Genomic DNA, 123,786 nt, shown 5'->3' on the forward strand with positions numbered 1-123,786 from the left:
CTCTATCCTGCTATAAAACCATGCCAAGCAGATCAGAAGTCCATAGCAAAAAGAAGAATAACTTGATACATTTCTGTGGGGAAATTTGTCCTCTGCATTTGACCCATCCTAACTATTTAGGAGTAGTGGACAGCGACAGGATTACAACCAGGGACCGACTCCAGTTCTAATTCCTTGGCCAAGGGTATCAGCAGGAGTGTGAAGCTCAGTTAGACAAGTAGACTTGTGTTTTCGAGTGTTTGTGTTTGCAAACATAAATCCTTGGTCAATCTTGACCGATCTTGCTCCTCCACCATGAGGTGAATCCAAGTCGGCTTACAGTTGTCAGAGAATGACCAGTTCTCATAAATAGGCTTCTCTTTCAGTCAAACGAGGATGTGTGGTTCTACGCCAAGCAATTGATTGATTCATTGGAGACCTTACTCACACGCACACATAAGAGGAACATTATCTTAAGTATAAAGGATCCATTCTTTGATAATGATCCACTTCCAAAGTAAATACCATATTCTGTTTTTATGAACCATTATTTATGCTTTAACAATAGATGTCAACGTGATTAGTTGTTAAAGTTAGGAGATTTTATCCAAATTACCAAGTGGCAGGTTCTTGTTGTTTAAAGAGACAAACCTTTCACAAATAAAAGGGCCTCATTTCAAATAGACCCGTGTGCCAACAAAGACAAGGAATTATTTCTGTCACTCATAAGACGGCATTTATGTGTTCAGATCCCTAAGTTTGGCACTTTTGTTTATGCTGTAATTCGTCTGCTTTGCTCCGCACCCCAGATGTTTCCAATTCATCCTGCGCTCTCAACACTATCATTAGATGAGAAAATTAGATTAGCCAGCCATCTGTGTGTGTGTGTGAGAGAGAGAGAGAGAGAGAGAGAGAGAGAGAGAGCGAGCGAGAGAGAGAGAGCCAAACCACACGCACTGTGCCCAGACCCGCCTAGCTGGACTTCCTGCTGATTGGCCCTGGCGGAGAGGAGAGAAAAATCTAATTGGCTGAGAATTTAGTGTCAGGCCAGCATTCTTCAGTGGACACACATGGCACATAAATGCAAAAACAGGGACACACGTGTGTATTCCTTATAAGTGTGTTTGTGGACAGGTGACAAATGCACACAGATAACTAAGACTAACACACGCAAGCAGGCAAGCATGCACACACACTTCTCAATCAATGTAATCAGATAAGCAGACAGTAGGATGTAGTCCAGCAAAGGAAACAGCTGTGTGTGTGTGTGTGTGTGTGTGTGTGTGTGTGTGTGTGTGTGTGTGTGTGTGTGTGTGTGTGTGTGTGTGTGTGTGTGTGTGTGTGTGTGTGTGTGTGTGTGTGTGTGTGTGTGTATGAATCGGTGATGCTGTAGTATTACATCTGATGTTGATGCACGTCTACGTAGCAGAACCTTGTTTTGTTTACACAGTGAATTTCCAAGCCCGTCTTCACAGCACCAAGTTCACTCTACTCTACAGAGGGTGGACTAAATAGCAGAAACACCTTGGAAAATATGAATATCTACGACCTAATAAGGAGTGTAGGTTATGCTGTCATATAAAACCTGAACTGTGTGTAGTGGAATATTCCACCATTCCTCAAGCAGAAAAGCCTCCAGTTCTTTGACGATGAAGGAAGTAGAAATCAACCTCATACTCTTGACTGAAACCAATCCTGAATTACTTCAGCGGTGTGTATGGGGGCATAATAATCGCGCGCCAGGAGAACATCATGCAGTAATAGTGTTTGCACCATAGGGTGCACCAGATCTTACAAAATGGCCTCTCAGTCCTTGGTCTTCATACGACCAAGGTACTACAAGATTGTTGAGACAAAGGCAGTTGCCAGTATTAATAAAATGTATTGGAAATGAAACTGGGGGAGAAAGGAGGTTATACCGTAATACCGTTTTTACACCAAAAAACGTGTGTAAAAGAAAACCCCGGGTACACCCGCTAATTTAATTAGCGGGTATACCCGGGTTTTTGTAAGGCGATTGACACCTTTCCCATTGCCAGGAGAAATGCCGTTTTTATTTTTATTTTCTGGTGTGTCACTTTCGATGTCACAAACATGGGGCGTGTCATGGTTCCAGTGTGATTGGGAAAAACACAATAGAAGTGACAGCAACTTAAACAAACAACGACATAAAACTGTTAAAGTTGGGAAGAAAAAGTATTTTTAGCCATTCAAAAGAATCCGATTTTTCGTGAACGACCCAACACGACAGTAGAAGCGGAATGGAGTATCCATGCTGCCGCTTCCCATACTGGTCTTTCGGCGTCCGGGAGCAGAGACACTCCTCCTATTCGGAGACCAGCTTGGGGCGGTGCTGGAATGGCTCGGAGCCCGGCGGGGAGCATGGGGGTTCTCTGCTGTGCTCCCCACGGAGCGATCCCACACTCAAAACACCTCATGGTTCCCCATGCGGGGGAAAAAAATCAATAACTTCTGTTTTTGATTTTGAATTCTAAATCGGATATGAAATGATCAAATGATCCGCGGATATTCCTGTCTTTTTATACGCCGACGTCCGAAACTTCAAAGCACGTCTCATCTCTTGGTCGTGCAGGTAAAGGGGCCAAAATAGCTGGTTGACCCATGTGTCCTGTTTACATCAGAGTTGGAGCTGGAGCAGATAAAAACCTGTCTATTGCAAGGTCATTTGACCCAGGACTATAACCCGGGTGTTGCCTTTCCCACTAATGACAAATGTCGGATGTAAGCAGGTGTAACCCCGTTTTTGGTGCAGTGGGAAGGGGGTATAACAGAGGAAACCCCCGGGGTCTGGGGTTTGACGATCCTCCTGTAGGGCAGAGCAGAGAGGGCGGTTAATTTTGCTACCGTTTTTGTATTTGGACCCGGCTTGTCCCCAGTCGTCCTAGAGGTTGGTTTGTTTTCGTGGTACAACAACCCCTCACCAGCCAGAAACCCGGGTGGTGTTGGCCACTTCCACGTGCCAATTGCCTGTAACACTGGCACTGGATAGTATTGTTCCTGGCTGGGAGACTGGCTATAGAGTTGTCCTTGTGCAGTGGTCTGATTTTGTGCCTCTTTAGCCTGTCACAGCCACAGAGTTCAGCAGGTGAGTGCGTCTTTCACCCTGATAAAAGCATTCCCCTACACAGGTTCTCCCCAGGGCTGCGTCCTTTCCCACCAGCATTTATTTTGTACAAAAACCACTGACACATTGCTAATGATAATGATCAGATTAGCTAATGATACAGCACTGGTCAGCCTCCTCCAGGAACATATAGCCCTGTTTTACATTATTCTTGAACACTTGAACACAGGACAAAAGAGGTGTCACATTTGTTTTAGGAAAGAATCCTCACAATGCGCGACCACTATCAAAGGATTGGACTGAGTACAATTATCTTTGGGTTTTCTGGTAGCAGACTGTGGTTGTACTGGGCAGCTCGCAGTGTGCAAAAGTAATAGACTGCGGTTGCTCTGATCTACCCGATGAGAATATGCAAGGTATCCCTTGGACAGAACAGTTATTGACTTTTATTTAACAGTTATTGTTATCTTTCCCTGCCCAGAAAGAGGTTAAAAATAATACATTATATTGACACTGGAACGAGTGCCTGGCTTTCAAAACAGATAACAAGGTCCACAATTTATTTTTCTTGGATGACTAAATGAATCGAGCTTTTACTCTGGCTCTCATATTTAATATGAAATGAATTCCAAACCTCAACCTAAATTGGGGGCAGAGCATTTTGTAAATTAGCACCTCGTTGAAAGGAACTTCAATTTAAAGAATTACAACACACTTAAATCATATATCCAAAACAACAAAGGCTAACGATTTTAATGCATGACACATTTGTTTTTCCAGGAACTGTAAATTGATTCCACCGTGGGGGGTTTTTGTAGAACGAATAGAAATGTTAACAGCATGCAACGTCAACAATAACATATGATAATAATTTCCAGATGAGAGCAACAGTCCTCAGCAGGAGGGGACAGAAAATCTTCTTTGTTTAGTTGGATTTAGCTGGTGGTGGTGGTGGTGGTGGTGGTGGTTGTGTGTGTGTGTGTGTGTGTGTGTGTGTGTGTGTGTGTGTGTGTGTGTGTGTGTGTGTGTGTGTGTGTGTGTGTGTGTGTGTGTGTGTGTGTGTGTGTGTGTGTGTGTGTGTGTGTGTGTGTGTGTGGACCAAAGCTTAATATTGATCATGGATCCTGAGCAGATGGACCACCCAAGCCACCTCCTTAAAACACAGATTATTAATCACGCTGATCTGAACATCCTATAAAATACAACACACTCGCACAGTGTATTTTAAACATTGTGTGCCAGCTTGTATTTATATTCATGTTTATTCATCCTTAATGTTCTTATTGATAATCTATGCCAAACATGCATGGTTCAAAAGCTCTTCATGAAGAAAAACCAGCACCAGCCTTTGTAGACTCAAGTGAGTGGAGAGTGATGATCATGAAGCGAAGCAGCTATTTTTCGGCAAACAGTCAGGGGATGGTACGCAGTCAGAGTTACTTCCTATAAAATTCCCCTTCCATTGTGTGGGTCCCACCACTCCTGTCTGAAACCACTGCTGTTTAGTATAAAGTTCCAGATGAATTTGAGCAGAGCAGCAGTTTGGGAGAAGCCTCTGAGTGGACAGAGAGCCGTGATGTCACTGAAACCACACTGTGCCGCCATCGTCTGCTTCCACTCAGCACAAACTGCATCAGATCTTTAACGTCCTTTCTACAGAGGAGCTTTAATGCACTGCAGGCCTGGAGACAGGGCACACACACACACACACACACACACACACACACACACACACACACACACACACACACACACACACACACACACACACACACAACTGTAGCTGCACAGTATACTAAACACCTACACACACAACTGTAGCTGCACAGTATACTAAACACACCTACTCACACAATCACACACACACACACACACACACACACACACACACACACACACACACACACACACACACACACACACACACTGCATTGTCACAAGCAAATGTACACATCACCAAAACTAAACACACGTACACTAAGTCCACTTAAATGCATATACTCAGGCATATACTGTACACACATACACACACACAGGCACACACACACATACACTGAAACACACGTTTCCACGACCACACACACCTTACTTCCTTCACACCGGAAAATAGCCAAACATTTGGATGTAACCTGACATTCAACCCTGTGTGTGTGTGTGTGTGTGTGTGTGTGTGTGTGTGTGTGTGTGTGTGTGTGTGTGTGTGTGTGTGTGTGTGTGTGTGTGTGTGTGTGTGTGTGTGTGTGTGTGTGTGTGTTAGAAGTCTGTTAGAAGTCTCTTTGCAAACATGGTGGGTCATTCTTGGGTGGGTTCTTTCCGTGGCAGGAAACACTGTTGAACGCATCATACTTGCACAAGGCCATAATACACACAAACATACATACTAACACTACATAGGTACTCTCTCTCGCACACACACTCTTGGCACTCAGCTGAAACAAAGTTGTCTGTCACCACTTAAAGGTGCAGTGTGTGGAATTTAGTGGCATCTAGTGGTGAGGTTGCAGATTGCAACCAACTGAATACCCCTCCCCATGGACGTGCAACATGGCAGTCTCCGTGGAGAAGACGGTGGCTGTGGAACTCACAAAAAACGCGAAAGGCCCTCTCTAGAGCCAGTGTTTGGTTTGTCAGTTCTGGGCTACCGTAGAAACATGGCTGTGCAATATGACGGCATTCGTGAAAGCGTACTCGCTCCCTATGTAGATAAAAACGTTTCATTCTAAGGTAACAAAAACATGATCCTTCTTATTTTCATGGGATTATACACTAATTAAAACATTCTTGGGAACATTATATTCCATTTCTGCCAAGTCTCTTCCATAGATTTCTACACACTGTACCTTTAATCGTGCGCACAGAATCAATAATAACATAAAATCTTTACCTGCTTGTGTAACATAATTATAGCCGTTAAACAGTGTTGGTTCAGATGTTATGGATGTTGTTGTGTTTAACATAACAGCTGGAAACTGAAGCGTGGCTTTATATGAGCTGTACATATGGTCAATAAAGTGAAATGTGCTGTACTTAAAGAGTACTTTACAACACGATAAACATTGTTTAAGAGTGGAGCCTGCTCACAAAGTTAAACTCAAGGTTTTAGTTCAATTTGAAACAACCGTAATAGTGCCTGCAGATATTGTAGAAGAAGAATCTTTAATCTTCACACGACACACCACACTACAACACATGCATACACACACACACACACACACACACACACACACACACACACACACACACACACACACACACACACACACACACACACACACATGCTTCGGATGGTGGCCGGTGAAATGTGGCCTCTGCATTTGACCCATCCTGGCTTGTCCTTCCTCTGGGAGGGGAGGGGGCACAGCCAGGAGCAGTGGGCAGCATTCGACAATGCGCCCGGGGACCTGGGTCCATATGTCCATCGCTGGTCAGACGATGATGTGTGCATGTTTTTGGTGGGGGTCCTTACTGATGTTAGATAGAGGAAACCCCCTGTGAGCACGGGGAGAACATACAAACTCCACACAGAAAGGCTCCTAATTGGGAGATAACCCGCCGGAGCACGGTGCCAACAGCACCCCAGGCGGGAATCGAACCCAGGACCATCTTGCTGTGAAACAGCAGTGCAATGCACTGTGCCACGTGCAGAAAATCATTAATCAAATGATCAACCATTTGAATTCATTAATATTTAAAATTATTTAAAGTGAAAATATATTGGATAAAACACAAGTGTGAATGATATTGTGATTTTTTTTGCAGCAGCAAAAGACAGGTGGGGCCTATACCCAAATATATGTCTGTAACAAGCTGACCAAAGAAAAACTCCAAATAATTAAGTATTTGATATCGCACACACTGTTGTGATTAGGAGCTGTCCGAGGATGAATGTAATTCCCTGCCATGTAGTCCGACACCCAAATATCAGCCCAGACACCAGGAAAGCAGCTGTGGAAGATGGAAAAGCTGTAAGCGCCCCCCAGGGTCACACTGAAAACAAAGTGTTTCGTTTCCAACCCTGGAGATGAAATGAAACACCTGAAAGTCACATGTGCATTCCGCTGAGAGAGTTGAGCAAAGTTCAGCTGAGAGAATCATGTAATATTCTGCTGAAGGTCATGCAGCATTCTGCTGAGAGATTTGTGTGTATTTTCCGTCATGCAATATTCTGCTGAGCTACGGAATGTTTTGATGACCGAATCATTTAACGTTCTGCAGGGAGCGCCGTGTCACGTTCTGCCGCTTGTAACGTTCCGCTGAGTTACGGAACTTTCTGCCGAGAGAGTCGTGGAAGGTTCTGCTGAGAGTTGCATCACGCATCATGCGACGTTCTCCCTGAGAGTCATGTGACGTTCCGCTGTGAGAGTCATGGACGGTTCTGCTGATTCATGTAACATTCTGCTGATCTGTGGTCGGTGGTGGTCGATTCCCAGCAACCTGCAGGTGGACACAACTCTTTTGAGAATGGTGTGTGTGTGTGTGTGTGTGTGTGTGTGTGTGTGTGTGTGTGTGTGTGTGTGTGTGTGTGTGTGTGTGTGTGTGTGTGTGTGTGTCTGTGTGTGTGTGTGTGTGTGTGTGTGTGTGTGTGTGTGCGTGTGCGTGCGTGCGTGCGCCCGCGTGTGACGGCCATTTTGTGTTTACTGTCTCATAACACCATCTAAAGCTTGAGTCATATTGACCTTTCCGAGATCAGTCACAGAAACAGTTAAACAGATTGTTAAAGCTCTAGCTCCCCACAGAGCTCTAGAAGCACCAGTTAAAAACCAGAACAACGTCATATATTTTTATGGTAAACATCCATTTCCAAACATTCTGGGAGCATTTTGATTATTTCACATCAACAGATGAATGTTTTATTTGATAAAATACAGACAGTGTCATCAGGGGCACTTCTCTTGATTTTGGCACGGCAGGGGGGACACTTGGACGGTGTCCGTCAGGAATAAACATCAGTCTTCGCTAAAGTAAATAACCTGCACAAACGTTGTGAAGGCCAACTCTGCAGAATTCTCGCTGCTGTTTCGATCTGTGTTTATTTCACAACGAATCGACAGTCATGCCAGCTGCGCATCGCTGTTTATGCCCTGTGCGAGTTGCGTCCAAACGGAGGGAAGCGAGAACTCCACTTTTACAACGAGGCATGTCTGCTTCTGTTTCTTCCATAAACATTTCTTTTCACCGCGTCTTTTTTTAACAAAGGTGTCACCGACACTTTGGTTTATTCTTTTTGCGCAGCAGTAACACCGCAGAACTCACTAAAATCGCTGTAAATGGGCTTTGGAGACAGAGCAACTGGTAGGAGGGTTGAATTCTATTTACACAGATTGACTGTGCAGTATAGAAAAGACCTAAAAACTGCTGCTTATACTATTGATGAGAGCAAAATCCTGCACGGCATGTCTTCACGTGAATCAAGGTGACAAAGGAGAAACCAGGTTTGAGTCCCATCGTAGAATACATTCTGTCGCTTTTTTGGATTTGTAAAGAGATCAAATAATTACAGGCCTTATTAAAATGTTGATTCCAGTCATTTATAACAGAAAATAAAAACGATCTTACGGTTCATAGCACAGAAACTCACCATTCTTCTCACTGTGATTGAATACAGTTCAACGTAATGTAATGTGTATTTTTTTCTACTTTTTAATCAACAGTAATATTACATTCTATTTTCAACTGCTTTTTATTTTAGAGATGCAGCACACCCAAAGCGTTAGGTCGGCCAGAGGAACTTCCTGTTTCTCGTCACTTACGTCTGTGTATATTTGCCAAAGGAGCTAATACACAGAAGTGCAAAAGAAACAAACCCTGGGGGAAAAAAACAATGCGCCACTTTTTTTCAGTTTTATTGTATATATATACACGTGTATTTTTTTCTACTTAAATTAAAGCATTTACACAACATGACACACTTTTGAGATTTGATATTTGATCTGATTTGAGAGAGTGTCTGTGTACTGGATGGTACACTGACAACCACATCAGGAAGAGAGTAACCACGGTAACCGACACCATGAGTTGAACCATAAGTTAAACGCCAACGCCGCTGCTGTTATTTCGGTGATTTGTGAGGGAACTGTGGGGACCGTGGTGAAACACGCTGAGAACGGCGGCGTTGTGTGGATGCCATCTCGCCAAGTTTTCCTGTCGGGCTTAAAAATAACAAGTCTTCTGGTTGACACATTGACACAGTCGTAGCTCAGATGGAACACTGTCCAGACACCACTGATGTAGCGGTGGGGGTGTGGGTGGTGGTAGGGGGTTGGGGGTGTTCATGGCGTCAGAACGTCACATGACTTGACTTCGCCCCAAAAACCCACGTGCACTCACATGGCATCCACGTGTTGGAACAAAGTCTCCTCCCCAAAAGAAAGAAAAGTTTTTGAAAGAGGTAGAGATGGAGAGATGGAGAGAGAGAGAGAGAGAGGCAGAAGGAGAAAGAAAGGGAGAGAGAGAGAGAAGGATAGAGAGAGACACAAGGGGAGAGAGGGACAGAGAGAGATTTCGGAAACTTTGAATTTTTTACAGAGAAAAACTTAGTGTCAGCTGCCATTGACTGACTTTAAAAACAGGCAGTTTAAATGCTGTAGTTCTGCAGGCAACCAGCAGAGGGAAACAGTGAGCGCTGGCTTGACTTTCACACACCATCCTGACACAGTACACACACACACACACACACACACACACACACACACACACACACACACACACACACACACACACACACACACACACACACACACACACACACACACACACACACACACACACACACACTCAGTAAATCAGAGCTGGGATCAGCTACTTTATGGGGATCTCCTCTTCCTCTCTCATCCAGAGATGCCGAGCCCTGGAGGCCTTTCTGCCTTTCTGTACTGTCTGGATTAAGCTTTCAGGGTCCAGGTTCAGACTGAAGTTAGCAAAAAAAGCAAACAATTCTAAAAATACCAGGATGTGTTCTTGAACTGCCAAATAAATGGAGGATTAATTGGTTGGTGAACTGACTAAATGCATTGACTCGGCATGCATTTCTCTCTCAGCCAATTCGATTTTTCTCTCCTCTTCGCCAGGGCCAATCAGCAGGAAGTCCAGCTAGGCAGGTCTGGGCACAGTGCGTGTGGTTTCTCTCTCTCTCTCTCTCTCTCTCTCTCTCTCTCCAATGTCCGAAAACCTCTTTCTTGACCGAATTGACTGGTGTGGATGACAGGTTCGAAATTGTGATCTAGGTCGCCATTGTCCCGGAGCTGTTTCTATCAACTTATAAACAACCTATAATTGATGAAGGTTGGCGTATGGTTGACAGTTGGTCATGGCTAGTCAAACAAAATGACAATTAGAATACAGCAATAACTTTATTAGCTCCGTGGAGTCAATTTGGGGCACAATGTACAACAAACCACAACATAGTGATAACCAGTCAGTACAGAACACCAGGCAATGGACAAATTCAACGCAACATGTGTTTGCACCGTCTGTTCTATGTGTTTTGTTGGATTAGTCACGAGCGGCCTCGACCACGCCTGGCCGCTTCCCTCGCACACACGCAGTGTTTCTGAGGGTTTGGCAAATAAGATGTTATTGTGCCGTTAAAGGTTATTCCCTGCGTGGTTTGTAATGGAAATGGAAATGGAGGGGGGGCATATGGCTCTGTGTGATGTTGTTTGTGCATGAGTCAGATGGTCACAGTGAAGAACTAACGCAACTCGGTTTATTAGCAACAGACTCGAATCAGTGTGTGAAATACCCTGTGGTGATGTGTGGGGGGTCCCGTCTGGGAGCGTTCCAGACATCTGTATCACATCATTTATCAGATGCCTTGTAAATTGAATTGCACTAAGTACATCTATCTCCCTACCTATCTGTCTGCATGTCTATTTAACTTTAATTTTTTGCAAGTCTGTGTCTCAGCATGCAAACATGGTGCTTTGTTCATAACCTGTAGCTGCACTCATGTGTATTTCTTCCCAGTACAACCAATGGCCACTGACACTGGGGACAACAATCCAGTCATAATTGGAGATTATCTATCCCTATATGTCTATTGTCCATCCATCCTGATTTTTTTTTTTTTTAACCCGTCCCTTTATTTTATCTCTCAAAGCATATCTAACTCTCAAGTTGGAGGTTAGGGCTAAAATGTCAGTTCAGGTAATTTTTCGTTACAGGTACATGTCGCCATCTGGTGGTAATTCTTTAAACCATAACAAAAAACTACCGGTATATACAGTATATAATATAATCACAGAATATTGAACGAAAATCACTATTATTAAGTCAAATGCTACAAGTTAGAATGCATTTACTGTGCAATTTTCCAAAGTCTTAAATGACGTTATTTTCAAAAATTAAAAAAATTAAAAGTGAAAATCACCCTTTTCTTAATTGATTGTTGGACATGTTCTTAAACAACTAAAGACACTGACAATGCAAAATGCTGTGTTAATGCGAAAAATAACCAAAGATGCATACAGTATGTGGGTATACGGGACACTGATTAAACCTGTATGTAAAAACAACAGACTGTGGGTCTAACATACAGTAGTATCGCGGTACTTCAGAATAAATAATGTCCCAGTGGGTTGGACTGGTAGTCGTCCCAGTACTTCAGAAAAGTTATGTCCCAGTGCTTCAAACTGGTCTTCAGGTCTCTATTTACTGCTTGTTTACCAAACGTCACAGCTTGTCAACACAGCTCTGGACACAACTCTGGACCTATGGCGAGCCATTACAATGCCATAATATTCCCAAGATGTTTTTTTGCTTTCACTTACAAACATACAAGAAGTACGAATTGTCCTGTTGCTTAAACCACATAAGTCAATATCAATACCTCCACTGCTTTATTCAGGCCCGCCAAAGAATTCTGACAACCAGTTGAATGCACGCCGTGCGCTTGTGTTCAAATTTACATCCGTGACAATATAACATTGAAATACAAGAGACGCTGCCGCGCTCCACTCACGCTTTTACCAGAGAACTAATGAGGTCAAATATGAGTCTGGGTTTAACCAACGGCAAGTAAGAACAAAGCGCGTGTGCCACAGGTTGCCCACCTTCTCTGTCTCCGAGGCAATCACGGCACACATTAGAAAAACCCTGTCTTACGTCTTTTATTTACAACTTATTTGAAGTGTGCTGATGAAAAACTTGCGTCATGGATGATTACAACATTTGACGTCTGCTGCCAAGCCGCAATGGTGCGACACACATAAGCTGAGGCATATCCATCTCTAGACTGCTCAGAAACTGCTTTTCAGAAGCATTTTAACATTTGCCGATCAAGCTCGAGTTCAAGGTTTCAGTGAATGACAGTTTACATCTTAGATTTTCTACATTTTTCCGGTGTGTGTGTGTGTGTGTGTGTGTGTGTGTGTGTGTGTGTGTGTGTGTGGGTGTGTGTGTGTGTGTGTGCGTAGGGTATGCATGTGTGTGTGTTGTTACGTTAGGAGTCTTCCACAGCAGCTTACTTTATACTAAAGTAGAATTAGCAGCAAAGCTATATATTTCTAAAATGTGCGTAGTCGACACGGAGCACCCGCGCAGGCAGCCGCAAGGGGCGGCACCACGTTAAACATTAAGCCTAGAATTGACTAGATCATTTCTAAGAAAAGGTGCAGTGTATCTGGTAAGAGTTTAATTAAAAAGCAAAGACAGCGGCTATTTTGATGAGGTTTTCGCATTATAGGTCCTATTGTTGTGTCCTTCACGTTTCCAAAGTAAGCCATACAATTTGAGATACCACTTGTTGCTTTGCAACATTTTTGCTTTATCCAACAGTTTTGCTGAAAACCATGACCTTGATTTTTATTTTGTTAATGACAAGAGTACTGTGATTCAAATGTGTTTTGTTTAACTGTTTGGTTATCATTTTATACAAAAAAAATGTTCAGCACAAATACTATTCTACTTTAATAATCAGTTTTGCTGGTAAAAGAAAAAACAACCTAATTTGTTGTTTTGTTACAGACAAAATTATTATGCAAATGTGTTTAATTTTGAAGTTATTTTCTACAAAAATTGTTCAGCGTTTGATAAATACAATTTTGCTTTATCAGTAATGTAATGTAAGTAAGAAATACATTATTTGTTATTTTGTTACAGACAAAAGTAGGCTACTGTGTTGCAAATGTGGTTTGTTTATTTGTGTAGTTATTTTATACAAAAACATTGTTGAGCACTTGAAAAATATTATTTTTGCGTTATCAATCAGTTTTTCTGGTAAGAATTAACCACAAACATGGAAAAAAACATAATATTTGAACTGTGCTTGCATGCAATATTTTTTTTATTTCATGCAGTTACTAACCAACTTAAATTTCTTAAATAAAAAAAATATATATCATTGTAATGTCTGGCCCCTGATTTTATTCACAACCCTCAGCATGGCCCTCAGTATGTTAAATTAAGTATTTGACACTCCTGCTTTAAACAGTGGAGGACTCTGTGGCGTCCACACCTGTGGCTTTCGGCAAGTTAAATGACTTGTTGGAGAGAGGGACGCTCTGGAAGACTCTGCTCACACCGTCTCTGAAGGACGACATCCTGACCGTGAAGAGGAGTAGGATCTGGAAGCCCTGCAGAAGTGAGACCCGGGACATGACTTGACAATCCCTTTGTTTAAAAGTCCACTTGAAGTGGTCATTTGTGGTTTAAGTTATACATTATTTTAGATTTAGGTTTAGATTTTAAATTATGAAATCATAAACCCAATTTTGTGTTTATTTTTCCACATGAAAACCTGATGAATCTGCATTTTTTTTTTTTAAATCAACATTTTCGTGAATTATTTGAAGCGGGTCGCATGGATGTTTGAGGACATTTTAAAACATTCTGGAGATTATGCACGCGCCTTAGAAGAGTAATAATGCGTCATCTTATTTGAACTATCCTCATAGAGCCTCAGTACCTGTGTGGTGGTGCAGACGCAGAAGACGATGCTGAAGATGTGGTGAGGAATTCCTTTAGTGGCGAGCATGAGGTAACCCAGCAACCAGGAGATTACCAACATCACCGCCAGTGAAAACATGCTGAGAAACTTTCTCCTCAACTTCTTCCCACTGCAAGAAAAAGAACCCAGGAGAACAATTACCGTCATACACAGATATCAGTAATAAAGATTACTTTTTCCGTTAGCCTAGTTGCGTTAGGATAAGCAGAAACACTTCATATTGTTTGGTAAGAGTTTGTGTATCTTGACCAAAAAACCCCAGATGATGGGTTAACTAAATGAAAACATTAAAAATGATTGAAGATAACACTACCAAAGTGCATTATCACATTCACCAGGTAAGGTCGGAAGGTTGGTCATTTTTCATGGTCTTATCAACAGTTATTACCAAATCCAATGTAAAACTTAATTTAATTGATTTAATCAAATTTTAATTATGGCAGCGTCATTAAAATTGTGATTAAATCAATAAATTGAAAGTTGAAAAGAGGTTTCACCTTTCAATACCTGTGCGTAAGGGTCCTGCCAAAATTTTGAATTTAAGTCTAATAGAAAAAATAAAATTAAAGCTCCACTTTGGCTTTTCATTTTCTTCACATGAATACAAAATAAATTACTGTTAAGTTTGTCTGTTCAACAGGTTTTTCTGTACATATCAAACAAAAAGTGTGTAAATCAATAGCAAAAATGCCTCCTTGCGCTCTGAATATGTCAAAATGAAAAGGGAAATGCAAATGAGCATTGGTGCCCTCTGCTGTTCATTCAGTTTTTGTTTCCCCACTTTCAAGTACAGTAACAAGTTAATGGGTTGATAAGCGGGTGTGGCCATACTCTACCTCTGTACAATTGGGTTTGTCGTGCAGGTTTTCTGGACAAAGTAAACCAGGACTCCCACATTGTAGAGAAGAATCAAACCAACTGGTAACAGAAATCCCCAAAACATCGGCTTTCCCAAGTCAAACCGTCCATTTCGATCTGATGCTGACAGCCAGCAACTACAGAGGGAGAGAGAGAGAGGGAGAGAGAGAGAGAGAGAGAGAGACACTAACGCAGTAAAAATCGCTGTAATTTGAGGTCATATCTTGTCTTTGTCCGCATCTGGTCCGTGTTGCGCTCAAACCACTACCTACATGTGTCAGGGATTCAACACACCTTGCGGCGCGACACATGGTATTGTATCTGGACGCATCATTTTTCAAGATCATGGTAGGATTTTAATGTTGTGTTGTCTAGTTTTCAGAACTCACACAATGCATATCTATAACTTTCTCCCCCTATTTCCACCAGATTTCTTTCTCCAGCCACTTATCTCCCATTGCATCAAACTCATTGGTTGTGCTTTGAAAGAGCACAGTCAAAAGTTTGACCTCTGATTGTCAGATTTCCCTCGGAACAGTGTAGGTGTGAAACATAAACTGTTGAAAAAATGGAAATCCTGAAATAGTTAATGTCACATGTTGGTTTCTGAAGAGACTATTTGAAGCCTCGAGTTTGGGTTTATGGTCGCTGCCATCTTGTCAAGTCATAGAGCCAGTCGAACCAGAACATCCAAATTTGGGCAGTGTGTTGGTTCGTAAAAGGTAGAGAGTGAAAGGAAGAAAGAAATATGTTTAAATGTGAACAAGAGACCTGTCGATCAAGGCAACTATACTCTCTTTAAGCCTTGCTATCCTCTTTATGAACAATGATTTTCAAAATCACAACCAAGACACCTATTAGAAGTTAATTAATATATTAAAACCCTATAAAGAAGAAAATAATGACTTTGTAGTTTTAGTGATAATTTTCTTTTTTTTTTTTCATTGAATCAGTTGGAGGTTTTCCTGAGCAGCACCTAGTGGCCATTAGCTGAACAGTAGTTTAAAGCACTTCTACATTGGCAACAACACACAGCCATAATGATTTGCCGCTTGGTGTGAAGTCACAATCTCAAGACAGGCCCTGCTAGCTCCACTAGGGAAATTGTGTTTTGGTTCAATACATATCAAAGAAGAAGACAATTAGACAAAAGCAGCACAGACAAGATTGTTAATTACTCACAATTCCTCCTGTCTGTACCCCAGCGGGTTTTGTGTCCTATAGGTAGCTCCTAGTGAGATGGCCACAATGATAAATGGTATTCCTAGAAGAACAGAATACAAAAGATTATTGAGTGGTTTGGATTAAGTTCTTGCTGGCAGTAAAGGTGCGAGGATATTCACGTACTTATCAAGTCCTAACTGCCTGTACTCCACCTGACCTATCTAACTAACCAACTAACCACGGGGTCCTTCTAAACCCTAGTTGTTGCCATCGTGTCCTACCCCATCCGGAGATGACGGTAAGTGGTTGGCAGTACGGCGGCAGCTCTGGTTGGGATTTGCGGATGAGGAGAGTTAACTGGGAGGCATAAAGGGCGTTCCACACAAAAGTCGCCAACAAGAAGAAGTGAAGCAGAGCTGTCACCGCCGTGCACGGCCCTCGGTCGGCGTCGACGTGCAAGTCTGAACTGGGGATGTTGTTGTGATCCGTGTTGTTGAGCGGCGCCTGGACAGTGTCGTGTTCGCTGGGGTTGTTGACTCCAGAGAGGAAGATGATGATGAAGGCCAGCTGACTGACGCAGATGCTCACTATGGCGACTGTGGAGTTGTTGCTTTTGTGGGCTTTTCTGGTGGAATTAAACAACATTGAGCACTCATGATACTGTGTTGTGCATACAGTATACTGTATGTGCATACAGTATACTGTATGTGGTAGTTCAGCTGCTGTGCTGAGCTACCGCTACATTCATACATTCAGTAATTTATTTAAAGAGCAGCAAATAATGAAGACGTTGAATTAGGATCACAAAATGTTCTTTTTTTTCTTGAAACAAAAATGTACAAACAACAAAATATACAGTATACTGTGCAAGCAAATGACACAACTGACAACTGCCAGGGAGGTGAGTTTTGACACTTTTGAGACCTTCCTCGCTGCCCAAATAACAATTTCCGTCCCAAACTGCCTTACCTTGTCACAATCTGGAAAATGATGGTAATCAACAGTCCAAGAAGAAAGAGGGCAAGTCCCAGGTAGGTTAGATAATTCAGCACTTCGGCGTAGTCATAATTGTCCCTGAAGGACTGTTAGGGAAACAAAAAAGATGGTAGAATGCTGTCAAGTAATTTAAGATTGTAACATTCAGTCATAGTATTACTGTATGTTTGTGTTACTTGGCTTATGTGTTGCTTTCAAAGCCTATTGCTGTTAACCTGACTTCCTATGGATGAAAAAAGAAAACCCTTACCTAACCTAACCTAATAAAAACTTAATTAAGGTTTCTGCCATACAAGTGTCATTTGTGGCAGTTTCGCCTGCTACACGCCACACAAGTGACGTTTTCAGGGACCTCTGGTACGGAGCCATAGACGGCGGGGCTTCAGACACAGTTTATTGTAGAGGGTGGGCAAGGTGGAATTAGCCCAGGAGCAGATGGACATGTGTCATGTCAAGGGCTCCTCTCCTGAGTGTGTGTGGGGATAGGGGTTTTACCTGTTGCTCGTTAGACAAAGCAACAGCTATGCAGCCACTCTGATCCTGGGCACCAATTATAAGACCCAGGACATGTGTTGCTGCTCAAACCACTCCATCCCCACACCACACATTCATGTTTTATTTTCATGCATCTATATTACCAACAAATTTCATGAAAAAATTGCTATACAGTATTTGGTCAAAGATATTACCTCATTGCTATACATATTACAAACAGCTGTTGTGCAAAATTTCCACTACGTATCTCTCTCTCTTTCTCTTTTCTTCAATACTAATTCTCGCTCCACCAGAGAGTGGAGGTAGTTCCTTCTAACAAGAGGGAAGGGAGGTCGAAACACCACCGCTTTTGTCCACAGAGGGCGCAGATGTCACCAAAATTACTCGGAATTGGACTCTCGGGTTCATTACCATGAGGATTGCAAAGTTGGTGGTGTGGTTGCAGAAACAGCCGAGAAGTCGGTCCGATGTGCTGCTCTTAGCGCAGCCCTTGGTGCTCCAATCTCCAAGGCTGTAGTCCCAGAACACACAAGCGTAGTCGTACGGTGTTGTGTCGGGGATCATCTACAACGTCAACCGTAACCACAAAGATCTTAGCAACGTCAATTATGAACTTTATCTTTGAATGTATGTTTAAAGTGGGTGTGATTTGCCTGCAAGTGCTAGTTTCTGTTGAGAGGTACTGATAAATTGATTTGATTTGAGTCTTCCTGAATATATCTTTTGGTACTGTACTTTGTTTGCGATTATTCTTTGTTAAAGAAATGGCACTTCAGTCTTTCCAAATGGAAACCATTAAAAAAATAATAATAATAATAAAAAATTTAAATCCAGAAATGTGATTTATGATCAGAAAAATGGTCAGGTGTATTATATGAGTGCTGACTAGTAAATGGGCCAAACCATTATTTGGCATGGGGCATTGTCCTTCAAAGTCCTGTTTGCTGTTTATGGTTTAAAGTTTATTGGTGGTTAACAGAGGTTTGATAAGTGTTTTACAGTACATCTGCAAAGCAAAGTTAATGTTTACTTACTGATTCGATACAAAGGATCAATTGTTGTACCAACCAAGTATTGACATTTTAGACGTTTTAAAGACATAATGATAGCCGCTTTTTAATTATTTGGGGGAATTTCAGAACGTAGCAGCAGTTTTTTGAGAAGCAAATGTATCTACTGTGTCTAAAAGACAGTTAACTGCTGAGATAAAGTTCTGACTGGATAACTAAAGGTTATCATTGAGAGTTTAGTTCTGTATTTTCCTGCTCATTGAGTAATGCAAAACAAAACTGTTTTATAACTAGATGCAGATGCTCCCCCATTCTCTCTGCGCAGTAAACACATGGTATCGATATTTATCAGATATCATTTCAATAATTTTCACAAAAATGTATACCCAGTGTAAATTGGCTGATAGCCGACATAGTCTTCTCTGTGTTTTAGGTTTCCAGCTTTATACTAATCCCTTACGGTCGGTCTGAACATCATCTCCACCCGCAGTGGCACCAGAGGCCGACCCGGGGATTGGACCTGAGCAGATAGAACCCTGGTGGTGGACATTCCCAGCTGGTTGCTGTAGAGTCTGGACCCGAAGAACCGTGCGTTTTGATAGAATACAAAACCCACGGATACGTTTGAAATTCCTCGCTGGCCACCTTCTGGTCAAAAGGAAGGAGAAAACATCAATTATAATGGGCCAGTGGTGGGTCAACCTGAAGCATGTGATCCACAAGTGGCTCTTTGCAAAAGACATTAGCAACCATTCTATCAACATATCAAGTGTCTTATTACTTAAATGATATCCAGGTCACCCCATTCTGTCCACATTTATTTTTAATATTGCACAATATACCGTGCACTATTTTTAATAGTCTATGGTTCATTACAAATAAATATATGCATAATTAAAACTCAGTGAATCAATTAACCCAACCTGACTTGAATGTACTGTAATGACAAGGTGTTCTCACCGGGGGGGAATTTGACCAGGATCAGAACATCAGTGACTCCCCCATTTTTCACCACAGGTTCTGAAGTATTGGTTTGCAGTTGAATTCGATTTCCTATGAAGCTGCCGCTCATTCCTGAACACATAAAATTTAAATATTTTCTACTGACTTTCATCTGTCCAGTGTTCCTGCAACATCTTGCCCAGTACACAGCATTCAGCTACTGGTGGACTTTTGATGGTTTAATGTCTTGCTCAATGACTTTCTGTAGCCAAATGTCAGTTGTGTGTACATCATACATAGATTAGAAGAAGGAGAAGAATTTTTATTTGTCACACACACCACAACACATGCACTCATGCAGTAACAGCGACCAACGCACATACACACGTGCTTCAAATGGTAGCCGGTGAAATGAGTTCTCTGCCTTTGACCCATCCTGGCTTGTCCTTCCTCCAGAAGGAAGCCAGGAGCAGTGAGCAGCATACAGTGATGTGCCAGTTACAAATGTCCATCGACAGAGTTCTGTATCTTTTTAGTGGGGGTCCTTACTGATGTTACATGGAGGAAACCCCATGTGAGCACGGGGAGAACATGCAAACTCCACACAGAAAGGCCCCTAATCGGGGGATAACGGAGCACGCTGCCAACAGCGCCCCAGGAGGGAATCGAACCCCGGACCTTCTTGCTGTGAGACAGCAGTGCAATGCACTCAACTTAATTTTCAACACTGTTATCTTGAGAGCCGATAAAGAGTTGGAAAACAAAGAAAGGCAATTTATATTTTCTAATTCTCTGACAGGTTGTGTGAGCTGCAGTATAATAGCCTCTCTAACCTGCAAGTGACTTCAGCTGGACTCCCTGTGTGTTGGTGCCGGGAACCACAACTGATTGGACCACCAGGTTTGGCTGGACCATCCGAGATCCTGACACACTCAGATTTACATTCTGGCTCAACGAGAGCTGCTCCAGGGTCCCTGTTAGTCTGACAAGACAGAGGACATACAGTGCGATCATCTCATGGATTACCACTTTAACACACTGCAGAAGATGACGTTGATCAAAAGGCTGTGTGTGGTGTACCTTTTGGTGACCTCATTCTCCTCACTGCTTGGTGGAGTACTCATGCTTAGCAGCTGGCTGACGGTGGTCACGGCCGACACCCTAACGGCCTGCAATCCAGAGACAATCACAGAGGACTGGCTTCAAGAGGTGGAGATATTTCAACCGATCCACCATCCATTCCAATCAGAGGTTGCAAAACATTTGCTGTGCATACTATGAGAAATCCAGTTTTCTTTTTAAAGCTTTAATGTTTGCCCCTATGGACTACATTCACGCACAGTGAGGAGCTGCAGCAGAGCCGTAAGTTTAGTCAAGTCAAGCAATAGTCAAGCTATAAATTAGTTCTGTTATAAATAATGGAAACCAACATTCTGGATGAACAATTGCAGACCTATACTTTAACTCTGTAATTACCTTGCTTTTTGACAAAGTCAATAAAAATGAGGTGCGTCACTAACTGTAATTTTAAGGTTGGTAGCCCAGCATGTGACGGCACTAACCTCTGTGGCATTGGGAGAGAGGAGGAGAGTGTTGGCGATCCGGGCAGCTCTGGCAATGTCCTCAGTGGTCAGATAATCTGGCCGGATGGTCAGCATCTGAACGCTGGCGGCCAGCATTTTCAGGTCTGCCTGCTCTGTCAGCTAAGAGGACAAAATATTCAATGGTGTGTGTGTGTGTGTGTGTGTGTGTGTGTGTGTGTGTGTGTGTGTGTGTGTGTGTGTGTGTGTGTGTGTGTGTGTGTGTGTGTGTGTGTGTGTGTGTGTGTGTGTGTGTGGCAGGCAGTAATTTTTTCATCATCATAGACTTCCTTTTGTTGCTTAGGTTAATGTGTCAGCATGTCATTGGTCCTTGGGCCAAATCAAATGCCATGTATGAAACGTCATATATGTCAATAAAGTAACTTTTATCTTGACTGTATCTGTGTTGACTGTTGTTATATGAACACATTAGTTGAATTTTTAGAAAGTCAAAGCCCTCCCCAGTATTTTGAGCCGTCAAAAGGTACAAGGGCTTTCATTTGTGAACCTTGAATAGTCCACCACTTCCTGTGTCCCTTTTAATAAGTGTTTTAGATTATTGTAGTAGCTGTGGAGAGCCTGGTCTCACATTTTGTTGGATCCAGCTGAGCGTGATGTCGCAGCTCAGAAGTTGCAGAAGCTCCTCAAACTGTGGAGTGCTGTCTGCGTTGGAGCATCTGGCCATGGCCCGCGGTAATCCCCCTACACAGAGAGGAACGACATAATGAACTCACTGGTACGGTAACAGACAAGCAGTCACTTTGGCAATTTTGGTGTATCTTCTATGGCTTTCTATTTGTTGATAATTGTGCAATAGCGCCTTACAAACATGGGAGACCCAAATGCTGCGGTGATACTTCACTCATTGGCAAGAGACATTTAAGTCCTTCTGAGCAAATAATGCTTTTTAAAAGGACTTCCTTGAAACAGTTGATGTTGTTTTACTGTTAATGTATTTGTTAATGCATTTACAGATTTTGCAATTTCAGTTTCAAATCGGGCACAATTAGGGCAGCAATCCATCTGATTTGAATAGAGAGACAGTTGAATGGGGAGAGACAACTTACCAGGACAAACTTCTGCTGCATATCCAAACCAACCGATGATTGTTCGTGGCAAAGTGAATCCGCTTAACCTTGTTGCTTTACAGAAGTTTTCTAAGAGGTAAGAGTTTTTGTGAGTTTTGTAAGTTCAAACCTGCTTCTGCTTCCTTGTGTATTGATGGATAGACAGTCAATACCAGAACAACAACCCTGTTTTCTATGAAATTACTCTTAATATTGCCTTACCTCTGAAAACTTTGACATTACTCATGAAGGACTACTGACAGATATTTATAGAACAAACTCATTAACCTTCACTCATTATTGATGGGAGTTATTATTTTATAGTTCAGTCCTATAGACCCACCTGTTGCACACGTCTCACCCGTCCATTCATCAGGACAAATACACATTCCTTCTAGAATCTCTCCTCCATTCAGACACACCAGCTCAGGAATAAGGGATGTGGTCAGTGTGGCAGTAGTAGTATTGGTAGAAGTATGGATGGTGGTTGAGTGTGTAGTTGGGTTTGTTGTGGTTACGTAAGTAGAATGGGTAGTAATAGTAGTAGTATTATAAGAAGCAGTAGTCATGGTTGTTTGGTCAGTAGTTGTAGTATTTGTACTACTGGTTGGGTATGTTGTGGTTACGTAAGTAGAAGGGGTAGTGGTAGAAGTAGAATTATTAGCTGAAGAAGTCATTGTGGTTTGGTTAGTAGTCATAGTATTTGTACTACTGGTTGGGTATGTTGTGGTTACGTTAGTAGATGGGGTAGTAATAGAAGTAGAATTATTAGAAGAAGTTGTCATGGTTGTTTGGTCAGTAGTTGTAGTATTTGTACTACTGGTTGGGTATGTTGTGGTTACATAAGTAGAAGGAGTAGTATTATTAGTAGAAGTAGTCATGGTGGTTTGGTCAGTAGTCGTAGTATTTGTACTACTGGTTGGGTATGTTGTGGTTACGTTAGTAGATGGGGTAGTAATAGAAGTAGAATTATTAGAAGAAGTTGTCATGGTTGTTTGGTCAGTAGTTGTAGTATTTGTACTACTGGTTGGGTATGTTGTGGTTACATAAGTAGAAGGAGTAGTATTATTAGTAGAAGTAGTCATGGTGGTTTGGTCAGTAGTCGTAGTATTTGTACTACTGGTTGGATATGTTGTGGTTACGTTAGTAGATGGGGTAGTAGTAGAAGTAATATTATTAGTAGAAGTAGTCATTGTGGTTTGGTCAGTAGTTGTAGTATTTGTACTACTAGTTGGGTATGTTGTGGTTACATAAGTAGATGAGGTAGTAATAGAAGTATTATTAGTAGAAGTAGTCATTGTGGTTTGGTCCGTAGTCATAGTATTTGTACTACTGGTTGGGTATGTTGTGGTTATGTAAGTAGAAGGGGTAGTGATAGTAGTAGTATTATAAGTAGAAGTAGTCATTGTGGTTTGGTCAGTAGTTGTAGTATTTGTACTACTGGTTGGGCATGTTGTGGTTACGTTAGTAGATGGGGTAGTATTAGAAGTATTATTAGTAGAAGTAGTCATTGTGGTTTGGTCCGTAGTCATAGTATTTGTACTACTGGTTGGGTATGTTGTGGTTATGTAAGTTGAAGGGGTAGTGATGGTAGTAGTATTATTAGTAGACGTAGTCATTGTGGTTTGGTCAATAGTTGTAGTATTTGTACTACTGGTCGGGTATGTTGTGGTTACATAAGTAGATGGGGTAGTAATAGTAGTATTATTAGTAGAAGTAGTAATTGTTGTTTGGTCAGTAGTCGTAGTATTTGTACTACTGGTTGGGTATGTTGTGGTTACGTAAGTAGAAGGGGTAGTAGTAGAAGTAGAATTATTAGCTGAAGTAGTCATTGTGCTTTGGTCAGTAGTCATAGTATTTGTACTACTGGTTGGGTATGTTGTGGTTACGTTAGTAGATGGGGTAGTAATAGTAGTAGTATTATTAGAAGAAGTAGTCATGGTTGTTTGGTCAGTAGTTGTAGTATTTGTACTACTGGTTGGGTATGTTGTGGTTAAACAAGTAGAAGGAGTAGTAATATTAGTAGTATTATTAGTAGAAGTAGTCATAGTGGTTTGGTCAGTAGTCGTAGTATTTGTACTACTGGTTGGGTATGTTGTGGTTACGTTAGTAGATGGGGTAGTAGTAGAAGTAATATTATTAGTAGAAGTAGTCATTGTGGTTTGGTCAGTAGTTGTAGTATTTGTACTACTAGTTGGGTATGTTGTAGTTACATAAGTAGATGGGGGAGTAATAGTAGTATTATTAGTAGAAGTAGTAATTGTGGTTTGGTCAGAAGTCATAGTATTTGTACTACTGGTTGGGTGTGTTGTCGTTACGTTAGTAGATGGGGTGGTAATAGTATTATTATTAGTAGAAGTAGGCATTGTGGTTTGGTCAGTAGTTGTAGTATTTGTACTACTGGTCTGATATGTTGTGGTCACATAAGTAGATGGGGTAGTAATAGTAGTATTATTAGTAGAAGTAGTAATTGTGGTTTGGTCAGAAGTCATAGTATTTGTACTACTGGTTGGGTGTGTTGTCGTTACGTTGGTAGATGGGGTGGTAGTAGTATTATTATTAGTAGAAGTAGGCATTGTGGTTTGGTCAGTAGTCTTAGTATTTGTACTACTGGTTGGGTATGTTGTGGTTACGTTAGTAGATGGGGTAGTAGTAGAAGTAATATTATTAGTAGAAGTAGTCATTGTGGTTTGGTCAGTAGTTGTAGTATTTGTACTACTAGTTGGGTATGTTGTGGTTACATAAGTAGAAGGGGTAGTAATAGCAGTAGTATTATTAGCTGAAGTAGTCATTGTGGTTTGGTCAGTAGTCATAGTATTTGTACTACTGGTTGGGTATGTTGTGGTTATGTAAGTAGAAGGGTTCGTGATAGTAGTAGTATAATTAGTAGAAGTAGTCATTGTGGTTTGGCCAATATTTGTAGTATTTGTACTACTGGTCTGATATGTTGTGGTCACATAAGTAGATGGGGTAGTAATAGTAGTATTATTAGTAGAAGTAGTAATTGTGGTTTGGTCAGAAGTCATAGTATTTGTACTACTGGTTGGGTGTGTTGTCGTTACGTTGGTAGATGGGGTGGTAGTAGTATTATTATTAGTAGAAGTAGGCATTGTGGTTTGGTCAGTAGTCATAGTATTTGTACTACTGGTTGGGTATGTTGTGGTTATGTAAGTAGAAGGGTTCGTGATAGTAGTAGTATAATTAGTAGAAGTAGTCATTGTGGTTTGGCCAATATTTGTAGTATTTGTACTACTGGTCTGATATGTTGTGGTCACATAAGTAGATGGGGTAGTAATAGTAGTATTATTAGTAGAAGTAGTAATTGTGGTTTGGTCAGAAGTCATAGTATTTGTACTACTGGTTGGGTGTGTTGTCGTTACGTTGGTAGATGGGGTGGTAGTAGTATTATTATTAGTAGAAGTAGGCATTGTGGTTTGGTCAGTAGTCTTAGTATTTGTACTACTGGTTGGGTATGTTGTGGTTACGTTAGTAGATGGGGTAGTAGTAGAAGTAATATTATTAGTAGAAGTAGTCATTGTGGTTTGGTCAGTAGTTGTAGTATTTGTACTACTAGTTGGGTATGTTGTGGTTACATAAGTAGAAGGGGTAGTAATAGCAGTAGTATTATTAGCTGAAGTAGTCATTGTGGTTTGGTCAGTAGTCATAGTATTTGTACTACTGGTTGGGTAACTTGTGGTTACGTTTGTAGATGGGGTAGTAGTAGAAGTAATGTAATTAGTAAAAGTAGTCATTGTGGTTTGGTCGGTAGTTGTTGTATTTGTACTACTAGTTGGGTATGTTGTGGTTACATAAGTAGATGGGGTAGTAATAGTATTATTATTAGTAGCTGAAGTAGTCATTGTGGCTTGGTCAGTAGTCATAGTATTTGTACTACTGGTTGGGTATGTTGTGGTTATGTAGGTAGAAGGGTGAGTGATAGTAGTAGTATTATAAGTAGAAGTAGTTATTGTGGTTTGGTCAATAGTTGTAGTATTTGTACTACTGGCCGGGTATGTTGTGGTTACATAAGTAGATGGGGTAGTAATAGTAGTATTATTAGTAGCTGAAGTAGTCATTGTGGCCTGGTCAGTAGTCATAGTATTTGTACTACTGGTCGGGTATGTTGTGGTTATGTAGGTAGAAGGGTGAGTGATAGTAGTAGTATTATTAGTAGAAGTTGTAATTGTGGTTTGGTCAGTAGTCGTAGTATTTGTACTACTGGTTGGATATGTTGTGGTTACGTAAGTAGAAGGGGTAGTAGTAGAGGTAATATTATTAGCTGAAGTTGTCATTGTGGTTTGGTCAGTAGTAATAGTATTTGTACTACTGGTTGGGTATGTTGTGGTTACGTTAGTAGATGGGGTAGTAATAGTAGTAGTATTATTAGAAGAAGTAGTCATGGTTGTTTGGTCAGTAGCTGTAGTATTGGTACTACTAGTTGGGTATGTTGTGGTTACGTAAGTAGAAAGGGTAGTCGTAGAAGTAGTCATGGTGGTTTGGTCAGTAGTTGTAGTATTGGTACTACTAGTTGGGTATGTTGTGGTTTCATAAGTAGATGGGGTAGTAATAGTAGTATTATTTGTAGAAGTAGTCATTGTGGTTTGGTCAGTCGCCGTAGCATTTGTACTACTGGATGGGTATGTTGTGGTTACATAAGTAGATGGTGTAGTAACATGAGAAGTATTATTAGTAGAAGTAGTCATGGTGGTTTGGTCAGTAGTTGTTGTATTTGTACTAATGGTTGGATATGTTGTGGTTACATAAGTAGATGGGGTAGTAGTAGAAGTAATATTATTAGAAGAAGTAGTCATGGTGGTTTGGTCAGTAGTTGTATTATTCTTTGGGTATGTGGTGGGTATGTAAGTAGTAGGGGAATTCACAGTTATATTATTCGTGGAAGTAGAGATGATTATTTGATTTGGAGTAGTATTAGTAGTGCTGATTGGGTATGTCGTAGGTATGTAAGTAGTGGGGGTAGTATTGTTAGTTGAAGTAGTCACCGTGGTATTGTCAGTAGCTGTATTAGTTGTACTGGTTGGGTATGTTGTGGCTATGTAAGTAGTAGGGGTAGTAATAGTTGTGTTATTAGTATAAGTAGTAGTGGTTGTTGGGTGTGCAATTGTAGTATAAGTAGTACTCGTCGGATATGTTGTGGGTATGTAAGTAGTCGGGGTAGTAATAGTAGTATTATTAGTAGACATGGTGGTCGTTGTTAGGTGTGTAGTTGTACCGTTAGTACTGCTAGTTGGGTAAGATGTGGGAATATAAGTTTTGTTTGTAGTAATACTACTTATGGTAGTAGAATTAGTAGGAGGGGTTGGCAATGCGGATGAAGTTGTGTCAGAGGGATTGGTATCAGGTCCCAGGTTACTAATGGTAAGAGAAGCAGTAATTTTGGTTTGGTGACTAACTTGTGCTGTGTTTGTGCTATCTGCGGTAGAGTTTGTGGGAGGCCACATAACGGAGACCAGCAGTTGGTCGGTCACTCTTTGGTAGAACAAGTTGGTGGTGCTTCGATCTGCTCCTTCTAGTGGGTGATAGAGCAGGAGAGCAACTGTAATGAGAAAGAATAAGGAAAATAGGAGAAGGAAAATAGAAGGATCTCTCTCTTCTGGTACTGCACCCATGGCTTTTAAGACAGCTGTAATAAGGACCTTACATAAAAAACACAACCTTGATCCGGAAATTCTTAGTAACTATGGGCCGGTCTTGAATCTACTCTATCTCCAAGATTCCAGAACAATATTACAGTTTAACAGATTATTAATTACGGGATCACTAGTAAACTATTTGAATCATTTTGGTACGTGGCCCTGATTTCAGAAAACACATGCAAATAGACAAAACACAAGCAAATTACGAAAAACACAAACGCATTAACGGAAAACACAACCGCATCAACCGAAAACACAACCGCATTGAAAACACAACCGCATTAACAGAAAACACAACAGCATTTACAGAAAACACAAACACATTAACAGAAAACACAAACCCAAAGCCACATGCTTTCCGTAGCTATGGAAGTGAGCTACAAGATTACGGATGGGATCCAGTGTGGCACTGGATGCACTGATTTATCTGCGAAAAAATAAATTAAACTAAATTATTTTGGGTCTGTAATTATATATAGGAATTTATATATAATTTAAAAAAAACAACCTGGAGCCGCAACTATCACAAATCTTCTGGGTGAAAAGGGGGATTCAGCCACTTCTGAGTGTATCCCTGCAAACAAATCAGTGATTCAGTGAATAACTTAACACTGATTCACTGAATCAATGGTTTGTTCGCAGGGATACACTCGCTGCGAACGCGATTCTGAATCACATTCACTCGCAACTAACGGACAGCTCAACTCAACTGACTGATGAACGGATCGTTTCAGGAAATGATTCAGCTCAGTTCGTTCAGCCAAAAGATTTTATTTAAACACCATATACCTTATTGAAACGTAACATCTGAGTTGTGCAATCTTAACTATGGAGACCCCCAAGTGTCTTTACTCGACCCCTGCTATTATTATCTACATGTTAACACTAGGAGATATCATATGCCAAGAGCTGAAATTAAACACTGGATGTCATCTTATGTCTTGCTCCCTAACGCTAATAAAACTAAAATGCTGGTTATCGGGCCTGCCAGACAGAAGCATCTGAGTAAGGATGCCACTTTGAACTTTGACTACTAGAGAAGAACCTAGAACTGTGAAAAGAGCACATCTTGGATTAAGTCTCTACTTAAACAGCAGCAAGAGTAGAACCTGTCCTCAGCATTTTTTTTTTTTTACACTGACCTCTTCCAGTCCTTAGTCCTGTATCCTAGATTGCACTACCAGCAGAGCAACACAGGAGTCCTCTGTTAGGTTTTAAGAAGCAATTGGAGTGTGACCGGGGGTTGATAAGGAGACAATCGCGGAGAACCTCTCAAGTGTGAAACTGCTATATTGATATCAGAGATCACTCTGATAGCAAAGTTAAGTGTCCATGAACTCAAGGTCCATTAACCATTAACCACAGCATTAGAACACCCGGACGGAGTCTTTAGCTCGTAAATCAAACCAGTAGTTAACAAAAATTATAAACATTTACAGAATATCTTTTTTACTGTAAAATGTTCTTTTGGTTATTATTATTTCATCCGAAGGTTAGGGCCTTGGCCTTTTGGAAATCATTACCCGAACATTTTTAAATAACCTCTGTTTGTGTACGTTATCAATCGTTTAGTTAAAGGTTGTGAGACTTTCACAATCCTTCAGGATTGTGAAAGTCTCACAACCATCTATAACCTCATACCTCATACTATAACCTCATACCTAAACTTAACCATCTCTAACCTTATACCTAAACTTAACCATCTCTAACCTTATACCTAAACTTAACCATCTCTAACCTCATACCTAAACTTAACCATCTCCAACCTTATACCTAAACGTAACCATCTCCAACCTTATACCTAAACTTAACCATCTATAACCTTATACCTAAACTTAACCATCTCTATCCTTATACCTAAACTTAACCATCTCTAACTTCATACCTAAACTTAACCATCTCTAGCCTCATACCTAAACTTAACCATCTCTAACCTTATACCTAAACTTAACCATCTCTAACCTTATACCTAAACTTAACCATCTCTAGCCTTATACCTAAACTTAACCATCTCTAGCCTCATACCTAAACTTAACCACCTCGCGGGCGTGGTCGAGCGGGCTCCTGGAGGCGAGGGGGAGTCGGCGTGGTAGACTGATGCTCCATGCCGCTGTGCCAGCTGTGGGTAATTGGAATGACTGGCCAATCACAGCAGCTGTTTGTCTTGCAGTGAGGAGAGCCATGGCAGGGAACGTAAGGGAATAGGTCTAACATTAACTCAATTATAAAATGGATTGAGACTATTAGGATATGTACAAATAATTATTATCATTCAATTCGGACAAGTTGATATTAATTTAAGTGTTATATTGATTCAATTGTCAACTTATAGTCGGTTTATACTTAGTTGAGTATTAACTTTGGACTATCCACACACAAACCCTTCCTCCGCTCATTTATCTTTTTTTTTTATTCCATGTACAAAGACATCACAAGATGTCTGTAAGACGAGCGTAATGCAACAGAAGGGAGACGTATCCAGTTATGATTCATAATTCATTAATAGTTTGGCATTAACAGACATTATTCTCTGGTGCCCGGTCAGTTTCATCTCTCTGTATTCATTACGCTTCATTTAATAGGACTATAGAGTCCAGTGTGACATCACTCCACTCATAGACTTGAACAATAACACACATGTGGCAGTTTTGCCTTCCACACGCCACCCATCCGTCGAGGGCCTTCTGGCACAGAGACACAGAAGACGGTGGGTTGTAAACACTAGTTTATTGTAGAGAGTTGGCCAGTTGGAAATAACCAGGGGCAGATTGAACATGTCCTGACATGGCTCCTATCCTGAGTGTGTGTGGGAGTCACCGTCGTACCTGCTGCTCATTACATCAACCAAAGAGCAACAGGTATGCAGCCACTCTGATCCCAAATGCCTAGATCCAGGTCAGGTGTGGCTGCTCAACCCAGACCATCCCCACACTACAAAACATTCCTAACTCATCGTGATGTTGTGGTTTTTGTCTGTGTAATGAGAGCCGAGTGTCCTGGAACCTCAGAAGTCTACGGCAATGCTTCCCGAAGGTTTTGAAAGGCGGCTCCCCTTTTCAAGAGAATATTTCTTTCTGAACCCCTTGCACATAATACCAGTAAAACAAATTTGTTGGCTACGGAAACCAGTAGGCTGTGGCACTTGTTAATGCGTTGACTTGTACTTAATTCGGTCCCTGAAAGTGCCATTATTAATCAAAGACTGATCACCCTAAAACAAGCAATTTATATATTTTTGACAGAATATTGAAAATCAATGTGTTTTATTACTGTATCCGAAAACAAGCAAATTTATTCAACATGAAAATTGCCATTAAAGGCAACCACCAAAGGAATGTAGTGACCGACATCTCTCCACCAAGACTGTCAAAGCTGGAATGCCCCAAAGAAGTCTGACACAAAGAGAAAATGTAATGTACAGTATGTCTCTTCTTACCTGTAAAAACACTGAGCCACATCCTGAAATCCATTGTTGCTTTCAAACCAGAAATTTCAAAACAAAAACAGCCCCTCCGCAGTGTGAACCTGTAATTCACATCCTGAATAACCCATCTGTAAGCATGTGATTGTGTGATAGTGTAAGTCTGAGACCAAGCTGTGACTGTTAATAACCACCTACGAGGAAAGGGCCTTTTGAACAAAATGATGCAGATAAGATAAGCTATCGTTTGGCCACCAGAGTGATGAGGTCAGAAATCAAATGACTGGTTGAGTCGGTCCCGGATTTCAAAGTGAAAGTTGATTCATTGGAAAACATAAAACTATGTGAGGACAGCATATGTTTTATCTTGAGCTGTTTTATTCCAGTGGCAGTATTCCAAGTCACCAGAAGTTGGGAGAGGATCCATTTGTTGAGGTGACGCCCACCTCAGTGACCAGCCTGGCACATGATCAAGAGGACCGGGGGGGGATTCTGTGAATCTGTTTTCACCTAGTGGTGAGAGACAATCAGTACAATCTGCCTTCTGAACTGTCAAACTCAAAAGGAAAAGGCCATGAAAGTGACATGTTCAAAAGTAAAAACATAACTAATGTATCCCTAAATTTAAAGGATATGTACAGATGATTGTCTCAGGCAGTACACTGATTTTCCTACGTACACCAAACAAAGCGCTTTTCACAATATTTCATCTCCACCAATCAGACAAGATTATCCTTTGAATTCCTCCCATTTGAATTATAGCTGTTTTAAAATGAATGAAAACTTGTTGAGTTTCAAGCATAGTACTTTTTTTTTCTTCGAGCACTGGGTTAATTAATGTCCTCAGTAATTTTACTGGAGTCATGGACAATATTTTGGCAGTAATGTTACTTGAGTACTGGCTACAAGAGGGGCGTGGTGGTGTGGGGTGGATCTGGGCAGAAGCACTCTGTAGTTCTGTCATTTATCAGGATGCAGAGAGGAAATCATTGCCAAGCGACCTACATACAGCTCAGTGGTTAATGATTGAGTGTTTGGGCAGAGATGGAGCTTACAATGCAAAGTTTGGGGGTAGGACTCACACCATCAGGGAGTGTGTGAGGGGTCCTGGTTCAGACGAGGGGTTTTAACCGCAATAGGTCGGTGTTGGATTCCTGTTGGAGACGCAGTGAGCAAAGCCATGGCCAGGCTGGTGGAGTGTGTGCCCAATTTCTCAGAAGGGCGAAACAAAGAGGTGAGAAAAGAAGACGAGTTGGGGGGGTTCATAAAGCGGCTTTCTGATGCTAAGTGTTCCGTGCTTTCACTCTCTAGTGAATCTGAGTTAATCGATCATAACTAATCGAAGTTAAAGGCAGTAAACAAGCCAGAGCCTGGAGATTTTAGTTTTCTGGTCTGGGTGTTTTTTAAGTGGCACTCATTCGCTTCAATCACATGAAAAAACACAACTAAAACAAAAACTTCTATATTGTTGTACTTCATGATGTCCAACGTAGTTTGAAGCGCCGATTAGCGGCAACAGGCATGAACAGAGCTGTGATCCGCTCTGAGCACGGCTACATTTTTCCCGTTGTTTTTTTCTTGCGTGCAGGTGATCGATGCCATCGCGGCGGCCATCTCGGGCACGGTGGGCTGCAGCCTGCTGGACGTCGACCCCGGCGCCTCCACCAACCGGACAGTCTACACCTTCGTGGGTTCCCCTGAGGCCGTGGTGGAAGGGGCCCTGAACGCCGCACGCACCGCCTTCCCGCTCATAGACATGGCCACGCACTCAGGTCTGAGCTCAGCCCGGATCTGCCGCCTGCCCAGCTGCCCTTGAGCAAACAGTGATACAGGTCCATCTTTTTGGGCCCCAGGGGACCAAACTCTTTCAGGGCCTCCCATCTACCTAATAGATTGATGTCGGATATCTATGCAGACAACAATTGATTTAATATAATGGCGCCTCAGGTTTTCATTTATAGAAATACCTTTTTACTTATAATTTAGTTGATTAATAACATTTAAAGGACCACCCCCCGTGTCAAATTGAGTTTTAGCATTTTACAAGTCAACACTCACATGTTATATTACCCCTGATGATGGCTCACATTTTTAGATTTTAAACAAAACTTCTAACAATATGCCGAGAATCCTTCTTTAACCTGGTCCCGCCAACAATTACAAATTTTTAGTTATTATTAATTGTTAAATTATTATAATTACAACCAAATTTATTTGCTGTATTTTGTATTTTTTTTTGTTAATTCTGTGTTAAAGCAATGACAGTTTTTAAATGGAATTCTCTTCCTATTGAACTCGATGTAGGTTTGTTGTTGTTTTTTGACCGCCCCCAATGCCAGGAGGTACACTCAAGCAATCAAGCCAAACAAACACTTTGAGATAGTTAAACTGAATAAATCATCCAGACCAACTGTTTGTGTCAGATCTTTGTTAATGTGTCACCATGTTCACTGACTGTGGACAGAAGCTTCTGGATCTCTTGGCACTGGAGGTCGAAAGCCTGGAGGTCAAAGATAAACTTCAAAACTTCAGTATTCAACAAAAAATAAGACGGAGGGAAACTTTCCTCCAAAATTATATTTCAGGTTCAAGTTTTCTCTACAAATTAAGTATTTTGTAAATAGATTTTCTTGTTCAATTTGAGGTTCCCATAACATCTAGAAATCTATCTTTTAAGCATAACGATATTTTTTACTATCATACAGTGTGTGTGTGGCATGTGTGCGTATTTCTGTCTGTGTGTTACATTTTTTTTGTGTTTTAGTGCGTGTGTGTGTGTGTGTGTGCGCGTGTGTGTGTGTGTGTGTGTGTGTGTGTGTGTGTGTGTGTTAGTGTGCATCTGTGTGTGTTTCAGTGTGTGTGTTTATAAAGTGTGCCTGTCGTCCGCCCCGTCTCTCCCAGGTGAACATCCTCGTACCGGAGCCATGGACGTGTGTCCCTTTATCCCCGTACAGAACTGCTCCATGGAGGACTGCGTCCACTGTGCCAACGTGTTCGCTCAGAGACTGTCCGACATGTTGCACGTCCCCGGTCAGTTCCTCTTTTCAACATCCTCTCTCTAAAGCAGCTGGATTGGCATTCATAAGCATCAGTAGAAGAATTTGAGAAACAATCATTAGGGCTTGCATTTCAAATGTAAATAGAAATGATGTTGTTGTATGTTACCATAAAATCTAAAATCACACATCGCTTTAATGTGTATATATTACTATCCATCGTATATTTCATAATAACTGTATGTTCATCTCGTCCACAGTTTATCTTTATGGGGAGGCTGCAAGGAAAGAAGGTCGTAGAAACCTTCCGTCTGTTCGGGCTGGAGAGTACGAAGCTCTGCCTGAAAAGGTAGACACACACACACACACACACACACACACACAGTCACACACACACACACACAGTCACACGTAAAGAACACAGACAGGTCGACTCAGCGAAAACAAACCCATCTGAGATTAGGGAAGCGTAGAAGGGGTTGTAGGTCCTTCCGAGCTGGAGAACTCAGTGGAGGAATCCAGGGGAATCCTAAAGAGAGGGAGCTTCGGCCTCCCAACAAAGCTTGGGAGAGACTTGGCCTGAAGGTAGCAGCACGCTTGTTCCACAATTGCTGTGTGTGAGATGAGAAGAGCCTTGAAGAGCAGAGTTTATACGCCTTTTCAGTTTCCAAGAGACCAGGGAACACAAATGTCTTTCAGACATGCAGAGATGTGGCTTTCAATTTCAGTGTCTCAAGGGGGGAAAGAGATATAAGGTTGAGTGTGATCTGCCCCGCAGTGGTATACAGTAAGAAGCCATGGATGGAGATCACAGAGCTGAGGAATTAATTGTACAGGGAGACCAGTAAAGACTCTAAGACAGGGCTCAGGGATACTTACCAATATTTACAGTGCATGGTCTAGACATAGATCCTCTCCACGTGACCTGGTATCTTAACCATTTCCACAATATAATTGCTCTCTCTTGCCCTCTTTCTCTTCTTTTCCAGTTAAAACAGGATGTTTGGGCCCCTGATTATGGCCCCGCCTCTTTTGTCTCCTCTTGGGGCGCCACAGTAACTGGAGCTCGGAAGTTTCTCATTGCCTACAACGTCAACCTGCTATGCACCAAGGAACAGGCTCATCGCATTGCGCTGGACATTCGAGAACAGGGCCGTGGAAAGGACCAGGTACTTTTTAAACATTTAATTACAATTCAGGTTCTCTTGTTTGTAGTAATTAATGTCAGATTAACAATTATTGGCAGATCTAATGTGCTACGCTCTTTATTTTAATTTGTGTATGAATGTGTGTCTTCCAGCCAGGTCTGCTAAAGAAGGTTCAAGGTATGGGTTGGTTCCTGGAGGAAGCCAACATGGCTCAGGTTTCCACCAACATTCTGGACTACGAACTCACTCCCCTTCACATCGTCCATGAGGAGATCCGCCGCATAGCAAAGGTAAGAGGTCAATGCAAAAGTATTGAATGAAACTTCCACTCTGTGTCTGTCCTCTTTTTTATTAAAGTTTCTTGTCCACCAAATCAAATAAACTCTCTTCATCTAATAAGTCCAGTAATATAGGAGACTTGGGTCTAGAAACTTGGAGAGTCTTGGCTCGAGGAGACCGCCCAGTCGGGTTCTCCAATTATAAAACAATCTAAACAAAATCATTCTCAATCACAAAAAACATATTTTAAATCATTATTCCCATGAAGATTAGTAAGTAATACTCTTTCAAAAAAGTTTCTCCTATTTAGTTATTAGAAAGTACAAATTTGCCTGGTTTACATCCATTGCGGGACTGTTAAAATGCATGCTGAGATATCTGGCCATTCTCTATATTTCGGCAAAATAGGAAATACAGCTGCTTCAGATTATTACTGATCTACTTCCTGGTTCTCACAGGAGCTGAAACTTCCCGTGGTTGGGTCTCAGATCGTAGGTCTGATCCCTCTGAAGGCCGTGCTGGACTCTGCTGACTTCTACATCCAGAGAGACGGACTCTTCATCGTTGAGGAGGAGCATAAAGTCAGACTGGTGAGGGCAAAAGAATGAAGAGCTCTAGAGCTCAATGTACACTACCAAAGTGTACGTGCATGCACAAGTCCACATGGGGACGCGTCACAGAGATTAACAGAGGTTTTTGTTTAATTTAATCATTTGCACCTTAATCATACTTCCTCTTTCTGTTTCTGTTTCTCTATCTCCCTCTTTATTACTCTCTCTCTATCTGCCCCCCCTCCCCATCTCTCTGCAGGTCATTAGTAAACTTGGTCTGGACTCTTTGGGTCCATTCATCCCGAAGGAGAGAATCATAGAGTAAGTTCTAGCAGTGGTCTTCTCTCACCTGTTGCACCTATTATATTGTATAATCTCCTTCTGATCGATTGATTTGAGGTTTTTGATTGACAGAGTGGTGATTTGATGGCGTTATTAAGTTGAATGCTTTGAGTGGACAGGGTGTTGAGGTGTGTCTCGGTTCCTGTCCAGGTACTTGGTCCAGCAGACTGCAGAAGATGGCAGCCTGGTGTCTCTGTCTCTGAGGCAGTTTGTCCACAGTGTGGGCGCCAGAACGGCCGCGCCGGGCGGGGGGTCGGTTTCCGCAGCTGTAGCTGCTCTGGTACGATGACACAGATTCTCGGGTGCCTGATTATTAATGTTATCGGCAGATTCACTTATGAGTGAGCTTGATTTTTAAATGATACCCTACAAGTTCCTGCGGGTTAAGTTTTTTCCATGTTGCCTCTAGGGGGCGGCTCTCTGTGCCATGGTTGGCCAGATGACTTATGGGAAACGTCAGTTTGAGCAGCTGGACGGTTTGATGAGGAAGCTGATTCCTCCCTTCCACCAGGCCATGAAGGATCTGCTGATCATGGTGGATGCCGACTCCTCAGCGTTCAACAGCTACATGGTGGGAAGAATCACTGAGAACTGCGTCCTACCTGACCGTACTATCGTCCAGCGTACCTCAAGGCTGTGTTTCTCAATCTTTTTCCTGCCACAGCACTTTTTTACAATTAAATAATCCCACGGTGCATGACTAAAACTTCACAAACACTATGTTTATTATAATGGCCTATTAGAAGTTCTCACTTTCGGTGTGAAATATCCTCCTGTTCTGATCAACATAGAGCAGCAATTCAGACTGAAACCTATGAATTAGCGCAGCCTCGCAATTTTGATCTTGCACCACAAGAGCTAATTTAAATTACTTATTTATTTTAAGTGGAATATGAAAAATTGTCACGGGATACCTGTTGAGCTCTTCATTGAGGGCTTGTGGCACAGTGATTGTAAAACGCTGCTGTCGTGTGTGATTTGAAGAACCAGTAATACTGTGCCAGTATTAGTACTGTAGTTGTATGGTAGAGTAGTCTAGTAGTACAGAGGCAGTGGTACTCTTTGCAAACTGTCCCAAACGCCTTCTGTCAACAAAATGGATCGTTTGAGTGCTGTCTTTTGAACTGGGTGCGTAATCACCGGGTTTCATGACATTTCACTGCATATATGTATGACTCTTGAACTTGAACTTGAACTTGGGTCAGTTCCCCCGGCCCCACAACCCGCTGCTTATACTTCAAGTAAAACGGGTTTACTGTTGACTCTAATTCGAGATCTGTTCCCTTTTAGGCTGCTCTAAAATTGCCCAAGAACACGGCGGAAGAAGTGAAAAGGTAATAAACATTGAAAAGAAAAAGTTTTTCATACAAAGAACCACTGTCACACGGATTTCATCATTGCATTTCTGTGCCTCAGAAGTGTCTCGGTACTTTGTGAAGTACCTGCGTGTTAAACAGCCCAGTACAACCTGTTAGACATTATTCCAAAGACAATCCTCCACCAGTCTCAAAATAACACACACACACACACACACCAGGGACGGATATTTTTATTGCACTGTTGGGAGGGACAATAAACTGAAACATTTCTCAAGAGCAATTCCTGAAGGGGACAGCAAAGAAGTCGCCAAAAGTACTGTTCTATTAAATGTACACTATAAATAGGAAACCCTTATCACTACTACTGGGTAATTGATAGGTAAATAACTAAAGGGTTGTACAGCATGCATGTTATTTACAGTAACAGGAGAGAATTTACACCCATTAACTGACCTAAAGCTAATCATTTGATTTTGTTTTCCCAAGGAAGCAGATCTCTAATGTTGTCAATGTGTCTAGAAATCTATGAAGCCCACAGAAACCTACTTAATATTTTTACTTTAGTGTTTGTTGTAATTATGTCTTTTTTTAATGTATTAGGTCATTAAATGACCTAATACATCAGCATTTCTGTCTTGATAAATGTTATTTCCAAAATGACATCAAGGTAGCCGTTTTACATGCAGTTAGAAAAAAATAATGTGCTTAGAAGCTAGAGAGTATGGTACAGTAAGGTAATCTTAAATAGTATGTTGTAGAAATATTACTGTTACCATCTACAAAAGATAAAGTCTTTTGGTATGAGAACCCGCATTTTTAACTCATCGAAGTATCCTGTATCATAAATACACGCCTGGCATTTGTAAGAAACCTAACCACTTGAAAATCTTGTTTAAAATTGAGCGAGTTATGATGATTTGAATAGTGGATAGACGTCCTGCCTCCATAGACATAAAGTACATGCATTAGGGGCGCGGCTGCCCCTTACCAATATGCGTTGACGCTCAGGACTCACCTAACGTGTGTGGTGTTGGCATTGGTCCAAACCAACGTGAGGCATATGGGGTGGGATGCAATCTTTTGAAACTTCAAAACACATTGTTTTGGGTCTGTAATTAGCACAAGTGCTTTCAATGCATATTATTTAGAATGATATCATTATGTTTACAATGATATATTGAGGGGGAACACTCTCTTTTTTTCCCAGGAAAGGTGCAGGCCCAGTAGCTAACACAGCAACAACGTAGAGAGCTATTCAACCTACACAACAATAAAAACTTTGCAATAGATGTCACTTTACTGTTATTTATGTTAAATTGGACATCTCGTCAATTCCTCAGTATTCCATTGTAGTTTCTATGTAGTGTCACCAGACGTCGCCATTGGCTCATGTTAGCATTAGCATGTAGCGAGCGTGAAACAAGGGACGTGAATCAGGCAGGTTATTATTCTGAGATAGCTGATCCCTAATTGCTGCTATCATTGTATTTCCGCATGTCTTCGTCCAGACGTGACTCTGCCATGCAGAACGGCTTGAAGAAGGCCGTGTCCGTCCCTCTGTCTCTGGCCGAGAAAGTCAACCTGCTCTGGCCCTTCCTCCTAGAGATTGTCCACTACGGAAACATCTCTTGCCTTTCTGACAGCCAGGTGAGACCCCACCTCTGTGGACTGTGGACTTTCTGACCCACGGGTTAGAAAGAAGGTAATAGCAATATTTACCACAAATCCATGGTTTTAAATGGAGGTGCACTGCGGGTGTGTGTTGCAAGGCAGTCAGGGGGATATCTATGGTAGGAGATCTACGGTAGAATATGTAATCTATCATGGAATGAAAACAGAATTATTTGATTTATTTTCCCATGTGTTTATTGATTATTTTGGTAAAGAAATGTATTTGGTCCAACTCAGGTGAAAAAATAAGTGTGCCTACCTGCGATTAGGGCAGATGTCCAAATAGAGGCATGGAAACAGGTGAGTGGACGGACAGAGGGGTGGAAACATGTGAGTAGACAGACAGATAAAAGGACGGAAACAGCTGAAGAACTGAAACTAGAAAACAGAACTGAAACTACTCAGTTTGAAGGGATTAGCTTTTTGTCCCAGGTTCGGACGAAAAGGTCAACACCAATTCCTCCCCTGTGTGTCCAGAAGCGAGTTATTGACGATGCAAGGCTGCAGAGTGAAAGAACTAGCCTAGCTCCTACTCAACGTTCCAGCATCTCAAAAGATTTGTGTAGGGGTCTCTGCCCACAGGTAAGGGTTTAGGGAGGGAGACTAAGTCCTTTTTGCCGTGGTGCGCCAACATGGCGAGTTTTTATTAAGCGTTAAACAGAACAGCTCGCTGGCCACACCTATAAATAACAATTAGTAATAATGATAATGCTGAGGATGGTTTTGGGCGTAGGAAGAATAGCGTTTTGCTCCCTGGCTCCCGGTCGGCTGAAGAGCCCTCGCTTCGATCCCCTCGGCAAGACAGGCAAACGTTATGAAAGCTCCCTGCTTGGAGTCAGACCAATCAGCGCCGCATGGGCGCTGGTTAGGCCGATTCGAGGCAGCTTGGCGGCTGCGGGAAAGGGAATTGTGCTGTCTTCCGCAGCCGGTGCTTGACCACGCCCCTTGGTCCGCCACAATAGGTTATCTAAGCGTGACAGGGTTAATTCACAGATATCCATCCATGATTATGGTTGTGCACTACATTATCAGTTGATGCTGAAGGGTTGCCAGGTCAGTCAGCTGAGTAATGTTCCAACATAAGGTGTTTCAGTTCGTACCTGGCAACTCTCAACCCACTTTTACAGTAGCAGATGGATAAATGGTTGTGTGTCAAAAACAGCTCCTAATATCGCTGCAGTTAAAACGTCTAAGATCTGTTTCATGGAAGGTGTAGTTCCCTGGTTTTACAGAAGCTAGACGAGTTGATTCCCCCTGCAGCCTTGCATCGAGGTAACACAGTGCAGTATCCCTTTACAATGAGGTAAGATATGTTATCCAATGTTGTCCCATTTTAAGATCAGATAGTGTTGGCACAGTTTAGAATAAAAGGTAGAGTATGTGTAACTGTTGTTGCTGCTGTTGTCTTCTTCAGGTCGCAGCCAAGGCCCTAGAGACGGCCGTTTTCGGTGCCTACTACAACGTTATCATCAACCTCAAAGACATCACCGATGAATCCTTCAAAACAGCTGTAAGAGGAACTGTTCGTGTTCGCTTAAGATGATAGACTAGATGTTAACTCTACCTACCAGTGAAGGTTTGTCCATAAAGCCTAAGCCTATCTAGAGCGAAAGAAGGCACAGCAAGATGGGCTTTATACCAATTCCACTTTGTACATGAATACATTATGGTCATTATCTGCACATCTATCTATCTCTCTAGCGACCCATCTATCTATTTATCTATCTGGCTATCTATTAATCTATTTAGCTACCTATTTATCTATTTAGCTATCTATTTATCTATCCAGCTATCTATTTATTTAAACCATGTTGCTGTTTTCCTGCAGACTCAGAAGAGAACGTCTGAACTCCTCAGAGTCGCCCAGGAAAACTGCGGCATCATCCTGGAAGCAGCTGAGAGGAGAACCTGAGCGCCTCCAGTTTAGAACATCTAGTGGAAACCATATCTTTAGAAAATAGACGTTAACAGCCGATGTTTGACTTCTCTCGTGTGAAATGTTGCAACTTGTCAGTTAAAACTTCGCTGTTTTTGATATGCTTCCTGATCACACAGTTAAATGAGTGAAGCTGTACTGTTACCTCTTGGTCTTTCAAGTCGTCTAATATCCCAAACGCCACAGAAACATGGCACAATAAAGAAATAAAGCAAACTGATTCTGGTTCTACGACTCCACGCCCTAAAAAAATGTAATGGTTGAGCCCTAAGCCCCAGGGCCAGCACCGGCTATAATAAGTCCTCGACCAGTTCTTGGCAAAACCGGCTACAGTGGGAAAGTTCCACTGAGGACACCGCCCCTGGCTGGCTCCACCTTCACAGATTGGTGGTGTTTGGGCGTGGTACAACAATTATAAAATCACACGACATTTCTCCAAAGCACGCTCCAACTATCTGCTGCAGACTTGCTATGTAAGTAACATATTTTTTAAGTGTTTCTCTCTTAACGGCTTCTTACATCACACTAAATGTGTTTTACAGGGTTTTGTTTTGGGTGGGTTTGGACTAATTTATAGTAAATTAAAGATGCTTCCCTAAATTAACCTGAAAACTAATCTTAAAGTAAATGTTAAATTATCTGCATCTTAAAATAGAGAGCACATTTGTTTTTTTTGTAGCAGGCTGTCGTACATCAAAGCAAAATGCTATTTCTTCAAGTTAATAATAATCCATAATTCTTGCAAATGATACAATTTACAATAATCGTTTAGTTTTCTCTGACTGACTTTATTAATAGTGTTAAACGTTTGCAGAACAGGAGTTCTGCAGGAGAAATACGTCAGTGTGGGATTTAAATGCAATTTACAATAATCATTCAGTTTTCTCTGACTGACTTTATTAAAAGTCTTAGACCTTTGTCGAACAGGAGTATAAATACGTCAGTGTGGGATTTAAATGCCGTGGCTCTTGGATGCTGACTTTTCATGAAACCAGCCGAACCTGTCTGATAAAACAATGTTAATGGTGCCGCCCTGTCATTCCACACATAGAACCGTGCCATCAAAGAATCACCTCTGACGGGCATCACCGCTCTGTGGTTGGAAAATGTTCAGCCCGGTTTCAGGTAAAACACCCACAGGGTTAATTATACACATTCTGGGGATTTTTTTTTAAAACAACGCTAAACACATTGATATTTGAAACTGAAATTGTTATTCAATGACGGTGTGCTACATCTATGATTTTCTATTTAGAATATTTATAATTCACTTGAATGCTTTCCAATATTTCTTTGGCGATGTGGTGGGTTATAATTACTGATATCCTGATGTCACTGATTTTGAAGTCCCTGTGTTCATTATTGTCGGTAATTCATCTTTATTTCTTTGTGTTTTGATTGGTAGGTAATTTGTATCTGTCTGTCTGTTGTAGACGACAAGCATGCCTCTGGTTATGATGTGGACCCCGATGGCCGATGGCCCGATGGTCAGGGCAGAGGTGGCGATGGGGGTCACGGTGGGAGTCATGGCGACCATGGCGGTCGCCAAGGAGACTATGGCAGTCGCGATGACAAACATGGCGGTCGCCATGATGACCATGGCGGGCGCCATGATGACCATGGTGGTCGCCATGACGAACATGGCGGGCGCCATGACGACCATGGTGGTCGCCAAGGAGACCATGGCAGCCGCCATGATGACCATGGCGGGCGCCATGACGACCATGGCGGTCGCCAAGGAGACCATGGCAGCCGCCGTGACGACCATGCCGGGCGCCATGACGACCATGGTGGGCGCCATGACGACCATGGCAGCCCTCATCGACGGAGAAAAAGCAATAGCCCCGGCCGCCAGCGCCACAGCAGTCACAGCCCTGAGGGTCGCCATGGCAGTGGCAGCAGCACTGGGAGCTGCAGTGATGATGACAGTGGGCAACACAGCCACGGCAGTGGCCGTCGCCGTAAGCATAGCGGGCGCGGGTGGGGGCGTGGGCGTGGGCATAACAAGCACAGTCACGGCCATGGGCACTAATAGAACATACTGTAGCTAAGTCAAACTATCTAAACCACCTGAAAATAGAAAGCTTTACCATCAATTGAAACATGAATCCTCAAATAATAAGTAGAGGAGTGCAACAAGGTGTAGCTTAAAGTTCACATACTAGTAGATAGTTTACGCTTCGCTTGACATGTAATTTAGCACTTGGCCTGCTGAGACTCAAGCTTAAGTGTTTAATTAAGACTTATCTTAACAACTAATCTCTTGAACTTGAGCTTGAAATTAAAGAACTAGTGTAGCGTTAGCTTGACACTTAATTTCACACTGCTCAATGATTACACTTACTTAAACACTTCATTTTACTTTTAGTTGAACACATGCAGTTTCTCTCTATTAAGTACTAAGTCTTATTTGTATCCTTACTTGACCTACTGTGTCTACAGTATCAGATATGTGAATATATCAATATCTAAACAGATGAAAGTCATGTTAAAATATTGATATATTCCATTTACATCAATCCATCTTAACATTCGGTAAATGTCTCCATACTCCATAGTCTCCATACTCCATACTACCATAGTGAAATATTGACGTCTCAGTGATACTTCTGGATAACATCTATACTGAGTAACTGCAGATTGTTGTAATGGAACTGTTATTTACTTATTGCTGACATTAGGCTAACTTAGACTTAATTGTTACCTTTGCTCATCAAATGACTTTTTAAGCTATTGTTCACTAAAAAATTAAGATATTAAAAGATTGAATCTTTTTAATTTCCTCTATCGTGTTTGTCATCTTTGTCATGATGTATGACAACATAGTCCTGCCGCAAGGTCCCAGTGAAGTCAAAAATGTTATGATCAGTAAAGGTGTTGAGTTGATAGAAGGCAGATGTGCAGGTGAGGTTAATGAGCCGCTATCGGGAGGGAGCCAGAGAGCGCTAAAGGAAGGCACTTCCACAACACGTGTGTGTGTGTGTGTGTGTGTGTGTGTGTGTGTGTGTGTGTGTGTGTGTGTGTGTGTGTGTAATATGTATCCATAGCTTTTTCGCACATCTTAAATCATATAATCCCCCTCAGAGTTGTTGGAACCCAGGTCTCTGAGGTGGTTCTCTAACTCCCAGTGAAACTGGAGGGCCTGAGCAAGCAGATCCTCAGAGGTCTTCTGGGCGTGATTCAGCAGGGACCAGGTCTTCAGCTGAACTCCATCACCTCCGTCTGCAGTCCAACATGAACCAGAAAGAGATTCTTCTTCCCTCCTTTTACACTCGGTGACAGTCTCCGTCGATTTATCTGATCTGAACCGACGCTGTGGCTCATTACATCCCATGATGCATCCCATGATCCCTGCCTTCCATAGTGTCTTGAATTCAAAGGCACGTCCGTGGCTGAGGGTGTGAACAGGTGAAAAGAAAGTAATCCATAAGGTTGCCATTATGTTGAGTGGATTACATGGCAAATCCCAGAAATCCATTCAAAACATTTTCTTTCCAACATTCGGGTTCACCCGCATCTTTGCTCTAATTCAGTACAGCCACCTTCTATTTGTGAAAAATGCACCAATGGGTGCTCTTTTCTTTCAGGATGTTAAGCTGCATTCTTGCCTGGAGAGGTTGACCACGCAACCAACAATGGGAGCAGACGAATAATGCTAATACTGTATATTGATTGAAATATGGAATGAATATCAAATAAGGGATTTTGTAAACTAAATCTAATGTTAGGGCTACGACTTTAAACTACTATCAACCTTAATACAACAACAACTTTAATATAACAGGTGCATAAAAAAACATTAATCTGTGTCAGCCTTTTGGTGGTTAAGTTCACCAACTCCTCCTTTGCAGCTGCTGAATACGCTGCAGTTGTTGATTGAGGGTGGTCACTCGCTGGCGCAGATTGTAGTTGACGGTATTGAGCATAGCCACTTGATCCTTGAATAATACCAGCTGATCGAAGTGAGCCTCAGCATTGAGGCAGGCCTTTAGCAGCTGGGGCCGCCGTTGTTTCCTGATACATATTTCACGTAGGCTAAAGATCTGCTGCGAGCGGTTGGTGAGGAGGATCTGGAATTGTCAGGTAGAATTCCAGCTCTTCCTCCGGTCATGGAGCCAGACCACTACCCAGTCACCTGGTTGTGTAGTTGTCACATTATGACAACATTGTTTGGTCTAGGTCCACGATTTGTAAAAGTGGGGTATGTGGAATAATCTTGTAATTTCATCAAAATTTCAAGAAATAAAGACTTGAAATATTTCACTCTGTGTAATGAATCTATATAATATATGGGTTTCACTTTCTGAAATGAGTGACAAAAAATATTGAACTTTTTCATGATATTCTAATTTTATGAGATGTACCTGTATGCAGTGACGTAGGCTTTCACTATATGCAGTGAAATGTCATGACACATCAGCTCACTGAACTTGAACATGGGCAGGTGACCTTGGGGTGCTCTGCTGCATTTGATCCTCCTGTTTGTGGGAGGTTTTGGCTTCCTCTGCTGGATGCATGAAATACTAGACTTTGGCTCCCTCTGCTGGTTTCATGACAAATACATTTTTAAAGGTTTTTTAATACAACATTCCCCCCTTTGTGACTTCTAAAGTCACATTCTAACAAAATAACGAGGATAAATGAAATACTTTAAGTGGTAACACTGGTTATGCTGGATGACATATGGCTTGTAGATGGTAGCAATGAGCATGCAGGATATCTTGTAGGCAAACAAGCGGCACATAGATGTACCTGTAAGGAAATGCATAATCAAACAACTGTAATGAATATACGAAACAACTACATAACACAACAACTGTAGTGAGTATAAGAAACAAATGCACAACATAACAACTGTGGTGAGTGCATGAACACTACAAGGATATAGGTGGTGTAAGTTATGTGTGAGGATCAGTGAATTATGTGCAAAATACGGGTGTGGGGTTTGCTATGCATAAACATTGGCACTTTGGTCTTATTTGGTCATCAGAAAAAAAAACTGTGTATACTCTAATATTTGTGATGGATAAAAATGTGCAAAACCATCTTTTCTGTGGTATAAACATAAAAACATTACCAAATAACCTTCACATAACAACAACCTTAATAAAACACGTACACAAGAAACCATTCTTCTGCGGTAGCCTTTCGGAAGTCAAGTTCACAAAGTACCCCTTCGCAGCCGTTGACTATTCTGCAGTCGTTGATTGAGGGTGGTCACCTGCTGGTGCAGATTGTTATTGAGAATGGCCACTTGATCTTTGTATAATGCCATTTGCTCGAGGTGAGCAAAGCCCTTAGCGCCTGGATCCGCCATTGTTTCCTGATGCGTATTTAACGTAGACGGATGGCTGTAGCTTCAAGGGACCCTGGCCCAAGGGGACCGGAAAACAAACAAGGACATAGCTGCCACGGTACCAGGTTGAGCAAAGAACAGGTCCACTGTGGTTTCTGGGCCCTCCTGTAGGGAGTTCTTTGGAGGGGCAGCGCCGACGAGGAGCTGGATGACATGTCGGAGGAGGCTGGGTTTGTGGGGCTACAACTAAAGGGTTGCATCCAATCATCCTGGTCGATAATGGTGCCTAAGGAGTACACGTGGACTGGAGTTACAGAGTCAGCAGAGTCAGCCATGTGTAGGATGCGGTGGTGTCCTTGGAGCGGAAGGGTGTCGTGGTGGGGCGGTCTCGGTCTGGAGTAGGCGTGGCGGAGGTGGTAGGTCTTGGGATTACGTGGCTCAGTGCTGCTGTTGAGATTCCAGGTAGTGGTCCAGTTGTAGCCATCTGCCTAAATTATCGGTCACATCTCTGGTCATGTAGTGGTCCTTCAAGTGGGACATGTAGGGTTGCTTTGTCTTGGGCACATAGACCTGAACACTTGGGTGAGAGACAGACATTGTGACAACATGGTTAGGTCTAAGTACATGATTGTATAAGTGTGGTGCGTGGAATAATCTTGTGATTCCCAAACAGTTCGATTCAATAGCCAACCAAAGTATCGGCACCAAAATAAATGCATGCACCCTAGCGTAACAACAGAATTATATTGTCACAATGCCTAATACAGGCGTGGGCAATTACATTTTACAAGGGGCCACATGAGAAACCTGAGCTGTGTTGGAGGGCCAAACCAACAATAACTTGAACTTAATTCTGCTCAATATTAATTTTCTCCCATAGTAAAAATAGTAAATTATATATATTTTGATTAGCTGCTACTGGTTATCAGAAGAATAAGGATATTCTGTCTATTTATATAAATATATGAAATTGTGGTGTAGGTCAAATAGGAAAATACTCCTATACAGAGAGACTGTGGAGCTACAGATGGAGCAACGGGACACCAGACGCTTGTGGCAGAGGCTGCAGACTATAACAAACTACAAGAGCAGCTCCTCTCCAGCCATGAGTGTTGACGCCTCCCTAGCCAATGAACTGAACTCCTATAATGCGTGGTTTGAGTCTGGCAACAGCACCGCTAGCTCGCCGGCTAATTGGAGTTACACCGCTGGGGATGAGCGCGCACTCATAGTGTCCGAGCATAACGTCAGGAGGGCTCTGATGCGGGTGAACACCAGGAAAGCTGCGGGCCCAGATCCCATATCTGGGTGAGTACTGAAGACCTGTGCTAGCCCCGTTGTTCACTGCAATATTCAACATCTCCTTCACTGAATCAGTGGTCCCGTCCTGCTTCAAGAGGTCCACCATTGTTCCTGTCCTGAAGATCGCCTCTCCTGCCTGTCTGAATGACTACCGACCGTGGTGGCCCTCACCTTGGTGGTCATGAAGTGTTTCGAGAGGCTGATTAAGGATTATATCTGCGCCTCCCTCCCCCGCACCTTGGACCCGTTGCAGTTTGCGTACCAGCAGAACAGATCCACAGATGACGCGGTTTTGCAGGTACTGAACACCACACTCATGCACCTGGATGGCAAGGGGGCCTATGTGAGATTGCTGTCCATCGACTATAGTTCAGCTTTCAAACCATAGTCCCCACCAGACTGGCTGTCAAGCTGAAGGAGCTCGGACTGAATACTCCGCTGTGTGCCTGGATCCTGGACTTCCTCTCAGCTCGGCCCCAGGTGGGGAAGCACATGTCCAGCTCCCTCACTCTGAACACAGGATCCCCCCCAGGGCTGCGTCCTCAGCCCCCTACTGTACTCCCTGTACACACATGACTGTGTGGCCACTCCAACTCCAACACCATCATCAAGTTTTCTGACGACACCGTTGTCGTGGGCCTGATCAGTGACGGCGATGAGAAGGCCTATCGCGAGGAGATGACTGACCTGTCACTCTGGTGCCAGGACAACAGCCTTCTCCTGAATGTCAGCAAAACTAAGGAGCTCATTGCGGACTTTAGGCGTGGTTTACAACCAAGGACACACGCACCCTTGGTGATTAATGGGACTCCTGTCAACAGGGTGAGCAGCTTCAAATACCTGGGAGTCCACATCACAGAGGATTTAACATGGACTTTACAAACAGACACTCTTTGACACGTCTTTACCACCTCAGGCAGCTGAGGAAATTCCGGATCTCGGTGAGGATCCTCAAGTCCTTCTACTCTGGAGCAGTGGAGAGCATCCTGACAGGCAACATCACTGCCTGGTTTGGGAACTTTACTGCTCATGACAGGCGCGCCCTGCAGAGGGTGGTGCGTTCAGCTGAACGTACCACTGGAACTACCTTCCCCTCCCTGCAAGACTTATACACCAGGAGGTGTAGTAGCAGAGCCCGCAGGATCATGAAGGATCCTCATCACCCCAACAACGGACTGTTCCAGCTGCTGCAGTCAGGCAAGCGCCTCCGCAGTCACACAGCGAGAACAGAGAGACTGAGACAGATTTTCTTCCCCCAAGCCATAAGAACTCAATGCTGACCTCACTAGGGGTCCTCACTGAGCCACACACATAGGCTCCACTACCTTACTGTACTGTATGTAGCATACTGTACCACATACTGTGTCACTGTTCTGGGTTGTTCGGTGTTACCATATTGCTGCACCGTACTGTTGTATGCTGTGCTGTATATCTCACAAACACTACCTCACTTTATTCACATGCCACTTTAATGCACATATCTGTATATACGTAAATAGCCTATCCCATATACTACATAAGCCAATCCCTTTATCTATTTTGTACCCCCACCCTACATTACCCTTGAGTGCTTATTTTATTTTATTCTGTCATTTTCAAAATTTCCAAATCCGGAATGATGCGAGGAAATTGGAACTTTGAGCTACGGAGAGTTTATTGGACGGTTTGAGAATCTACCATTTAAAAAAAAACCAAAAAACACATTTATACGTCGACGTAGTGAGTCCTAAGCTGCGTGTCTCATCTCGCAGACATTTCACCCAGGAGTCCGCCAAAACTTTTTCCGCCATCTCCCTTTCTTACAAACGACACTCTCCCCTTTGCTGAGTATCTAGTTTCAGACTCCCCGCTGTGTGTGCACCAGATTAACCGTTTCGGTGCCGGTTTCGAACTGGTTGCGTAGTTACACCCAGTGCCTTTATACATGTTTTTATTTTGGCTTTGACTGATCAATGAAACTGTATTTCATGATTACCTGCAATATGAGTGATAGTAATCTTTATAAATACATTCATGTAATGATGTAATGATCATAAGTGATAGAGGATCTGTATCTGGATTTGTTGAACTTCGTCACTGAGAATGTCTGTTCACATATGTACAGTAGGTAGATCCAAAGAGGACTAGAATCTAGAGCATGCCTCCTCATGTGTGGAAAGTTCTCCTCTTTGAGGGAAGAGTAAAAATCAAGCAGTGAGACTGATCCAAAGTGCTCTGCCAGAAATGTGTCAGACTGCAGGTCAATGAGTTCCATCTGAACATCACTGGGTGCATTATCCACTCTGCAGGTGAAGGAAGAAGAAACCATGTGTATTTCACTTTCAACTGTTTTAAAGTCTTAAACGCCTTAAAAACTCACCATGCAGTGCTTCTAACATGGTGATCAGTGAAGTGCGTCTGATTGGGAAGACGTGAAGGATTGACAATGGAATTGCTCTCCAACTGAGTAAGGCCACAACATGTAATAACGTGTGACATTTTCTAAACAAGGAACAAAGTTCTGTTATGTGAAAAGAAATGCAAGCGTCAATTCAATTCAATACAATTGAGTAAGGCCACGTGTCTAGCATTCAAAGGTCCTTGTAAATGATTGATATAATTGCTATTTGTATTTTACTAATTTGCAAAAATGATTAATTAAAAGGCTCAATTGGAATTATTGTGAAATGAAATGCATGTAAGCATATAAATGCCAAAACATTGATTGAATTTTGCTCTATACCTCATTGAGCTCCATCGTTAAAATTATTATCAGATATTATAGAGGGCCCTATAGAACTAGAATCATTTTGATTAGCTCTTATTTGAACGTGTCAATCTCCTGAATGTACCTCGTTGTTGAAGCAATGTTCAGAAGTTCAGTTAATGAGTTCTTTGATATCAGCTAGAGACATTGTTGTCAGAGAACCCTGGAGTGTTTTCTTTATGACACTGCTTGTTACTGTGGTAGACCTCTTCTTTCATCTTCTGACAATGTCTGCAGCAAGCACATTAAGCACCCCGTGGCTTCACCGAGGCCCGAAGGACATTTTAATTTGCCTGATATTCTGCTGGGTGACACTCCACTCCTGCATTGCCAAGAAGGTCTGTGAAGACCTTGTGTCCAGTTTGGCTAACATCAGACTGAATAACTTGGGACATTTTCTGAACAACGAACAAAGTTCTGTTATGTGAAATGAAATGCAAGCGTCCTCTCCACCGACAAACATGAAGTGTTTGGCCTCCGAGTGCCACAAACACACAATTGAAATGGGTGTTGTGCTCAGTTGGGGACCCTGGCTAATTGTGCCCCTCTGGACCTGCGTTCGGTGACATCACCTCATCAGGCAAAGCATCGAACTGAATGACTGCAATCACAATGTTTTTCTGCTCCAACTGGTAGCTGCTGGATTGCCGGAAGTCCTGCTGGAAATTATATCTTTGTGATCCCCAGGTGTTGCCTTTGTGTGTGTTCGTAGCTGTTGTTTTATCAATCTGTCTATCCTGATAGTACACAGATTATTAAATGTTCTATAGGAAAGACTACACTATAGTAAGAGTATTGGCAAATTAAAATTAAATAATTTTCAAAATTTTAGGAAATGGTTCGCATAGTTAGTAAATTAAATCAAGTAAGTAGAAACAGGATTAGGTACCTAAAATTCATAGAACAAGATGGTCACACATTCCTTATAACTCTTGCCAGCACAAAAGAACGTTCACTATTTGATTCATGAAATTTGTTTTATTGTTTTTTTTCTCCTCAGGGTCACACCCTGGCATGGCCTTTTCTGAGCTTTTATGGTTATTGTTGTTTTCAAATCGTGGAAAGAGGCAGCAGTCGCCCTGCCATTAGACGAGAGAACATTTTTGTTGCTTTTAAACAAGCTTTTGCACCTGCTCCATGTTGGGTTTGCTGGATTGCAAAACTGTGATGAGTGAGATGGGTTTATGTTAGCAATGGGGTTTGCCCTGCTAGCCCTGCAATATTATGGAGAGGAATTACGTCTTGTCGCATACTATGAGGGGAAACCTGATGCCAGGTTTATTGGGTTGATTACATGCTGTAGCCTCTATCTTGCTACGGAGCAAATCTGCTAATTTCTCTCCGACAACACCCTTTCCATCATCAACATGTGCCACATTCACTTTTCTCATGTCACTTTTAGGTGGTGCACCCCTACTACGGCAGCTAATTTTCCTCCCTCTTATGGAGATTCACATGACTGTTTGGCAGCGATAGCCTTTGTAGCTTCGCCCTGCCCTGCCCGAGCTTGCTACTGAAGCTCTTGAAAATTTAAACTACGAGGATTTATACTCATGAGTACATCTATTGGGAGTATTTCTGTTTTGTCTGTCTGTCGGTCATCTGTTTTTTGTATAAAACAGTGTTTGTCTATTTGTACAACCAGTTATGTTTATGTCTTTTGTATTATTTTGATTCCATGAATGTATGTCCACACAGAATGTGTATTACAGGGTTTTGTTCTGGGTGGGGTTTGACTAATATAGAGTCAATTTAAGACGCTTCCTTTCATTAACCTTAAAGTTATTCTTAAATTATCTGCATCTTAAAATAGAGAGTGCATTTGTCTTTTATTGCAGGCTGTTGTAAAGCAAAGCAAAATGCTATTTCTTCAAGTTAATAGTATTCTACAATTCTTGCAAACGATGCAATTTACAATAATCATTCAGTTTTCTCTGACTGACTTTATTAAAAGTCTTAGACCTTTGTCGAACAGGAGTATAAATATGTCAGTGTGGGATTTAAAGGCAGTGGCTCTTTGACGCTGACTTTTTATGAAACCAGCTGAACCTGTCTGATGAAACAATGTAAATGGTACCACCCTGTTATGCCACACATAGAACCGTGCCATCAAAGAATCACATGAATCACATGAATAGCCTTAGCCTGACACTTAATTTCACACTGCTTGATGGTTACACCTACTTTAACACTTAATTTTACACTTATTGAGTTCTTTCATTTTCAATAAGCCTGAGATCTGTAATGTAGAAGACTGTTTATTATTGCAAGTAATCAATTAATTCTTTGTTTTATTCAAACTAAATCAGACATACGATGCAGATATCGTGAAGAATAGATGACACTTCTGACGAAAGATACTCTTTGTCTCAAGAAAATAAAATGCGAACAAAGTCATGCAGTTTCTCTCTTGACCTACTGTGTCTACAGTATCAGATATGTGAATATATCAATATCTAAACAGAAGAAAGTCATGTTGAAATATTGATATATTCCATTTACATCAATCCATCTTTACATTGGGTAAATGTCTCCGTACTATGATGAAATAAAGTTAAATATTGACGTCTCAGTGATACTTCCAGATAACATCTATACTGAGTAACTGCAGATTGTTGTAATGGAACTGTTATTTACTTCTTGCTGACATTAGGCTAACTTAGACTTAATTGTTACCACTGCTGATCAAATGACTTTTAAAGCTATTGTTCACTAAAAAATAAAGATATTAAAAGATTTCCTTATTTTCACTGAACAGATTGTGTGTCTGTGTGTGTGTGTGTGTGTGTGTGTGTGTGTGTGTGTGTGTGTGTGTCTCTGAGAAACAGTGAATAAAAATAAACAGCCCTATTTTACTAACGTAAAAGCCAAGTCAATATGATGACTTCCTCTAGTTCATTACTGACGGAGGCCACTAGGTGGCACGTGTCGAGGCGCTGTCTGTGGCCAAGCTTATGAAGACAAGTTGATGTTTACTGCCTCTACTTTCCTGACTACAGGTTGGTTCATATTTTATATTTGTGTATATACAAAAGCGAAATTTAAATATATATCCATAGCTTTTTCACACATCTTTAATCATATGCCCCTCAGAGGTGATGAAAGTCAGATCTCTGAGGCGGTTCTCCACCTCCCAGTGCCACTGGAGGGCCTGAGCAAGCAGATCCTCAGAGGTCTTCTGGGCGTGATTCAGCAGGGACGAGGTCTTCAGCTGAACTCCATCACCTGCAGTCCAACATACCGGAAAGACAACCGGAAAGAGATTGTTCTTCCCTCCTTTTACACTAGGTAACAGTCTCCGTCGATTTATCTGATCTGAACCGACGCTGTGGCTCATTACATCCCATAATGCACCTGCCTTCCTGGGATTGCACGGCAAATCCCAGAATTCCATTCAAAACTTTTTCTTTCCAACATTCGGGTTCCCCCATGTCTTTGCTCTGATACAGTACAGCCACTTTCTTTTCGTCAAAAATGCACCAACGGGTGCGCTTCTCTTTAAGGTTGTTAAGCTGCATTCTTGCCAGAAGTGGTGGACACCGCCACCAACAATGTGAGCAGACGAATAATGCTAATACTGTAGATTGGTTGAAATATGAAATTATTATCAAATAAGAGATTTTGTAAACTAAATCTAATCTTAGGGATTACCACTTTAATTACCACTAGCGGAGGTAATTACATGGGAGGAATGGATTATGGGATGGGGTCTAGCTCCCTATTTATCTATCTGGCTATCTATTCATCTATTTAGCTATCTATTTATCTATCCAGCTCTCTATATATTTAAACCATGTTGCTGTTTTCCTGCAGACTCAGAAGAGAACGTCCAAACTCCTCAGGGTCGCCCAGGAAAACTGAAGAAGAAGAACAAACTTTATTTGTCACACAGCACACCACACTACACTACAACACATGCACGCACAAACACACTTTGGATGGTGGCCGGTGAAATGAGGCCTCTGCATTTAACCCGTCCTGGCTTGTCCTTCCTCTGGGGGCACAGCCAGGAGCAGTGGGCAGCATTCATGGACGCGCCCGGGGACCTGGTGATGAGTGTCCATCGCTAGTCAGACGATGATGTGTGCATGTTTTTGGGGGGGGTCCTTACTGACGTTAGGTGGAGGAAACCCCATGTGAGCACAGAGAGAACATGCAAACTCCACACAGAAAGGCTCCTATTTGGGACATAACCCGCCTGGAGCACGGTGCCAACAGCACCCCAGGCAGGAATCGAACCCAGGACCTTCTTGCTGTGAGGCAGCAGTGCAATGCACTGCACCACCGTGCCACAAACAGCCTGCGGCATCATCCTGGAAGAGGCTGAGAGGAGAACCTGACCGCCTCCAGTTTAGAACATCTAATGAAGACCGTATCTTTAGAAAATAGACGTAAATGATTTTAACTGCTGGCGTTTGACTTCTGTCATGTGAAATGTTGCAACTTGTCTGTTAAAACTTCGCTGTTTTTGATATGCTTCCTGATCACACAGTTAAATGACTGAAGCTGTACTATACCTCTGGGTCTTTCAAGTCGTCTAATATCCCAAACGCCATAGAAACATGGCACAATAAAGAAATAAAGCAAACTGATTCTGGTTCTACGACTCCACGCCCTAAAAAAATCCAGCGTGTTATGGTTGAGCCCTATGCCCCAGGGCCAGCACCGGCTATAATGAGTCCTTGACCTGTTCTTGGCAAAAGCTGCTACAGTGGAAAAGTTCCACTGAGGACATCGCCCCTGGCTGGCTCCACCTTCGCCGATTGGTGGTGTTTGGGCGTGGTACAACAATTATAAAGTCGCACGACTCTTCTCCAAAGCACACTCCAACTATCTGCTGCAGACTTGCTATGTAAGTAACTTGTTTTTCTCTTAACAGCTTCTTAAATCTCACTTAATGTGTTTTACAGGGTTTTGTTTTGGGTGGGGTTTGAGTAATTTACAGTAAATTAAAGACGCTTCCCTTCATTAACCTTAAAGTTAATCTTAAATTATCTGCATCTTAAAATAGAGAGTGCATTTGTTTTTTTTATAGCAGGCTGTTGTAAAGCAAAGCAAAGTGCTATTTCTTCAAGTTAATAGTATTCCACAGTTCTTGCAAACGATACAATTTACAATAATTGTTTAGTTTTCTCTGACTGGCTTTATTAATAGTGTTAAACCTTTGCAGAACAGGAGTATAAATACGTCAGTGTGGGATTTAAAGGCTGTGCCTCTTTGACACTGACTTTTTTTTAAACCAGTCGAACCTGTCTGATAAAACAATGTTAATGGTACCGCCCTGTTATTCCACACATAGAACCGTGCCATCAAAGAATCACCTCTGACGGGCATCACTGCCTTGTGGCTGGAAAATGTCGAGGAATGCTTCAGGTAAAACACCTACAGTATTAATTACACTAATTCTTGGGATTATTTCAAAACAGCGCTATACAAAATGATGTTTGAAACTGTTATATCCAATGACGGTGTGTTACATCTATGTTTTTCTAGATAGAATATTTATAATTCACTTGAATACTTTCTGATATTTCTTTGGCGATGTGGTGGGTTATAATAGCTGATATCCTGGCGTCACTGATTTTGAAGTCCCTGTGTTTATTATTGTCGCTAATTCATCTTTATTTCTTTGTGTTTAGATTGGTAGGTAATTTGTGGTCTGTCTGTCTGTCTGTTGTAGACAACAAGAACGCCTCTGGTGATGATGAGGACCCCGAACAGCCTGCGTTAGGGGACCAGGGCCAGTCCGGAGAGCGGCAGGATGGACAGCGCGGGTCCAGTCAGGCTAGGGGTGGCCAGGCGTATCGCGGTAAGGGTCAAGGCAACCGCGGCGGTCGCGATGGCCGTGGCAGCCCTGAATGTGGCCGTGGCAACCACGAGGATAAGGGCAGGCAAGGTGACAACAAAGGTCACCGCCATGGGCACTAAGAGTACAAACTGTAGGTAAGTCAAACTATTTAAAACACCTGAAAATAGAAAGCATCACCATCAATTAAAACACGAATCCTTAAATTACAAGAAGAGGAGTGCAACAAGGTGCAGCTTAAAGTTCACATACTCCCTCTCAGAGGTCACATGGTAGTTTACACTTACAGCTTGACATGTAATTTAGCACTTAGCCTGCTGAGATTTAAGCATAAGAGTTAAATTAAGACTTATCTTCACAAGTAGTGTAGATAAGTGTAGATAAGTGTAGTAGTGTAGCGCTACCTTGACACTTAATTTCACACTGCTTCATGGTTACACTTACTTAAACATTTTATTTTACTTTTAGTTAAACACTAAATTTTACACTTATTGAGTACTTTATTTTTCAATTAGCCTGAGATCAGTCATTTCGAAGACACTGTTTATTATTTCAAGTAATCAATTAATTATTTGCTTTGTTCAAACAAAATCAGACGTACAACGCAGATGTCCTGAAGAACAGATGACACTTCTGAAGAAAGATGAATCACTTTTTGTCTCCTGGAAAAAAAAATTTGAACAAAGTCATGCAGCTTCTCTCTATAAAGTACTTAAGTCTTATTTGTATCCTTACTTGACCTACTGTGTCTACAGTATCAGATATGTGAATATATCAATATCTAAACAGATGAAAGTCATGTTAAAATATTGATATATTCCATTTACATCAATCCATCTTAACATTGGGTAAATGTCTCCATACTCTGATGAAATAAAGTTAAATATAGACGTCTCAGTGATATTTCCAGATAATATCATACTGAGAAACTGCAGATTGTTGTATTGGAACTGTTATTTACTTCTTGCTGACATTAGGCTAATTTAGACTTAATTGTTACCACTGCTGATCAAATGACTTTTAAAGCTATTGTCCACTAAAAAATAAAGATATTAAAAGATTTCATTATTTTCATTTCCTCCGTCGTGTTTATCATCTTTGTCATGATGTACGACAACAAAATAAACAGCCCTATCTAACGTAAAAGACAAGTCAATATGATTTGACTTCCTTTAGTTTATCACTCACGGGGGCCACTAGGTGGCACGTGTCGAGGCTCTGTCTGTGGTCAAGCTTATGAAGACAAGTTGATGTTTCCTGCCTCTACTTTCCCAATTACAGGGTGGTTAATATTTTATATTTGTATATTCAAAAGCAAAATTAAAATATGTATCCAAAGCTTTTCACAAATCTTTAATCATATAATGCCCCTCAGAGTTGATGAAAGGCAGATCTCTGAGGTGGTTCTCCACCTCCCCGTGCCACTGGAGGGCCTGAGCAAGCAGATCCTCAGAGGTCTTCTGGGCGTGATTCAGCAGGGACGAGGTCTTCAGCTGAACTCCATCACCTCCGTCTGCAGTCCAACATGAACCAGAAAGAGATTCTTCTTCCCTCCTTTTACACTTGGTGACAGTCTCCCTCGATTTATCTCATCCGAACAGACACTGTGGCTCATTACATCCCATAATGCACCTGCCTTCCATAGCCATTTATAATCATGCCAAATAAATAGTAAAATGTCACTGATATTTGGTCTTGCCTCAAAATACCAATCCACAGAGTTATGGCTCTCAGTTGAGACGGCTTTTGCTCTCCTGCTATTATTGGCTGAGACCAAACTAGGCAGGGCAGCTGCTCCCAGGTCACAAATTAATTCCACCAGGGGTTGCATTCCACTCAAGTCTGAAAAATCGACCTCCTGCAGAGGAGGGGTCATTTAAGTCACTATTCCAAGTTGCAATTCCAGGCCAGATTCGCTCTTCAATTTTCTTTTTCAAAACATTTTTTTCCAGATTTTTACTTTAAACTAGCTCCAAACAGAAAGTCCATAAACATTGAGACATATATTGCTGAACGCTGCCTGTGACGCCTTTGCATTTATTTATTTTTACTTAACAAAAAATTCCATTCATACAAAAATGATTCATACTATTTAATTGAAATATTTAAGGTATGTCACCTGGAGGTAACATTTTACGATTAGAAAATGAGTACAACTCATACAGAAATGCAAGTTTCTTAAAAAGTAGTCACTGAAGATACGATTTTTTTATTACCAACTAATCTCACGGATTACCACTTTAAATTAAAATGTCATCTAGACCACACAACGATAACCTCTCTTAAAAAAAAAAAACCTTCCATAACAAAACAAAACAACCAATCATAAAACCCTGACGCCACGGGTGGACAGCGGGAGTGAGAGAGCGAGTCCCATCTCAGAGAGTCTCATCCCCCCTCGCCGGACGGACCCTCCACTCGGACCCTCGATCGGCCAGGCCGCTCTCAGGATGCGCCTCCTCGCACTCGTGCTGCCGCTGCTGCTCCCGCCGCGCTCCGCCGCGGGGCTCAACGCGTCTTCCGCCCACCACCGCACTGACGCGCCAATGGCGGTGGTGGAGGCGGACGCGGGCGATCAGTGCTATACCTGCGGGTTCCGGGAGCACAGCAGGCTCCTGAGGCTCCACAGCATCAAGTCCCAGATCCTCAGCATCCTGCGGCTGGAGCAGGCGCCCAACATCAGTCGCGACATGATCCGCCAGCTGATGCCCAAAGCGCCGCCTCTGACGCGGCTGCTGGACCAGTATGACCCGCGGGTGGAGGAGGAGGACCGCGGCACCACCGAGACCATCATCACCATGGTCACCAATCGTGAGTAGAGATCATTCATTAAAAAAAAAACAAAAAAAAAAACAACAACTGTAGAAGTAACTTAGTTAACAGGATTGTACACTGGCAGCAAATGGCACCGATTTCTGTGGCTTTCACTCCACTACATTTCAAAGCAAATATCTTTTCACTTTACTTTTTTTTAAGGCAGTCACGTCACTTTACTTGAAAAATAAGTCTTCATATTGATTTTGTATATATTTGTAAAATTCTAACGACACCACATCCAAAGTAACTTGTAATCAGGATCTGCATGAGCACCCATCTGCAAAAAAAAAGCTACAGTAGTACTTTATGAAGCATTATAGGCTCTGTTATACCAAACACTGCATATGACAAGTACTATTAGTTGAAATACTTCAACTACATTTAAGAGCAAGTACTTTTATACTTTTACTTAAGTAGAAACGTCAATGTGGTACTTTCACTTTGAGTGTAATTTTGTGTCATGGTATTTGTACTTTAACTGAGGTAAAAGGTTACGCTCAGTGACTCAGAACAGAAGTGAGCCCATAAGCACGGGACAGAAACAATCAGGTAAGAATTCAAAGTCCACAATGTTTATTCCAAAAAAAACAAGGCAGGGATCAAAACCAGGAGATCAGTCAGAGAAGGCAAACTGATCCGGCAGAGAATCAGGGTCCAGGGAATCATGGAGCAGTTTGGAGGGTACAGGAGCGCTCAGCATAATGGAAGCGACAACCTGGTAGAGAACGAAGGGAAGTTGATTGGTATTTATACTGAGGGACTAATGAAGGAATGAGCTGCAGGCGGGGGGGGAAACAAGGTGAAGGGAAGGGAGCGACAGCAAAGCTAATTGCAGTAAAACAAAGTGACAGCAAAGTTAGTGACATGGCATGAGGAAATGGCCAGATGAAAATAAAGCACAGATATATATATACTGGGAGATCAAAGAGGATTCATGACATGAAAGGTCTGTGTACTTTTTCGACTACTACAAGTGTGTGTGCCCATGACTGCAGTTCGGCACATGATAACATCGGTAAAAATTTTTACGAATTGTCCTTTTTCAGCCGATCCCATCGCCCAGGGCGACTTGGCCTCGTGCTGCTCATTTAGTCTCAGTCCAAAGATCCAGCCCCGGAACATCATCAGTGCCCAGCTGTGGGTGCACCTCCTGCCGGCCGACATGCTCTCCACCGTCTTCCTGCAAATCTCCCGTCTGAAGCCGAGCAAGGAGGGCAACAGCACGCGGGTTCGAGTCCGCTCGCTGAAGATCGACATCGACACTGGTGCGGGCTCCTGGCAGAGCATTGATATCAAATCGCTGCTTCAAGCTTGGCTTCGTCAGCCGGAGGCGAATTACGGAATTGAGATCAACGCCTTCGACTCCAGAGGGGAAGACCTGGCCGTCACCTCGGCGGAACCGGGCCAAGAAGGGCTGGTGAGTCCTGGGTCAATAACACTTAAACTCCAGATCGGAAGCCAAAATGTCCTTTAAAGCAGTGATTCTCAAACTTTTCATATCAAGGACCTTTAATTTAATACCCATCAGGCTACGGACCCCGTTTGATAAGATTTTGTCTCTGGAAGATTGTTATTGTTAGTTTTGATCTAGGATCAAAACAGGCATTATTGTACATTCTCTACTAGTGCTAAAGAGTTGTATATTTAATAGTGGTGAAGTTTAACTAGTAATCATTTTGCTGGGGACCTCTGGAACCTCTGAAGCCTTAAAGGACCACTGGACCCCAGATCCCACGTTGAGAACGAGTGCTTTCCAGAATTTTGTTCTTTAAATATTTTTATACATACTAGGGATGCAACGCTACACGATATGTTGTCGAACCGTTCGATATGCCCCCTACAGTTTAATACGCACACATGAACCGCGGTATTATGATATCATGGTAGAAGTCCGCTGGTCGCGTTGGCGTAGTGTACGGGTGCAGTCCGGGGTGCTGTAAGTGCTGCTTCCTATCGAATCCACTGTTGGAGCCCAACTTGCGGGGTCCCCGCGGCATTTCTCTATTTTTTTGCGACGGGTCTATTTTCTTTCAACTGCACACAGCTACGCAGCCTTTTCCATAGAAACACGAAATAAAACTACATAGAAATGTATGAGTAAAGCGTGCAATCAATCGAGGTGTCCAGTCAGAAAATAACCCCACTGGGATGGTGGTGTGCCTCTTTATTATGAACTTCTTTTGACCGATTCTTGAATGATTCTTTTGAACGGCTGTTTTGTAGGAATGAAGGGAAGTGAGTCTCGCTCTTCCTTTTTTTTTTTTTTTTTGTCAAGTTGTATATTGTTGTTTGTTTAAGTTGCTGTCATCTGCCACTGGAAAATGTTTCCCCCTTTATGTAAGAGCCTACGCTCCTCCCTTGCCAGGAGGTGCCCTGGCTGAAAAGGAGCGCACCCCATGTCACATCAGGGTCACAAAGTGAAATCACACACGCACTGCTCTGACTGAGTGTGGCAGTTTCGCCTGCCACACTCCAACCAAGTGGTGTTTTCAAGGACCTCTGACACCAAAGACAGTGTTGTAGACACAGGTTGATTGTAGAGAGTGGTCTAGTTGGAATAAACCTAGGAGCAGATGGACATGTGTCCTGACAAGGGCTCCTCTCTTGAGTGTGTGTGGGGATGGGGGTTTTACCTGTTGCTCATTAGACCAACCAACGATCAACAGATATACAGCCACTCTGATCCTGGGTCCCCAATTATCTAGATCCATCCCCACGCCACAGTGAGGTTTTATTTCAATAAGTTATTTTAGTACTATTATTAATGTATGAAAAACCCAAATACTGTTTATACCTGTTCTACACAAAAATAACAAACTATAGTACTGGTTTTATAATTTTTTTTTATTGCAAAACTTTTTTTTACATTTTATACACAGGTACTCCTCACTTAAAAACCTACCTGTTTAACGACCGTTCGGACTTAAGACCAGATCTCTGACCAGTCGGTATTGTGCGCTGAGTACAATACCGCGTCGCACTGTGTGCGCGGCGTCTCAGTGTCAAACATCTCATCGCGCATCACCGTTCTCATTCTCAGTCTCGTTTACAGAGTCTGTCAGTATTCACTACACTAGCGTTCGCAATGGCCACGCCCTCTTTCCGTGAAATAACACCGGTCCTCGCTTTTCGACCAATTCGCTTAACGACCTGGTCCTAGGAACGGAACTCGGTCATTAAGTGAGGAGTACATGTCTATATATATATAAATGCAAATTAATATTTGCATTATCCACTCTCCTGGACACCCCCCCTCAGGTGTCGGATGAACTTCTGCAAATTTTAGCAACCCACCAATTAACTTGTACCTCTGTCTCCCAGCTCCCACCACAGTCATACACACAGAGTGTTACACTAGTTATTTGTGGCAGACAATTATAAAATAATGTTTTGCACCTTTTAACTATTTCTTTTCTTAAATATAAAGATACCGAAACAATACTGTTACGTGGCCCCAAAACCGTTGTACACACCGAACCGTGAGCCCACTGTACCGTTGCATCCCTAATACATAGGTAATTTCATACAACTCACTGAAAATGAATGAGTTAAAATGAAAACAAATCACCTTAAGATGTCTTCTGTAAGGACTTCTGTAAGGTCATTCTTGCAAAATAACCCCCTTCAGAGTGATTTTGCGATAATGACCAGCTGGCTGCACATTATCCCTTACTTATTCAATGTATTCTTTAAATATTCAAATAATGTGGTTATTGTGGATACCCCCCCCCCCCCCAGCAACCGTTCATTGAGGTGAAGATCCTGGACAACCCCAGGAGGTCGAGGAGAGATTCAGGCCTCAACTGCGACGAGGAGTCTGTCGAGAGTCGTTGTTGCCGCTACCCACTCACTGTGGACTTCGAGGAGTTCGGCTGGGACTGGATCATTGCTCCCAAGCGCTACCGGGCCAATTACTGCTCCGGGGAGTGCGAGTTCATGCATCTCCAGAAGTACCCTCACACCCACCTGGTGAACAAGGCCAACCCCAGGGGGACGGCCGGACCCTGCTGCACCCCCACCAAGATGTCCCCCATCAACATGCTCTACTTCAACAGCAAGGAGCAGATAATCTACGGCAAGATCCCCTCCATGGTGGTGGACTACTGTGGCTGCTCCTGAAGATGGATGGAGGGATGGATAGATGGATGATAGATAGAGGTCATGGATGGATGGATGGATGGATGGATGGGATACCCTTCATAGTGGTGGACCACTGCGACTGCTCCTGAAGGTAGATGGAGAGATGAATGTAGATGGATGGATGGATGGATAAATGAATGGATGGATGATCGATCGTATAGCTCATGGATTGAAGGATGGATGGATGATAGATGATGAAAGGATGTTAGATGATGGATGGATGATAGATAGATGAAGGATGGATAGATGATAGATAATGTATTAGATTAATAGATGTTCAAAAATGGACGGATGGATGATCGATTAATTGATGGATGGATGGATGGATGGATGTATAATGAATAGATGATAGCTAGATGGATGGATGATGGATAGTTGGGATGGATAGATACAGTATATAAATGGATGGATAGATAGATCGGTCGTTTAAGGCTGGGGCGATATTGACAAAATCAAGTATCCCAATTCGTTCTTAGGACGAACACTTCGATATCAATAATTGGATGATTTGGGGGACGAGTATTGACACAAAATAAATATACATTAGTAATCTGGATATAATGACCATTACAGCTAGAATAGTTTATGAAGTTCATGAAGTTGCATAACTTTACTGTAATTCAGCCTTAAAGACATTTAACTATTTCGTAATATTATGACAACCAAAATCCCAGACGATATCTAGACTCATATCACAATATCGATATTATAACGATATATCGCCCAGCTCTAGGATGGATGGATGGATGGAAGGATAGCTTTTCCCAGAAACGTCCTGTCCCCAAGAGACCCTCGTCTTCCATTCCTGCCGGGGGCGGGGGGGTGCTCACACATGGCCGGATATTTGGAAAAACATGAACTGCATGACTCTAAACTGAAAATCAGCTCTTCTTCACCCCTGCGCTTGTTTACAGACTGCTCTCTGGGACCTGTTTTCAGGAACATTGGAAGAGCTGTGAACTCTGAGAGGATCGCAATTAAGTAAAATTTTCACGAACAAGGAATTTGTCATGGTGTAGTTGGTGCATTGTAACGCAAAAAAGATCAATGACAATGAAAACACAGTAGCATTGAAAAATAATGGATAACAGTCTGAAAAACAATAAATACTATATATACAGAATCTACAAAACATGCTCTACGCACCAGATAAAGAACACAACAGGCTATGACGGGGTCTATGTGGCAGTAACGATGCAGGTATTGAATGGGTATGAAAATAAATATGAATATGAATACTGTTGGATATTTCTGTACATGATAAATAAAATAATGTTTACAACAGTATGGATGGATTGAACGCAGCTAATAACTGATAGACTAACTTATTATGGTGTTATTGCAGAATATTGCAGTTTATTATTGCACAGGTTGCAGTGTGTGTGTGTGTGTGTGTAAGAGCGTTTTGTGTGTTTGAGACGCCCATGAATAACCCAGCATCCTTAAGATTAAAATAACAAACCCAATCGTAGAGACGTACTCAGAATTTGATGTAACTATCGGCAAATGTAACCTCTGTATTGAAGTGATCGTTAATTCCTGAGTTGTGTTATTTATTTTAGAAATCTGAAAATCTGTCTCTCCCTCGTTTTTCTCTGTTGGCTACCGTGGCTGTAGATGGACACACTAGTTGTGTGTGTCTTTATTCTGTGATCTCAGGTCGCAGCGTCCAGATGTCCTCCTCCGTCCAGTTGCGGGTCACAGATGTTGTGACCCACATCTTCCCCTCGTTCCTCCAAGGGAACACAGAGTTCTGGACGCAGTGAACCACAGTTGTGGTTTCACGCTGTTGGAGGGAACGCTGTTAACACAGCAAACAGTGATTAAGAAAGTGAAATAGACATAAAATCTAGAAACTAGAAAGTGACCATTGAGTAACACCTAAATAAATAGTTGTTTTTTGTTTCTGAACTCTAAAGGGTGTGTGTGCGTGTGCGCATGCATGTGCGCGCACGTTGGGCCTTCTTTATTATTGATTGTTGCTTAAAGCTGATTTTTTGGAAGTACGAGCAAAACTGCAGGACACTTGCCATTTGATTGTATTATGTCTGAGACATGGATCAATATGAAAGATTCTGATGCCAATCGCTCCGTTCGACACCCAATGATCGAAAAATACAGGAGTTCTCCTTTAGTTTCAAACTAATGAACATGAATGAGCATTTTCTGAGGCTCCGTAGACTTATTCTGCCCAAATTATAAAACATATTGTAAGTCTATACCCAATTCCACATTGTAGCAGCGGCCAGTCAATAGGGGCGCACTCGGAGTGAAAAGGGATTTCCCAAAGGGTTTTTAATATCAAGAGTTAATCACAACATTTTCTTCCTATTTTGTCCTAATTTCCTGTTAACCATTTTTTTTAATCTATGTTGTTGGTCTGGGCGCATTTTCAGTGTGTCCATACTGGCGTTCAATGGAGGGGGTGTGGCTTTGCTTTCTGGTGATGTATTTGCTCCACTCTGATTGGCTGCTGCAGGGAAACACCTTGAGTGCTGCTTCAGACTCAGCCACTGGTCGGCCAACTTGGCACTACGAGCCAAAAGGAAACACGTTTGAACCGCTAGAACGAGCAAATAATCAAGAAGGACATACTTCTAACAAATCGGATTGTGGTACAGTAACTTTGCTAGAAATGACGACTTCCACAAGCACTGGAGCCGTCAGTCGAAAAGGAGTGTTGATTCTGTCTGTTGACTGTCCATCTAGGTATCCAGCACTTTAGAGAGATTACGAAGGATCAGGTAGAAACATCGCCTCGTCTGTTTCCTTTTCCATTTTATATAAATATATACCATACTGTGATTTCATGAAATGCTTATTTCTGTGCCATTGTTCATGGATCTAGGAATTTATTATCTTTTTTACCCCTTTGCAGAGGTTCTCTCCCTTCCCTGTATGAGCTATCAAACACTGTGGAAGACACGGTCATCCAGGGGAACGTGAAAGGATGGCTGCAGAGGTACAGTTTCCAAACTAAATTCTATGGTCTTCATCAACATTTTGCTATTGATACATGCACCATTCTCAGATTAATTGATCTTCATGAAATTATAGTGAACTTTGTTAATATATGTCCCATTTCACAAGTTGACTTAAATGTACTTTACCCAAGAGTCATGGAAAAAATTGCTGCCCAAAACGAGAGGAGCCAGGTGTAGAGCCACGTTTTGGCCACAGGGTAGCGCTGCTTCACATGGACAACAATATTGGAAACCATCAATCCAAAGTTAATATTGTTATTTGTGTTCAATTGAATAGAATTTCTATATTAATAATAATAATAATAATAATAATATTTTTTTTTCTCTTTTTTTTTTTACCTGTGCTATCAGCATGCTGAGCATACAACACAGTTGTATTTGTATGTCATTGCTTCTAGTTGGTCTGCAAGTGGCGGTCAACTCCTCAACCTGCAATGCAACTCTTCATTCTTTATTTAATCATCAAAAACTCTGTCCTGTGGACGACCTTTGGGATGACAGGAGCATGGCTTTTTGTTACACAGAACCGCCACCAATCCCCCTCTTTGGGTAACTATCTTACCTTGTTTTCATCTATAAACAACTATTCACTTCTCCAAGAGGGGGGGAATGCTGGTGGCAGAACTTTTTTAAGGTTTACCCTGTTAAATTCCCCAGCCACCGACACAGCCGCATCGGGATGTTTGTTTTGAAGTCCACACGATACATCATATAAGTCTGATGGTGCTGTGTCGGTGTCTGCTTGTGGTGTAATATAAACGGCTGTGATGATGACCATGCTGAATTCCCTGGGGAGGTAGAATGGACGGCATGAGATGGTCATCTGTTCGAGGTTCCAGCTCGAGTGGAAGAGAGTCTTGATGTTGTTGGGGTTACACCAGCTGCTGTTGATCATGAGGTAGACACCTCCACCCTTGGATTTCCCGTCTCCTTGGATCTGTCGGCGTGGAACACGGAGAATGACTCAGCTGGACGTATGGCGTGGTCCGGCACCAGCAGGCTCACCCATGTCTCCGTCAGGTAGAGGATCCAACTGTTTCTTCCGTCCTGTTGGAATCTGATCCTCGCTCGGAGGTCATCCAACTTCTTTTCCTTACCTTCTCCAGTGGCGCTCCCGTGGAACAGCGACTCCATTGTCTCTCAAAGTTGTTCTTTCAGGGAATTTTTTTGTATCCATGAGTGCATCGCGATCATAGGAGATCACTGCTGAGTTTTTTATGGACATGACGTTGACGAAAAAATACAAAAATGTGCATAATCTACACAGAGCGTTCGCACAGGCAACCACAGGGTGCGGTGCCAAGCAGCATTTATGTCATAGTTATGGCAGTAAATGAGGGAGAAAAGGAGAGGGATGTAACCAGGAGGGTGTTGGGGGTGTGCTCAAAGCGAGTGTGTGTGTATGTGTGTGTGTGTGTGTGTGTGTGTGTGTGTGTGTGTGTGTGTGTGTGTGTGTGTGTGTGTGTGTGTGTGTGTGTGTGTGTGTGTGTGTGTGTGTGTGCGCGCGCGCGCGTGTGTCCACTGGTGAGTGTACGGGACTTGTCCCAATTAGTTCTGGTGTGTGAGGTCGGTATTATATCGTAGCCCCTCCAAGCAGCGGAAAAGGCTTGGAAGCCACCCTTAAGGCCTGCAGCCATACAGACACCCCACGTCTGCAGGAAAGTCCCGAAAATGAAAAGCCAGGCCCTGCGCCGACTAACTGACACCTGCCCAAAGCAGCCTCCAAGGGGCCCCAGAGCACCCAGTTGTGCTCTCCGCAGTCCCGCTGGGTCACACTTGATTCCCTGTCTGTCTGCCTCTAGCTCCCTCTGTCCCTCTCTGGCTCCCTCTCTCTGCTCTAGGTCCACCGCTCTCTGTCTCCCTCTAGCCCTCTCTAGCTTACTCTGTCTGTCTCTCTGGCATCACATCCCGTCACTCCACACCAGTCCCTAGTTAGTAATATCATCACCTGTCTTCACCTTCCCCATCACTCCTTTTGGATTTAACTTTGACCCATTCACTCTGTCGCATGTGTTAGAGTTCATGGTCCTGTATGTTTGCCTGGGTGTGTGCCCCAAACTCTCAGCTCCTGATTCTCTGCTCCTCTGCTCCTCTGCTCCCTGGTTCCTGGTTCCCTGCCGGCCCCTAGCCACCGATTCCCTGCCGGCCCCCCGGCGCTCATGGGGTTCCTCACCCAGGGCCATTTCTAGCCTCGCCTGCTAGTAGGCCTGCTGGTCACCAGTATGCTTCCTGGCCTGGACGTCCCCTCTAGGCACCCCGGACTGTTTCGTCCCCCGACCACAATCAGATTGGGTTGGGTCGGGTTGCCAGCTAGGCCGGTACTCGCCTGTCCCATTCCTGCCCCTGAGGATCCCGAGCAGCCCCTCTTCTTGGGGGTTGCGCCTCGCCTTTTTTTTCTAGGGAGCCAGAGAAGGACAGAGGGAGCTAGAGGCAGACCGGTAATCAAGGCAGGGCAGGGCAGCGGCCACGCAGACCCCACCCCGGACCCGACTGAATATACCAAAAATCAATCAAGTCAAATTTCACTCGTGTAACTTCCAGGTTGCAATTTAATTTAATATTATACAGTAAATTATATAAATACTTGATTGATTAGAATTACGTATGATTAATAATGTATTAGTAATACTATTAATAAACAATATATTGTTATCAGAATTTTATTTAAGTATGTTTTCTTAAGTTAGACTTTCCCAGAATCGTCCAGATTATTTGTTTATTTACGTGTTATTCGTGTATTCATGTGCATTTATTTAGATGTTGTTATGTTCTGTCCCACGCCTCGTTCGATCGACCTCTTAAGTTTCCATTTTTTAAGTTTTACTTTCGAGGGACCCAACTACTTTCGGTTTCTCTGAAAGCACGTGGTTAGGGCCGGCTGTTCCACCAATCTCCCTCCCTCCCCGAGGCGCGGGTCATATTTGCGCTTCAGAGCCCTTCGCAGTGACCGTAAAACGAACGGCAGCCACGCGTTGCGGGTGGTGAAGGTGGTGTGCGGCGACACGGGAACGTTTCGCCCTCTCGCGCCCCTCCACTTACGTCGAAACACCCGTGTACCCGCCAACGACGGGGAGGGGGGGTCGGGCCGCTCGCACAACGGCCTAACGTCCGCAGTTCTGATTGGGTCGGAAAGGGAGGCGGGTCTATGTCGCGGGTCCCGCGTGTTGGTTGGGCGGCTCTACTTCCGTGCTTGCGCCGTCAGAGTACAGCGTTGACCCCCCCCCCCCCCCCCACCCCCACCCCACCGGCGACGACAGTTCGTGCGAGCAGCGCAGCGCTGGTGCGAAACTAACAGCGACGCGGAGTTCTCCACCTCCTGTCCGCCGCCTCTACTCGAGGGTATGTTGCGTGATCCCATCTGGGCACGTTGTCGGCTCTTCTGCAGGCAGCGATCACGTTTCGATAATTGTGTATTACGAGACTGTCCCTGTCGTTCGTGATGTTAATCGTGCGCTCTTCATTGTTGTGGTAACCATGTTGCGAGATGCTGTGTTGTGCGTATTATACATCTTTTTACGTTATATTCTTTATATTATACCGACGCAATATAGTTTTGTTCTCTCTCATGCCTTATTTGATCTGCCTATGTTACGCTTTCATTGAAGACACGACAAGGGCAAATAGCTTTTAATTTCGCTCGATTAACTCGAAGGGAGAGTTCTATTTTGCCATAATTTGCTGAATAACATTGTTGTGAGCCTACGGAAATATTATTCATTGCTATTCTTTGGGTTTCTTATATATATATTCGTTGCCTCAGTACTTGAACTCTGTGCAGTGACAATTACTGGACTCTAATCTAATCGAATCTATATTGCCAGTGTTTCTATGTTTTAGTAAATTAATTCGGTTCATTGATCAATGCAATTTTTTCCCCAAAATGTATTTATTATTATTACTTTATTTTTTTATTGCCTATTGTTTTCGCCCACAATTTCTTTCCGGGGCGAATAAAGACAAATAAATAAATACAGTTAAAGTAAAGGAAATCTATCGGTTTTAAGTGTATTTCCGATGGTCACCGGTAGATGTCGCAGTGGCTGCAGCTCCAGCAGCTGGACTCCAAGTACCTGGAGCAAGTGGACCAGCTGTATGATGACTCCTTCCCCATGGACATCAGACAGTATCTCAGCAAGTGGATCGAGAGCATCGACTGGTGAGCCGTTCAGAGCAGATCAGACACTTATATTATTAAGTTCATGTTCAATCGATGAATCTGATTTCTGAATGTAAATGTGATCTGAAAAAACTGCTGTATCCGAACTCACTGATTTGAGGCAAAAAATAGAGTATTGGGAGAATATCCTCTATATAAAAATCTGAAACCAACTATTTTGACTCAACTGGTGAAGTTCTGCTTTTAACTATAGCTATAAATAATATGTCTCACTGGCATAGAGAAGATAGTGACGAATGCCGAGGCGGAATGATGAGCCTCTGATGAGCGTTTGGAATTTCAAGTTGAAATGTGAGCCCTGTTATTACTGCCGTCCTTCTCCTAAATATTATGCGTTCTGCAAATGCCTGCGTTGTTAGAATTACAATAGTGCACTTAGCAGATACTAGGCTTAGGCCAATTTACAGTTAAATCGTCTATCGGCGTTCGACTCCGTCTATGCTCTCGTCCAACTCCATCGATCGCGATTGACATTGGTGAGACTTTAATCTTTTTATTTTTAGTTTTTGTCCGCCAGGAAAAATCAGAATTGAAACAGTGTAAGTGCAGTTCACCGTGTTCTGAAACTGGAGTGGAGAGGGGGGAGAGGGAGAGAGAGTGGGCTCTCCCCCTCTCTGTGCAGAGCTGGTGATCGGATCTCACTTCCTCTCTACAGTCCCGTACAGAGACTTTCTAGGCATTTTGCTGCTCTGGGCAAATGGAGCAGCACAGCTGAGCCGCTCTCCGCTCATCGCAGGTGTGACAAGGTTCAAGGTTCATGAGGAATTTGTATATCTTGCCCAGACAATGCACTTCCTTGACACCCATTAATTAAAGAAAAAAAAAAAAAAAAAAAGCGTGCCTGATAGAAAGGGCACCATAGGGTCTACGGGGCAGGTGCTCGGGCAACCCCGCCTCTGTAGTTTCCTGCCGCTAAATATGCAAATCTTGTTTATAATATAGCAATATATAACATCTCATAAATAAGAGATTTTAAATTTTGTTTCCTTTGTTTTTTACTTGTATGGAAAATGAAAAACGTAAACCTAAGTCAGAGAACTGGAACAGAGTTATTATTATTTTTTTGTTTCTCCTCCAGACAGCGGTGCACGCCGGTTCCCGTGCCTGTCCTTTTATTTTTGATCTATTTATTTTTGTTTGTTTCCTGCATGTATGAAACAACATTTTTAAACACGACTGAGTTAAGGGACTGTCCAAGTCTTTACTCTTTACTCTTTACTTTTCCAAAAAAACAAAAAACTGTGCGTCTCCACTGTCGGATGCACGTCTCCCCGTTTCTTCCCGTTGCCATGGAACTTAATTTAGTAAAAACTGGATGTTTTTGTGTAAATACTTTACTTGTAAAAAATGAATTCTGCACTTCTGGAACAGGGAGACCGCATTTGCCACATTACATTCTATGCACGCGAACCCCACCACGCATGCGCCCCCGATAAAATCGTGGAGACAATGGATAGATAGAGAAATTGATAATCCCTACTCATATAAATCTGATCATTTTGATCATTTAACAATAATAATGTAATGATAATAATATCAAACATCATGTGGTTACAATATTGTAATGTTATAATAGTTTGATAATCAGTTGAGATGCTGTGCTGGGTTCAGTCTGAACAGAGATTTAGAGAACGATTAACATTTGTTTTTTTTCCTTATTTTCCTACTTGTACGAAATGAAAAACAAGTGACGGTCCCGCTCTGGATGGCCATCGGGAGTACCGTGCCTTTTTACGGGGGTGCTGCTTGGCAATTCGGCCGATACAACACAAAATATTGTGATGTTTGACGGTGTTGACTAGACGGACAGACAAAAAAAAAAAGAATAGAAAATCGATTGGTATGTGTTGTCGAAATTAAAAATGGAAAAAAAAAAACATTATGGTGGCGCTGAAAAGCTGAGGCAAAATAAATCTCTCCGTCCAGATGCAGCAAAATGCTTCAAATTGACAAAATATTGGTTTGGAGCTTCACCAGCACCGGTGGTGATGGCATCTAATGGATTGGAGTGGGTGGGTGGGTCCGGAATGTATTGCGTCAAGGGCATTAGTAGTATTATTATTGGTTTTTATCTTGTAGTGTTTTTCTCTCTGTTCTCAGTACTATTGGTATTTAACTTATTGTATTTGTCTCTGTGTCCTCAGTAGTATTAGTATTTAACTCATAGTATTTATCTCTGTTTCCTCGGTAGTATTAGTATTTCACTTGTATTTTAGTATTTTATTTGTATTAGTATTCAACTTGTAATATTTGTCTCTCTGTCTTCAGTTGTATTAGTATTTAACTAGTAGTAGTTATCTCTGTGTCCTCGGTAGTATAAGCATTAAACTAGTAGTATTTGTCTCTCTGTCCTCAGTAATACACATATTGAACTAGTAGTATTTGTCTCTCTGTCCTCAGTGGTATAAGTATTTAACTTGTAGTATTTGTCTCTGTGTCCTCAGTGGTATTAATATTTAACTTGTAGTATTTGTCTCTGTGTCCTCAGTAGTATCAGTATTAAACTAGTAGTCATTTTCTAATAGGGACACGGTTGCCGTTCAGGACTCGCTAGCCACCGTTCGCTTCCATGACCTCCTGAGTCAGCTGGATGATCAGCACAGTCGTTTCACGCTGGAAAGCAACTTCCTGCTGCAGCACAACATCCGCAAGATCAAGAGGAACCTGCAGGTCAGACCCTAATGAGATCCTAATGCACAGTAGTTATTCAGGAAGACATTGTGTTATTATTATGACCAGGATGTTCCAGCTGTACCTGGCATACCTGGATTCTCAACCGGTGGGTATCTGATCCAAAGCTGGGTCCTGGCTCCATATTTGAGCGGACAGCGGGGTGCATACGTCCACTTCTTCAAAAATGTCGTTATACAGTATATCAGTGTGTACCAAATTTAATTGTAAACAAAAGTAATTTCCACTATTATACAGCTGTGAAATGTGACATGAAATGAAAGTAACACCAGAACTGCACAAATGCATTATGAGTTACTGCTGTGTTCATTTTGTGAACTGGAATGCCTCAAACGGTGAATTTTGAAAAATGTGGACGTCTGTCTTCCAGGACCGCTTCCAGGAAGACCCGATCCACATGGCCATGATCATTTCCAGGAACCTGAAGGAGGAGCAGAAGATTCTGGCCACCGGCAAGAGTTTGGAGGTAACGCTCTGAGCGGAGATGGACTGAGACGCCCCTTCCGTCCGGAACTGCCGGGGTTGATCTGGTGTGTGTTTATGCAGTCAGCAGGGGAGGGGGCGGTTGCGGCCATGGTGGTGGAGAAGGTCAAACTGGACAACAAGGTCAAGGATATGAAGGAGCAAGTCCAGGTAACACCCCACACCTAATCCTAATGATCACAAGGCTCCACCAGGTCAAGTGAACAAAATGGCCCTTCATTTTTTTCCTACCACCTGTTGTTTTTCCCCGATACCTGTTCCAAAAGAGGTACTTTGCAAAAAGGGACGTATAATTATTCAATCTGCCGATGTGCCATGTGGGATCAGTTTTTTTTTTTCCCCAGGTGACGGACCAGAACATCAAAATCCTGGAGGATCAGCAGGACGAATATGATTTTAAACTCAACACGCTGAAAAACAGAGGTGAGAGGCTGGGATTTAGACAAATATTATTAGTAACAACACTAATAATACTGCAACGACGTTTAATACAGGTGTTAATACTGTTGATACTACTTGTACTTCTACAATGGTGACCATCATATTATATATTATTAAAATGTGGAGGGAATGTTTCGTGTTTCTATCTTTCTATCCCTATGTAGAAAATGAAATGAATGGTATGACGGCCAAAGAACTGGAGCGAGAGAGAATGATGATCGGAATGATGAACCTTGACCTCAAGACCAAACGGCAGGTGAGCAGGATGCATCTAGGGATGGAGGGCAAACACCTGTGGCATTTCTGATGTAATCATTCTTAATAAAACGTTGATCCATCGAGTGATTTGGTCTAGTTGACGGTCACATTGTGATATTAGTTATATAATAACAAATACAATAGACAGGAAACGGAAAAAAAAACATAGCCATGTTGTTTTCATGTGGTGGGTATTTCGAACCGACTGCTTGGTGTCCTTAGGGTGTCGTGAACCAGCTGGCCGAGGTACTCAACCTGATCCAGGCGCTGGTCACTGACCTGATCTCAGAGGAGCTGCCTGAATGGAAACAGCGGCAGAAGATAGCCTGTATCGGGGGCCCGCCTAATGCCTGTGTGGACCAACTCCAGAACTGGTGAGATCGAAATGCTCCTCGATCAAGACCTGTGGAACGGATGAATACGGCACGTTTTGAAGGGGAACAGAAAGGAACTCTACAGGATAGTTGGAGAAAAGCATCAAAACAATTTAGCTTTGATACTAGTCGAGTGAGGGGAAAAATGGCAAAAAGAGGATTTGACTTGATGAAAAGATTGCTGCCAAGTTCGGGAAATTAGGTTGGAAAGGGAGAAAGGCAAGGAACCCTCTGTCCGCCCTCCCCTCTTCAGGTTCACGGCGGTGGCAGAGTCTCTGCAGCAGCTCCGGCAGCAGCTGAAGAAGCTGCAGGAGCTGGAGCAGAAGTTCACCTACGACAGCGACCCCATCGCCCTGCAGAAGAGCTTCCTGGAAGAGAGAGCGCTGGAGCTGTTCAAGAACCTTCTTCTCCAGTAAGGCCCCGATTCTCCTCGAGCAAGGCACTAACGCTGCCAGGGTTAGCGGTTCTATCCCCCGTGTAGCCCAGTGGCTGTGGTTTCTCAAAACCATTCGAAAAGCTCTACAGCAGTGCGTGTGCATGTGTGTGTGTTGTCAGTTCCATGGTGGTGGAGAGGCAGCCCTGTATGCCCACCCACCCACAGAGACCACTGGTACTGAAGACTGGCGTCCAATTCACCGTCAAACTCAGGTGAGAGGGAACCACGACTTTAAAGGCACATTCCACCCCGAATTTTTTGGAAATGATCCTTTGCATTTCATGTGTATTTGTATTCTATTCTACTATATTTGTATGTAACGTAGTGTTTCTATTGGCAAATATTTTCCAGATGAATAGCTTTAATGCTGAACACTGCGACGTGAATAATTATGGAAATGCTTCCAGGAAATGTCTTTTGCAGATAATCTGTCATCAAAAATGTCTTTTCAGGTTTCTGGTGAAGTTGCAGGAGTTCAACTACCAACTCAAAGTCAAGGCCTTGTTTGACAAGTGAGTTGAATTGGGGCTCATTGTTTTGTTTTGATAAAACTCTCTCTGTGTGTGTGAACGCGCTGACACCTGCTCTGTCTCCGCAGGGACGTGACCGAGAAGAAAGGGTATGTAGTGTATGTAACGTGTGCATCAGTCACAAGGAAAAAAACAAACAAAAAAACAGGTTATAAGTGCTTATTTGATTGGTTGTTGGTTGGTTGATCAGGCTCAGGAAGTTTAACATCTTGGGGACTAACACCAAGGTGATGAACATGGAGGAGTCCAATGGCAGCCTGGCCTCAGAGTTCAGACATTTGGTGAGAAACGCACAGACACACACACACACACACACACACACACACACACACACACACACACACACTGCTGTATCAATTAGACAGAGTGAAAATAAACAAATATATATTAATAAAAGTTATTTAAATCCCTCAAGGCCATGCACTGTGAATATTATTACATTTAAGGTTACCTACAATACAAGTTGAATTCTAACCTGGCTCTGTGCTCTGCTCCACAGCAACTCAAAGAGCAGAAAGTGGCCGGAAACAGAACCAATGAGGTGAGACACAAAGGTTCATGGGATAAAGAAATATCTGTAAATGGCAGGGATACGCCAAGACATTTTAAAGCAACAACAGCGTCACACAGTTCTTTCACACAGACTTTTGTTTTTTTCACACAACAAGATTTAGCAAAGATCTGGGGATTCTAGCTCACACTGTAGGAGACTTACTGTAAGACCCAGACTAGTCTGGGACCGACAATGGGAGTGTCTGACCACCTGCAGCAAGTGTAATCAGTGTAGCAGGCTATGACTGTAAAACATTATTAATAATAATAATAATAATAATAACAGATATTTATCAGATATTGTCACATTGCTATGTTAAAAGATTTGTAACAGTAGTCACTGTAACCTCTGTAACAAAGCCTCATCATCAGTGTTAATGATAAGGACAATATGAAAATGAGACAAAATTGTGTGTGTGTGTGTGTGTGTGCGCGTGCGCGTGCAGGGTCCTCTGATCGTCACGGAGGAACTTCACTCCATCTGCTTTGAGTCGGAGCTTCAGCTCAGCCAGTCCGGCCTCAACATCAAGTTGGAGGTGAAGTGCTCTCCCGGTATCACTGTTGTAACAATATATTATAATTGAATCACTATCTATACTTTGCTAGACAAAGTTAGTATTATCTTCTACTACTAACTTCTCTTCTTAAAACATACTACTTGACATATACTGTTATTTATTATTGGTAGTAACATTATGATTATTGGAGTTTCCTCAAATTTGCCCTCAAATGTCATCTAATATATTTACAGTTATGTATGTATTTATATACAGTATAGATATGAATGTTGAAAATCGGTTGTGGACGGTGTTTCTAAGATTACAGACTCTCTGCCAGAAGTTGTTTATGTCTTGTGTTGCTACGGTTACAGACGATGTCTCTGCCCGTGGTTGTGATCTCCAACGTCAGTCAGCTGCCCAGCGGCTGGGCTTCAATACTGTGGTACAACATGCTCAGCAGTGAACCCAAGGTAACACACACATTACACACATTTTATACACACACAAGCAACACCATAAAAGACTTTCTGAGGTGGACCGAGACTGTATGCGTCCCGGGAGGGAAATTGCCGGGTCACAGCACCTCTTATCAAAAATACGCAATAATAATAAATTAATAACAATAAAAATTGTAAAAAAAAAAAATAATAATAATACAATAAAATAAACCTAAAAGTGGACAATGAAAGTGAACCCAAAAATCTCACTTCAACAATGTCATTTCTCCTCCTCCTCTTCTGGCGTAGAACCTGAAGTTCTTCCTGTTTCCCCCCTCCGCGTCCTGGGCTCAGCTCTCCGAGGTTCTCAGCTGGCAGTTCAGCTCCGTCACCAAGCGAGGGCTGAACCAGGAGCAGCTCAACATGCTGGCCGACAAGCTGCTGGGTCAGTGCCCCCGGAAGGGATGACTGACGGGCAAATTACTAATTAATAAACGTTTTGTTAAGTAAAGGATAATGTACAGCCGGAAACTCATTATCGCCAATTAACCCCCGACAGCAAGGGGGTTATTTTGCGATAGCGACCGGCTGGCTGCACATTATCCCGCATATCAGGCGGCTGCTTACAGAAACGTAATCCTGTATTCCACAGAGCCGTCAGTTGCCTCAAGGTGCTTGGATTTCCCTTAATTTTACTTGTATGAACCACATACTAATTTTAACATATCCATGTATATACAGAAACATACTGTATATTACATTAGATTTTCAATGTCAGTTGGGTGGGTTGAGATGGTAAAGCCGTGAAGGTGCTTCACAATGCTTATAATCCAGTTAATATCATCACCAAAAGTTGTCACAAAATTCGGTCATCGCATCCAGATAATGTTGATTGAATGAGCGGAGGGGAAAAACTAAATTGTATTCCCATATCATGTTTTGTTCTTTAGGTGCTCAGGCCCAGAGGAACCCAGAAGGTCAAATCCCATGGACAAAGTTCTGCAAGGTCTGTACTCCAGCGATTAAGTGTGATACATTTCATAGTAGGATGTATTAGACAGCAAGTGAACAGTCAGTTCTTGAAGTTGATGTGTTGGAAGCGGTAAAAAGGGCCAAGCGTAAGGATCTGAGCAACTTTGACAAGGGCCAATTTGTGATGGTTAGACGACTGGGTCAGAGCATCCCCAAAACGGCAGGTCTTGTGGGGTGTTCCTGGTATGCAGTGGTTAGTACCTCCCAAAAGTTGTCCAAGGAAGGAGAACCGGTGAACCGGCGACAGGGTCATGGGCGCCCATGCCTCATTGATGCATGTGGGGAGTGAAGTCCAGCCCGTTGGGACTGATCCAACAGAAGAGTATCACTGAAGCACAGATTGCTTTTAAAAGTTCATGCTGTTTAATGCTACGATAGAAAGGTGTCAGAACACACAGTGCATCACAGCTTGCTGCGTGTGGGGCTGCGTAGCCACAGACCGGTCAGAGTGTCCATGCTGACCCTTGTCCACCACTGAAAGCACCTACAATGGGCATGTGAGCGTCAGAACTTGACCATGGAGCAATGGAAGAAGGTGGCCTGGTCTGATGAATCATGTTTTCCTCTACATCATGTGGATGGCCGGGGTTAGGGTCAGTTCGATGCAGCATGATTCTGGTGGTAATAACTTAATTCTGTTGTTTGTGTTTTCAGAGTGTGAATGAGAAGACGTTTCCTTTCTGGCTCTGGATCGAAGGAATTCTGGATCTGATCAAGCGACACCTGCTTCCCTTCTGGAATGACGGGTCGGTTCTCAGTGGTTTAGGAGAAAAATTGTACTCACTAGCTGCCGAGAGTGCATTTATCGGTGTAGTTTTGTGCGTGAATGCAGCGTGTCCACAAAAGCGACGATCGACAGTAAATATAATAAAGTTAGTTAGTCCAATTCATAGTTGTTTTATTTACATTTTTTTCATTTATGTAATATAGAAAGTTATATTTTATTCTTAATCAATTAGTTAATTCGGTTTTCAAAACATAGAGAAAATTGACAGGCCATTTGCACTGATTTTGAGTAGTTCAAAAATAAAAATAAAGAAATGGGTATATTTATTAACATATATTTACTTTTTGCATTCAAAAGGTAAAACAAATAGAAATTAAAAGTGAACCCAATGTTTGGAATATTAAAAAAAAAAAAAAAATTCTTTCTACTTATTAGAACTAAATATTTTATTTATAAACAAAATGAACACATTTAATACTTCAAAGTTATAAAGCGATCCAAACCCAATAACATAGCTCTCTCCTTTATACAATATGAACAGAAGAAAGTAGCATTTTATGAAAGATTCTAATCAACACTGGCCCGGACGAATAATAATATATTAATATATCTTATAATTAACTCATGTGGTGATGTTTTCCTCCCCAGCTCCATCATGGGGTTCATCAGTAAGGAGAGAGAGAAGGTCTTGCTGAGCAGCCATTGTTCTGGAACCTTCCTGCTGAGGTTCAGCGAGAGCAGCAAAGAAGGAGCCATCACCTTCACCTGGATCGAGCACGACATCCACGGTAACCACGGAAACCAAAAAAAGGGGGGGGGGGGGGTTTAAGGATTTTATATTGAAAACGAGGGAAAGTTGAAACTCGGTTGGAGCTATGAGATGGTGTAGGATACAGTGAAGGAGCTAGGAGACAGTACATGAGGTAGGAGACCATGTAAGAGGAGCATACAGTGTAGGAGCTAGGAGACTTTCTAGGATACAGTGTAGGAGTCTAGCAGCTAAGAGACACCCTAGGACTGTGACTGTTCCAGATACATTACGTCACGCTCACGCGAGAGGTGTCTTATATCGCACGAGACGAGGCAACCGAATCCGTTTTTTCGGACCAGCGCTTCGCTCCCCGTCTCCCCGCCCCACGGACTCTTCCCTCAGCTGACGGAGCAGGGACAGAGCCGCTCCACCTCTCCCTGTCCCGCTTGCTCCCACTGGCTCCGCCGAAGCGCTTCTGCCCACTGTCCCCACAGGGTCGCACGGCACCCCTAACTGTAAAAGACACGTCTAGTGCCTGGGTTGCAGTTTTAAGAAAAAAATGATAAAATGTAAGAATATAAAGACCTGTCTCCGTAGAGACCGGAACGTGTTTCAGTTTCTCGTCTTTGCAGCCGAGCTCCACGGAATTTTTCCGAGTGTTTTTTTTTTTTTTTTTTTGTTTGTTTGTTTGTTTGTTTGTTTGTTTTTCTTCCCGAAAACAAATCATTTAAAAAAAAATATTTGTAGTAAATAAATATGTGTAAAAAAAAAAAAAAACACACTGTGCTTTATTTGGATTCGGCTCCACCCCTTCTTTACAGAAATGTTACTGCTTCAGTTCCCACATACTTCCATTCACAGCTGTTCCGGCAATTTGCCGGGTATTATAGTACTTAGAGAGCGGGGAAATTTACGGAACGAATTTGACGGAACGTATTTTTACCGGCTCCCATTCCCCACATGACGCAGATACGGCACATTGCCAGTAGATTTATGGCTTTCAGTGCAAGTGGGAAAGGGGCTTAGGATACAGTGAAGGAGCTAGTAAACGGTCTAGGAGACAGTGTAGGAGGTAGGAGACAGTGTAGGAGGTGGCGTAGGAGCTAGGGGACAGTCCTAGCGACTTTCTACATACTGTATCTGTAGTTTGTCTGCACACATAGGTGAAGTGTGTGTGTGTGTGTGTGTGTGTGTGTGTGTGTGTGCGTGTGTGCGCAGACAAGCCGGTCTTCCACTCGGTGGAGCCGTATACCAAGAGGGAGCTGACGGCCGTCTCCCTCCCCGACATCATCAGGACGTACAAGGTCATGGCCGTCGAGAACATTCCGGAAAACCCGCTGCGCTTCCTCTACCCCGACATCCCCAAAGACATGGCCTTTGGAAAGTACTACCCCAAACCCTCCGAAGGTCAGTAGTGCGCGCACACACACACACACACACACACACACACACACACACACACACACACACACACACACACACACACACACACACACACACTCTAGGGCAGTCGGTTATTTTAATCAACGGTTAGCTCACCTGAGATTGCTGTTGCTGTTGCTTTCAGACAGTGTGTATAGAAAGTGTTTTAGAAGTGACCACTGAAAATCCATCTTCATTTGAAAAGGACCCGAAATTGAAGATTTTATCTATTTCTTTAATGAATGCGTTTTATTTTCTTCCGCGTCTGCATTTGTAAGAAACATTTCTACCAAATAAACATGCCTGGATCGGGGTCCAACTATTAGCGACGTTATTGTTCGTTTGTGTTTCAGCTCCGGAGCCCATGGATGTCGAGAACATAGAGAAAAGCGGCTACATGAAGACAGAGCTCATATCTGTCTCTGAGGTGTAAGTTCACACTTCATGAGACATAAGAACACTCAGTGATCACTGGGGGGGAAATAAACGTCATAATTTAAAAGTATAAATAAACTCCATTATATTTGAAATTAGCCCAAATCTATTCCTGAATAACGTATACACTCTCCGTATGTGTATTTTTGACATGTATTTTACAGTAAAAAAAAAAAAAAAAAAGGCATTTTATTTGCTCAACCAAGAATGTTTTAATTACATTTTAGGATTTGATAATCTTTAAGAACAAACATGAAGTTTGTCCTCGTTTTGCAGCCATCCGTCCAGACTCCAGGACAACATGATGCCCATGTCGCCCGACGACTACAAGGCCCTGGAGCAGATTGTCAGCTCCAGGGACATCGACGCCATGGTGAGACAACTCAGCTCTGAATGAATCGCTTCCAAAACGAAGCAGTGGGGTTTTTTTGGTTGTTTTTTTTTTTTGTTGTTGTTGTTTTCATAAAAACGCTCAACGTTCTCCATCGTGCTTCCGATCCAGATGAGCGCAGAGTTCCAGGATGAAAACCGTGACAAAGACTGAGCCAGTTTGGGCGTCCTCGCCCTATCTAAAACACCCGCTCTCCCAAGTCGACTCCCTGTACTTTGGTTGTTCCATCTCACGCCTCACGGATCACTGTGGTCTTTAACAGTTTGGAGCTACATTAACGCCCACTTAGTGTAGATTTCTACCATCGTTCTCTTTAATAAGAACAGGGGGAGAAGGACAGGGGGAGGGAGGATGGCCATTGACTCTTTGTGAGATGTTCTTTTTGTCAAAAATGTGCGATCTGAATCTCGGCAGTTCAAGGAGCCCCCTGCTGTGCACCTGCTGCGTTGTGCTTCCAGGCACCGATGGGGACGGAATTCAGGGGAGGAAAGTCCGGGTTCAGCAAGTAAAACTCCACCACGGGACTTTGGGTCAAATGGATCAGTGCACGGGTGGAGCCGGACCAGGGAAGCAGATCTTTTACTTTCTGAACCTGAGCTTTTCCCCCCTCCATTGTAGGGTTTTGTGTACTATAGAATAACATCACCGAAGCTCCTTGTAACATCCAAATTCAAGTTCAAGAGATATTTGTCACATACATATATATATATATCCATGTGTGAAATATAATTTTGGGAAAGAAATTATTTGTTTTGTTGTTTGCTTTGAGATAATTCATATGTAATCAGTTAAACATGCATATTTTAATAGAAAACAGGCCACTTCAGTGTTTACCAAGTTGGTTCGATTGGAGCAGATTCGCTTTCCTCAGTCTGTAGCAGTTTTCTGACAACTGTTTCTTTCCTGTTGTATCCTTTACTTTGACTCACCGTTTGGTAGACTCTTACGCCAAAGACAAATGCACCAGTTTCTCATCAAAAATACAGATTGTACTGATTGATACACACCTGAGCTACACGTTGCAGCTTAAATTGGAGCTTACTGAAAACATAAATGTACTTTAATGGCGCACGGTCGCGTCACTGTCTTCATCCTCTCACCAATGCGAACACTAACTAGTGGCGGCATCTTGTGCTTGGTTGTGGTTTTTTTGTTGTTATGGTTCATTTTTCTTTGCGGAAGCTCTTCAACTAGGCATAGTTATAAAATCATTAAAAATTGATTCTCTGTCAGTGTGTGCTTTTACTTTTTTAAGTCGCTGTGTCCTAAGTCGCTGTGTCCTAAGTGGGATACCGTGGAGCAAGCTGGTCATCATTGCAAAACAACCCCCTTTCAGAGTGAGGGGGGATTCATTTGCAATAACAACCGCCGGGCTGCACATTATCCTTTACTCAACCCCTCAAAGCTTCATCTAACGTCCAGTGTCCTTCTCTGGGTGTGTGAACTCTGAGCATCGAGTCGTCTGTCGAATGTGTTCTGATCGATGGAGATGAGCTTGCTGATTTGGAAACGGTAACGACAGGACGGCCAGATAGGTGAAGTCTAGAATAGAAGGGACCGACCTAAACCTCTGCCGTGACGTCCCCATGGTGATTTGTCTGTGGGAGAACACACTGCAAACCATCACCCAGAATGTCCACACACCCAGAGACACACTGGGAATATGGAGCTTTACTGCCAAAGAGTTAGTTATCAATGTTAAAATCAGTTCGAGGAATGGAGCATTTGTGTGTTTGTGTACATTTGAGCAATTATTTATCCAGGAAGTTGTGGTGTGGCAGTGGTGTGGTTTAAGCGGTCACACCTATCTATGGTCTCGGTAATTCTCCCCGTAATCAGGGTGACTGTACGGCTGTTCATGAGAGCAATCAACAAGCACACAGCACACACAGGAGAGGAGCCCTTGTCATGACATGTTGTCCATCTGCTCCGGGCTTGTTCCACCTAGCCCCCTCTCTACAATAATGTTGGTGCTTTTCAACCCCATCGCCTGTGTCTCTGTCGGAGGGCCTTTGGAAAAAGGCACTTGGATGGTGTTTGGCAGGCCTGCAATGTTCGCTAGTATCAATATTTGCAGCAATATATGAAATCATGATTTAAAGCGACGCTAACCTCAACAAAGCGTAAAGATTCTTCGGTTACTTGCGGGTGCCCAACCAAGAGTGAAAGTCAACTTAAACCGATTTGTTCAACTGTTAAAACTAACTTTGTTGATTCAGGACAGTTTTTCCCTTGCAAATTTGACAGCCGCTTCTTCGATTCACGGTTTTGTGACGTACACAGGTGTTTTTGGTTGGGGAAAAAAAGAACCCTTTTTCTTGGTGGAGGTTAGCGTCTGGTTTTGTAACTCATATGAAAATATTACTGATTTACACTCTTGCGAATTGTGTTCCTATCTCCGAGCATACAGTGGTGTAAAAAATACTAGAGCCAAGTAAGAGTTGATATCTTACTAAAAAACTACTCTGGTAAAAGTGAGTCACTCATTAGAATACTTGAGTAAAGGTCTTAAAGTAGCTGATATTAAAGGTAGTTCAGTATCAAAAGAAAATGCTGTAGAGAGAAAAAAAAAAGGCATACTTTATTTATTTTGCTCTGATTTTATTCTGGTTGCGAATATTTCCGTATTTCTTTGGTAAGCAGAAGAGGCACTGAACGCGGTAAGACCAGGGGTGAATTGGTAATCTGGCACAACGGACATTTTCCCGGTGGGTCGGCACACCTTGGGGCCGATATAACAATCAAAAAAAATCTTTATATTAATACAAATAGTATACTAGAAAATTAATTGTAGTGGTATAATACATCTATACCGCTGGAGGAAGCCGTCGCTGTGGGCGCGGCTCTCCAAAACGCTGCTCCATTTGTGTTTATGTTGCACCCTCAAGCAGACATGACTCCGTCTCTTCTATTTGGCAACTTTTATTTCACCTCAGTTCTTGGTCGTAACGGTTCAACCCAAAGAAGACTGTCGCGACTTTCAGAACACGGAATGCAAATACAACGTGGCTGCATTCTCTCCCGCGCTCTACTGCGCATATAGATGACATCACTCGCTCACGTTAATACTGAACTCTGACCTCTACTAAGTTACATTAATCAGAATCATATTTGGCACGTTAATATCAAAATACAATGAAAAGGAAGAATATCTCCTGCGTGAACAAATGAAATCTATTTCAGCTTATTTAAGTTAAAATAATCAATATGCAAATTCCCTAATTCTAGGTCGCAACATCTGTGATAACTGGCTTCACTCATTGTTTCCCAGTTGTCTTCCCATTTTATTTCTTAGCGAGTAACGAAGGTGTTCAGGGGAAGTGTATCGGCCTAAAACCATACTTTTTAGTGTAGTGTAGTATAATAACTCAAGTAAAGTACAGACACTGCAAAAAAAATTCTTCAGTACAGTAATGAAGTCAAAATACTTATATTTATTTCACACACTAGAGTTGGAAACAATTGTCATCAATTGTTCATATGAACAAGTCAAAGCAACATAAAATCCTTCTACATTCAGATCGGAGCAGCTGGGATCTGCCCCGACACAAACAGTTCAGATCAAACTGCTCCAGGAGGGAAACGCTGCTGCTGAACACGACCACGACGTCTGTTTCTTATTGCTGATCATTTCCTTCAAGATTGCATCAGTGGGACTTCCCCATCGCAACAAACCACATACAGACTAATGTTTGCAGCTGCAACGTAAGCGCGGTGATGTTGGTGAAACTCCCGTTGGTCGTCACTAGCGATATTTTGCAATTTTCCAACCCCGGTATAACTCAGTTTTGACGACATTGTGAGTTTCCACTTTTCAAATAGATGTACCTGTTTTGTTTTGTTTTTCTTAAACGTTTGCCCCATTGGAGTGCACCGAAGCACAGTGAGAATCTGCAGCAGGGCGGCAAGTTTCTCAACAGTAAAGGCTTCGGCGAGGTTGTGCTCTGATATCTTAGAAATCATAGAAGCTTACATTTTAAAAGGGGCCTGGGTTGAAAATGAGCGAACCCAAGACAAGCAAATCTTACTGATACATCCTTTAAAAAGTGCATTTTTTTTTTTGTTTTGTTTTTTGCACTCTGCGACACTGAACTCCCAAGTGAAGCCTTTGTTTTGGACGACGAACTGATCCCAACCCAGGGAAATGATCCGATTTTATTTTTCCAATACTGTGACTGGATTAAGCAATTTTCGGAAAAGTTGATTGGCTGTTTGACCCGTCACGCCTGTGCTTGCGCAGCATTGTAGACCGATTGAGAAACAGCTCATTTACACACCTCCCAAAACGGACGCACGTGCGTGCGCGCACACATACATACACACACATGCACGCGCGCACCTTTTTTTTCTTGACCAAGAATATCAGAAGCTCAAGCACAACTTTTCAAGTAATGAATCTTTCACATGAAACAGTTGGTGAGGGGGGGGTAAATAAAATACAAATCTCATTTTGCTTGTCTCGCCATCATCCGTGTTGAAAGCTCAGTCGGTGGGAGAATCCACACCAGGGAAGCTTCTTTAAATATCTGAAAAGAGGTTTGCGGTTCCGAAATCTGCAGATCCTGCCTTGAGCCAGCGTCTGATTAGAAGTGTGGATCTTCACTGACACCGATGTATCTGATATGTACAGACGATTGTTGTCATATTTTGGATGATTTGATGCAAAATGCTTACCATGTTAAACCGAGACTTCTTTTCATTTTGAAAATATGGAGAAAAAAAATAAACAAGTATTGACATTTTGGTGAATTTTTTCGACGGGCACATATTATTACAATGTTATTACAGCACTATTTTACATCAATTTGCTACATCACTAAACCAGTAAGTGCATGACTCAAAATCTAACGTAAACTTTTTTTTTTCCCCGCTGATGAACTAATTCATCATTTGATCAATAACTTCACACCTTATTTGCCAAATGTACGCACCCAACTTTGGCTTAAAACGGTACATTCTCTGCATAACATAAAACAAGCAAAATTTAACAACAAAACAAACACACTGGAAAAGACAGGGGGGGGGGAAAGAATGCAAAACCATCCAGTTTTCTCTTCACATAATAAAAAAAACAAAAAACGCTCATCCAGAGTGCGGTCAGACTTTGGAGTCGTACATTTCGAAAAGTAAACAACCACGAAAACAGAGAGAAACAATCATGACGTTGAAATTTCCTTTAAATATTTAAGTACGGGAAGAAAAAATAATAATAATTCAGTGTTTCCTTATTATAAGTGAGTCTTTCAAAAAGACTTTCTTAAAAGCCGGAGTTTGAAAATCCCCCCGCTGTTGGGGGTTTTACTCGGTCTTACTTCTGTTATACGTCAGTACTACGTTGGTACTACGTCTATTCATTACTATGTATTTACACTTTGTTGTGCAAAAGTCCACTCAGGAGATTTTACACAAATGTGCCGCTCATATTCCAACACATTACTAAATCACACACACACACACACACAGAGGGGGAGGGGGTTGTTTACATTCCACCACATGACGTCAAATACACAAAAATACAGCTGCTCTTGAAATATCCGGGAAAAATTGTCCACAACCGTGACTGTAACAGAAGTAAATGATCCTTTGGCGTAAACTTGAACTTGAACTGAATCCGTCCTGCTGGTCGAAGGGGGAGTGGCTAGAGGCTGAGTAAAGGGGGCGGAGCTTAGAGCCGGGCCACCGATCTATATTATTATCCTTTAGCATCTGTCTGTGGTAAAAATGGAGACAACACGTAATTTCTTTGGGGTCTGTAATATATCACAATATGACTTCTGAAATATTACAGTGAGTTCGGTGCGATATTATGCTTTAAATCACCATATAAATTCTTATGCCAATAGCGGTATCAATGTTAAATTGTCTGGTTATAGTTATTATGAATTCTTCCATATGGTCCAGCCATTCGATGGAGACCAACAAAACCGGTTCAAATCGGCTGCTTTCCACAGGCCAAACTGGGTTCTGCAGCAAAACGCAAAGCTAAATAAATATCAGAAAGACAAAGTGGTTTTTTTTCTCCTTTCAAAATACAGTCATATATAGTACAAAACAACACCTACAAATAACTTGACAGCGAACACTATGTTGTACTGATTGTTCAAGGGGGGGGAGGGACCAGAGTAATCTGGATTTTGAGGGGTTTTTCTTTACAGTGTAAAACCCTGCAGGAGGTGTTCGGGGGCATGTTAAGGCCTTTCTTTGGAAAACCCTTTATGTGCTGCTAAGGTGGGTGAGGGGTTTCTGGTGTAAACTCACTAAGTGGTTTTAAGGGTCTTTATACAACTCCCTAAAGAAGTTCTACTGGGGATTCATGTGTTTCTTACAGTGTAAATCCGCCCCCGCCAGGATGATTTTAAAGGCTCATTAATTCGTTTCTTGAAAGTGTCAACCCTTTTAAGAAGTTTGAAGGGCTTGGTAAGGGCTTTTTAAACAGACACAGTTTTAAGGGGCTTTCTACAACCCCTTTAGAGGTTGCAACGCTCTTGTTAAGGGGTTTCTTACAGCGAAAACCCCCCCGGGAGGATTGCAGGGACTTTCCCCCTCACAGCATGCCGTCCAGGTTCTTCTCTGCGGTCTCCTTGTCAGCAGAGGGCGGTGTCGGGGGGCTGTACTGGTTGTGGTAGTCACGCAGGATGGTCACCACGTCGTGGTGCCCGAAGTGCACGGCCTCGTCCATGGGAGTGTTCCCCCACCTGCGCAGAGCACCGAGCGCGGCGTCATTTCACTCAGGCGGCCGGAGGGGCAGCCGTGCTCCAGAGACAACACAACCCGGCGCCAATACCAATGTGCGATGTGATGATGAGATTATGAATTGAGATGAATTATCAGACATTGTCCTATTGCGAAACACCTATTTCATAGTCTCAATCTGGGGGAGAGATACGGACTCACGGTATGTTGAAACACAATATGATTCAGATTAGAGGGAGCTTTTATTTGAAAATGTGGCCTTTCGATCTGAAAGAACTTCAGTTTGACACAGAACTCAACTCAGTAAAATGATCCAAGATATCAGTAGATACTGTGACATGTATCTCAATCAACTTTGTGTGGAAGCTCTTCTATCTCAGTCAGTATTTGCTAAATGAGAAAGTTTAAAGTGCTTTGACGTTTAGAAAGTCTAAAAGAAGGACCAATTTTGCGTCACTCTGAGAAGCCAGGTGAAATTTTGCCTTTTTTGCAAAACAAGGGATTAGTGATTTTGGGGACCCAAGGCATGAGCAGGGGGAAGCCACGATGGCCAACGCCCGCAGCTCCCACCGGGTCACCTGATCTTCTGTCCTCTAAATGAATAAACAACAACCATAATGATGTAGAGAAAACACACAAGTACAAACTGCACAGACATTAGGATGTGAGAGTAGTGTGTAGGTATGCATTACCTGTCTCTGGGAATTGGGTTGACTTTACAACCTTCCAGTAGGAATCGAACCACCTCAGCGTGTCCTGAAACGCGCGCGCGCACACACACACGCACACACACGATCCATTAACGGTCATTAAACTCAGGAGTCATTCAACCGCGGAGTTAAAGGAACAATTGGAAACAAAGGACCCCTCGAGGAAGCCATAGGAACTACAACGACATTGGCAGGATTCTCCTCCCACACGACTCCAAACCTCCTCTCGCCCCGCCACATCCCTGTGAACTCCCTGTGGCCTCGAAGTGACATTAAATGTTTTCATGTCTAAACTAAATTAAAATCAATGATGTCACGTTAAAAGGTAACAGATCTCTTTGCAAACAGTTTCTGTGTTGTTGCAGCATCGACAACAACCGTTTGCTCCAGTTAGTAATGATATGCTTTAGCTACACAAGCTGTGTCATTGTATACATGTTTATTTATCCCATACAGTATATCCATCGATATTTATGTTACACCCATAACCAAACTAGTTACCACACTGCCTTTTACTGTAACTAAATGTGAGTATTTCATTTATTATTTTGTTTTAAATTTTATAATAATCATTTTTTTATTTTTATTTCGTGCAGAGAATTTCTACTTGTATATTGCGTATATTTTTGTATGTATTTGGCTATTACATTTTTTTATTGGCCATTTTCTTTGTACATTGGGCTATGCTTTTTCAGACTATAAGGATGTCTTTACGCCATTTGCCTGTACAGCAATGCACCACGACAAATTCCTTGAATATAGAAATGTACTTGGCCGAATAAACGCATTCTGATTATGAAATGTCAATTGCACCTTTGAAAGGGTCAATTTCGGGCAATAAAGTGAATAAATGATAACTGTTTGGTCCTCTGAACTGTTAGTTATCAGACACTGAGTTTGATCTGAGTTGTTATTCCGTTTTACCTTCTGCGGCAGCGACGTGCAGAGCCGTCCTGGAGTCATAATCCCTCTGCTCCATGTCCATAGATGACAGTGCAAATCTGAACACACACACACACACACACACACACACACACACACACACACACACACACACACACACACACACACACACACACACACACACACACACACACACACACACACACACACACACACACGTCATATTTCCATATGTACGTCCCAGTCAGGAAAGCTTTTCGGGACCAGAGATAAGGATCCTCTCACCTCCTCAGAGCTGAAACGTCTCCCGTGTAGGCGGCGAAGAGCAGATTAATCACAGACTTCACCTGGAAGGCAACAGTATGAGGGTCAAGACAAGTGAAAATAAAAATAGAAAAAGAACCTCAAGCGTGTGAGAAACAAATAAAAATCTTTCCTTGGGGGTTCAAAACTGACGGAGGCCGTTTGGTGTTTGGTTTAGTGGTCAGTGCTGTCGCCTCACAGCAAGAAAGTTTGGAATGTGAAGCCAACAGGGGCATTTCATGAAAATAATAATAATAATTTGTGAAACAGGCAAAAAAAATCAGAGGTTCATATATTTTTGGCCAATCTTGGGGGGGGGGGGGCTTCTCCACACGCACACTCCTTTTTTCTCTCCATTTTATTTCCAATTGTAATGACATTAATGATTGGATGGTGTCAGTGAGATGAGCGGCTTCTACCCTCTGGTCTCCTCCCTCCCTGCGCGGATCCAGCTTCTTGGCAAAATGTCTCAAGTTGTCATAGTTGTGGAAGTTACACAGAGACACCAGATCCTGAAACCCAAAAAGAAACACTCGACAACATGTGATCCATAACCGTTAGACTGAACTCCAAATCACATTGTTTAGCATGTCTACTATCTAGCACTGTCTAGCATGTCTACAAACTGAATATTAGTTTATGGCGAGTCAAAATGGACAAAATCACTTTTGTTTTGTTTTGCACTATAAAATAATTCCAATTTTAATCCCAATGTTTGTTGAGGTGCAATAAATAATATTTGATGACAACAGAGAATATACAATACAATGTATATTCAATGTATATACAATGTATATTGTGATGAGAACATTTCTCATGCCTTTTATAGCCGAAATCAGGGTTTAAGTCATTGGTATTCAAGCTTTTTTTTGCAGAGACTCTCTACCGAGGATTTAAAGGACTTTAAAGGACTCCCAAAAAGTAAAAATAAAAAAGACTAACGGGGGCAGAAAGATGCACGACTAATGAAAAAAATATATATAATTATTAATAATAATAATAATAATAATAATAATGAAATTAATGAAAAAAACAAAACAGATTGCCTCATTTTCAATGATTTAATGACATTTAATTAGTCATGTCAAATTAGTGCTCAAAGGCCTACTTGCCCCGCTAGGAGGCAGCGCCCACCAGTTTCAATACCACTGGTTGCGTTCATACAGATGCTGTACTAGCCGCCGTACCGTGCAGAACTGGATTCCTCTCACGCTGTTTCCCAGTTTGTCCAGCGGAGGAGACCAGCACATGACCCCCATCACGTTGGGAACCACAAGCAGGATCCCGCCAGCGACGCCCGACTTGGCCGGCAGCCCGACCTGTGAGGACACGATGGTACAAACACCACGAAAGTCGTATAATCTTTATATTCAACTTCACAAGAAATGTAGAAGAAAACAATTCCAACTGCTACATACATTTTTAATTTGACAAAAGGTTGAATCATTCAGCCTCCTGAGAGAGATAACGTACAACAGTTTTATAAACATGCATTGGTCATTTCAGACACCAGATGATTATTCTACCATTTATACGGAAATATAGTTTTGTGCAAAGAGCCCTAAACTATTGTGAGAATTATTTGAGAATTAACCTCAAAAAAATGATTCAAGACCAGTTATTCAAGAGTAATCATGATCGTGATCCTTCAAGGTCTAAATAGATAACCCAAAAATGTAATAAGGATAATATTTACCCATGCAATACAAATAAAAGGTTATTTTTGTTATTATTATTATCAATGATAATAATAATAACAATAATAATAATAATAATAATAATAAAGTGGTGTAATAGATAGTTAAACATCTCAGTACTGTTATACTGTATGTCAGCACTTGTGGAATGGTGCTTGTCCAATTCAATCTAACTCTTGTATAATATAAATATAGAGCATGTCTGTGAGTTCTTGGGCTAGAGCCAGAGGTGAGAGGTCAGGGGTCAGCAGACAGAGGTGTGAGTTCACAAAGAATGGATTGCGGCCGCTAATGGCACCATGAATTGAGCATCAATCTCACCCACTGTCTGCGCCGTCATCAGAATCACAAAAGGTATTGCGCTAATGATAAGACAGCGTAAACAAGGCAATAAAGTTCTGCCGCTGAATGCAATTTGCCCTTGTTTTGCGTCTCATTGCAATTATCGATGTGGCAAAATAAATAAGAGCAATGGTTCCCGGGGGGCCCCCAGCGCCGACGGGGCTCCCCGTGCGTAATGGGGGTCGGGGAACCCTTACTGTTTGCTCTCACCGCACAGTGGAGCCATTTTTTTATTATTTTTGGCCGCACAGTTACACCAACTCTCTGAAGACGCTAATATTTTCACTCTAAATGCGTGTGGATATTAGCGCTGGTGTTGGTGAATTGGACTTTTTTTGCACTAAATGTATGAATAATACTTAATTTAAATACGTGCTAATAGCACCGGCGCACCAAGATGCTATTTGCGTGGCAGCGCAGTTAGGGGCGCATTTTCCCCTTTGCGTGTACTTTGAGAATCACACGGGTTTTTTTTCTCTTATTTGCACAGGTTTAGCCGCGCAATCCTTTTGTGAATTCGCCCCAGAGTACTTTGGTGGCGGAGCGGTACTGACGTGGAAGGCGAACTGGCCGGAGAAGTCGTACATGCCGCAGGAATGCATCAGGCTCAGTGTGTTGCGCACGGCCTCGGGGCTCAGCACGCGCTCGCCCGTGATTGGACAGAAGCCGCCGTTGGCCAGAGTGGCGGCCATGACGCTGGCGCTCTCGCAAGTCACCTCGATGGAGCAGAGCTGGCGGAGAGAGGAGAGGGAGAAGGAGAGGAGCGCGTCAGGGCCGAAACATACCCTACGGCGGAAAACCTGTGAAGGGCTGGAGAATCTTAACGTGACGCAAAGTCCTGCTGCAGTGCCATGTGTTGCCACGAGAGGGCGCTAAATCAAGCAACAACAGGAAACTGTCAAAGAGCCTCCTCCCTTATGTCCCTCATGTTATTTGTTGTTATTTATTTTATTCCATGTCTTCAAAAATATTTTCCCCATCCTGGCAGTTGAATTGTGTGTGTTTATGCTTACACACATTTATTTTAAGAAACTCTCTCCTCAAAGAGGAGACCCGGGCAGATTTGCCCTCTGCTGCCCCCTGGTGGTCGACAGGTGTCACCACCTCAAACAGAACACCGGTTTGTACAAGCAGACCGTGCAGTGCGTGGAATGGATTCTGGACAGTGCGGCATACATGAGAATTTCGTACTGGGAAGCGTTTTGGACATTATTATATATAGTGAGGTTGCGAGAGTCATACCAAGAAAAAACGGCTTTCATAACAAGACTCATCAAATTTGGTGGGAGTAGTAGATGTAAATGAGTTTTGGGATGCAGCCACATTCGTTAACATTTTCTTGGGCAAACCTTGTCTATTACGCACGTTCATACATTGCATTACATTATGCATGACAACTTATTGTGCGTAATCTCCGGAGACTCTACAGCAACAAATTTCTTAACACAACACACACATTTGTGTTGCAATTCCATGTGTGTCCAGTTAGGGCCGCTAAATGTGAGCTGTGTTCAGGAGCGTTTTACCTGGAAGTAGAAATCCAGGATGGAGGTCATGTCGGTTCCCTCTGGGAAACACTGAAAAACGACAACACACCATTAGCATGCAACAATACTGTATTCTCCGGAATATATGATGGACTAAATAATGAGTTTTACCTTTTTCTCCTTCAGGTAGTAACCAATGGCAAAGTTTCTGTCTCCAGACTCTCGCTCTGACTGGAATCTGGAGAAGGGGGAGAGAGAAAGTAAGAATTATTTATTATTAAATAATTATATTCTTCTCGGCAACATTGATTCTGTGTAATGAATTGCTTCTATAAACAGCTGCTATTTCACTGCTTCCAATGGGTCTTGCTAATACTCACGTGGCGTTGCTGAAGCCGACGTACTCGTTTCCAGCCAGTTTGTTCATGAAGTTCATGACCTGCAGCACCACCGTCCATCAAGCATTTCCAATATGCATCCAGGAGAAAGGGAGAGAAACAGAAAACAATGAAACAAGCAATACGCAGTCTGGATTAACGTCACCAAGGCAACCCGGGGGATGTTTGGGCTGGTCACATGACACAACATTTCTAGCTCGTAGGATCTAGATCATTTTTGAAAAGCCGGCTTTACACTGAATCCGACAAACGGCATCAACAAACCACAAGTTGGTTCATTTCTAGCCAGCAAGGGGTAGTGTCCGACTGCCGGATTAGTGTTGGATCCAGTGTAAAACTGGCTTTAAACGAATGGAGAAGAACATTCGTGAAATAAAATGAAAACATGGCAATTAGTTCCTGTTTTTCCCCCTTTCACGCGCTGTGACAGTCACTTTCTAGCCGTGGGCAAGCACGTTTCCATGCAGGGTTCTCCCGTTGGTCCAGCCCGGCCAGGGAATAAAGAGATATGAGCAAAGACCGTTCAACAATACTCACATAGTCAAATTTCTCTGCATTGCTTGCTCCGTGCTGAAAAACAAACAAAACAAAAATAACAACACAATTATATATAGCTTGACGCAAAAAAAAAAAGTACAATCATTTCACCTTATTTATACAAATATCTCAAACAGTTACTATCGTGGCATTAGCATTAGATTAATTTCCAAAATGAGATGGCTCCATAAAGCTAGAATAAACAGTACAAGGCAACTACATAACCAATACAGTTGAGAGTAAGAAAAAGTAGGAAAAAGAAGCTTGGATTGATTAAACAGGCAGAGGTGGTTATTATTATTTATTCATCATTGTTATTTATTGTTATTTATTATTATTATTATTATTATTATTATTATTATTATGTCTAATCATGTAACCAAATGAATCAGAGTGGGAGAAGAGCTGGAGATTAAATAAAGATGTGAAATAATACTGTTAATCCACTCAGACCTTCCTTAGAAAACAACAATATATATAAAAACTTATATCTATATTGTTGAGATTAGTAGGCTGGTAGAATAGTAAAGTCATAGTAAAAGTGAAAATGCTTAATGCTAAGTAGGAATCGTCCATCTCCATTTAATGTACACGGATCACACTGTCAGTAAATACTGATTTCTAACTACATTGTCGAGATTTAATATGAAGTGAGTCGTGAGATCTGGTCACTGGGGTTAGCATTTTAAGAAAACCTCAACAGTGTACTACTGGCGGCATTATAATGTCACAGTGCAGCAGTCCATCAGTAATAAGCAGTAATTAGACTGAATGTGAGTGTGTGTGGTATGTACTTGTTGGTTGTCTCATCATTCATCACAACTACAGTGCTTTCATTAAAACAGCCGGGTGGCAGCTGTAGCTTGTGCTCTGTTCTCGGCGTGGAGTTGGCTGGTAGATCTATCTATCTACAGTATCCATCCATCCATCAATTCATCCATCTGTCTATCCATCCATCCATCTATCTATCTGTCATCCATTTATTCATCCATCTATCTCTATCTATCCATCCATCTACAGTACCTTTCCATCCATCTGTCATCCATCTATTCATCCATCCATCCATCTAGCTCTACTTTATCAGACACTTGAGATAAACAGATAACTGTTTACTCACCAGACTATTAAAATAATTCCATAGAAAATGACATAAAACAAAACAACCAAAAAAAAAACTCAAACAAATGATAAAATAAGAATAGAAAGTGCCTTGTTTCTAGGAAGGGATGGGACTAGTGATTCTACCGGCCGGCACACCGCTTTCCTGTTTATAGCCCGGACGTATAAACAGTTTGTAGAATGTATGAGTGCTGAACACGGACAACCACACACAACACACTCAGCACATACAGCCATGAGGCGGCTAAAGCCTCGTGACATATCTACACCAAAATATGAGAGAGGGAGAGAGAGAGAGAGAGAGAGAGAGAGAGAGAGAAAGTAAGCTTAGAGTAAATAATAGTTGAAAAAAAAAAGGAAAGAATTACCAAGGTCATTGACCTGTTGGCAGTGGTCATAATATCCCACAGATCCTAATGCTGTAAAATATGCATAATAACACATCAAAGCACACAGGGAGCCTGGACACATCACATCAGGTTACAGTCGGTTGTTGCCTAGCAACACAGCATGCAGGCCGAGTGTCATATTAGTTTACAATTTTTTAACAGTATAAGGGTCCAATCACAGGACGCGATTGGTGGAGATTTTTATCATTTATTCTTACCCCATTACATCTGCCCCAAAAACATATTCAATTGTTGTTTCTATGTGTGAAATTCAATGTTTTCTTCAATTGTTATAATAGAGGAGCAGATAAGCCAACGTCTTAATCTCCAACCAGTTTTCATTAGCACTGTGATGCCGTCCAATCGGACTATTTTGAACCAAAACCAGTTTGACACCCCTGCTCGAGATTCCCCGCCGTGTTTATCCAGGAGGCTTACTGCAGGAATCTGGTGTTTTTGTATTCTTCATTGCTGTACGTGCTCAAAAAGCCCATCCTGCACTTAGATCAATATACAAATCAAATTGGATCATATACGAAAGCAAGGTGCAGATTTTCGTAATGAATTATTCAATGCATTGCACAAAAAAATAAATAAATAAATAATAATAATAATAATAATGAAAAGAAATGATAACACAGAGCTTATATTCAACATTTGTACATCCAAACGAACCTGACCAAAAATATTTATTAAAAACATTATAATGTATATATAATAATCTTACTAAGTAGTGTATATATATATATATTTTCTTTTCCAATGCATGGGTAAAAAATGTAATGTTATGGATTCATGTTTTTCCAGAATATTCTAAGCAATGTTTAAGACTCAAAAACAACTAGACTTGAGTAAATCGGGGTGTGTGTATAACAACCAGTATTTAAGTTCAGGAAGGAATACTCAGAGCAGAGTTCACACAGCAGAGTAAATAAATCTTCCAGTCGGCCAAATCTTCTTTTAAACTTACTCAACTTTAAGCATTCTTGTGTTTCTCTGATTCTTTAATAGTTTAATAGTTAATATTCTTCATATTAATTGAATAGTTTATATTTATGAGATTGGATTTCTTTATATATGGATAGAATGGATAGTTTCTGGTATTCTTTGCATTGTTTGTAAAAGGGAATACAAGTTTAATTTAAAAAGTATATGAAATAAATATAGAATGATATCAATATTATATATAATAAAAACAATTTCTCTATCAATGAGGGATTATACCACATTGGAGCATTGGATCCAATTTTATATACTTGAGCAACTTTGACAGGTCAACAACCTCATCCGGTTGGTAAAATATTGTGGCAGGCGAATATTATATTATAATATATTTCCATATATTAAATGAATAATATATGAAAATCCTTTCATTCTGAAGCAGGTTTCTGAATCAGCAGAAACGTCAAAGTTAAGCTCCGTCCCCTGTTTTTCGGCGCAGAGTCCATCTTGTATCCTAGTGAATATACATATACAGGTATATTCTTTTGATTGGCTGTCATTCATAAGATCACATCCATTTTTATTTATAGACATTTAATCCACACCCTTTACTATGAGTAAAGAGTGTTCTTTACTCTGTGACTAAGATAAAGTAGCCCTGCGAGCACCAAACAGAACATTTCAACAAAAACAAAATAGGCTGCAGGTACAAAGTGCCATTGTTTCGTAAAGTGTACTGTATTCACGTACTGTTCATGGATCATACTGGAAGTAAATAACGCAAGTCGTTTACGTTCGTTTGTGGCAGAGTTGAAATAAACGACTTGGACTGATTTGGGAGAAGGAAGACGTGCTCCGGCTGGTTTGTTTGGAGTTGTACACAGTAGCAGCGGGAACTTGCCGTGTCCAACGGAATTCTGGGGCTTCCAGTGTAATCCACTGTCCAACATGGGCGATGTCATGGATTACCACTTTAATTTCTTCAAAGTTGTAGTGAACAGCACTAATCCCTGCTCTCTGGTGATTTGATCGGTCAAACGCCGGCCCCACCCCGTCATGGCTGCCTCAACTCGGCCAAAGAAGAGACATTTTCGAGGTGAGGCCAAAAATACAAACGTGACGCGCATCTGCATCATCGGCGTTCGTTCAAACCGCATTAGCATTAGCTTTAGCATTCAAACTGACATAGAGGAAGTGAGGTGTTCTGTGTCAGAACTGGTTCTAAGAGATCACGTTTGGCGTCACCATGTCCGTCTCTGACTCAGCGTTATTAATCTGGGATGCCAATTTGAGAATCTAATTTTAGATGGGCGTTGATGAAAGGGCCACCCGTGATTGGCTGCTGTTGGGTGATGTCACGAAGACGAGCGGCGCCACCCAATCGGCGCCGGCCCTTGGCCACCAGGTGCGGCCGAGCTGGGACGCTTTCACCAAATCCCCTGCGGGGTGGGGGATTATCTATCATCTATAATCTCCTCATATTCAGTAATCCGCATGAAAACAAGTCCTCCAACCGGATATTCATTTAGTGTCGCCCAGATTCTGCTTGGGTACAAACTTTAAAATGAAACCTCGAACTTTCAGAATGCCACACCCACTGAGTAGCAACAATGCTAACAGACTTGTTCCTCCTAAAAAATAAAGGTAAAGAACTCTGGAAATCAATCGTCGAACCAGCCATTATCCAGTACAACGCGAGGGGCAAAAGCAGTGATTTGGGCTTTGGGCTGCTAAAAGGTACTTTACTGTACCTTGATGAGGGACGTACAGACGATAGCGCCGGCGTTGACCATGGGGTTGTGCGGTTTATCTGTGGGAGGGAAGCAAAGAGAACACAGCAAGAACAGAGATTTCAACACTCACAACATGCATTATAGGGCAGTCAAACAACACACACACACACACACACACACACACACACACACACACACACACACACACACACACACACACACACACACACACACACACACACACACACACACACACACACACACACACACACACACACAGCGTGGCCCGTTTGTCCAAAATGTGACTCTCCACTGCACGCTTTAATCTTCTTACACAACACACAATAGAGATGTTTAAAAAAACACTTCCATATTTTCTCTGGGTAGATAACAGCTGCCAGGCAGGAAACCAAGGAAGGTTTCGGTTTAAGAACTACAGCTCAACATTATTCTCTAACTAATATCACGATATGACGGATATGATTGAAAACAGTTCATTTGCCTCATGGAAACCAACAGGGGGCAGTGTTGTAAGGATGGGTTCACTATTTTATATATATATCTCAATCTCGCCTCTCTCACTTTTTCTGTATTTATAGGTTTATTGAATATTGCCATTTTTGTGTTTGGCTCTATTTTTTTTCTGGTTTATTGTTGATTTAGAGGTTTATTTTATTGTATGGTTTATTTTAATTATGTTCAAGATTCAAGATTCAAGATTCAAGATTTTTATTTGTCACATACATATACATACTTCCATACATATATGCAGTGAAATGTAATGCAACGCACCCGGTGATAGCACACAATAAGTCCTAGGAAAAAGTACAAAAATAAAATAAAATAAAAAGTAGAAAATTCCTTTCTAATAGACCGACTAACTGACTCCTAAAACGTAATACAGTAAGTGGAATACTTATAGAATAAGATAAAAAATATATAGAATAAAATACAATAAAAAATAAATTGAAATAAAATGGAATAGGTTCTTTGTTCTTTGATCATTTTAAGGTGTACTGCATACCGCCATTTTTTCCATTTTTATTCTTATTATTGCCTTTTTTATGTGATCTGTTGAGACCACAAGTATCAATCTATGTATCTATCTATCTATCTTTCTATTCTATTGAACCATTATAGATAGATAGATAGATAGATAGATAGATAGATAGATAGATAGATAGATAGATAGATAGATAGATAGATAGATAGATAGATAGATAGATAGATAGATAAACTCTTTATTGTCATTGTACAAGTAGGATACAATGAAGTTTGTCCTCTGAATTTGACCCATCCTATACCTAGGAGCAGTGGGCAGCCGCAGTGCAGCGCCCAGGGACCAACTCCAGCTCTTTGCCAGTGCCTTGCTCAGGGGCACCGGCAGACATGCATGACCTAACATCCATGTATTTTTGATGGTGGGAAGAAACCGGAGCACCTGGAGGAAATCCACCGCTGTAGGTTTAGCAGTAGTTTAGATAAGCAGACATCTAACCAGCCAATCACAGAGCCGATCCAATCAACCACATCAGCCAGCCAGCCCGTAAGGCGTCTGCGGGCTCACCTTCTTCGTTGAGGAAGAGCTTGTTGAAGCGCAGTCCGCTCGGCTCCTTCCCGATGAAGCGGTGCACGTACTCCGTGCCGTGGTCGTGCACGGCGATGGCGTACTTCAAGGGCTTCACACACGACTGGAGGCAGAACGGAACCTTGGTGTCGCCCACTGTGTGTCTGAGAGAGAGACAGAGAGAGAGAGAGAGAGAGAGAGAGGGATCAATTTCCCATCATCTGAAGGTTGAAGCATTGAATATTAGTGGAGGAGAAGTTATCATTTTGAATTACCATTTTGTTTTATGTAATGCAACTCAATTAGATTATTTTAAGTTCAAGTTCAAGTTCAAGTTCAAGAGATTATTTGTCACATACACACACACATACGGTCGTACATATATGCAGTGAAATGTCATGACACCCGGTGATTATGCACAAGCTCTATAAGCTTGAAAAATACTCACATGTGCGTAATCGACACGCGGCGCTCGCGCAGGCGGCCGCAAGGGGCGGCGCCACAATCGCGATTCTGGGTTCTATAATTACATAATAGAATGTGTCTGTGTTTTATTAAATATACATCTAATTCCTCCTTAAAGAAACTTTACCATAACTTAAAGTGGAAATCCGTGAGATTTATATTGTAAAAACAAATCCCATATTTGATACTTTGTTTAAATGGCAATTTTCAAAATACAGCCAGTATATTATATAAGCTGCTTCCATTGCTGATGGCAGGGTCCGCCACCAAACCTCGCCCGCGGTTAGTTAGAAAAAGCAGCGTGGCTAGTTGTCAGCAAACTGTCGATATGGATAAAAAGTCCACAAAAAAAGAAGAGTACCTCTGTCCATCCACAGTGCACAGAGACACCGCCCAGAGATCTGGACTGAACCGGGCCAACTGGGGAATGTAGTCCGCCACCTAGAGGACAAAGAGACAAAATACAAGATACGTGACGTGAGTACAAGTAGAAAAGTAAGCTAAACTTCAGTGTTGCCATTGGAAAATATAAATTAAAAAAACATCTGACACTCAAATCAACCATGTCAGATATTAAAAGAAAACTCATTATTTTATTTATTTTCTGCAATTTGTTTTGGGGCTATGTAGTCTTAAAATAATGGCAAACTAAGTGTAGGACTACGTTAGAGTAATGGATTGAATCGCCACTCTGTGCTGGCTGAAACTTAAAAGTTTAGCACTCTGGACCTGGCCGACACCTAAAACCAGGGTGAAACCGAGTCAACCCACCTGACCCCCCGACATGTTTTTGGCGTTCTCGTAGAGTTCGTCGACGTGTGCGCGGAACGGCTGGAAGTCGGGGATGACGAACTTCTTCCTGAAGGCCTGAGTCAGCAGCACGATGTTACTCTGCACGCATCTGGAACGCAGGCGGCAGGGTGAGCATCCCATAATAACTTGCATTTACTCCCGATATGTGTTTAAGGTTAACAAATCTGTCCAAGCTTTATAAAACAATGGGGTTGGGACAAAATATTATGAGACACCGCCTGAAAAAGGCATTACATTTGGAAGGAACTTAACCCCAATTACAAATGTTGCTGCAATGGTGTGTGGGGATAATGAGCAGCCAGCCAGGCCATTATCGCAAATTAACGCCCGCAGTGTGGTCAGGTCCTGTATCACCCTGAAGGGAGTTAATTCACCTTCAGACAGAATATTGATTTGAAATGATTTTGGAACTAGTAAACGCCGGCAAAACAGTTTACCGACTCCCGCCAGTTTTCGAAGAATAGTCACAACAACTGCAACAACATGGCGAACTATTCACCCACAAAGGAAACTTTGCCGTGCATAAGACAAAACTATTCAATGTTATCAATGTAAAATTGGACACATCCGCATTCATCTCTTTAAGTCTTCCGGCGTAGTCCCCTATGTGGCGTCACAAGATGTCACCGCAAGCTCATGTTAGCATTAGCATTAGCATGCAGACCGAGTGATATGAGGGACGTGAATCGAGCCGCAGAAGTGGTTGCCTGTGATAATGGACGTTATTAACAGAGTGCAGTCATTATTCCGAAACAATTGACCGCTGACAAAGCCGCAGTTGACCAGTGAGAATTGAGAATTCCACAGAGCCGTGTAATAACTTGCTATAGCGCTGACACTTTGATATGCGAGTTCTCAAAGCAACACGAGCCCACTGAGAGAGTTCCAAAGACACCAAATAACTTCACAGATTTTGTAACCAATGCCGCTGGAAATCTAACTTTCCATTTGATGCGTCATGAGGGAAACAGTCGCAAAAATGAAAATAGGAGGCAGGTCGAAGCTCACCGACCGGGATGGACAGACATTTAACAGGGTGGTAGAAATACACAGCCTCGTGTAGAAACGACAGGAAACGACCTCCGGAAATCAAATCAAAATCACTTCAAGCAATAAAACTGCGAGCGGAAATTTGGGCAGATTTGTGAATTGTGTTGTTTGTTTACTTTACTTTCGACTGGAGTTAGTTTGTTTACTGACCACCAGGGCTTCTATTTACTGCTAAACTACCATCGCCGCAACATTCCTGCTCGACAACCCAGAGCAAGAGGAGCGAAGACAGACAGACAGACAGACAGCCACCCCCCTCCTGTTTAGGAGGACCTAAACCACAGCAGTGAGACGAAGATAATCTGCGATACCAGTGTATCCGAAAAGACCTCTGTGGATCCGCCTACCTCGGGAATCCAACCTTCACATCTAATCCTGGTGGCATGGCATCCCTGTGGACATAGCGCAGCCCCCTCTCCCTCCCTCCCTCCCTCCCTCCCTCCCTACGAGGCTCGGGACTATAAATAAATCAGAGGGTTCAGCCGTGGCTCTAGGCCAGAGACAACAGCACGGAGGTATGTCGCTCGACTCCAGGGGGCGGCCATCACGTGATTCCCCCTGGTGGCGCACAGACCTATCCGCCATGTCCCAGCCAAGCAGTCCTCTGGCGTTCGCTCGCTAGATCTCCCCTGGGTTCAGATCTCTGACTAGTCTGGTTCAAGCTTTGAATCCATTGATAGGGGCCCTAAACTAACCCAGTGTGAGAAGTAAAAATGACTGAAAATAATTGTTTGCACAAGTCATTCGCCAAGTCTAAATTGACAAGACTATACAAATAAAGGTTGCATATTATTGTTATTATTATTATTATCATCATTATTATTATTATTATTATTATTATTATTATTATTATTATTATAATTAGGGGTCCAGCCAGCATATTGTTGTTGTTGTTTCTGGGATTTCAATTTTTTCTATCGTTATTATTATTATTATTATTATTATTATTATTATTATTATTATTATTATTATTATAATTTTTCAGGGTAAAAGTGTCTGGAAAAAGACAACCGCTGGACCCTCGGACATGGTTGATGTCTCGTTAGAACTCCTGGTTCGAGTTTGATCCATATCGATTTGGGGCAGGAATTGGTGAAAAAACAATTAAGTTTGACCAGAAGTAGAAGAACCTTCGGGGCATCGCCGGTACGCGAAGGTTCTACAACTTCTGGTCGAGCAGTGGAGCAAAATCAGTTTGTGGGGCGGGGCGCTTTGTGACATCATCATCCGATTCATTATATATGTGCAAATTGTGACTCGCATGCACGCATGTGCGAGACGTGTGATGTAGACTCCATTGGTCTGTAGTGGTTGCAACCTGCGTGTGTGTGTATGTGTGTGTTTGTGTGTGTGAGTGTGCGTATGTCGTCTTAACTGCTTGACGTTGTCGGGCTTTTCGTTTGATATTTTATCTCTTTTGCCCTTTTTGTAAATAAACGCATTCTGTTCGCATCTAACCCGGTGTCAGATGCAGTGTTCTGTCCTGACTTATTATGCAGGATTCGAGCCAGTCGCACTATACAAATTGCAGGTGTCCATGATGCGTTCCATGAACTCGGAACGCAACGGAAAACTAGGACTCTGGAAACTATAATTAATCACAGTGTCGTCACCGCGCCGTTACGTCGCTCCGTCATCGTTGCCCCACATGGCATCCAACGCTCATGTGTCCGTCACTTCATCATCATTGCGCGACACAGCACACGCGTGTCCAAGTAGGAAAGGAGAACACAGTGGATCACCGCTACACCGCCTTCCACAAAGTGGAAAGTGCAGCTCTATTTCCACAGGCAACACAGTGAGTTATAACAATGAGAAGTTCTGGTTTACAGGAAAACATAGATGGTTCTTTTAAACGCATTTCATCTACATGCAACTGCCAGCAGCTAAACATAGAGGGCTTCATTTGAAAAAGGAGACGGCATTACTTAAGGATCATTTCATTTATCCTGTGCACAGAATCACATTTTATATATTCTGCATATTCATTTCCTTTTTTCTAGAATATGCAAATTGTCTGTACAGCAGTGCACAAATTCTGAGTTAGAGTCCAAGTTTGAGAACGTGCTGCCTAAAATCCACTCAAAAATGAAAACTGTAAAGGTCACTCCTCCGACTCTACTAGATGCAGCCTAATGAGGCAGGAGATAGCAGAAGATCTTGGAAAACACCATTATTCACGTCTGAATTTGGACCAAATGAACGATTCCCACCTTTATTTACCCAGATCAGCATCATATTTGGCTCACTGATACAGTTTTTTAAATTCTGCAGGTCTGGATGACCTTCAGAGAAAGACGTGAGACCGCTCCCGACAAAAAGAAGCTTGATGAATTATTAACGGGAGGCGGTGGCACCGAGATTCTCCAGTTCAGCCATGAATCATTTATACAAACGGACCCTTTCTTATAACAGCGTTAGTCCGATAACCCCGAAGGCCGCCGCGAAAACAATGTGACCAGTGAAAGGATGGATAAGGTGAAGAAGGGACGACGCAGGGGAAGGAGTCACGACGCATGACTCCCATTACGTACAAGAATAGAAACTGCTATTTCCAAACAGTGGACTGCTGCGACGATCTGAGAGTCTGCGTGAACAAATCGACATCCTGCTCCAACGGGGAAAAAAAATGCCATTGAAACCCAAAACGATTTAATTCTAAAATAGCTGAAAATGTCTCAATTTTCTCTTCGATGAACGACAATCATATCAATCAGCATCAGAACGATAATCAAGGACTTTTGTCAAATAGCAGACCTCCCTGTGAGTATAGTTAGCATATCGTAGAATAATTTATAGTTTTTATTTTTACAGCAAATGTAAATATGCCTACTCGTGTTGATTTTGTACATTTCAATACTGAGGTATATGCTGTTTGTTACTGAGGCAACAACCCACGGTTGAATGTTAATGCTAAACTCGTGTACTACCCAGTACACTAATGCCGACTTTCAAAGTCGTCAGATCACTGCACTGTTCACACGACACAACTTTCGGTCTTGTGATTGGGAATCTTGAGGTCGTTGTGGTTTGCGCGCGACACGACAGATCTGTCACCAGGAGGAATCCCCGACCAGTCTGTCGGGTCTCTAAACTACTTTTTTATCGTGAAAGCGCATGCGGGGCGGGGCAGGATTGAGCTTCAACTAGGATTTTTTATTTTCTATTCAATTCTTGATCTCTGTTAAAAAAAAAAAACGGAATAAAGCAGAATTTGAATATGAAGTATATTAAAAACCTAGAGAAGAAAAGTAAAATAGGTATGTTGTGTGTTTCTGGCTGCACTGCTTGGTGCAGCAATTGGACGTACTTCTTGAAGAGGTGGCGGTCCAGGGCTCCGTCCGACGTGGTCTTCATCGTCACCTTCAGCATCTCCATGCACTCCTTCAGGCGCGGGTCCCCCGTGCGAAGCCCCGTGGCTTTCAGCGCCTTATTTTTTGGAACGTAGTGAGAGTTCTCAACAAACTCTATTTACAAAAAACTATAACTACAGCGTAAGTGCCGGATTAAAACATATATCAACAAACATATACAGTATAACCATGTTTATAAATGCTGTTTCATGCTTTTTACCTACCATCTTAATTGCATCTGATTTCACTTTAAAAATAGTAGGTTATTGCAACAACAAAAACTTTGTATTTGAGTGTTATGTAACATGTTTGTTCTATTAATATAAGTTATAAACATAGTTGAAGTACAATTGTGCCTTTTAACCAAATATGACGGAAAAGCTTGTGTGGGGCGCATTTAAATGCCCGACTAGAAATTCACACTTGAAATGATAAGTGACGTCAGCACAATGCAACGCAATGCTTATTTTTGATGACAGACGGAAATTTAAGTTGTCTATTCCCTTTATTCTATATTCTTCATGCAATCTTTTATAACCGGAAGAATAATTAGTGATGAGCACAGCGCAGGGACGCGAAGGATCACCGTCTGAATTTGCCTTGACTTTGCTATCGTAGGCAAAGCAGCAGCAGCAGCAGCGCGGCTCTCTCCCCGCGGCCGCAGAGCTGTTCCGAAACGAAAGAAAACCGTCCCGAGTTGACCGAATCAGCGTCTGATTCGGTCAACTCGGGACAGTTTTCTTTCAAGTTTTCTAAATGTTTGTCTGTCTTACAGAGGGGGAGGAGCCAGGAGCTCAGGGAACGCCATCCCTCCTGTGCCCAGACTGACTGCTACCGTTGTTATTATTATTATTTTTAATTATTTTTATTATTATTACCTTTTGGCCAGCGGGCCTTTTCGTTCATTGTTACAATAAAAATCCACGTCATGTTGGCGCCCCTCTCCCAGAAGGACGCCGTCTCCCTCCCCAAACCCGTAGCTGCGAGTAGAGACTTTTTCAAGTCGCCAATACCGCCATTGCACCGGTGTTTCATATGAGATGTCGCATAGTCGAAGCTAATTTAACTTGGTTTTAACTGCATAATGGAGTCCCTAAATGGTGCGGATGCAAAACTACTGGAGACGAAAGGTTCGTGAGATTTGACTCTTCGGTCTGGAGCGACTCGGTAGAAACACCCGTCACATTTTCAGACTCTTTGCTCGACCGGCGGACGGCTGGAGAGTCAGAAGAGCGGGCTGGGTTCTGGGTTGGGAATGGAATTCACCGCGTCGCGGGGAACAAAAAAAAACGACCTTGCGAGCGTTCGCGTCCCGACCCGGGCACTCACGGTGGTGAACTTGTGTGCGGGGATCTTCTCCTGGCCCTCTGCGATGGTGTAGAAGAGGAGGTCCTCCAGGCTGGGCAGGACGCCGGCCTTCCTTCTCCTGGAGGGGGGGAGGGAGGGACACAAGACGGCACGGTGAGGAATAAAACCCTACCGAACAAAGGCCGAGCCGGACCCGGCCATAGCGCATCGACTGGGGGGGAAATGGGAGGGGGGCGGCGGTGGCAAAGGAGAGAAGTGTTCACACTGAAAGGAGACTTTGACGTTGTTATGGAAAAGGAGTACGCAACACTGTATTAGTGTTAGTTAGTTGAGTACGACACAGATGATCGCGAAGCAGTATTGCTGGGCGACTAACTCTCAAGCTTTGATCCCTGAGCTGCAAAGGGAATGGAACCCCCAGCGCCTCGCTCCACGCTGCTTTTTAGCTTTGTTCGGTGTCGCTGATGAGACATAAACTGGAACTTGTAGAGACGGCAGCCGTGGCGATGACTCATGCTAAAGCTCGGGGCACAGGCCGCCATGTTTTCCAGGAGGGAAGCATCGGGGGCCGTTGGTCTGTGGCGCTGCCGGTACGGATTCAGATTCAGACTTTTAAGTTTGGGCTCCTTACAACACCATGACTGGCGTGTAACCAATTTCCCTCATTTCGCAGATATCTCACATGCCTTTTTTTCAATGCATAGCTGAGATCATTTTTTCATTTAAATGTCACGTCCCATCAAAGTAAAGTGTAACAAGGCCTGGGTTGAAAGGCAGCAAACCTATCCTTTAATATCTGACATGTTGGATATGGCTTCTGGTGCTGAGGATATTTCCTGGTACTCTCAGGAAAATTAAACCAGTATTGGTAAAGGTGCCTCCTAATATTCACCAGTCCCTCTCTGTGGTTGCTTGACTTGACCAGACTGATTGAACCGTGCTTCATGACCAACTAGCGGTTGCTAGCGGAGCTAACAGAGACGAGGTAATGCTGCTTGTTTGGCTAACGCAGCGCTCGTAATTTAGCCGCACTATAGTACAACAGGGACTAGCTAATACTGCCTGTTTGGCTAACACTGTGCTAGTAAGTTAGCCTCATTGTCTCTTTATGTCTGTGATGTAAGCTACTACTTTGGAAACATACGGGAATGACTCTTCAATGGAATGACCAAAGACGTCGTATTTGGTGAAGCAGCACATTCCACATGTCTACACATCAGAGGAAAAGCGTAAGCGGGTTAGCGGCAGACATTTAGGAGTTTCATATCGACCACAAAGCTGTGGGAGCCCAGGCTGGTGCCCTGCAATGCATCATGGGACACAGGGTCTGGGTCAGCGTGTATGAAGGGGGGGACGGCAGGGGCACTCCTCTCCTCAGCCAGCCAGCAACGACGTACTGCCTATAGAGGCTAAATAATATACGTATTATTCCGGTTTGATGACAAATTAACAAGCGGAGAACTTTGTGTATGAGATTAATAAACCGGCTTTGAGAAAATATATCTTCAACTGTTTTACGAACGCTAGCTAACACTGGGGAGTACATTCAAATTAAAAACTGCATTTTTGATGTTCTCCACTCCCACTGAAGGCATACTAGTGTATTATATAGCAAGTAGCTGTTCAATAAGCAGGATAATGTGCAGCCGGCCCCTCATTATCGCTCTTGTATCACCTTACGTATTGGTCAGAGGCTTGTGCCGACTGGCGATCGGATCGGATATCGACGATTGCAGGGATAATCTGACCATTTGTTTTTTTTTCCGACGCCGATATTAACTAACTCCAGATGTTTCTGGTGGAGCCGCATGTCCTCTGTGGAAGAGACGGTGGCTGCGGAACTCGCCAAAAACACAAAAGAAAGGCCCTCTCTAGAGCCAGTGTTTGGTTTGTCCGTTTTGGGCTACCGTAGAAACATGGCGGTGCAACATGGCGGCCTCCCTGAAGCGTACCCCCTCCCTATGTAGATTTTTTTTTTTAAAAGGCTCATTCTAAGGTAACACCAACACACATTTCTTATTTTCATGAGATTATACACCAACTAAAACATACTTGTGAATATTATATTCCATTCCAATATTATATTTCCATTTCAAGTCCGTTCCGTAAATTCCACACACTGCACTTAAATAGATTTCTTTAACTTCAAAATATTTTATAAATGTTTAAATCATGTAACTTTAACTGTACTGCATGCAGAAAGCCTAAAGGTTTGACGATTTCCGAGCTCCGTCGGAAGCTGACCCACGCTCAAGACGACTATTCAAAATCTTAAATCCAAATGAAATTCTAACGTCAATAATAATAATAATAAATGATTTATTAAAAGTGAATAAATCTTTCTTTCCACCTTGTCCATGCTGGCGTTTCACTGGCGTATTGTGACTAACTCCCCCCACCTCTCCTTCTCCCGCCCCCCGCTGACCATCAGTATCGTCTATCGAGGATCTTGAGTAGCTGCGATTGGACGGTATGAAAATATAAACCACCACCCAACCCTATTTTGTCACCCTAGAACCTTCCGTCAGGTTCGATGGCATTTTATTTGTTTGTTGGTTTGAATATTCGATGACTCTCGACGACCTTATTACTGGCGGGTGTGGGGGTGATGAGAGCAGCGGGAGAGGAAGAGGAGGAGGAGGAAGCTGGGAGTGTGTGCGGCGGCGGACGGGCGGGCGGGGGGGGGCAAGTAAGAAAGGGTTGGACGAAGAGAAAACACAACTCTACTCCTACAGGAAGTGGGGGGAAAAAAAATGAAATCAAAACTTATACTTACAAATGCAAAGCAAGCAGATCAACGAAAGAGAGAGAGAGAGAGAGAGAGAGAGAGAGAGAACAGATGAAATAATTTGTGAATCGGTCAATGTGAACACAGGGCAAAACACCGGCGTCACCAAGCCACCACGTTAAAAAAAAAAAAAAAAACACACAGCTGCAAGAGAACAGAGGATTTGCTTGTTGCCGTTTTGCTCATTCATATTCACTCATTCATTCATATCAGTTATTACCACGAGAATCAGAGCAATTTACACAGAGCAGAGATATACGCCATAATATCTGCTTAATGAATTCCAAATCCCAGCTGAGGTTCTTGACAGTGAACTCCACAGTAATATAAATGACGTCAGACCAAAACTCTATTTTCACGCATTTACATTAACAAGTGTATTGTACTCCTTGAAGGATACGTTAATTGTTATTAATATTACTACCATGCTTCAGCAGAGCGGTAAGTTTCAAAATTTTAACACTAAAATGTACAGTGAAGTTGTGCTATGAACAGTTATCAATGATGGGGGTAAAAAAAAACATTTTAATAAGGACAGGGCTTGAAAAATAACCAAGTTATCCTTTCATTTCGTGACAATGCACTGAAAGAAGAAGTATCAATTCAATATTATTGTTAATCATCAAAACTCATGTAGTCCCATGAGCTTCATTAGCAGATTTGTTATCTGCTTTTAAAATGTCACTGACTACACTGTAAAAAATAGAAAAAACCTTCACCAACAGCAATTACATGGCACATATACGAACGTTCAGCTTTATTTTTGGCTCGCTCACAAGAGATACACAACTTGGGTATCACACTTAGCAACAGGCTCGATAGTATTGACGCAACTCAGTCGATGCCGTGAAAGCATCACATTTCTATTCTCAGCCCCACTCACGATTGGCGATGAAAGGTTTGACTTTTTTTTTGGATTTGGTTCTTGACGAGTCATTCAGTTAAAAATAAATAAATAAATAAAAGTTATTTAATTTTTCGACTCTTCGTTCGTTTGATTCAGGTGGCCTACAGAGAGAGAAAAGTGGATTCAGCTCGGGGGTTGTGAATGGAATCCTCTTTATTCAGCCTGTTTTGCCTTGGTAAGTCTGCCTATTGTCATTTCGTGAGACTCTTTTGCTGGAGAGACTCCAGACTCCTTACTCCTTTAAAAAGATCTTTGTTGGCTCGGAACGAATCGTTTGGTCTTGCACCGCTACTCATGATGTGGGAATCGTTTGGAAGAATCTATCCACTGCAAGAGTCGTAGTGGTATCAAATCGGAGCGACCCCGCCCTTCTGCAGTGGCGTCCCTCCCCGTGGAGGGTTGCGAGCGAGTTCTCTCCCTGTCAGGTTAAAGGTGGAGCGCCAAACATCTGGGGCCCGGCCGGCGAAATGTAATTAAACCTTCAGCCACCCTCAAAGGCTCTGATTACCTCAGGATCCCTCGCTACAAAAAAAATAAAAACCTCTCTCTCGACCTCTTCACAAAATTAATTCTCACTGTGAAACACAGTTCTGTAGTCTTAATCACGGAAGCATGGCGTTTCATTTCCATAAAAAAAGACATGGAATTCAAACGAGTGATCGTGATCGATATATCAACACTGTGTGATAATAAACGCCTACAGCAGTGCAGGTTTCTCCAATCCGTCGTGAAGGAGTCACGACGGATTGGTTCTGCGTGCAGGAGGACATAAATCCTCGCTCTTGTGACTCGTTTTCCTCCCTGGGGGCTCCACAATTGCGGCGGCTTCGGCTCCGGAAACCATGGAGAACCGTGAGTTCGACGTCACATACTGTTACAGCTCTGCCTCGCTGTAGTACGTGACGCATTTACTCTTGTGTATTGAACACAACGGAATAGTTTGATGCTCGATGGTATAGATGCAATTTGGTCACGCCCATAAAAGCCTCAAACTATCCGGTAACAACCGCAGGACACAGAGGAGCCTAAACAGTGGGACAGCCTCCCTTCTTACCTGCGCATCATGGTCCCCTGGAGGAACATGGGCAGTGAGAAGAGGCTTACAGATGGTAGTTGGCAGAAGCTAATGAGGCGTTTTACAACCCTATGTTTCCGAGACGCAGGTTATTGTGGCGGTCGGTGGGCCAGATATTAGCGATCTTCGAGCTGACACACGGAGAGAATAAGGCTTTCACGCGTTAAAGCATCCGATCCAGCTGCTCTGTTTGTTTAACGGACTTCCCTGTGGGCTACACCCTTGCTTTATATGGCAAGCTCCATTACCTACGGTCTCAGCCAAAAAGTAGTGAGGAAGGGGCGTTATGATGCAGCGGTTGCCCCCCTTCAAGATACTATGCGTTGTTCTAAATGTTGCGAATTGTAATTTGAGAAATAGGTAAAAAAGTAAGCAGAAAGATGTAATAAAAGTGCAAGGTCCTGTCACTGATGAGTCTCCATCCTGAAAAGTTTTAAAACCAATTTGACTTTCCCCAGGGAATGGACCGGTCTTCTTTGTTTTCCTTAAATTTTCTTTTCAGGTTGTGAGGTAGAGAGCCACTGGGAATACAAATATATGTCAGCATCCTCCATGTGCCATGTGCGATTTTCGCAGATTTCAGCGCTGCTGAGTCACACTTTCTTTTTGTAATTTCGATTGAATTACATTTGTTGAGAAACGTGAATATTGTGACAAGGATTGGTGCGTTACATTGAGAGAACATGTTTCCCTTTACTGCTTAAAAAAAACAAAACATGTTCTAACGTGCAGTTCCTCCTTAAAACTCAATGAACAGATTGAGTTGCGTTCTCTTTCAAGTTTCCCACTGTGGCTGCACGATAAAAACTCTGGACACTTCAATAAAGCATGAGCAACAAAAAAGGTCAAACCGACTATTAAATTGAAGCAGGGCAGAAGGAATGTATCGAAAGATATGCGAATATCTAGACTGTTTAGGGGACAGAACTGCATCAGGGCTGAGATGACATCTGACACCTTCATTGGGATGTCACAGGGTTCCACTGAAAGCTGCTCAATGACCATATTGATTTCTGGCCCTGGCCTCCTCCACCTCTCCGGTGTTTGCAGAGGTGGAGAGAAGGTTTCGGTGCAGCTGTGTTCACTAACCAGGCAGAAGGCTTTCAGTCTCTCACACGCACACGCGGCTCATTTACATCTCATTAAAACGTAGGGAACTTGACAGCACAGAGCTGTGTCTGGAGGCGGCTATCAAACAGATGGTGCTCTGGTCCAGGTACAACCCCGGTGCACGTTTACATGCAGACCAACACTCGCCCTTCTAAGATGGCACATGGTGGTCCTCCCTGATCTCCTGGTATTTATATTTGTTTTCATCCGGTCATTTCCTCATGCCATGTCACTGACCTCCATGTCACTTCAGATCCGCCCACTCCCTTTTGCTTTGCTGTCACTCCCTTCCCTTCACCTGGTTTCCCCCGCCTGCAGCGCATTGCCTTGTCAGTCCCCCAGTATAAATACCAGTCCGCGTCCCTTCGTTCTTTGCCAGATTGTCTCTCCCATTACGCTGAGCTCTCCCACACTGCTACCTGGTTCCTGTAGCTTCCGTCTAAACCTCTGCCTTTTTACCTGGACCCTGATTCGCTGCCTGTTTTCCTGCTGGATACGTTTGCCTTTTTTTTATTGAGATATATATATATCAATTTATTTTTTTGGGGGGGGGAATAAACATTGTGGACTTTGACTTCTTAGCTGATTGTTTTTGTGTCGTGCTTACGGGTTCACATCTGTTCTGAGTCAGTGAGCGTAACACATGGTCACGTAAATTCACCAGATTGAGATTTCCACTAAGACCAGTCTCTCTCTCACACACACACACACACACACACACACACACACACACACACACACACACACACACACACACACACACACACACACACACACACACACACACAGAACTTATCTGTTGAGGCTAGTCAGTGCATCATGTGATAAATAAAAGGTTTGAAACTTAGCACTGGTTAAAAATGGTTCAATAGTTCCTAGTTCCTAGTTCCATGCCAAGAGAGCTGTCGCCTACAGTACAGTTAGAATTATATTTATCTTCCGGAAAGGGTCAATATCTATCTCGCCAAGTAGGACAGTAAATTCCAGCTGATATGATCACGTATTGAACTGAGCCTTGACCAACAGCAGTGTGCTAAAGCAAGAGGCCTCCTGGAACAAGAGAAATGAGATTCCAATACCGTCCAACCTTCACAAAGTCACTGAGCAGAGGATGTTGTTGCCATGGAAACACGTTCAAAGTGAACCAGACATCATGCGTTATTATTGCTGAGTGTTTTTTAAAGTAATTTCAAAAGAAGTGCGTTAAGCAGCTCAGTGAGTTCAGCGTGTGACGACGGGATGCAGCTGCTGGTCCTGATGAGAGTGGAGATCACTGGCCGCCTTTTGGCAACCGTCAGCCGTCCCTGCCGGCGGTGACAGCAGGGCCGTGCTTCCTGGGTGCGTCAGCCAACACGGAATACCACATTAACAGCCTCGGCTAACAGTAGCTTTCTGATGTTGTGCTGATGTACAGCAATTCTATGACATCCACACCAAAATGTTTTTGTGTACATACTGGCAAATGGGGCGGTAACACACCATTGGTAACTGCTAGGTCTTGGACAAACTTTACTTCATTTACTTCGTAAAGACTTTTATACCAAATTTTATCCTGTGCATAGAACACTTTGTTTATTCTGTATATTTCTGTTTTTTGTTTCAGGGTTTTGGGGTAGATATAGGACCTATAAGCAATGTCAATCATACTCACACACATATTGACTCAAAGCTTCTATATATATATATTATATATAGTATATATACTGTATATATCTGAGGAGGGGTCATCACATCACAAGACAGTGAGGACATTTTAAAAGTTTTCAAAAGATTTTCAGGTTTATTGTCATTTTTATTTGTTTAACTGTTTTAGGTTTATTTTTTTATTATTATTGCTTATCATTTTGATGAGCTGATGTAATACTGCATTTACTCAAGTATATGCCTATGCATCCATCCATCCATCCATCTATCTATCTATGTGAAACTGTGGAGCAGCCATCTTTTGGAGGCAAACAACTCGACAGGTCACACAATTTCGCCGTGACCCCGCACCGGCTTCGGCCGCACTCACTTTTCCGCGACGGAGGCAGCGGCGTCCTTGCCGGCTTCCCCGTCCGTCTTGGAGCAGAGGGACCGGGCTCCGTGTCTGGCGGCGAGCCGCGGCGTGGACCTCCATCCCGAGAAACGCCTCCCACCGCCCGGCGACCGCACGTCCACACCGACGCCGCTCGTCGCAGTGAAGCCCTCGTTACAGACGACACCTGCCAGGGGACGCTTCAGGCGGGGTTCCAACAGCTTCTTGAGCGGAATCGAAGCCCGGAGGTGTAACATTTCGAGGCCGCGGGGAGAGGGTCGTGTGCGCGGCGTGACGGACCGGGTGCGGAGCGGCGATCACGGGGCTGCGTGTCGGCTTTAACGCGGCCCGAGGAGCGGATCTCGCGTCAGTGACTCATGCCGCGTTCGAGGCCGGTGGGAGAGACGGCCAACCCACGGCGACCTCCGATCTGAGGAGCGCCCCGCTCAGGTCGGCTCGTCGGCGCACAGTTTATTACCTAATCGCAATCGTTAGAGCCGGTCACGATTTGTTTTGTGAAATCGTCGGATCGCAATGATCACACGTTGCAGTACAAATTCGAGGGGGGGGGGGGGGTTTGAGCCTGCGACAGAAACATGTCGCAATGAATAAAACGTGAATGAGGCGTGTTTCCAACAGTAGGCTTGAGTAAAATGAACTGACTTACCAAAATGTTTATGTGCCAGTCTTAAATGCCACTTAGCCAATATACTGATCTTCAAGGATAGAAGGATAAGCTGATTCTACGTTGTTATCGCACGCTTATGCCACTATTATAGTGGCAGTACAAAACAATGCCACTATTATAGTGACAAAATGAACAAAAATACATTTAAATTGCTTATAGCAATTACACGTACAATGAGTCGCCGTTGAGCAACATTTTATGATTGTGACAGCCATACTTTCAAGATGTAAATATCACGTGTAGGAGCTACCGAATCGTTTGGAACCTAATCAAAATTGCTATTGCACTCCATATAAATTATATGATTACATTTTAATTGTATTGGGTATTTGGATGTGTATACCCAAGTTAAAGTCCCTGTAAAGCAACCATAAATGTGTTCTGAGTTTGTCACACCACAGAAACAGTTTTATTTTATTAACCACCCAGCCAAATTTGAATGATTAAAAAAATCTCCCAAGTATATAAATGTAGGTTTTAAAATCGTGGGGAAAAAAGGCAAATCTCTCTGTTCTGAGACGCTGGGGGCGTGTCCACTGGAGAAGCTGAAACCACGCCCAATCGCGGGGGCGGTGCCACAAGTGTAAAATACACCTAATCCAACATGTACATATATACAAACCCAAAATCAGAAGGTCGATAACGGGCTATTTTTCGTTGTTTTGGTTTCTTTCTGAAGTTAAAAATACAACATGAGGAAAATGGGATATTTGCCACGGGGAGAGAGTGGCGGCTCCCCCAGCGGAGCGGGGGGCTCTGTTCCGGCTCCATGCGCACCTGGGGAGCGCCCCTCTCAGGAGCCCCGCTCCCAGGCCTCTCGAGGATCCGGCACAGCGCCCCGCTGTCCGGGAGCGCACGGAGCCGGGGGGAGCCGCCGCACTAGGAACGTAACGGAAATGTAAAATAAGGAGGCCGAGCTGTTGTGTCCATTCTGGCGTCCGGGGACGTTGCATTTGGGGGACGAAGGCGCCATAGCTAGGAAGCAAACTCGTCTAGGCTGTAGTAACTCGCGACTGGTGTTCAACCAGCCAAATAGGGCACATGTCACTCCGCTGCTCATCGAGCTCCACTGGTTACCTGTAGCCGCTCCCATCAGGTTCAAGTCTCTTATGCTGGCCTACAGAGTGATTGCTGGGAATGCTCCCGCCTACTTAAATGCTCTTGTAAGAGCACATGTTGCCCCCCGGATGCTGCGCTCGTCAAATGAGCGTCGCCTGGCTCTGCCGGCCGTACAGCCACGGCAAACCAGGCTATTCTCATTTGTAGTTCCACGTTGGTGGAACGAGCTGCCAAAAATGACCGGAGCAGGGACCTCCCTCTCTGTCTTTAAGAAGCACTTGAAGACCCAGCTCTTCAGTGAGCACCTCCTCTCCTAACCTACAATTACTTAGCACTACCTAGCAGTATTTATTGTTACACTCATGTCTCTGTCGCAATGTAGCTTGAATGTTATTCTCCCTTGTAAGTCGCTTTGGATAAAAGCGTCTGCTAAATGACTAAACGTAATGTAATGGAGAATGTGCTCTTTCCTCTTATATAGTGTCGATGATGCCGATTCAGGGCCCGCCCCAAAAATCAGGACCACAAAAAGAGTTTAGCGACACTTCAGTGCAACATAGTTCACAGTCTTTAACATGTTACATGAATACTTGTTTCTTCTTGGACGACTCACACTGACTAGGACAAAGTTTTAGGTTCCATTTTTGTTCATCCAAAATGACTTAAAAGTAAATAAAGTTTTAAAGTTGTTCAACACACGTGTCTGGACCCCCGTGTGACAATTAAGACTCTAGGCAGCTGCATAGCTCACCTACATCTATGAAACATAAACTGACATGTAACTGTAAATATATAATACGTGGGCTATAATATAAATACGGAGAAACTGATATGCGGTTTACACATACAGTATATGAATCTAGTTAAATAACATCGACTTCCTTTGCTGTTGCGCGTATTTTAGTAGAGTGAATGGAGACTTGACGCCTCCATTCGGAGTTGAAAATAACAAGCCAACATGACTTTGGCTCCGCCCGGTTCCCACATGACTTGAACGCACCACCAGCGCCAGCCTTTCCGCACACGCCTCCTATTGGTCCGAGCCTGTGCGGGCCGCTCGTCCAATTGGCTCCCGGTCCCCTCAGCAACGTTTGTGAGCGCGCCTGTCACCGTGTTCCTATTTCAAATGTCTAATTTCAATAATCAGTCGATGGATTCAACATCAATTTAATCCAATTAATGAGGAGTCACTGTATTTTTCCATTGTGGATTCCGAAAGGGATTGTTTTTGGTTATGCATCTGTTGTGCGTAAGATACTATGTTTACTATGCAGGGGGTCGAATGCATTTGCGTTTGCGATTTTACATTTCAATAACTTAAAATTTCTGGATACTTAATGTACAAGTCAAGTGATATCAGTAGGCCGATCATAAAAGGAAAATCTTACGGAATCCACAGGTCTATGATATCAAACAGATCCACGTGCGGCACAATCAAAACATTGCAGATTAAACCGTTGTAGTTATATGTGTGTTAGGAAACTTACCCCGGTTCGGTTTTGCTATTACAATTTGAATTTGGCTCGGAGTCCCATTTTTGTGATCACAATCACAGTGATTAGTAACAGTTTAAGTAGAGTGCAAGATGTCTGCCACTATGACTATAACCTCACAGCACAGAGATCCAGGTTTACGGAGTTTTATTCTCACTAACTGATGGTTAATTTTAATGTGGACTGGACGGCTGGAGTGAGGAAACAAAGACAGTGATTAGAAGATAGAAATTGTATTTATTAAGTACTGGTACTGTACAAGTACAAAGTTCTCAAAACGTGCACCGGGGTTCTGATCCGAAAGAGAGAGCCCCAAATCTCTAGGGCCGGCTGGTTATATAGTCTCTGGTGACCTCTACTGGCAGGCGTCACAATAGGTGCAGTCACCGTCGATAGCGTAAAAGCTGAACAACGCCTTGTGACACAAGTTTGACATTACAACAGGGATCATTATGTTCGCACATCTTGTGCACCCTCGCAAAAGCCACAGCACTGACTTTGAGACTAAATAACATGACCCTATATGGTTAGATGGGAAGGGAAAATAAATGGGGGTAAGCGTGATGACCCATCATTACTAGCAACTAACTATCATTCCCCCTTGAAGATGCGACAGCTTCACGGAAGAGCACAGGATAAAGCACATCACAACAGAAAACAAACCCAACAACCAATCTCGAAACACAAACCAAAAACAAGCAAAAAAAGTAAAATAAAACAAGACAACAAAAGGACAAAAATAAACCTCAAACCAATCCAACAACGATAGGTACATGTAAATGTATACTAAGAATAAAGCAGGAACAAACACAATAAAATAAATGATTGTTACACAAGAAATAAACGGCAAGCCAACAAATTAGTTGTATGTGGTTTTCAGAAAAAACCTAGCCCTTGACGTCCGATAAAACCCAGTGGGAATCCCAGGAACTCCTTTTGATGGAGAGACAAGGGAAAAAGATGACCATCTAACAATGTGAGGGGTAGCCGGGCCAGAGGGGGATCAGACTGGAGGGACGCGGGGTCCGAGGGCCATCCGGCAGGATGTTGAGTTATTCACCACCCCCACATCTAACTCTGAGGAGCTCCATGCCTATCGTGGACTCGCCTCGCCATGGACCATGGACCGTAGCCCACAGCCAGATCTCGGAGCTTGGTCACGGGTGAGGGCGTATCTGTGAAAGGGAAGCAAAGGGGAAGATTCAACTTGCGCCAACAATGGCCTTTGTTGCACCCCCACAGCCTTCATAATGAACCCTCAAGCCAGCGGAGCCACACAACACCTGATAACCATTAGAAAAACTGGGACAATGCAGAGAATAATTAAGAATTTAGTGATGATTCCACCCCATTGTCCTGCCAGGCCACAAAACCAATCCATGCTGCGGCCGGCATTTTCCTTAAGTTCTTTGCGCAGCGTTTTAAGCTTAGACGGGAACAGTGAATAACAGGGGATAAACGTCATATTAATTGCCATACGGTTTTGCCAGGCAACTCAGGCGGTGGCATCTACCTGCTTGCCAAGAGCCTCAAACATTATGTGTAATTGGTGAACTGTTGCTGATTATAGTAAATGTAATTGATCCAATCAACATTTTTCATTTTTGGGACTATCACATCAAAAAAGACACTAGCATCAGAAAAACAGCTGACTCAGCTCCTGTTGACATGACTGGGGGAGGCAGGAGCACTGGTAAGAAGTTTGAGGTCATCTGCGATGATAATGGACATTTTCTGTGCCACTGCTACATGAGGACAAAGGCCTGACCAATTGGCGGGCAAGGTAGTGTGCAGCTCACAACCTCTGCACAGCCAGAATAGATCTGGACCTGCCTGGTCTGCTGTAGCATAACCTTGGGAATGGAGTAGCCACTATCGGCATGTCGTCCGTTATCTGATACACTACAGAGCAGTTGCCCGGGAATTGCCCTACAGAGTACTCAGATCGGGTGGACTGAAAACACTCATGTTGGCTTAGTCAATTCGGATAACTTGATGCCATGTTGCTGTTGTTTACAGATTGTGTTATTTTCAGAATTAAGAGCAGTTCTGGCATGTATCATGCAGTCCCAGACACATAGTGGTTAGGCCATGTGCACTTGATTGGTTGTGGGGTCATAGGTTTGCCACTTTAAATGCACATATCTGTATATACATAGCCATATTCCTTCAACCTATTCCATTTTATTTCAATTTATTTTTTATTGTATTTTATTCTATATATTTTTTATCTTATTCTATAAGTATTCCACTTACTGTATTACGTTTTAGGAGTCAGTTAGTCGGTCTATTAGAAAGGAATTTTCTACTTTTTATTTTATTTTAGTACTTTTTCCTAGGACTTATTGTGTGCTATCACCGGGTGCGTTGCATTACATTTCACTGCATATATGTATGGAAGTATGTATATGTATGTGACAAATAAAAAATCTTGAATCTTGAATCTTGAGGACCCCATTGTCCTCTATCGGTAGAGCATGAAGAACAAGAACAACATCACAAGAACATGATGCCACAGTAGTCAAGAATACTATTAATAATGTTGTGACTAGTATGAATGCCAGGGTGCCTCTGACTCTGAATCGTTTAAATGGGTGCCATGTGTTTTGCTGACTAATCGTTTCTGCTGCGTGTAATCGCTGGGTGCGAGTATTTAGCTTTTGGCAGCTTTTAATATCCTCGGTGGATGCAGAGCTGATGCCGTTGGTGTCGTTTGTCCACAGGATGGCAGAGATGTCAATGAGTGAGTGAGATGGTTCTGGCGGTTAGTTTGGCTTCTCATTCCCATCAGGGCAATGTGTGAGACCGGTACTGCTGCAGACCTTGGCCGTTTTGGCTTTCAAGATGCTGTTGGCTTTCTCTTCCATTCCCTGGGACTGGGGGTGGTAGACACACCCTTTGTGGTGGTGCAACTGAAGTTGGAAGCAACTGAGAAGCCTGCACGGCTAGTGGAGGCTAAGGTTTTGGTTAGTGGCTGAAGGCAGCATTCTTCGGCAGAGATTAGGGTGCTGTATGGGCTTCTGGTGAGGTAGAGAGCTCTGGCCTTCACTACACCGGCAATGACTGGGGCGATTCCCTCCACATCAGTGGGGATGAGGCAGTATTTGGGGAGACATGGTGGCGGTGCATTTGGACGCAGGGTGAATGGATGGGGATCGGCCATCACTTGCACCTGGACCATGGGGTTAGAGTCGGGGAAGTGGGACAGCTGTGGAGGCATTAGCCTGTCATTCTCTATGCCCCCCTATTGCAGAGGTGTGGGACATTGGAAGGACGCGTGGCCTCGTTCTCCGCAGTTGTAGTAGATGATGGGTACTCTGGGCTTGTGGGGCACTCCTGGGGCCAGTCCAGTACCTCTGGGGGCTCCTCATCCTCGTTCGCCTTGGTAGTTGTTTCATGGTCAAATTTGTAACCGGGTCTGTTATACAGGTTTGGTGAGTAGGCAGCTTGGTATCCTGGCGGATAGCGGTAGCCAACAAAGGGGATTTGTGATTGCATCTGGAATGGATATTATTTACCTTGTGGTGCCCAAGGCCTTGGAAGGGTGGTCCTGCCATCAGGGGCATTGGCTGATTGGTGCCAGGAGGCTGTTGCTGAGGGGCTGGTGTCGGAGCCTGTTGGTCCGCAACACTCTCCTGTTCCCATTTAGCCCGCATTTTATTCTTCTCACTGGAATGGTGTTCCCATTCACCCCCATCATCACTGAACTTAAGCTTCTCATCATAGTCCACTTCTTCATGAAGTCCTGCCCATCCATCCCCGCTTTCCTTACTCTTCTTCTTTTTGAGTGCCAGTGTGGGTGTCTTGTCAGCAGAGGGTGCTAGTTTGTCTCTGAGCGCCTCAGGCTGCGGCGCCACAGTCACACGTCGAGTTGTATGAGTGTTTGGAGTGGACGCAGCAGCAGCGGTCGCTTCATGTTTTATTTGGTTCTCCAGGGCCTGGTTGTCCTCCCCAGACTTCTTCTCTAATCTGCTTATCTTAGTCTGGAGAGAGTCTAGTGCTTTTCTTTGTGGCACATTCAATTTTGTCCACTCTGTCCTTCAGTTCTTGTAAATATTTGTCAAAAGCTGTTAGTTACAAGGCCACCAATTGTTCCCCCACTAACTGTTGCACCATCTTTCCCAGTTTAAGGCGCCTGGGAGCCTTTGCGGTGGTTTTAAGCTCCAGTTGTACTTCCATGGGGTGGTGCTGTTCTCAACCACAGTCCAGGGTTCGCCCTCAGGCCTGTCGGCAGACCGAGTGGCAAGGACGAGGGTTGCAAGTTGATTCAGTTGGTTCGGTTGGTTCAGTTGGGTTCAGTTAGGTCAGTTGGGTTTAGTAAGGTTGAGTCGAGTTCAGTCAGTTGGGTCAGGGTGAGCTTTGTCGTGGTTATATGAGGGTATTAGTAAATAATTAGCACAATTGCCTATGCTAAATGTGTGTAGCTTGGAGGGGGTGGAACTCAATGTTTTAATTATAATCTTGCTGTGTGGTGGCTAAGCTATGGGTGGGGTTAGTCACACACATTCACACGTCATCAGCAAAGCGCATGCAATTAGAATCTCTTCCAGACACTTTTCTTCGTACGCTCCAACTCTCTCGCCGCTCACTTCCTCTTATCTCCGCCTGTGACTTTTAACAGTCCTCTTCTCATCCACTTTTCTGCATCGTTCTATTTTCCTCACAATTCAATAC

General features: G+C 42.7%; 6 protein-coding genes and 1 long non-coding RNA gene across 10 annotated transcripts; 5 read left to right on the forward strand and 2 right to left on the reverse strand.

The window, feature by feature from the left end:
- Positions 1-951: 951 nt before the first annotated feature.
- On the reverse strand, positions 952-31,245 carry adgrg7.1 (adhesion G protein-coupled receptor G7, tandem duplicate 1; the record flags this gene model as incomplete). Its single annotated transcript, XM_080023857.1, has 16 exons — positions 952-977; positions 3,226-3,282; positions 13,518-13,635; positions 13,968-14,118; positions 14,846-15,004; positions 16,050-16,131; positions 16,313-16,656; positions 17,001-17,113; positions 17,934-18,086; positions 18,993-19,177; positions 19,493-19,606; positions 20,308-20,456; positions 20,555-20,643; positions 21,037-21,165; positions 21,644-21,756; positions 31,212-31,245. 16 exons carry the CDS (start codon positions 31,243-31,245, stop codon positions 952-954), a joined length of 2,016 nt encoding a protein of 671 aa, XP_079879983.1.
- Positions 31,246-32,376: 1,131 nt separating this feature from the next.
- On the forward strand, positions 32,377-41,414 carry ftcd (formimidoyltransferase cyclodeaminase; the record flags this gene model as incomplete). Its single annotated transcript, XM_080023858.1, has 14 exons — positions 32,377-32,430; positions 32,785-32,968; positions 34,098-34,226; positions 34,453-34,541; positions 35,182-35,361; positions 35,493-35,630; positions 36,078-36,209; positions 36,430-36,491; positions 36,663-36,792; positions 36,922-37,083; positions 37,803-37,846; positions 39,340-39,478; positions 40,917-41,012; positions 41,331-41,414. The coding sequence occupies 14 exons, from the start codon at positions 32,377-32,379 to the stop codon at positions 41,412-41,414; spliced, it is 1,623 nt and encodes a 540-aa protein (XP_079879984.1).
- A 479-nt stretch (positions 41,415-41,893) lies between these two features.
- Positions 41,894-44,686, forward strand: LOC307227444 (uncharacterized protein). Of its 2 annotated transcripts, XM_079996757.1 has the most exons (4): positions 41,894-41,911; positions 42,490-42,563; positions 42,872-43,399; positions 44,567-44,686. In XM_079996757.1, the coding sequence occupies exons 3-4, from the start codon at positions 42,881-42,883 to the stop codon at positions 44,567-44,569; spliced, it is 522 nt and encodes a 173-aa protein (XP_079852883.1). In that variant the 5' UTR covers positions 41,894-41,911; positions 42,490-42,563; positions 42,872-42,880; the 3' UTR covers positions 44,570-44,686. The 2 variants fall into 2 exon arrangements, with proteins under 2 accessions (XP_079852883.1, XP_079852882.1); XM_079996756.1 differs by lacking the exon at positions 44,567-44,686 and having other exon boundaries at positions 42,872-44,173.
- A 10,887-nt stretch (positions 44,687-55,573) lies between these two features.
- Positions 55,574-57,662, forward strand: LOC307244589. Its single transcript, XR_013844652.1, has 4 exons — positions 55,574-55,634; positions 56,082-56,155; positions 56,463-56,725; positions 57,184-57,662. It is a non-coding gene; the product is annotated as an uncharacterized lncRNA (long non-coding RNA).
- Positions 57,663-59,038: 1,376 nt separating this feature from the next.
- On the forward strand, positions 59,039-64,753 carry LOC307247736 (growth/differentiation factor 8-like; the record flags this gene model as incomplete). Its single annotated transcript, XM_080023859.1, has 3 exons — positions 59,039-59,399; positions 60,452-60,822; positions 63,144-64,753. The coding sequence occupies 3 exons, from the start codon at positions 59,039-59,041 to the stop codon at positions 63,522-63,524; spliced, it is 1,113 nt and encodes a 370-aa protein (XP_079879985.1). The 3' UTR covers positions 63,525-64,753.
- A 5,026-nt stretch (positions 64,754-69,779) lies between these two features.
- On the forward strand, positions 69,780-83,398 carry stat1a (signal transducer and activator of transcription 1a). Of its 2 annotated transcripts, none has more exons than XM_079996708.1 (24): positions 69,780-69,868; positions 70,558-70,685; positions 73,232-73,376; positions 73,768-73,863; positions 73,944-74,030; positions 74,225-74,303; positions 74,486-74,577; positions 74,802-74,953; positions 75,207-75,365; positions 75,509-75,601; positions 75,842-75,901; positions 75,988-76,017; positions 76,110-76,200; positions 76,419-76,460; positions 76,918-77,007; positions 77,343-77,441; positions 77,718-77,853; positions 78,359-78,414; positions 79,095-79,186; positions 79,816-79,955; positions 81,137-81,325; positions 81,694-81,769; positions 82,052-82,148; positions 82,278-83,398. In XM_079996708.1, the coding sequence occupies exons 2-24, from the start codon at positions 70,558-70,560 to the stop codon at positions 82,317-82,319; spliced, it is 2,271 nt and encodes a 756-aa protein (XP_079852834.1). In that variant the 5' UTR covers positions 69,780-69,868; the 3' UTR covers positions 82,320-83,398. The 2 variants fall into 2 exon arrangements, with proteins under 2 accessions (XP_079852834.1, XP_079852835.1); XM_079996709.1 differs by having other exon boundaries at positions 75,988-76,008.
- Positions 83,399-85,593: 2,195 nt separating this feature from the next.
- On the reverse strand, positions 85,594-115,949 carry glsa (glutaminase a). 2 transcript variants are annotated; one of them, XM_080024633.1, is made up of 18 exons: positions 115,870-115,949; positions 107,997-108,093; positions 106,625-106,743; positions 102,223-102,352; positions 101,813-101,892; positions 100,987-101,150; positions 99,438-99,496; positions 95,237-95,269; positions 94,682-94,740; positions 94,473-94,539; positions 94,341-94,391; positions 93,369-93,545; positions 91,963-92,094; positions 91,195-91,287; positions 90,758-90,819; positions 90,494-90,570; positions 89,552-89,615; positions 85,594-88,861 (listed from the first exon to the last, which is right to left on the reverse strand). In XM_080024633.1, exons 3-18 carry the CDS (start codon positions 106,690-106,692, stop codon positions 88,711-88,713), a joined length of 1,467 nt encoding a protein of 488 aa, XP_079880759.1. In that variant the 5' UTR covers positions 106,693-106,743; positions 107,997-108,093; positions 115,870-115,949; the 3' UTR covers positions 85,594-88,710. The 2 variants fall into 2 exon arrangements, with proteins under 2 accessions (XP_079880759.1, XP_079880758.1); XM_080024632.1 differs by lacking the exons at positions 85,594-88,861; positions 115,870-115,949 and adding an exon at positions 89,106-89,452 and having other exon boundaries at positions 107,997-108,084.
- Positions 115,950-123,786: the final 7,837 nt, after the last annotated feature.

Source organism: Zeus faber (assembly GCF_960531495.2).
Source record: "Zeus faber genome assembly, chromosome: 2".
NCBI classification, from domain to species: domain Eukaryota; kingdom Metazoa; phylum Chordata; class Actinopteri; order Zeiformes; family Zeidae; genus Zeus; species Zeus faber.

Coding starts and splice junctions, on each gene's coding strand:
- stat1a (XM_079996708.1), top strand. CDS start 70,558: ATGTCGCAGTGGCTGCAGCTCCAGCAGCTGGACTCCAAGTACCTGGAG. Junction 70,686..73,231: donor TGGATCGAGAGCATCGACTG/GTGAGCCGTTCA, acceptor ATTTTCTAATAG/GGACACGGTTGCCGTTCAGG. Junction 74,304..74,485: donor CAACACGCTGAAAAACAGAG/GTGAGAGGCTGG, acceptor ATCCCTATGTAG/AAAATGAAATGAATGGTATG.
- LOC307227444 (XM_079996756.1), top strand. CDS start 42,881: ATGCCTCTGGTTATGATGTGGACCCCGATGGCCGATGGCCCGATGGTC.
- glsa (XM_080024633.1), bottom strand. CDS start 106,692: ATGGAGATGCTGAAGGTGACGATGAAGACCACGTCGGACGGAGCCCTG. Junction 101,893..102,222: donor AAAACATGTCGGGGGGTCAG/GTGGGTTGACTC, acceptor TTTGTCCTCTAG/GTGGCGGACTACATTCCCCA. Junction 89,616..90,493: donor GCACGTCGCTGCCGCAGAAG/GTAAAACGGAAT, acceptor CGCGCGTTTCAG/GACACGCTGAGGTGGTTCGA.